This window comes from Tachypleus tridentatus, chromosome 13, assembly GCF_004210375.1.
Source record: "Tachypleus tridentatus isolate NWPU-2018 chromosome 13, ASM421037v1, whole genome shotgun sequence".
NCBI classification, from domain to species: Eukaryota; Metazoa; Arthropoda; class Merostomata; order Xiphosura; family Limulidae; genus Tachypleus; species Tachypleus tridentatus.
The window spans coordinates 245480716-245624894 of record NC_134837.1 but is presented as its reverse complement, the minus strand read 5'-3'; the positions used below and the strand labels follow the sequence as shown (position 1 = coordinate 245624894).

The 144179-nt window shown below is 32.7% G+C and overlaps 3 protein-coding genes across 7 annotated transcripts; 2 read left to right on the top strand and 1 right to left on the bottom strand.

Annotated features, from left to right (window-relative positions):
- The first annotated feature begins 75741 nt into the window (after positions 1 to 75741).
- On the top strand, positions 75742 to 109574 carry LOC143240520 (uncharacterized). Of its 4 annotated transcripts, XM_076483075.1 has the most exons (10): positions 75743 to 76075; positions 81308 to 83707; positions 84413 to 84637; positions 87655 to 87787; positions 90146 to 90350; positions 93782 to 93923; positions 98712 to 98777; positions 100280 to 101829; positions 102879 to 103097; positions 103555 to 109574. In XM_076483075.1, exons 2-6 carry the CDS (start codon positions 81459 to 81461, stop codon positions 93913 to 93915), a joined length of 2946 nt encoding a protein of 981 aa, XP_076339190.1. In that variant the 5' UTR covers positions 75743 to 76075; positions 81308 to 81458; the 3' UTR covers positions 93916 to 93923; positions 98712 to 98777; positions 100280 to 101829; positions 102879 to 103097; positions 103555 to 109574. The 4 variants fall into 4 exon arrangements, with proteins under 4 accessions (XP_076339191.1, XP_076339190.1, XP_076339188.1 ...); XM_076483076.1 differs by lacking the exon at positions 100280 to 101829 and having other exon boundaries at positions 75742 to 76075; positions 90146 to 90328; XM_076483073.1 differs by lacking the exon at positions 100280 to 101829.
- On the top strand, positions 95357 to 107317 carry LOC143236497 (uncharacterized). Its single transcript, XM_076474793.1, has 5 exons — positions 95357 to 95368; positions 98712 to 98777; positions 102879 to 103097; positions 106686 to 106799; positions 107312 to 107317. Exons 1-5 carry the CDS (start codon positions 95357 to 95359, stop codon positions 107315 to 107317), a joined length of 417 nt encoding a protein of 138 aa, XP_076330908.1.
- Positions 109575 to 116206: 6632 nt separating the features above from the next.
- LOC143238784 (uncharacterized) lies at positions 116207 to 134010 on the bottom strand. 2 transcript variants are annotated; one of them, XM_076479328.1, is made up of 3 exons: positions 133845 to 134005; positions 125733 to 125893; positions 116207 to 116431 (listed from the first exon to the last, which is right to left on the bottom strand). In XM_076479328.1, exons 1-3 carry the CDS (start codon positions 133955 to 133957, stop codon positions 116313 to 116315), a joined length of 393 nt encoding a protein of 130 aa, XP_076335443.1. In that variant the 5' UTR covers positions 133958 to 134005; the 3' UTR covers positions 116207 to 116312. The 2 variants fall into 2 exon arrangements, with proteins under 2 accessions (XP_076335443.1, XP_076335446.1); XM_076479331.1 differs by lacking the exon at positions 116207 to 116431 and adding an exon at positions 118923 to 120104 and having other exon boundaries at positions 133845 to 134010.
- Positions 134011 to 144179: the final 10169 nt, after the last annotated feature.

Sequence of the window (144179 nt, the reverse complement as noted above, 5' to 3'; positions counted from 1 at the left end):
AAACATGGTCGCTCTTTCAGTCTTGAGGGCGTTATAATGTGACGGTCAATCCCACTATTCGTTGGTAAAAGAGTAGCCCAAGAGCTGGTGGTGGGTGGTGATGAATAGCTGCCTTCCCTCTAGTCTTACACTGCTAAAGTAGGGACGGCTTGCGCACATAGCCCTCGTGTAGCTTTGCTCGAAATTCAAAACGAGTTAAGATTAACTACTGCAGACCATTGATACGGTTAACCGGTTGCTATCACTTTGGTTTGGAGGTCAAAATTAGAGATGAATTTACGTAACCGCTTAGTCTATCACTTGCACAAGTCGTTCAGGGTGAATAAGCTAACAAACTTGAATCGCCTGTGAGATTAGGTTAAACTCTTGGAGCCTTATTGTACATGTGAAAGTAATTATTCAGGCGCTAGTACAGAATAACATTACCTCCAACGTTGAAAAGAATTGGGTGTTCAGCAAGTTCGCGCACTGTTGCTAGGCTGGCGTCGGATAATGTGCTTCTCTCAGTGTTAATGGTGAAAATAATATTGGGTCAGTGCACCTAATGTAAAATAACTGAACTGTTTCAGCTGTTGCTAGACGCATGTTAAATATAGCAGTTTGTGAATTCTTTCGTGTTTTTATTATATTTACAATCAATAAGAATGTTACTAGTAGTGAAGATTGACAAACTTATATTTTGCAGAAATGATACACAATAATGTTGCACATAAAAGAAATAACTTACCATAGTAGATGTTCTAAAACTGACTAATTGCTTTCGTTTAGGTATTAAAACATTGTCTAAGTCAAATTTCATGTTATAAAAACATGAAGAGTAACAAATTACCTTTCTATGTCCTTTATTTTTGATATTATAATAAGTATGCTACATTTCAGCTACACATGTCCACGAAACAAGTTCTAAGTCTTACATATTCAAAGGAAAACTGTTAAACAACTTGGTACGAGAGGTCGTTTCTAATTCTATTTAAACAGAAAGCACGGAGGTTATTACAGTCGCATATGTAATACTTTTGTTTAGTACGATCTTGGGTTGTTTCACTGTAATGACTAAAACAAGTTTGAGGTTCTTTCCCACATTAAGTTGCTTCTAACTAATGTACATATAACGTAAAACAACAAAATTACATGATATTTGTTAATATTGTCACCCAGAACGTTATTTTCCTTCAAAGTAGGCATGTGGTCGTTGAAAGCTGGGATTTAAATTATTTTTTTACGATGTAAGACAATAGTGTTTAACGAACACCTGTAAAGAACATTTTTTAGTCACATGCTGTTACAACTCTTCTATTAGTTAGAGATTTCATTGAGGATAAGAGTTTTTATACGTCACCTAAAGTAGATGTACGAGTACTTGCAGATGTAGTCTATAGGCTCGTAACAAAAAAAAAAAAAATCAAGCACGTTAGGATAGCAATTAATCACGTAACAAGAGTTATTTCGTACCAGCATTTTTCTTTCAAAGCTTTAGTATAACATGTTATAACTGTGCTTTGTTTAGTGCAGTTTACATGGCCAAAAATCGCTCCCATGCAACAAATACGGGTATCAAAATAAATAACGAAAAGTTATTAGAATAAATTAAGTCACGTTCGAATATGAAAAAGTACAAATGTTTTCTCTTGCACTTGAAATATTTCCTTTAACTTACAAATTATGATGCTTATTATTGCTTTCTGTGAGACTTGTAAGCAGTCTTCATAATACTGTCAAGAAATTACAGTAATAAGTATTTTAAACATTACAGCTATTCAATAAAGTAAAGACCACTTATTGTACTAATAACTGTAATGATGGTGACTTATGAGCAAACACAACAGTGTAAAAGATTTTGCAAATTTGCGAATGCAACAAGAATTCTAAAAAAATTGCATTTGTTTGTTTTTCAAGTTCGCGTGAAGCAATTTCATCACACATCCTGAATTTTGAAGTGATAGATTAGGAGGAAGGAGCCTAGTAATTCGTATCCTCCACTAAATCTTCGGCTACTCTTTACCAACGAATAATGGAATTGACTGTAACATTATAACGCCATCATGACTGAAAGGGCAAGCATGTGTGGTGTGACGGGGATTCGACCCCGCCACCTTTAGATTGCAATTTAAATGCCCTCACCATCTCGCTATGCCAGACCCAGGTTAAATATAGCAACCTATTTTGTGGTGTAGGTACATGTATACAAACTACATAAAATATTTCGTCAATAATTCAAACTCGAATACGTTAATATATTCTAATTAACAACGACGAAATCTATATTTTATTTCTATTACGTAACTTCAAAGAAATATGCCGCACATGTAAAAAAAAAACAATAACCTGATTAAGCGTAATAGCATATTCAAAACAATAATATAATTTGGAAAATAAAATATAAACTTATTGTATGCAAATAAGTCATGTCTATAATAAACCTCAAATTAATAATAGAAGAATATTTTAAACTCTTTTATATTTATTAAAACTTTAAAGTTGTCAACCTAAAGATGACCTAAATAGGTCGAAATGTTGTTTTGTACTTTATTTTAATTGAAGTTTTTAACACTTATACCAGCCGTCTTTAGAATACATTTACACTTTTTATGCCCTGCGCTAAAATCAGGGGTTAGATTTCTCTCGGTGGTCTCAGAAAATAGCACGACGTGGCTTTGCTGTAGAAAAACAGACACAGACAAATTTCTTATGCCATTTGTAAAATTATTATGTTTTTATCGAGTTAAGATATTACCATATGCGTGTTTTTATCGTCTTGAATTCATTTTTTTAAAAATTTGGATAGATTGTCTGAGAAAAAGATGAGTTTCTAACGCGAATTATAAAATAGAAATTTAATTGGACAAAATTATACATATTTATTCCGTATATTACGTTATGGAGCTATTATATTACGTTAAGTCAACAACAATAAATATCAGACAAAATAAAGTACAGAATCATAAGATAAAAAGACTCAAAATTAATAATCAAAACACTATTCTAATGTTTCTGAGTAATAATCCACACCACTGTGGCACAGCAGTCTGGTTCCGAATTTAAAGCACTAGAAACTGGGTTTCGATACCCAAGGTGAGTAGAGTACAAATAGCCCATTGTGTAATTTTGTGCTTAATTACAAGAAAAACAATAATAAAAAACTGATGACTTTGGAAGATACTGGACAGTTTCAAAAGTTGTGGTTTTTGACCATTGTTTTTAACTTCGAATTTGGCCCAGCATGGTCAAGCGTGTTTAGGCGTGCGACTCATAATCTAAGAGTCGCAGATTTGCATCCCCGTCGCACCAAACATGCGCGCCCTTTCAGCCATGGGGGCGTTATAACGTTACGGTCAATCCCACTATTCGTTGGTAAAAGAGTAACCCAAGAGTTGGAGGTGGGTGGTGATGACTAGTTGCCTTCCCTCTAGTATTACACTGCTAAATTAGGTAACCCTCGTGTAGCTTTGCGGAAAATTTAAAAGAAACCAAATAAACCAAACCAACCAAATACATTTCCTTATTATGAGGCTTCTTTAAGTAAAGAGTTAATCAACAATAAATCTAAGCTTAACTTAAAAGATATGACTTAAAGATGTTCAACAAAACGTTTGAGTTCGTCTTTAAACATTAACTTGTACCAAATAAAAACATAAAGAGAATACACATTATGCAATCAATTCACAATAACTAAACACTGTTTTGTATACGAGTCCAAGATTGCACGGAGATTCGATAGCTTACATTAAAGCGAGTTTTGGAAGCTCATAACGTCGTTAAAGTCCGTGTCACCACGTCCATTCATGTTCATTCTGACGACTGTAAATCTTTATAGTAATCCTTTGAGTATTTTTCACAGCAAAGGGCTCCCTTCTAAGATTGTAATTTTTAAAACACACCTCTCTTCTTTTGGGGTCTTAAATAATCTACTTACGGTTCGTGGACCGCGGTTTTGCAACACCTGTTTCTACAATTCGATCATACAGAAATATGACAGCATGAATACTTGTTTTATTATTCAGCTGCTTGAGTTATGATACAGTTTAACGAGAAGCATGTCTGAAATTTTTATCTTTGTGAATCTTTATTTTTTTGGCCGTTTCTTCAGACGAAGGTTCGTCTTAGTTATGTTGCGAACTGTTCCCTGGGATAGGTGAAAGACTTTTGCCACTGATCTTTATGTTTTTTTTATTCTCACCTGTTACAAGACATAGCTCTTTACTTACCGCGACTGGGATAGCACTTTTTGCAAGTCTCTTTCTGGGTCATTTTAGTACCTCAAACTGATACATATTCCTTTGTTTTCCAAAATGAGTAAGTACAAGGGACATCCACGATTTAGAAGTTCTAAGCTCCCAATCTGAACATAATTTATGATATGATTCTATTAGTATTTTGTTTCGATAAAGGATTTTACATATCATTTTTTAAAAGCGAACAATTTTCAGTGGAATTATTTTAACTGATTAATTCTAAACAATACCAAGTTATGATGCATTTCATTCCACCGTGACTTAATATCGGTTTTGGTTATAATGCAACTTTTTAATTTCCATAGCAAGATAATTTTAAAATAAAGTGTTCAACGCTTTAAGCAGCTACTGAACAATGAATTTAAGGGAAAATATTTCACCTCTTTAGTATTGTTTAAACTAAAGAAAAGACTACTGACCGGAAATTAAATAGAGGACGTTGCTTAAAATACAGTAAATACTGAAAATTCCCCATTCTCGTGTTGAAATGAAAAAACATGGCAAGAGTTATTGGTAATAATAAAATAAATATGTAATTGAGTATAAACGAGGAGCAGATCTATGATAAGAAAGGTTAACTTGAAGTGAAAGATGGAAACGGAAAGATGTCTATAGAATAAGTTATAGTGAATTTATATGTCAAAGAATTTGTTTGTTTTTAATTTTGCGCAAAGCTACTCGAGGGCTATCTGCACTAGCCGTCCCTAATTTAGCAGTGAAATATCAGAGAGAAGGCAGCTAGTCATCACCACCCACCGCCAACTCTTAGGCTACTCTTTTACCAACGAATAGTGGGGTTGACCGAAAATTATAACGCCCCCACGGCTGAAAGGGCGATCATGTTTGGTGCGACCAGAATTCGAACCCGCGACCCTCGGCTTATGAGTCGAACGCCTTAACATGCTTAGCAGGCAAACTATTTAACCATCGTAAGGAAAAACATATGAAGAGAAACATTAATTAATTAATTAAGCTTAAATTAATTAGGAAGTATTTTTGCATAGTATAAACTAAGAGGAAAGTAAAAAAAACAACAAACGAAGATATCAGAGCTGTAGAATCAAAGAAAAAGATATATTAACAAGCAGAATGGGTTCAATCATTAGGACTAGAAGTTTATTATTAGACGCAACGTTTTGTTGTTCAGTGTATTTTATTATATGTTGTTTTAGCTTTATTGTAAGGATATTTTCCACTTATAAAATAATGTTGTTATCAGAAAGTATTCTATTATAGATACCGCACACTTCAGTATCATATATATGTATAAAAACATTTTAATGAATAAATTGGACTATTTCGTGACCTCAATCCGGTTCTGTAAATAAACATTACATATAAAGGTGCAAAACAAGTTTAAGGATGGAGAAAAACAAAACATGTTTTATTTTCATGTGCAGAAAATAAAAGTCGTGTTTAGTGACATATCGCGGTACAAGTCTTTAATATATCTGACGAAGACATATCATAGAATTTATTATAAGCATAGAGTGTTCCTAAGATTTCTACAGATACGAATGATATATATATATCATATCATCAACATTTCTCAATCCTGAGCAGGACATAACCTGATGTTGAGTTACCGATCGAAGGACCCAGGGTTCACAACATTAGACAAGAATCACACGGTTAGCTGTGGATATGACGTAAAGAAACAGTTGACCCTATTGCTCTGTTCCTGTTTGTTTGTTTTGAATTTCCCGCAAAGCTATACGAGGGCTATCTGCGCTAGCCGTCCCTAATTTAGCAGTGTAAGACTAGAGGGAAGGCAGCTAGTCATCACCACCCATCGCTAACTCTTGGGTTACTCTTTTACCAACGAATACTGGGATTGACCGTGACATTATAACGCCCCCACGGCTGGGAGAGCGAGCATGTTTGGCGGGACGGTGATGCAAACACGCGACCGACAGATTACGAGTCGCACGCCTTAACACGCTTGGCCATGCCGGGCCTGCTCTATTCCTGGAATAAGCAAAGTCCATGTTACGAAGGATAGCACTTCGTGGCTGCTTATTTGTTTTGTAAGTAGTTCCAAATTGTAGATGGCTGTGCCCTAAGGAGTGTCTGCTCCGATGAGACAACAATAAGTCTCTGGATTTACAGCGTTAAAATCTGAGGTTTGACTCTTCCCTTGGTGGACACAACAGATTTTCCGATATGGCTATGCTATAACAAAAAACACACACCTTAATGACCACTGACTTAGCCGTTCACGTTAAATTTTCCCATTCCTAGATCTTGTTTTCTCATTATTATGATAAAGTTTTTTATGTATACCTGTAATTAATGTCAATCCAGTATATAAAATGCTGAAGTTGACGAAAAAGGGAAGCTCATTAGGTATAGTGAACGTCATTAAATTCGGTTTTAATGCAGGTGGCCTAATTTTCTTTAACATAATTATTTTATTATACTGATTTCATATCATATATGTCTAAAAATGTTCGCAATAAGAAATCTGTCCAGTAGACCTAACCATCGCTCAACACCAGAATTAATTAGCTAAACTACAGTAATAAAGAGTAATATGATAAAAACATCTGCTGTCAACTGTGATTTAAGGTACAGGTGATGATAGAATTTATGTCTACCAGTATTTAAACACAAGTATCGGAAGTAAATAGTTAATATTAATGAAAAAGCTGTTCATTTATAGATAGAAGACAGAAATATTCCTTTATTAATCCCGCTTCTTTCAATATTTTTTTGAACAAAATTATGGAGACAAAATGTATCATTCTTTCTTTTAGCGCAGTCACAGACTGGGCTAACTGTGCTCTGTCCACTAGAAGGAGCCAAACTGCGGATATTTTAACGTTATAAATTTGTGAACTTACCATTTATACACAGGAGGACCAAAATATCTTTAACTAACCATTTTCTTTTCGGTTAAGTATGTGAGTTTTGGGGAAGTCCTTTGTGTTGCTCGATGTTAAATGTTACGTTGTCATTCTTTGTTTTTGTTTTATAACGTATTTTATTCCCAATGAATTTCTTTTAAGATACTATAATAAAATTAGACAATAGTTGTTTTTAAATCGCCATTATATTTGGAATAAAATACTGCTAACAAGGATAATCGTAGAAATTTGAATTGAGGAGCTATAGTGGGCGAGGTTAACATCCAATGATCATGTTTTGTTCTATTTTACAAAAAGTATACAAAATACTAAACGTAAACTTCTTGAAATATTTCAGGTAAATTTACTTCCTATTCCCAGACCCCAAATTTATGAACAATAATTTCACACACTTAATTAAATAAAAATTACATATTTTCACGCGTATTAAAACAGAACTTTAAATCGTCATTTCACGTAATTTCTTAACATTGTATTCGTAATTTAAATTAATAAACGTGCTTCTTATACTTAACTTATTATAAATACCATCATCTTGCTCATGATAAATATACTATGCCCACCAATTCAAATTACTAAGAAATAATTTGCATACAGTAATCACATAATCAAGACTTGAAATGAAAGGTAGTTTAAGTAAATCGGCTTCGTGGTAGTTGAAACAACTGGTCTTTTATATGGATGTCTCTACATTGTAGGAGACGCTTATTCATGTTCTCATCAGTGTCATAATATTATCAAATATAAATGTATATAACATGAATAAATATCAATTTTGATGTGTTTTTATTCTTACACAATAACTTGTAAACATGGCTTCTTTTTAAGGCACACTTTGTGATAATTCTATTTTACACCTGATGTTTTAGTAGCTTTCATTACAAACAGACACCAAACAAAATTCGTTTTTCAAATATATCACATCAATTCCAAAGAACAATATACTCTTTAATACATGATTATTTATTTTATCAGCGATAAAATCACTTACGTTTTGTTCTGCTGGATTTCTCATAAATCCCCTTACTTACATTTTTGAGCCATTGTTACCATGTTAACAATAAACATGCTTCAAATGCTACATGAGACTTTCCAGTTAACCAATTGTACCTAAGAAGATTTTCATTACAATACAAATCACACCACTGTGTATTATGTATATAAATGTTAAATAACTTATGATTTTATACTTTTTATCCAGTCAGTATAAGACCAATAACTTCCAGCTGTTGGGTTTTACGAGATTATTTATAAAGAATCTTGTATAAATGTCTTCCTCCTATTTTGACACTACCTAAGTAAGTGCTAGGCTTCTTCGTCTTGTTTAAATACTTTTATCTTGCTCGATCTATATTTTAAGCTTAAACAAGCTTTTCCTAATTTTGCGAATGGTTCTCTAAATAAACCTAAAGGAAAAAATAACCTATTCTTGAATATACGTATTCTAAATGAAGCTGTTCATTTGGTGAGACCACGAACTTATATAGTGTATTATAATCACGTTAAGTCAGCAAATGAAATTTACATTAGAACCAAGAACTTATTTAAAGGTATCTATGTTAATTAAATGACTACCCTGAAATATATATAATGAATAGAACTTGTTTAAATGGATTTCTTTATTTAAGGTAATTGTGTATTTCATCGTATTTAGAACTTATTTATTCTCATGAACATTATAATTTTAGTATATTATGAAGAATGCGTTGCTGTGTTTTCACTTTCAGTTTTCTCTCATAATTTGTAAATAAACAAATGTTATTATGCGTTAAAGATGGATGATATTGGCAATATTTCTTGATAAATGAAGCTAACACATTTATAATCATAAAAACGAAAGGTTAAATAAAATTTAACTTTTGAATAATACGCATTTTAAACATTTTAACATATGTATATAAGCAAAACAGTGGTTTTGAAGGTAAAATATATGTAAAATTATCGTTTTCTTACACCGAGAGCAAAATTCAATTTCTTTACTTGGTCTACGTCCGATGTAGAAAGATTTAAGCGAGTCTTAACATGAGTGATATATTAGTTAGGTATCGTTAAAGATTGATAAATAACTACGTTAAAGTAGACTTTATTTATATAAATATGGAATATATTTATATGTACATTATGCAATAAGAAGCATTTTATAATATTTTTACCCTTAATCTATTGATCTTTTACATCTAAATTATAGCGTTTATTATATACCTGGCACAATTCAGCACTTGGTATAGCATTACAGAGTTTTGTAATTCATATTAAAATAACTTTGAAGCCTCACAACATTACTGCGGTCCATATCGTGACGTCTATTCGTGCTTTATTTAACAGTCATACATCTTATCAATAGTCCTTTCACGTAATTTCTTTTACAATCGACTCCGTGGTAGGGCTGTCGCGTCCAACGCACACACCTTCTTCATGTGGGCTTTTCAAATTCCATGAAGTCTCCGAGGATAAGAGCTTCTAAACGCCAGTTTTAACAGTCCGTTCGCACAAAAATCCGCATGTTCTTTGGCAAGTTGTTTGATCAATATGTCTTTATGTGTAATAACATAAATAAGTGGTTTAAATATTCAACGTTTTGAGATATACAATAATTAAACATAAGGCATGACTCTAAGTCTCATTTTAGTAAACCCATACCCTGTTGGTCTTCTTTCCAGACGGAGATCTTTCTTGATTGGCCTGGCATGGCCAGGTGGTGAGGGCGCTTGACTTTCATCTCAGGGTAGCTGGTACAAATCCCCGTAACTTCAAACATGATCACCCTTTCAGCCGTGGGGGCGTTATAATTTTACGGTCAAACCTACTATTCTTTGGTAAAGGAGTATCTCAAGAGTCGGCGGTAGGTGATGATAACTACTTGATTTTCCTCTAGTGTTACACTACTAAATTACAGACGGCTAGCGCAAATAACCCTCGTGTAGCTTTGCGTGGAATTAAAAAACAAACAAACAAACTTTCTTGATTAATAAGCTTGGATCATGTTCACGACGTTCGTCACTGATATATGTTTACATAAATTCTAACCTGTTAAAACATATTTCATTTTGCTCAACGTAGCTGAGCAACACTTGTGGTAGATCACTTTACTATGGTTCTGGTACCCCAAGTGGATCCTTACACTTTGTTTTCCATACTATGAAGTACAAGTCTTTGAAATTCTAAATTAATTAACTGCAAGCATTTTAAGGAACTGAAAACATGTTTGTTTTGCATCAGAAAGGTCTGTTGCAAATTCTTTTAAAACATTATAAATGTTCAATGGCATTGGCAAACCTACCATGTACTACTAAAGAATATCAAAATGTAATTCTTATAGATTATGTTCCATGGCCATTTTTAATCGATCGTGCTTGTTTCGTTATTTTGCTGATTTGTATATTCAAAATTGTATTAATAAAACGTACTCACTCTCTAGTCTATTATTTAAATTTAACACTAGTACGTTTTCAATAGTTTTTCAAAGTGCTCCTACTTGAAATGTGAAAAATATATTTGTTGATTGTACGTTATACTGGTTTAGTTATTCACTTCTTAAGATGAACTGCTGAATTTGATAACTTGTATCAAAAAATCTTAGGATTATAGTCATTTTGAGACCGTTAGTTTTAAAAGCACCCTGTTTTGCAACACAAAAAATGTGGCACGTGGCGACAAAAACTATATATATATCAATTATAAACTTATTTACGTTGTAAGTGTGGTGACAGAAAAAATCGTTTAACTAAATATATCTTTGTTTTCTTACGTAAGAACCCTTTTTTATGTGATCAAACATTTGTTTCCCAACACATGTGACATTGATAAGAAAAGATTAAATAACTCTCATAAAATTGATATTAAAATTAGTGTTTTGTGTCAGAACTAAAGTTTAAACATTTTTCAGACCTTTAAGCTCAACAAACATGGCTTAGTTTGTTTGTTTCTGAATTTCGCGCAAAGCTACACGAGGGCTATCTGCGCTAGCCGTCCTTAACACACTTGGCCATGCCGGGCCCTTGACTTAGTTTCAGAACTACAGTTTCAACGAATGCTGTTAGCTTCCTTATCTTGTTATTGAACAACCATTGTTTATTATTCGAGTTAAATGTAAAATTATGAATTGATATTTTCAAATTTAATAATTCAAGTAATTACTGTGCAGTTCCACCAATCCATATCCAACTTATGCTTTTTGATTGTAGATTAACATAAAAAAGTGTTTAGTTCCACTTGTCAAAAAGTTTAAAAATCGCCGCACATTTTAATAACCTTTTCTTTCTTTAAACTAGTGTTTGATTCCTGACTTAAACGATCAACCGTCGCTGTTCAGCTTTAAACATCTACACCAGAGAAAGTGCTATTGGTCTCAAAATATCTAATTATCAAGAGCATTATGGGATTTATTTCTTACAGCTTCAACATTTTTTTTTTCGTAATAGGATCTCTAAATTTATCAATTGCTATATAACTAACCTATAAGACAAGTGTTATTTAGTCTTAGAACCACTTAGACTAAATACTTTCTACAAGCATTTAGTTCATACTCATTGGACCTTACCCAGTGGCACAACGGCATGTCTGCGGTCTCACATCTCTAAAACCGGGTTTTGATACCCACGGTGGATAGAACAGAGGAAACCCATTCTGAAGCTTTGTGTTTAATTATAAACAAAGAAACAACTCATTCCCAACAAAATAAATTTGTGGATTACAGATAAGAGAAAAACATGCAGTTATTCAAAAACTGATAAATTCGGATAGAAACAAACTTTCTCCTTCACTTTTTTTACTGAAACACTACAGAATTACTTCAGGTATTTTTATACTTATTTCACATTTATGGAAAAATAAAAAAGGCATTCTGTTAACCAGATAATGTTTTTCATCAGTGAAAATATATCCTTACTAAACATTATGAAATTAATGATACCCTTCAATTCAATTCCCATAATTATATATAATATAGACAGTAAAACTCTCATCCGTTATTGGATAACCTAATATTATTGTATGCTTATCACGTCCCTTGACAGCTGCGCGAATATTGACGAGCCGCATTTCATTTCAGGTGGCCCCGACCGGAACGTGTGTCCCGCCACCTGCCGCGTGACTCTTCGGTAAACAAGTTACCGTTAAACGATCGAAAGTTCTAAAAACTGTTTTCTCTATAGTCAAGTCACGGAAATGTTCATTTGTTGCTTTGTATCTTATCATTGTGAGGTATATTTGAGATAATTAATGTTTGATGTATTAAAACCTAGTTGATCGCATGAGATGCTACAAGTGAAAACACTAAAAATAAGATGTTTATACTCCGACATAAAATAGCACTAATTACTGAACACTATTATTATGCTTTTATCATATATTGTACTGTTAATTACTGAAACTTCTTTAATTCTTTTTCTTTTAGAGTAAGACAAAAAAATTCATTAGGAAGACATTTTCCATTTTTATAGCCATGTTAGACGACGTAGTTATGGCTGTGATAGTCAAACAAGAATCGTTAGCAGGTGTTTGTTTTGGTAATTACAGTCATTAGATAGTTGAATACCTCAAATAGTTTCAAAAAAGAGGATTTTGGAATCTGTTAACCTGAAATTTTGTTCAGAATCAACCCAAGTGATCCTTGTAAAAATTCAAAATATAGTTATAACTGCTCTAGTTCCTTTTATGTATTTCTCTCAAGTATGTCCATTAAGACAATACAATGTATCTTACAAGAAGGTAAGCTTGCTGATTTGCCGTTTTTTCTTTCTGAATGATAACTAGGTTAATCCAAATAAAAATAATGAATATATATATATAATGCCCAGGTGATTAGGGCTATTTACTCGTGTTTTGAGGGTTGTGGGTTCGAATCCCTATTACATCAAATTTGCTCGTCCTTTCAGCCGTGGGAGAGTTATAATGTTACAATCAAACCCACTATTTGTTAGTAAAAGAGTAGCTCAAGATTTGGTGGTAGGTGGTGATAACTACTTGATTTCCCTCTGGTCTTACACAGCTAAATTAGGGATGGCTAGCGCAGATAGCCCTTGCGTAGCTTTGAGCGAAATTCCAAAACAAACAAACAAAGCTTTAAGCGAAATTCAAAAACAAACAGTAAACAATAAAACAAATAAATAATATCGTATTATTGATCCTTGCCGTACAGTCTGTTTATTTAGATAAGCTTGAAAAGTAGTACAATTAACTGGCTTTATTTATTTCACACCGTAACTGTCGCTACACATGAACTTTGACGATATAAACAATACACATACCACAACAATGTTTGTTATCCATCCATTCGACTAGATGAACTCTGGCTCTGAGGAAAAGGCTTCTTTGGCACGTGAAGTTCCGTGTGTAGTATGGTTGATATATAATCACATATTCTTTGTTTTTACTCATAAGTTCTTCGAATTTTTCCAATTTTTTTAACGACTATAGAGAGTGATTGTTAGAAAATTCAGCTAAGTGCGACAAGATGTGCAGGAAATACATAATGTAAAATTAAGAAAAACCAAACAAATCTCAGTCAAATTACTTAATTCGCTGAAAAAACAAACATTACTGATTATAAATTAGGCTGGATGTAGCCTAGTGATTAGCGTGTCAGGCTGTGGATTGCAAGGTTCAAATTTCAAGTCGTGATATACTTTTGAACACTGTTACGTATAACAATTTTAAATAGCCTGAACCTGAGTAAAACGATAATTTAAATGTAGTAGTTAATAAATATCGATATGTATCAAATGTGATACTTGCAGACAAGACTGATACACACAATTTTCTTTGTTGACACAAATATATTTTAATAGACAAACAATAATACAATATGCGACAACGGTTATTACATATAATTATCTTTGTACAAACAGTTTTATAAACTTACAAACAACATCAAGTCTCCTTTCTGGTCTAGACAATTCTTGATGTATCATAGAGGGTTCACGAAGAGTGATTTAGTTTCGAGTTGATGTGGATACAACTAATTTAACACGGAACTAGCTAGTTATGTATTATTCTTTATCTGCTACCCAAAAGTCGAGTTTTTCACCATTTATGTTATATAATGTCTTCGTAAAAATACTAATGTCCGATGTAGATCCGCTGAAGTTAAATGGTTTGTAATATTCGAAATTTTTAACTGTTTCTGGTCAAATATCTAAAGTTCCCTATTAATAAGCGTCAGTCACAGCTATACCTTTCGAAGTTTATAGTATACCAACTATAACAAACCAATAATATATACTGTCTCATGGCACGTCGCATTGGTTACATTTACTGGCATGAGGAAAGTTTCTAGAAATTTGAGCATTAACAACAATATGAACAATACACTAGTCTTTACGTACACATGTATATTGTTGATTCTTGGACTCAAGAATTTTCTACAACTTAAGTGAAGAGGCAGAAGTTTCACAATACAGATTTAACATTATTAATTACGCACATTTCTGAATATAAATTAAAGTTAAACAAACATTAGTATTAAAATAAATATATGACAGTAAATCCGTCACAACACACTCAACTCATTCAACTGTGTGACTGTTATAAATGTGACGTCATGTTCACAATTTTCTTTAAGGTAATTATGTAGTAGGCCAGTGTTATTACGTTTTGCTTTTGTTTTGTCACCCCTTCTAATTTGAGGTCAGTTTTCTTTACCCTTGGAATCTTTATGTTGATTGTTCAACCCGTGTGCTAAAAATTGCGGTTTAGATGAAAATACCAAATATCATGTAACTGTAAGATAGTAACGCATGCAATATTTCATTTACCTACGTAATTGAAGTTCGTTCGTTTTACAAGAAAAAGAGAAAAACGTTCAGGTAATAACATTTTAGTAAACGTACAAACATCAGTAAAGAGGTTCAGATGTAAATTTACGCTATAAATAGTGGTACAAACACTTTCAATCTACCAACTTGAGAATGTTTGTCTTTATAATAAAATGGGTGTGACATAAAATATTCAAGATATAGTCTGACGTTCTGGTTTCTCTTGTATTTCACGCAAAGCTACTCGAGGGCTATATGCGCTAGCCGTCCCTAATTTAGCAGTGTAAGACTAGAGGAAAGGCAGCTACTCATTAGCTAGGATAAAACAGTCATAAAACTAAGAAAAAAAGCGCAGAAATCTCACAGCAAAGCGTAATAAATTACTGTAAAGAAACACGTTATAAAACCTCATTATGTTAGAGAAATTATTTGGTGAATATTTTAATAAGTTTGGTTTGATTTCAATTTCGCGGAAAGCTACACAAAGGCTATCTGCGCTAGCCATCCTCCATTTAACAATGTAAGACTAAAGAGAAGGTAGCTAGTCATTACTATCCACCGCCAACTCTTGGGCTACTCTTTGACCAACAAAGAGTGAGATTGACCGTCACATTATAACACTCTCACGGCTGAAAGGACAAGCATGTTTGGTGTGACGGGGATTCGAACCGGAGACCTTCGGATTACGAGTCGAGTACCTTAACCACCTGGCCATGTCGGGCCATTTTAATAACATATCTTTCAATAATGCTGAAGGTTAAGGGGTATCTTACGTTGTAATTGCGAAGCGAACATTCATGAAAACATTTCTGTATTTAAATTATAAACATAGTTTTACGGTGTCATTTCTTAAATCTACTTAATATATCGTACATTTGGAGTGTCTTTTTCATAGTAATTTATATCGCGAAGTTTAGCATATCTACGAGAGATAACTAATGGGAGATCTGAAGCGAGGTGTCCAGTTTGCCACCATTACCCAGATCGCCTTTTAATCAAAAGTCATGCAGAATAGAGATATTTGTTACACATAATTTACTTTTTACGTTTTTAATAAACGTGTGAAAAAATAAAAAAGCTGCAAAAGTAATAGTTAAAAAGTGATTATGAAATGTTACAGTGTCTTAGATATTGAACCTGTTCAAGTCAAAAACTTCTAAGGAGGAAAAGAGTAAATAAAAAGTGAAAATATGTGATTATTTGATAAGGATAATCTACCTAAATGTCTAACTATTGACTTAAAGATACGACATTTGTAGGTCAAAGAGGGTCCAATACAGTTGTATATACAGAAAAGGAAAGAGGTTCACAAGTTTTTGCCAATTAAGAAAGGCAGTAAGACAATAGCTTCACTAGTCGGTCACACGATTCGGTGTTTTGTTGTTTTTCGTTTTTTTCCACGACTTGCCACACACCAGCTTTTCATAGTTGTCAAAAGGAACAAAGACTTGTAAAATATTGTCAGAATTTTTATGTAGACATTAAAATGCAACAAATCATTTGGAGGTACTTGAATATAAAAAAAAAAACTAGAACTTTAACTGATCAATTAATACAAAAATCTTGCGCCTGTGTTTTTAAACGATAGGCTGAGCATTGGTAAACTGTACTTTAAATGTTTGTTGTATTGGTAAGAGTTAATTTATCTCCAAGTATCATTATTCATGGATGTCATGAGAAGCTCTTTACGTTTGTAAACACGATATACCCGAAATTTGATCAGTATTCGACTACATTTGATCTTTCTAGAAAAAAAATTTTAGAAGAGTTATATTTTATGAAATGTGCAAGGATCATCAGGGAAATAGCATAAAAAACCCTCATTTAATTGCTGTCCAAGAAGATGATATGTATTTACTCTTAATAGAAAACTAAAGCATTAATGTACTTGTCTGAACTACAGACACAAGTTATCCAGAATATATAAGAATGATCATTCGGTCTGCCACAGCTGCTGAGATTTCTACAATAGAAAACGGTGAAGTCAGTATCAATGATGGAATTTGGTCCTAACAAAATTGAATAAATGGCATTGTTGTTTGGAGACTTACAAAGAAAAGGGTATTATAGCGATGCCAACATGAAAAACGAGATCATTGACCTTTAAAATATAATTCAAGAGACTTTTTTTACCATGTAATACATACTCTGTATCCCTTATTGAAAGATGAATCAGGTTGTTGCGCTGTGGCATTGGCAATCTTAAACATTATTGAAAAACATATGAGTTTCTTTTGTGCATCAAATCATTGTTGGAAAGCATTTATACAAAATGTTTTTTTAGTTAACCGTAAAGCCAATTAGCTACATGTCATAGGAATGTAGAAGAAATGATATTTATACACTTTGTGTAATAACAGCTTGGAAAGGTGTACAACACTTTGATATCTTCTACAGAATATAAAATATTAAAAAAAAAACCAGTCCCATTCCGAAGCAAAAGGAATGTTACTAATATATAATTTTTCAGTTTGCACTTAGTATTGTGGTATAGCGTGATTTCCTTACAGCTGAAAAATATGAAACTTCGCATGTCTTCAGTTATTTCAAAAATAGAAAAATAAAAAATACCTTTCATCAGTACAGGATGGATGAAGATTTTTCAAATGTACTGATAGAATGAATGTAAGTGAGTTTACTGAAAAAAATAGAAACCATCGCAAAACTTTGCCAAGTACAAAAGACATCCTTACAACAAAAAGGATAATATTTTTTTCATAGAAAAGCTGTACTTGACCCATTTTTAGTGCATAGAAAAACTTTGATGTCAATATTCCTTTAATAAACTGTCAATACAGCCATTAAATCCGTAAAAAAAAAGAGGTTCAACAAATAAACTGCTGAATTTCGAAAGTGAGCTTGAATAATTTGAAACACTATGCTGACCTCCCATGGGCTTATCAGATGGTGAGGCATTTCATGTCAGTGGAACAGAACTACGTGAAGAGCTGGAGGCACTCTCACAAAAAGTGACTGAAATTATGATCCAAAAAAGTATATAAGAATACATGTTTAAGAAGAGACAAAGGTCCTTATTCTCAACAGTGTCGTCGCACTGAGAATTCTATTAACACTGTCCGTCGTAGATGCTTTTGTTTGTTAGTTTGATATAATCACAAACAAAGCTGTACAATGGGTTTTTGTGCTGTCTGCAACAAAGGGCTTGAGCCTCGACTGCTCACTTGAAACAAGTAGTACGATTTATACCCTGATTAAAATATATTTCATAATTGGAAACTGTTAAACTACGATAGTAACGAAGAACTAACTTTTACTGCAGCATTTCCTCAGGCTTCTATAAATAAACAAGTCTATTTGTTTTGCATTCCTAGAGTTATATTGCACATTTGAAAACAAAACTAGAATATTAGAATTCGCTTAGGAAGACAAAGTAAGCAGCTCGGGCCTAAGTCTGGATAAGCTTGATTGCTGTTTAGAATTTTTAAATAAACATACACAAGAGCTACTCTTATTTAATCGAAAAGTGAAATTTAATTATTATTCTTATAGTGCATCCATGGCACTAAAATGAGGAATTTTTTGTGGCCACAACGGTCGGTGAACATTTGGACATACTATCCTAGAACGTTAACCACAAGAATACATTTGGCCCAACTCTGGTAAAGAAAGCCAGTTGTTTTTTTATCAGTAAGTCTAAAGGCTTATAACTTCAGAAATCGGGTTTCGATCCTCGCGGTAGCACGGCACGGATAGTCAACTGTGTAGCCTTGTGCTTAACAACAAACAACGAAACAATGTACATATTTGTTAACAACAAAAATATGTACACTTGGATCTTAAAGTAAGAAAAAGTCAAAACATCGTTGTCAAGAAACATCAAGTGTTATGAACAATCGATTTCACTGAATAATCTCTGTTGTTGTTGCTTAAGACAGTTAATGATTAAATGTGTTCAACAAAACAAACGAATTTATTCACGGTTTTCTTTAAGACTTTATATGTCAGTTAGAAAAAGCTACAATGTTTGGAATAAATATGAATGTATTAATTTGAACTGCATTGTTACCCTCAAACCCTCAGTCGTATAAAGTTTTTAGAAAAGCTAAACGTGAATACCAATACCAATCATTTCTTTTAACAAACCGTAATATATTAGTCATTAAAATTTTAATAGTGGTTTCATCTGATACAGTTTTTAACTTAAAGTAAGTTTTACATCACCTATGATAAGATAGACAGGGATGCTGAATGAATTACCTTCGGTGTTTTCTTTTTAAATAAGACGTGAATAAAACATAATTCCCAGAATTGCAGATGTTTAATGTCCATTGACGTCAGAAAACAACCGCACCGCTGTACGTGTCCTTCGCAAGGCACGAGACCATATGAACGATAAGTGCAATTGACGGCTCGTGTCTTGCTTATTTGATGCTTTTTTTTTTTTATCATGACCCACTTTCAATGTGCCATGAGCAATTATAAATGCTGTCTTAAAGGGAAATATAACTTGCTGTCTTAAAGGGAAATATAACTTGCTATCTTAAAGGGAAATATAACTTGCTGTCTGATAAATAAATAAATACAACTAAAAATTAAAAACAACTGCAGATACTTAATGAGTGTATCTAACTGCTATGAATGAAATCTATGAAACATATTTAACGGTGAGCTGGTGACACAAAACGTAATCTTACTTAAATAGAGAGTTTTGTTGTGAAGTGGCTCAGTATAAATGCCGATGAACAATAGAGTGGCCATATTGTACTTTATTCTACAATAAATAATATTCACAAAATATATTAAACTTTTAAAATCTAATAAGCACTGGAACTGTAATAATGGATGTTTACTATACATTACTATATAAATATATATAATAAAACAGCGCAGAGTAAACGTTTGAAGATTTAATTTCCTTTATCACAGTATTTTAAGTAGTTTTACCTTTGTGATAATCTAAAACTGTATTAAGTTACACACAAAATCTCTTTACACACAGCGACTTTAGCAGTCCATCAGTCCGTTTGTGGCAGGTATTTTGATTTAGATAGTTTATTTTTGAATTTCATGCAAAGCTACAGAAGGGCTATCTATACTAGTCCTCCACTAGTCCACTAGTACTAGTGAAAACGAGAGAGAAGGCAGTTAGTCATCACCACCCTCAGCCAACTACTGGGCTAATATTTTACTAACAAATAGTGGAATTGCTCGCACCTGATAACTCCCCCACGACTGATTTTGCTTTAGAGCCAGGAACGGTCAGAAATCATCCAATCTCTCTTCACCCAGCAAGCGGTTTAAATGACAACAACAGCCGTTTTCAAGTTGCGATAGAAGTTGTTATATAAGGAACCACCTTTTTCTATTGTTTTTGTTTGCTAGCTTGCCTCATTATAAAAAGGCGCAAGCACGCATGCACGTCGATAAGATAAATAATACCCAGGTGCACAGTCTCAGGGTCCGCTTAGTATGGATGCAATGCTTTAGGTTTCTAGGTTCTCCCTTCTTGGAGTTATGGCTAGTTTATCTCAAGAAAAGATGTTTTCCCCGCAACGGGATAAGTAATAATACCAAAATGCACACTCTCAGTATCCACCGAGTGTGGGTGTAAAATGTCAGCTATCTAGTTCTTTCTTTTCCTCTTGGAGCCATAGCAGTCACACATATATATATACAGGCCGTATACACACTCTTTTATATCATAACACGTAACATATTGGGACAACATGAGACCTATTAGTCCATCTCAACTGTCAAGTTTCTCTGAACTAACTGAAAATAATTTTCAAAAAATCTTAAAACTAACCATTATCATTCGCATACTTATGAAGCTTTTCTTGAACTCATTTAAAGTTACTGCCTCTACAACATATGAAGACAACCCATTCCAAAGACCAATCATCCTCTTAAAAAATTAAACTGTCTTAGCTAAAAAATGACTTCTACCCTGACTCCTCATATGGTAAACCCTCCATTCCAAGCAGCATTCTAGTGACCCTTTTAAAAACCCTTTCCAACAATGACCTTCCTAAGGTAAGGAGCCCAAGAGTGAACACAATAATTTCAAATGTGGCCTAACCAGTGACCTGTACAATGAAATTACAGTTTGTGTAGATACACTTAAACTTCTATTTGTCATACCACTAGCAAAAGCACACTACTTGGACGGCCTTAGAGGCTGATTAAATATTACACCAAGTGCCATTTTCTTCATAACAAGGTTAAGGTTATTCCCATCGAAATTATACTCATAATTTAAGTTATGATAACCCATATGCATTATATTGCATTTCATACAATCAAACCCCAACTGTTATTTATTGATAAATCAGTAGCATCCTCTTCACATCTAGTAACACCCAAGAAGTTTTATTGTTCATATGTGAAAGTGAAACAGCAGGTGTCCTACAGAACATTTTCTGAAAGAAACTATGAAGACTTTAGAAATTTATTGGATATGTTTACAAGATATGAGAATGCAAAAGGAGATTGGACGTGTGTTTTCTAGTGATAAACAACTTGATTATGTAGATAAACGTTTGTACATCACCAATCTGTATCAGCCATAAATCTGGTAGTCATCGGATCTGTATTAACATTGGTCGAGATGAGAAATAAGAATATTTTGATTCATTAGGCCTGTCACCACATAATATCAACATGAGAGAATCATCAAGAGGAACAGTCTAACGTAAACTTACACAAACAAGAAAAATACTGTAAGGAACCATATTCGTCTGCTTGTGTGTATGGACAATATTGTATATTATACTTATCATCGTTGTCGACATATGTCCAAGAAAGTTCAGTAATTAAAAATTTATGAAAAATTATAAGTGTTGCTATTCTATAATGCTTATTAATTACATTTATTATGCAGCTAAATGATTACTACAGAGTTTGTTAAATAAATGTTAAATTTTATATTACTAAAACATTCATTTAAAAAGTTTGCAGTTCATGTGTTGTGACGTTAAATAGATGAACATGCCATTATGAGTCAGAGTGAAATGTCTACATGGTGTTAATGAGCCACAGATAGAAACAAAAAGAACATCTATGTGCTGCATAGCGTCTTATGTAAACATCTTTATCAAATTTATGCAATTAAACATATACTTAAATCCATATAAAATCCGTAGTAACTTCATTCAAATAATGGAAAACAGCAGATTTCTTGAAATCCGATGAATAGTAAGATTATCATTAGAATAATAGTTTTAACATAATTAAGTCTAGACATTGATGACATAATCATATTTGGAAATATATTAACATCAATCACCCTTGTAAAAGTCGTGTAAGATAAAAGCCAAGTTATACGGACATCATAAAATTTTACCAGTGAACATGTATATGATCTGACTCATATATCTAATATAGAAAAAAAGCTCAGTTCTCAAAGGTTTATGAAAAATTGGTGTTATAATTCTATAATAGGGATTAATCACATTTATTGTGTAGCAAAATTATTTTTCACAGAATATATTAACAAATGAAAACTATTATTTGTATTTTACTTTATTCAACATTGATAAAAACATTAGATATAATAAAATTATTTCATAACAGATAATTGTAAATTATTTGTTTCGATCATATAAATATGCAATAAAACTAATATGTGTGAAACTGTCATAATAGTTTCATTGTAAAATAATAGTTTTGCTTAGGATATTGATGATGTAATCGCATGCAGAGACACACTGTAAATGACATTTTTTTAAAGTTATATGAATACAATAAAGTCAAACTAGTAAAACAGTAAATTTTAATTATTGCATGATATTTAAAAAACATATTATTTTGGATGTTTTACACACAACTTGGTCAGAAAATCTATAGGACTAATATATTAGTATATCATACTGACAGTATTAAATACACTCATATTGAAACATCTTGACCAAATTCATGCATTTTTGGTGACCTTTTGCAGAGCTATGACGTCACTCTCTGCGATGTCATGGTGACCTAGCTGCATTCCTTCTGTTTCCACTTGGTTGAACTAAAATGTAAATGTCTCTGAAGCCTTTGTTGTCCATCATGAAAGTCTAGCAACACATTTGTAATAGCTCGTCATCTGGTGGAAGTTTGTGGAACTACGACCGTCATTATTTTCGGTGGAATCATTTTCGCTACCCACTCTCGTTGTCTGAGGCCAACACACATGTTTGGTGTCCTCTGGTGGTATGCCGCACAAGTGTTGCGCTAACTACTTTCATGTGGTATACACAAAGTACACCAACATACAGTGGAACATTTTTTTTTCCTTATTCAACTCTGGTATATCAGCACCGTGCGGTTTATGTTTCGTTATTAAGTTATATATTACAGATTAGCCTCCAATGGTTAAGAGTATCCATACAGAATTCAATAGAGTAACCCATGACTTTGTGGTTAAGAGTATCATTGCTCAGATGTACAACATATATAGACTAGTATTCTTTGGTTCAGGGTATAATCTGTTAACCCTAGTAATATAACGTCTTGCTTTCAAGGTATTTATAGAAAACTGTAGATTACAAAGTTACTATGTTTAAGATTTTATTATACGTTTATCCTAGATTGGAGTTGTGTGATCCAGAGTATCATTAGATAAGAGCAGTATACTAGCCTCCTGTGGTTCGGGGTGTTATTACAAAACTCAATAAACTGGTATGTCTGCTGTTAGGGTTTCATTATACAGTTTCAGTAGACTATGGCCTATATTTACGGTTTAAGATATCGTCAAATCACTCTCGTAGTTACGTGTCTTGTATAAGAATATATCATTAAATAACATTAACACGTTATTTTAGTGTAATTCGAACTTCATAACCTTGTGCTAGTAGACTAGCACCCAGGAGATCATAAAGATTCACATCCTTCAATCTAATATGTCATTAGAGAGCTATATCGTACTAAAGTTCTATAGATCAGGGTTCTATTAAATACTTCTAATGCACTAGCATCTCCTTTCTTATGGTTGGGAGTATGACTAGAAAACTTAAGTGGATTGTCATAAACGAGTTTATTTTATCGTTATCAAACTTTTGTATGTTAGAGTCCTGTGGTCACTGCTATCATAAGACAACACTAGTGCGCCAGCATCCTAAGGGTATAATCAAACTGGACTACTCTGATACACCAGCATCATGTAGTTGAGGATCCCATTACACTAGATGTATGTAGGACTAGCCCGTCCTGTCTTTCATGATATAAGTAAACAATTCTAGTTCACCAATACCTTGTGATTTACTGTTTCATTAAATATCTCTAGTAGATTAGCGTTCCGTGGCTCAGACTATTGCTAAACAACCTTACCGAAGTAAAGTTAAGAGGTTCAGTTCTACTAAATGAGAACATTGTCGTTAACATAAACAGCAGCCGTCGAAACAACAAGCTCTTTCTTTTTTAAGATTCAATTAAGCAACCAATTGCAGCTGTTCATGGTCCAAATAAAATTTAATCTATCAATACAAAGTTGTTCAAAGTTCTACTAAGTCTTAAGCTGTCAACCTGTCGTTGATATCAAATATTCCTGTAATCCAGCAGTCTATTTCATGATACGTTGCAACAGATTTCGCAGTAAAAAATCAAAGTTTGATGTATTAAAATATTACTTTTCTTTATTAAACAGTAACTGACTAGAAGCTTTTCTCTTACGGGTGTTTACGTCTCGTATTACTTTTTGCAATGTTTCTTTATTTTAAACACTCAATCTTTTGTGAGAACAATTTGATGAATAAGATATAAAATTTACTGTGAATACTGACTTTAACTCAAAGCTACACAATAGACTATCTGTGCTCTGTCCATCACGGGTTTTTAGTGTGTAAGTCCGCAGACATACCACTGTGCTACTGGCGGGCGAACCAAACGGAGTTTTATTATTTTCTATTGCAAAAGTGAAATTAAAAAGACAGCATGAAATATTTTAAATCGGAAAGAATGATCCTTAAGGACAAGTGTTGCTGGTGTACACACACGTATTACACTCGATTAGAACAAATACTATCTCATGCATGAGTCACTAGTTGTTTTTTTTCTAGCGACGAATCGTTTAACGGAGACTTAAAAAGTGCTAAATTATAGGTGATAGAAGTGGTTACCAGGAAAACAAAGAATGATAGTATTATATGAATTATACATACTCTGTTAAGGAACTAATGTGTAGGCCCGGCATGGCCAAGCGTGTTAAGGCGTGCGACTCGTAATCTGAGGGTTGCGGGTTCGCATCCCCGTCGCGCCAAACATGCTCGCCCTCCCAGCCGTGGGAGCGTTATAATGTGACGATCAATCCCACTATTCGTTGGTAAAAGAGTAGCCCAAGAGTTGGCGGTGGGTGGTGATGACTAGCTGCCTTCTCTCTAGTCTTACACTGCTAAATTAGGGACGGCTAGCACAGATAGCCCTCGAGTAGCTTTGTGCGAAATTTAAAAACAAACAAACAATTAAATGTGTTTCAAAAATTTGTTAAATAGCGTTGTATATTTCTATGATTTAGTGTTTGTTTGTTTTTTTTAAATTCTTCATCAAATGATGCTTTATTACCGAGACAAGTGTACCATGCACGATAAAGTATTTTTACACGAATTAAATGAAGTGTGTAAAACTCCCATTTTCTGCCATATTAAACTCTCCACCTTTCCGTGTACTGGGGCGGAGAACTGGGAAATGTACCAGCTTTCTTTTCCTATTGGAGGAAAATGGCGTTTCCGGTACGTTTTCGTGAGAAACAATGATTATTTAGAGCTGTGAAACGAAACACATGCACTGTTAACTATTTTTCCACGCTGGTGCACACCTGCAGAAGAGAACTTGCAAATAGTTAAGGGTAACAAGATGTCTGTGTTCTAAGTATATAGACGTGTGTCAATGTCAGCTTTTATAATTTACAGGCTATTAGCGGTCTACTTTAGGCAGAGTGAAAAACAAGTCAAGCACACTCTTTTTATTGTCCTCCTGAAATGAATTGTGAAACGTGTCTTTTGCACCTTCCTCTTTACTCCCAAGGCTTATTCTCCTTCTTTAGAAAATTAATATTTCATTGGCTTTCAGTGAATAAATAGTAATGTTGTTTTTGGAATAGTTTTTTTTTTGTTTTATACTTAGGTTTAGGGTTCCATTAGAAATGGCAAAGTTGAACTTTAGTTAAAAGAGAGATAATGGTTCTGTTGTCAAAACTTAGAATTTTTAGATCATGAAGTTGCAGCTGCATAAGTATGTTATTTAATATTTTGACATAATAATAACTTTCATTATTTTAAGGAATTTACTATTTTAAATTTTCTTTTATTTATCAACGCTATGTGCTTGTAGGCATGAAATCGGTAAAAAGTACATGTAAATAACTACACTTCCTTCAACTTCGTAACTGTGTTGCAGAACAAGTGAATTCAATTTTATAAAATGAAAAGTGTTCTTTTTTTTTTAATTTCGCGCAAAGCTACACAAGGGTTATCTGCGCTAGCCGTCCATGATTTAGCAGTGTAAGACTTGAAGGAAAGCCCCACCCACCTCAAACGCTTGGACTACTTTTTTTACCAACGAATGTGGAATTGACCGTGTTTTTATAACGCTCTCACGGCTAAAAGGACGAGAATGTTTGATATGATGGGGTTGATAAGTGACTTTATGTTAAAAGATCAAATGAAATAAATGCTGTTCAATATAATTAAATTCCAAAGCCTTCCAGGCGGACTTTACAATATAAAAAATCACTCTAGACCAGGGGTGTGCAACAGGCGGCCCGCGGGCCACAACCCGGCCCGCCAAGCCATTTAGTGTGGCCCTAGTTGTTGTAATCTAACCATGTGGCCCGATCTGTAATCCAACGCAAATGGAATATTTTTAAAAGCATCGATCCTACGGGATTCCCAGGCTTCGACTCGACAAACTTCTAAAATTATCTTTGCTAGAGAGGAGCAGGCCGAATTCGATTGGTCGGCCTCCTTAGGGCATGAATAGGTGACGTGCACTAGCACTATTGTCTACGACTCAACATCATGTCCTGAACCTCGCCTTCGCCCGCTGGCGACAATTTTCCCTAACCTCTGCTGTCCGTCATTCATTATTGGTGAAAATTTTATTACCTTTTACAGTTACTACAAGAGATTGAAGGTAAATTGATTATTATTTAGCATATTGTTGTGACTTTACTGAATTTATTAAAATTTTGCTTTCAGATGCATCTGATTCTATGTACAGTGTGACCTCGTTATTCGCGGGGTTACGTTCTTTACCCTCCGCGAATAGCGAAAACCGCGAATATTGGATGCAGTTTTAAAACGTATATGTATGCGATTATATACTATATGAAATGCTTCCCAAACACTAATGATACTTATACTCATTGATGCAGTAATAATGTAGCAATATTGCATACTGTTATGTATTTCACTAAACTGTACCGTGCGTTACCGGGCTGTGCTTTGCCGTTTGCGTTGTTGGGGAAGCTGAGGCAGTCAGCCAATAGCAGTCCAATCTTGTTTGGTGAAGACGACAATTGATAAAACGGCTTCATTGAGTAAATACAACAGAAATCTCCTCGAAAAGCCCTTTCAGTCTCTGTGACCTACAAAACGCAGTTCGCGCATAAGCCGCGAATGGCGAACCGCGAATAGGCGAGGTCACACTGTATTTTGCTATTCTCAATTAATTTAAGTACCGGAAGGCTATGATCGGATGCCAATTTAGAAACATGTGTTTCTGTCCATAAGAGGTTCCATGTGTAAATAAATTCTATGTTTTTTCTACTTTGCTATTTTCGTGAGAATAATTTTTGTTTTGATTTCAGGGCTAGTAAAATGTCAGCAGTTAAGAAACGAAAAATTGATGATGAGGGAAGGTTATTCAACAGTGAATGGTGCATAAAATATCTTGTTGTCCCACATAATCAAGGTGTTGTCTGCCTCGTCTGTCAAACTACAATTGCAGTCATGAAAGAGTACAATATTAAGCGACATTACGCAACTAAGCACTCCTCCCAGTTTGATGAAATTGTTGGTCAGGCACGAAAGGACAAAATTGAACATTTAAAACATCCATTGAAAAGCAACAAGGTGTTTTACCACTTTCAAGAAAAAATTCAGAACTGGTGACAAAACTGAGTTTTAAGTTTTGTGAATGTATGGCAGAAAAGGGAAAGCCTTTCAGTGATGGAGAATTTATTAAAATTGTTTAACAATATTCACAGAATATGCATGTCCAGAGAAAAAATATTTGGTGGAGCAAACTAGCCTTTCCCGCTTTACTGTCTCACGCAGGACAAAGATCTTTCAGAGGACATCAAAGAAACTTTGAAAGAGAGATTGAATTCGTGTGAAGCTTTCAGTCTGGCTTTGGATGAAAGCACTGATATCAATGACACATCCCAACTTGTCATTTTCATCAGAGCTGTTACTGCAGGCTTTGATGTTTTCGAAGAGTTTTAGATATGGCAAGCCTTTCCTCCACAACCACAGGACAGGATATTTGTGAACAAGTGCTTAAGGTTGTAGAAAAGTTTGAACTGAATCCTTATAAATTATGTGGTGTTACAACAGATGGTGCTCCTTTCATGACAGGTAGGACAAATGGATTCACCAAGAAATTTCTAACTGCAATTGGAGTACAAGACGTAGTTGTAAGCCATTGCATTATTCACCAAGAGAGCTTGTGCACCAAAGTTCTGGATTTTGCAGAAGTTATGAAAAATGTCGTCCAATGCGTAAATTATATTCGAACACGAGGATTAAATCATCGACAATTTAAAACTTTTTTAGATGAGCTGGACAGTGAGTATTCAGATGTTTTGTACTTCTCTGCTGTACGTTGGCTTAGTAGGGCTGCTACTTTGAAGAGATTCTGGAATCTGCGAGAGGAGATTAAGTTCTTCATGGAGAGCAAACGTCAGAATGTAGACTTCTTGAGCAATGAGAACTGGCTGAATGACTTAGCATTCCCCACAGACATTACACAGCATCTGTCTGATTTAAACTTAAAACTACAAGGGAAAAGTCAACTTGTGAATAAGTTGTTTGAGCATATTTGTGCTTTTGAGAAGAAATTGGAACTTTTCAGGTTCAGTTGAGAAGAGCCATATTGACCCATTTTACATGTCTTGCAACCAGGAAACTGGAATTTCCTAATCTGGATTGCACCAAATATGGAACCAGTGTACAAAAGCTGCGTGATGAGTTTGCAAACAGATTTCCAGATTTCAGACAAACTGAAATTAGATTGAAATTGTTCGCTCAACCTTTTGATTTGGCAGTGGAAGACAGTCCTGATGATTGCCAAATGGAACTCATTGAACTGCAGGCTGACATGGACACTAAAAGGAAATTCTCTGAAAACAGTTTGCTAGACTTTTACAAACTCTGTGTACGTGAAAAGTTTCCCAAGTTGTCCCGTCATGCACAAAGAATTGCCTCCCTTTTGGTAGCACCTACTGCTGTGAGCAATTTTTCTCCAAAATGAAGCTCATCAAAACCAAATGTAGAAGTCAGCTGACTGATGAACATTTGACCAGTCAGTTAAGAGTGGCAACCACTTCTGTCAAAGCTGATATTGACAAGCTCTGCAAGGACTCTAAATTTCAAGTGTCGCACTAAAATGATCACTCATGCAAAAATATAAAATATTATTGCTTGCATTTAGAAAATTTTTTTTAATTTATTGTGCATGTACACGAATAAGCTTGTTTTTTAAGTGGCCCCGCTTGATTGATGAAGTTGGTTATATGGCCCACCGACGAAAAATGTTGCACACCCCTGCTCTAGACCAATTATTATCAAACTTTAGTAATTCAAGGGACAGTTTTAATTAAAATCTTTTTCGCACATTCCAAACCTATAGATATTTTTATTCTGAAAACAACAACAACATATACATGAAAAACGGTATTCCAAAATAAAATGTTTTAATTCATATAGCTTTAAATTTACGAAAAAAAGATTTTTTTCTATAAATCGCTTTTGCTTAATTTTTTTCAAATATTTTTACGAACTTTCGGACATAACTTGGAGACCCTTGGAATACCTTTTTGAAAAAAAACGCCATCAGGAAGATATTTTAATATGAAACACAGTGGATCATATTAGGTAATAAATTTCATATTATGGTTAGCTGAGAACCACACTTTTAAAATGTGAACTTCAGTTAGATCAGCTAAGTCACATTTATTTCCCATTACGTTGTAATTCCTACTGGGAATGTGCAACTATTCCCTGACACTTCAAGTGTGTTAAAATATTACTCCGTTTGTCTGAGATAATGTTTTGAGCTATTTCTCAGAGTAAAATAATATTTTGAATAATTTTACATCTCCAGTGCCTCAGGTAAGTTCAAGCGGACAATTGTGTTAACATCATTAACCGACAACTTGAATGTTGCTTAATCTTAGCTCTTGAATTTTATTCTTATTTATTCCATCGAAAGAGAAAGAAAGAGTAAGAACTAAGTTATCCTGTAAATATGGTTAGTTTTAAACTTTATATCATAATGAAAAAAAGAAATAAAACTTTAGTATGTACAGAAATTAAAACAATGAACACAATTATGGTATTTTATTTCCCATATAGTTCAGAATACGGTTTTTGATCTTACAATACACGCAAAAAATTTCACTTCTACATATCTGAAAATTTTAACTGATACCAGAAACCGTAATATACCTTGTAATTTTATTTTTAAACAGAAAGTTGAAATTTAGTGCCCTTTAAATAAATTAAAATCATTTATTTGATTTTTAAGAATACGATGAGCAGCTTTTGCTTGCCAAACTTCTCATCCCGTATTCCTCTTACAGTTACTTTGTAATTAACACTCACTTAATATTCTTCATAGTTTTTTTACGAGTGTTATATTTAATTTTGAGTTATTTTGATAATGCTGTAGTCAACTAGAGTCAATTTACTCATGCCCAACCATCTTCAGGAAACAAACAACACAAGATTCACTTATATACCCGTAAATGTGCGTGCACAATTTGAATCTCTTTAAAGTGACGCCATTTACAAAATTGACTTTTACAAACTTACTTCTGTGACACAAGGACCTAAACCTCTATTCGAAATCATTTTGTTTTAAGAATTTTTAACGATTCTCTTACACTTAATTCGTTGTTAACTTTACTTCAAGAATTTGGAAACTGTTCCAATCAGTTACATGTGAAGAGTTTGTCACATGTTCTATCAACATCGAATCACCCGTTTCTAATTTATCAAAATTTTATGTTATTTACTTCTCAGTTTCAAACTTTTATTTGATTGTCAAATATAATTAAAACTGCAACTACAAGATATTTTGTACATTGCATATTTATTCTTTAGTTCATTTCTATTTTTTCATAGTATTACTAATATCAGTTGAGGAGTAAAGGTTATTTGACAACTCGTACTCTTCATGAACACTATCTATTTTTGTTTACCATGATGGAGTGTATGGTAAACCCATTCTGTCCTTATTCCACTTTTGGTTGCCTGCAGTTTGATACGTAGAGAAATTTACGGTTTATTACAATATATTTTATAGATTATATTTATAATATTAAGTTGACTCTTTACTTTAAATAACTCAAATTTATCGTTAAATCTTTGTTATATGAAAAAAAAATAACGTCCTTATGTACAAGAAGCGAAAACGAAGACAGCTTATGTGATAATGGGTGACATGATTTCGCATGTAGCGGCATAGTAACCGAGAACGGTCTCCTGTGTACAAAAGTAGGAAGAACACTGTTATCGTTTTTTAGCAGAAATTTCTAAAATACATTGGACAACCTTTGATTCTGAATAGCGATTTCAGTTTCTGGAAGTCAGTTTTGTAAACGGCGTCAAGTACATTACTTGGCATATAAATGAATTTTGCCTTCAAAGCGTATTCCACGAAAAAATATATAGAGTGCTTTAGCTTCACTTATAACTTTATAGAATAAATTGTTACGTACGTTTTAAACGTTGGAGTCGTCAGCTTATTGCTCCTATTAAACTATGGTCACATCACATTTTTTGATACTTTAATTTGATAATAAACTACTAGTAATACATTAGGCTTACCTTTATTTGCCCTGTGCTATAGCGTCTATATCTCTATCTCTCTGGTATATATATTTTGCATATCCAGAAGGGTCAGGTACACCAGACCTCTTCTTCCTTCCATTACATTGTTAGAAAGGACTAATTAATATGTAATAATATCAACTTTAAACTGGTCCTTTTCAGGGCAATGTCCATTTATATTGTTCTTTTTTTTTTAAATAAGTCTAGAACGCAGATGGCCTGCTTTATTTTAGCTCTATTTTATTATTATTATTTTAAATGATTTTGTCTTAATGATCTAATGTATAGATTTAACGGGGAGAGGTGTTTAGGTCTATCTTCATCTTATATGCAATATCTGTCTAGTTCGCATAAGAACTCATTTTTTCGCCAATTTTTATTAAAATATTTTATTGTACTATGTTGAAGTCTATCTGGTATTGTTTGTGTCTTTGAGTATTTATGTATGAATTTTGATGAAGTGGTTTTAGGTACTCTGTATGCTGATGTAATTAGTGTATTCTGTAATGTTTGGAGTTTGGTTTGTATTTATTTTACACTTACATTGATCCATGCAGGAGCTTCATAGTCTATTACAGGTCTAATGTATGTCTTGTATATTTTAATGATGTTTTTGGTGTTGTTCCGTAGTTTTTACCAGTTAGACTCTTAGCATAGTTTATTCTTCGCCAAATTTTATTTTTTATGTTATTTGCATGTTTTATCCATGTAAGTTTCAAATCATATGTTAACCCTAAACATTTTGCAGATGTAGCAGTTTGGAGAAGCTTTCCGTTCATCTAGATCTGGGGTTGAACTTTTTGATATTTCGTTGATTTTAAAAATATTACCAATTGTGTCTTCGCAGCATTTATTTTAATTCTATATTTTTTGCAGTATTCACATAATCTATTTAGTTGTTGTTGTAAATTAGAGGCTGCTATTTCTGGTGTAGGGGCACTTTTCCATATTGCTACATCATCAGCGAACTGTGACGCGTATCTATGGTTTGGGTCTTAGAGTGGCATATTATTTACATACATGATGAAGAAAATAGGATTAACCACCCCTCCTCGAGGGACGCCAGCTTCTGGAGTGAAGAACCCCGAGAAAGTTTCCTCTACTTTTATTCTACATTTTCTGTTTTCCAAAAAGTTGGATAGCCAGCGAATAATTCCTCGCGGTAGTCCCAATTCATACATACGGAACTGAAGACCATTGTGCCATACAATGTTGAATGCTTTCTCGATATCGAGGAAACAGGCGACAGTGCGTTCTCTTTTATTAAAGCTGTTTACTATTGTTTCAGTTAATCTAATTAAGTGATCTGCTGTTTGTCTATATTTTCTAAATCCGTTTTCTTTTTCTGGTAATTTTGAATTAATCTCCAATAATTTGGAGAGTCTATTGCTTATTATTCTTTCAAGAATTTTGCCTACACAGCTGGTCAGGCTGATCGGTCGATAACTGTTTGGTTTATTGGCTGGTTTTCCTTCTTTGTGGATCATTAAAATATTAGCTTGCTTCCAAGAAACTGGGATGTATCCAGAGCATAGGCTAATGTGTAATCAAATAATTTTGGAGTGCCTTTTTTGAGAAGAATTGTTTGTATTCCATCATTTCCCGGTGCTTTGTTTTTTGTATTTTTGATTGCTTGTTCAAGTTCATTTAGTTTGATTTTTTTGGTGAGTAGTTGGGTATTGTAGATTGTAGTCATATGTATTATTAGTGTTGCTGTTTATAATGTTGACTGGTGGAAGTGTGGTTTATATAATCCTATGTTATTTTATTGTAGTAATAGTTGTTGATGTTCGTGTCATTATGTGTTTTAAATGTGTTTTGTAATTGATGCTACAGCGTCGTGCAGGTAGTTTGGTTTGGTTTGAATTTCGCGTTAAGCTACACGAGGGCTATCTCCGCTAGCCGTTTCTAATTTAGCAGTATAAGGCGAAAGGAAAGGCAGCTAGTCACCACCCACCGCCAACTCTTGAGCTGCTCTTTTAAGAACGAATAGTGGGATTGACCGTCATATTATAACGTACCCACGTCTCGATGGGTGAGCATGTTTGGTGTGACTGGGATTCGAACCCGGGACTTTTAGATTACTAGTCGAATGCATTAACCACCTGGCCATGTTGGGCCCTTGCAGGTAACAAATTGTAAACCTACACTATAATATCCAGCGGACACTTTATCTAATAAATAAGTGGGCCTATACATTGGCTGTTAAAACGGAATAACATAACAACAATATGGATCTCGATTATTGTTAAGTAAAATACCTAGCTTTACCGTTTACAGAAAATATATTAAATTAAAGAAACGAGAAACATTCAGCTCATTTTGTTAACTTAAGCTTTCATATGTTTTCGCTTCAAAATCTATAGCTAAAAATATTAATATTATTTTTAGTTTTTTAAATATTCTAATTACTTTCAAGTTATTTTAAGAATAAAAGAGCTTGGATTAATTTTATTAGTTTATGCAATTGCACATCAAGATGTTAATACTAAGCTGGGTCTGTGTTTATTTGACCTTTTGCTCTCAATTTCTTTATATGAAAAACAACAATTTCTTTTAATCTAAAAATAATGATACTTAATAATATTAATTCATGATTATATAAAGTAAAAATTAAGTAATAATTGAAAAACTTGTATAAAGAAACAATATTAAGAAACAATTACTAGAATAAAATGTTATTAGCATAATATAAATAGTTGTTTTTATATTTGTATGTTTATTAGAGTGGTTTTGCTGAACAAAAGCAGAAATGCATTTAACATAAATCGTATTCAATACTTGAAAGGTTTGCTTTCAGTCCTATGTTTCGATTTGCTTCAGAACTACCAAAGGGAGGTTATATTTCCTCAAAACAGCCTAACTATTGGAAAAAGTTTGAAACTAAAATCTACATTAAACCTATAAAGATATTTACAGTGTGCCAGATATTTTTGTACATTTCTCCAAAACGTGTTATTTATTTTCCCAACAGATGGCACGATCTGAAGATAACTTTCAAACAATTCTTATCGCAAATTAAGTTTTTGCTGAAACACAGACGTTGTCTAGAATGATGTCTGTTACAAAAATCTTAATTTTTATTCAGCGTAAAAAGTCAGTTTATGCTCTACGAACTAAATCACAGTCCCAACATAAAGATGAAGCCTAGAATTTTAGTAATATATCTCAAATTTACAATTGAGAAATTAGGCCACACTACCATGATTTATCTGGTCCTTTTATTATTTTGTACATTTTTGTTCTCACGTTCATTAAGTACAGCATGTGTTATTTTCTTATCTAATCACTTTACGACTTAGATATATGACACACCGCTTTATATTTATTTTCAACCATTTTTCTGATCTGCTGTTCACCTAACAATAGTAATATTTGTATTAAAATTACTTTTAGTGCAATAAAGGTTTAAAAGCTTCTAATTCAATACAAAACAGAAGGCATACAAATATGCGCTGATTTTGCCAATGCCAAGAATTTACATTTCAGATGACATACTATTTTGATGACTAACATGTGAACTTTCAAGTGCTTTGATGCAAGAACGTAAAGGTTTTGAAACATATTTTAAATTGTGTTTTATATCCCCAATTCTATCGTTTTACTCAGAATGAAAACATTCAGAAGTTTATTCATGTCATCAGATGATACGTAGGTATGTGTAATATAATCAACAGATAAATTAAAGTGCATATATTTTAAATATATATAAAGCCGTCTGAAAGGCACTACCTCCTGAGCATAAATATCTTCAAGCATATGCAAACAACACACATGTACAGCACACAGACTAAGAAAGTGCCAACGGGCTTAGGTGTTATAGAGCAAATTTTACGACACAAAGGATATTTAACTGTGAAGTAGTCAACATTTGGACCACATTCCACATGTTTTTTGAACCTCTAGGTTATTCCTTTCGGCATTTCGGTTGGTATCTTATATTATATCATCATTTCTTTGAAAAATCATTTTTTGCTTCATACTTATTGTAGGTTATAAAGACATGAATTCATATTTGAAAATATAATAAAGGCTTTAGGAGCTGCTTTGGTAAAAATGTTATTATGTATCACAACAACAGCAACAACAACCATGACAGGTACTTAGTTTTTCAGTAAAGGTTTTTTACTTTCCCAAACTGAACTGTTCAGGAATAGGATTATCCCCCTTCGCCCCGCACGCGGATATGTTGTAGCGATTTCAAGGGATTTGATACTTAAAATGTCTATGATTTTCAGTTGTATGTTGATTGGAGGGTCCAGTTAATATTTGTCACAAGAATTATCAGTCGCCATGACGGAGTTCGCAAAGTAAGGGTCGAGGTCAGAGCTGTGGATGGGATGGTTGGAAGATTAGAAGAAGCGAATCGGTAGTTTTCAGACGAATTATCAATATATTCTTATCAATTATTCTTCAAGAAATTTAAAGGTATCCCACACTTTTAAGCTATAGCTATTTTACTTTTCTTTTTTTCATGAATTCACGTGAGCTGTTCTGATCTTTGAAAAGAATCTCTTGGTTTTATTTTGAGGTTTGATATTCCCTACCTTGATTTCGAAATTTATTATTATTTCTCATGTTATTATCTTTTCATCGTATTGTTTTTTTCTGTTTACTATAAACATAAACAAAAACTTCTTTTGAATTGTCCTTTAGGCTGTTAGCAGTGACAACCGTAGTTCGATCCGTCCGTTGTAAGCAACGCTTATAGCTTACCGTAACTCTACGTCTAAATTAAAACAAAAACTACCAAACGTATAAAACTAAAGTTTAAATTGTAGCGCCATCTGTCCATCGACAAAAGGATCATCTTTATGATAAAAATGTAGAAGTTTCACTGTTGAAAGGGGCCATGCCAGGTGGTTAAGGCACTCGAATCGCAATCCGTGGATTGCGGGTTCGAATTTCCGATCCACCAGATATAGAAAATATCTTCCGACGCACCTGTGCACGTCATAGTCCGTATATTTCAACTTTTCTAGTAACAGTAACTTCTGCAAGTTAGCATGGCTGTTACTTATGCTGATTTCATTTCGTATATTAATCGATATCTTATTGTAATATTTAGTATAGTTAGTTCCCATTTGGAAATAAACCTTTTCACTGCCTTAAATACTTTGTAATTTCGAGTTATATCAACTATCCTCAGAGATTCTAGGTCAATAGTACAAAATGTTAAAGATAGTCTTTATGGTCGTAGGTTACTACGTTCAAATAGTGTAATTTTTTTTAAACACCTACCTTTGTTCGCGAATTAGTTCTGTCGTAGAACACTAGATTTTGAAGCTGTCGATCTTATTTGATTCCGTGTGATAACACGAAGTATTCCCCACTATAAGAATATCAGTCAGTCAATCCCTCAATGCGAACGGTTTGTAATAGGATGCTGCTGACTAGCTTTCTTCCTTCTGGTCATTTCAATGTTATGGCAAATAGTCTTAGCAATGTTACCATAAATACAAAATACCAATCTGATTTAGCAACTGAAACAAGTTCTATATAACTAGCAGAAACCTAACTAAATGTTATAGCGTAAAGGTTTCTAGTTAAACAGTTATAGCCCTCATTAAATTCAGTTGGAACTGTAACTTCTAGAAAAAACATTGAGTGGATATTTCACAAAACGTTAAGTGAAGTGAATGGCTTCTTTAACTGATTTTTGTATTAAATATACATATTTAGTATTTAGAATTTTAAAAAAGAATATATATACATTATTATAATATATATATATTATATATATATAATATAAAATTTTTAATAATGTATATTTATTTTAATATTGATGTTTGCCTCAGTTAAATGTAGATTTAGAAACGCATGTAACTTGTATTGTTAAACGTATATTACGAAAGTCCCTTCTATTCTCTGAATCTGTAGATTCTCAAGCGTAAGAAACAATAATCTATATATCTATGTAAATACAAGTATTGTTGGGCTACCTGAACGTTCCAAAATTTTGCCTTAAAACTTATAAATTGCAACATGCTGGGAGATAGTTTGATAAAGCTGATGATCTGCTACAGTCAGTATACTGAAAACATTAGGAGCTATAATTGTGATAAATGCATGTGAATTGAAAAACTACAGATATTTGACCAAGAACGTTTATAGATTTCACACATTATAAACCGTTTAACTTTCGTGAATTCACTTTGGAGGTTAAAATTTCTACGAGGACATTAGATATTGTCGTCGGTGAAACTTTGGAGTGCTTCAAGCTAGATAGCTGTCAAGAGAAGTGTTCGGGTGTGTCAACATGGAATTAATTCGCTCTTGCAGTGAACCGTCACCCGACATGGCCTGGTGGGTTAAGGCGTTCGACTCGTAATCTGAGGGTTGTGGGTTCGAATCCCCGTCACACCAAACATGCTCGCTCTTCCAGCCGTGGGGGCGTAATAATGTGACAGTCAATCCCACTATTCGTTGGTAAAAGACTAGTCAAAGAGTTGGCGGTGGGTGGTGATGACTAGCTGTCTTCCCTCTAGTTTTACACTGCAAAATTAGGAACGGCTCGCACAGATAGCCTTCGTGTAGCTTTGCGCGAAATTCAAAACAAACCGTAAACCGTCGATAAAAGATTCAATTTCAGATGAGATAATAGAGTGAGTATTGTTTCTAAATGTGTAAAATTGTTGTATATAAACTGTTATTTGTAATAGCTGTTATCATAAAAAATATTGTTGTTTGTATATTTAAATATAACTGTGTTAAGAAATTAAGTGTGTGCATAAATCTTGTTGGTAAATATAATAAATTTGATGCATATCAACATTCAATTGACTAATCAAAATCTTAATTTGTAACATAATAATAATCTCGTTCGAGATAAATTATGGTATGTAACAATATATATATCAAATCCAAATATCAGACAAATAGGCGTAGTACTGCGCCCGGCATGGCCAGGTAGATACGACGCTCGACTTGCAAACTGAGGGCCTCCCCTTCGAATACCTGTTACACCAAACTTGTTCGACCTTGCAGCCGTGGGGTCGTTATAATTGGGTAGTTAATCTCCAATAAAGTAAAAGAGTAGCCCAAGAATTGACAGAGGGTGGTGATGACTAGCTGCTTTCCTTCTAGTCTTAGACTTGAAAACCAAACGTTCTAACATTGGTAAATGAAAGTAAACAGATTATTTGTTTTCGTACCAAAAGTAGAATATATTTCCTGGTAGTTTAATAAATTCATATAATTTCATGAAGTTAGTCGAGTATTATACTATGATAATTGAAAATTAAAGAAATAATTTGTATGGCAAAAAATTAAAGTACAATTATATGCGTATCTCCCTAGTGGCACGTCTGCGGACTTACAACGACATAAACTGGGTTTCAATAAGTATGTTGGACAGAGCACATATAGCCTTTGTTGCTTAACTTCAAACATACTAATGCATATGCATTTGACGATATTAATTTAATTTTGATGATTACCACTAATAAGCCAAAATTGGGTTTATCTCTGTGGAGAAATTATCGTGTCAGCTTAGTTTGATTTTATTATAAGTATATATATATATATATGATAATGGAACTATAGACGCACATTTCTATGATAACAAATGAATAAAATCGAAAATAAATGAAATTTAAAAAATCACATCAGAAAGAGTGAAGGCACTACTATCTTTAAGTAAATAATGGAATATATTTATAATTATATTTGGAAATATATAAAAATCCATTTCTATATATATTTTCAGTTGGAAGTATAAGCTCAGGAATATATATTCACGTTATGAAAAATGTTAATTTTGTTACAACATTTCCATATCTAACGATATTTATGATAAAAATTCTAGTTTTTTGACAATTCAAGTGGAATTCTGTGAAAATCGGCAAACAAAGAATGTTCGTCTGCATGCAAATTATTTTAAACCATATTTAAGCGTAAGACTATACTAATAGTAAAATGAAGGGGTTTGTGTTTGTAGCCAGTATAGGAAGCTGTGACAAATTGTAATGAAACAAATTATTTTATTTACAAAATTTCACCTTCGTTTGCTCCAGTGATATCGACGGTAGTGGGTTTACAGTTCATAGATGGCGATACAGTATTAACAGCTCAGCTGTGTGTATGTGAGTGTTGGGAGGTTTAGATAGTAAAGTGTTTTATTGTTGATTGCTGTACTTAATGTAAGACAGTTTTTGGTTATACTGGAATATGTTGTCGTGAATAGTGTGAATTTTTACTTACGCTGGTTGTGTGATTTGAAATAAAACATGTCGTACGCTGCCAGCGTTCACGTATTTCTTAATGCTAAGAGAAAAGCTAAGTTCGTTGGCTCGCAGATATGAGCACAGGAGCAGATAGTAAGTTATCAGAGCTTATCCTCTTTGAGGCCCGGCATGGCCAAGCGTGTTAAGGAGTGCGACTGAGAGTCTGAGAGTCGCGGGTTCACATCCCTATCGCGTCAAACATGCTCGCCCTTTCAGCCGTGGGGGCGTTATAATGTTACGGTCAATCCCACTATTCGTTGGTAAAAGAGTAGCTCAAGAGTTGGCGGTAGGTGGTGATGACTAGCTGCCTTCCCTCTAGTCTTACACTGCTAAATTAGGGACGGCTAGCACAGATAGCTCTCTAGTAGCTTTGTGCGAAATTCAAAAAACAAACAAACAATTATCCTCTTTGATATTGGCTGTTGTCCTGCTTACCACTCCTAGATTATTTTGTAGTCTGTCGAACACTATAACTGTACGTGCGTACAACATCGTAAAATTCATAATAGGGATCTCACAGGAATTTACTCAAAACTCTAATAGAACATTCGGGAAAAAAAACAGTCTTAAAAGCATACTCAGTCTTGAAAAAAACCATCAGAACCTTCCGTTTCTATAATTAAGACCACACAATCATTGATAATAAGCAAAGTAAATTTAAAACAATCAAAATTTGCTCATTTGTTCGTTTCATTATTAACATTATTGTCTCACCAGCCTACAGCAAAATCAAATAAGTATCTTGCACCAAAAACTAGACAGATATACTACCCAAAACGTTCTGAATGTCCATGACCTATTTAAAAATTTACTACTTTTCAATAATAGATGCAATGTTGTCATGAGCGGCTGGCTGTTTTTGCACTCAACACATATTTAAACGCATGTTTACACGCAACCTCAGGCAAAAAAACAACAACAAAAAACACCTGCACAGTAAATAATTACTTTAAAAGACGCGATGTTTCAGATCTATTTCTGTTATTTTAGAAAGGCCGCTTTTTGTACTGGTAAAATGTTAAACGTTCTTAGTGGGAGTTGTGTCTACTCTAAACATATATTTGCCCATTGCTGTGCGTTAACAGAGCCAACATGCAAGATAATTCAAAATTTTAAATATAGAAATAGAATCGGAAGAAAAAAACGGGTCTCCGTTAGTACAGCGGTAAGTCTACAGAATACAACGCTAAAATCAAGGGTTCGATTCCCTTCGCTGGGTTCAGCAGATAGCTCGATGTGGTTTTGCTATAAGAAAAACACACACACACACACACACACGGAGGGAGGGGAAGTATACAAAGTTGATGATCTAACGCTAATAGGTAACTCCAACTACAAATTTCGATTATGATTCCACGATAAAATTATTGGAAGTAAGAACTACTGTAGTTTGGGATCACACAGGACTCTTGCAAAACAATAACAACAAATAAAAACTGAGAAAGTAGTTATAAACTTAATTCGATCTCTTTAATTCTGTAATGCTGGAAAGATTCCAAGTCCTTCGTTTTTTGCATAAAAATTCGTTGTTTTACTTGTGTGCATGTTAGTTGGAAAATACCATTCGCACTTTCTAACGCATTAGTTGGCAACTACCACCTGACAATTTCTCGATTTTTACTGTGGTATATTGTTACTCGAGTTTGCTTCATTATTTTTCTATATTTTAGTAAGTTTTGACAATGAGCCATTACTGTAGCACATTTAACTACTTAGACAATGTAGGTGATTCTTTTCTCTCTTTTTATACTTATCTGAAATTATGAGTACGTATTCAATAATTATCATCACTGCATATAGCACTATTTCATATACTACTGCTATTTTTGTGTTGTTGGTGTTAAGGTAGTGATTGTAAATATTGTCGATAATTGGCGACTTTCACAAAGTGTGTCGCTTTTGTCTATTTTGCATACGTTTTCGTGTTATCCTAGCAAACACTTGTATGGATCAGAGTGTTGAAGAGCACATGTGTATATACCTGTATGTGTCATGTAGACTTAACAAGGTAAGTATATTACTGAGTATGTTTAAATTGCACTTCCTGTCTTATATAATCATAAAAGAAACATTGTTCCGTTCTGAAGAGATTGCCTTGGTGCTGCTCGTATTTTATAACATTACAAAACACATTGATAGTAGCCGGTCGTTAAATCTCAAGATACATTCTTTGCCTTTAAGAGGATCTTTTAAAAACAACTTTGCATTCTGTTTATTCTAGTTGAATACCAGTGCCTGTTTTTATTCTTTGTTTGTTATTCACTTTCAATAAGTTCGGTATGTTGATAATATGGGAAAAAAGGCCAATGAACGGTAAACTGTTGAAAAGCATGTGACATTTAAACGAGCCCACGTGCATTTACATAACTCAAACTTTATTCTCTATAAATGGACATATGAAAACTTAAGAAAACATAATAAAAATTTTAGTTTAAAAAGGGTGGTAAAAAATTACAGAAACAAGTTGAATCAAAATGCAAAAGCAGTATTTTGAATACTACAACGAGGGACAGATATTCAACAAATCAGGTTGAAATAGTACCAATATAATTTTATTAAGCTACATTTCCTATTTTGAATATAATTCAATTTATAAGAACTGTAGACATGGAGTCAAAGCTTGGATTTGTAGTTTTAAAAGTCTATAAAACTTGGAACATTTTTTTTACTGTTTGAAAGTTTTAGTAAAAATGATGAAATATTGAAAACTCGGTGTGAAAAATTGCCTGTGCTGTGATAAGATGGTAATAGAGTAGATTTGTCAATGCAAACATTGGCCATGGCTTTGGAAGCAAATACGATTTAGCTAGACAGATCCATACTTCATATTTTGGCAGATTGGTTAACTGATGTATAAGTTACAGTGGATGAGAGGCATGTAAAAATATGTGTAGCATGTTGGCAGGCTGCATCTGTATGTTACAAATATGTTTCTCTGCAGTGGTTTCATTAGACACTCTTAAAAACGTATTTTACACTTTTTATTGTTCTTTGATTAAAGGAAATTACCTATCAACTTTGTCATCATTAAAGGGGAATATGTATTATAGTTTTAATGTGAAAGAATGGTTGTATTTCATATTAAAGTGTTTCTTGTATAAAAAAATCATGACGTCGATGTTAAAAGGGTTCGTCGATTCTATAATGAACTAGGAAAAATTTTCATCCATTGACGGTCAATCCCACTATTCGTCGGTATAAAAGTAACCCAAGAGTTGGCGATGGCTGGTGATGACTAGCTGCCTTCCCTCTATTCTTACACTGCTAAATTATGGACGGCTAACGTAGATAGCCCTTGTGTAGCTTTGCGGAAAATTCCAAACAAACCAAACCGAAACTTATATACGTGACCCGGAATGGCCAGGTGAGTTAAGGCATTCGACTCGTAAGCTGAGGGTCGCAGGTTCGAATCCCCATCACACCAAACATGCTCGCCCTTTCAGCCGTGGGGGCGTTATAATGTTTCGATCAATCCCACTGTTCCTTGGTAAAAGAGTTGGCGGTGGGTGGTGATGACTAGCTGCCTTTCCTCTAGTCTCACACTGCTAAATTAGGGACGGCTAGTGCAGATAGCCCTCGAGTAGCTTTGCGCTAAATTCCAAAAAACAAACAAACAAACGTTTACATTTTTGCAGAGTTTATTTGCGATTAATAAACTTATTTAATGTATTTTTGGTTGTTTGTTTGTTATTAAACAAAAAGATACGCAATGGGTTATTTGTGCTTTGTCCATCACAGGAATTGAAACCCAGTTTTTAATAATATTAGTCCGCAGACATACCACTCTGCCATTAGGGGATTTAAAGCATTGTTTCAGAGTTTTTAAAGTTTCATTTTATTTGTTTTATTTTCTGTAGTCTGATGTATATGCGTTCGGTTTAGTTTATGTTGTTATTGTTTTGAATTAAGCACAAAGCTATTGAATGGGCTATTTGTGTTCTGTCCACTACGGGAATCGTAAACCGATTTTTAGCGTTGTAAGTTCACAGACATACCGCTGAACCACTAGGAGACCCTTTGAGTTTATGTCAATTGATTATTTTATCAACTATAGTGAATATTATGCGGTTTATCTGATAGTGAAACTGAAAGAATTTTCTTTCTTAAATGGTTTGATTTTTGAAGTATTTGTTAAGGGTTTTGTTGTCCAATTTGAGTATAAGTTTTACAGGGACAAGAGAAACTTAACACAGTTATTGTGCAGGGCATTTTTTTAAAGTTAATTGATTTTAAAGTTAACTTTATTTGTTAACTTGAATAAAAGCCTCAAAAAGAGCGCAGAGGGTGAAATTATGGTATGCAGACATACAATGTATTTCGTGTCTTCTTATTTGAGTATAAAGATATTCATAATTTATGCTTATTCACATATATCGCGAAACACGTGATCAAGAAATACATCAAATTTACTTCATGCTAATTGCTTTGGCACGGCATGGCCAGGTGGGTTAAGGCGTTTGACACGTAATCTGAGGATCGCGGGTTCGAATCCACGTCATACCAAACATGCTCATCCTTTCAGCCCAAGGGGCGTTATAACGTTACGATCAATCCCGCTATTCTTTGGTAAAAGAATCGCCCACGAGTTGAAAATGGGTGGTGATGACTAGCTGCCTTCCCTCTAATCTTACATTGCTAAACTAGGAATGGCTAGCGCAGATAGCCCTCGTGTAGCTTTGCGCGAAATTAAAAAAACCAACAAATCCTTGCTGATTTTGTTCATTTGTCATTCTTTGGAGGTAACAATTATCCTGCCCATGATGGCATAGCCGTAACGTTGCACGTTATGCAAAAACATTATGCAAAAAAAGACAGTCAGTGACCTTCTGTAGCAGACTATACGATATCTAGCTAGAGCTTACAGCCTCACCTATATCTAATGAGAATGACCATTTATATGGATATCCACATTTTTTTAAAATGAGGATTGTAAGATTTAAACATTGTGAAACGGATTTTAATTGAAAAAACATTAAAGGAAAGACATATTCAAAAAGGAAAAAAAGAGTTAATCATTTTACGAATCAAGTGAAAATTGATCATCAAACAACTACACATACACACACCTACTGTGTTTTTTCTATCTTAAGTAAAGATTACTTTAATTTTGCGTCACATAATTATATAGAATGAATAAAATAAGATTGTTTTACTTCTTTAAGTTGTATATATTTTGCTTTGGAATATTTCTACTCCCAGAATAATCTACATTTTTCTTGAACCCCCCAACGAAAAATTCAATGGGGCACCACTGTTAAATACTGAACATTTCCCCTGTGAATCCACTCTCTACAGCAAGCTACAGGTGCTTTATTTTTAGACTAAATCATTAAATGCAGACAACTCAAATAATAATTCTCTAATATTTATTTCATTTATTTTTTGCTATAAAAACTATACCAGAGTCCTTGTATTTTTAACAATTAATTTGTTCATAGAATTAAAGTGATAAGTTGTAATAGTTATATTTAGCACGTGTTTGTTAGATTTCTACATCAATGTGTCTAAAGCTGATTGAAATAGAGCGTTCATATCCTCTTTACTTATTGTTAAATTAAATTACCAAGTCTGACTCATCCATCTTCATGACACACAACTACTTGAAATAAATGCACCAACTTGGCAACTGAAAAGCAAGTTGTGTCGCCCACATTCACGAGGCGAACACGGAAAATAATTTCAACGAAATGAATAACGGAAATCGATAAAAAATAAAGATAACGGGTACGTTTAGTACTGTCTCGTCAAAACATCTGTATCACCAAGAAATTAGTGTACGGGTATGTGTGAGCGTTTTCGAACTAAGACGCAATAAACATTTTGTACCATGTCTTGCATCCTGTGTGGTAATTAATACACTATTATATGGACAGGTTTCAAGGTTAAAGGCTGAGCACGCAAAATAGGAAAAATGTTAGATGTAAAGCACGTGTTTTGTATATTTTTATACTAAATAACCATTGCTGTTTAAAACCGTACTCTTAACACAATTAAATGTAATTTTACTTGCATATGCGTAAACGCTTGAATGTTAACATTATTAGACTCATTATTTGAAATTGATATAGGTCTAAAACTGTTAAAATTACTGATTCAAAACAAATAAGAATTTTAGTAGTTTGTAAGTTTTTATTAGCATAAATGAGAATAATTTGAAATATAATCAACCTTAAGGTGTTAATTATTGCTCAGAATACTTATTATATTTCTCTTAATAATGCTGTGATATAAATGTGTTTGTATTTTTTTATAGCAAAGCCACAAAGGGCTATCTGCTCAGCCATCCGAGGGGAATCGAACCCCTGTGATATAAAAGAAAACGATTCATCATTTCTCGGAAGATAACACAGTTATCAATACCTAATACAACATCTTTTTAAAAAACAAGTTTGATTTTGATTAATGTTTATAGAAACAACAAACGATGTAGTTTGTTGTTCTAATAATTAGTTCAGGGGCATGGGAAGTGGGGGAGGACTTCCGACATTTCAACGTCTCCCAGTAGAAATGCTTCAAAAGTAGAAATATTACTATCAGAAATAGCAGGAGATTTAATCCAGAGTCCAAGAGCTTCCAAGACCCTAAAACGAACCATCGCTCTACCAGGTCAAATAAACCTTGACACCCTCCGTACACACATAAACACTTTTAATTAGCCTCCTAGTTGATCAATTAAGAATTAAATGAAAAACAAAACACTAGTATCAAAATACTTTGATATGAATCATGGAAATAAAAGTAAAATACGTTAGAGTTTGAAATGAGCTTAGGAAATTTGTTTTTTTTCAGAGACGATTGTTCTCTTTATTTCTATTGAAGCTACAGTCGTTTGTCGTCCATTCCTAGTGTCTAAATTTAACAAAAATGTTTTGTTTCGGTAAACATGACGTCAGGCCTGCTTATAATTAAAATTATTACCCATGTTCTTGTAACCCTGTTAAAGTTTACCTTAAGACGTAAAACCATAAGACCCAATGTACTTGGCCCAAGTGTATAAAGGGTACATGGTTTTGGTCCATAACACAAAGAAAAATGTCATTACAATGTCCTATGAAAACAAGTTTGCGAAAATAACAAAAAAGTTGTATTAATTCTGGCGATGTTACGTAAAATGTGCTATTTTAGCAATACGTTTCAAGCAAACTTTACTTATAACAACATTACCATGATGTTCTTGTAGCACACTTATTTTTATCAATTTAGATATAAGGCACAGTGTTTTGTTTTATTTTTCTTTAACAAAGCGCAAAACTTTATATTTTGCAGTACAATGCTTATTCACAGTATGGTCAAGCATTGTGCTCAAAGTTGTAAAATGTTTTAATAATAACATCAGCAATATAACCTTATCATTCTTGCTTTTTTAAAGTTATTCTCTATTGAACCTTGTAGTTCAACTTACTTTATCCTAAACCGTGATTTATTTTTTGACCTATAGTTTTGATTCGTTGTGTTTTCAAATTCTATGAACTTGTTAAAATATAGGATTCAACAGGTAGCCCAATATGGTTTAGCCATAAGGAAACACACACACACATTAAAATATAACAGGATAACAGAAAACAAATATATAAAAAAGAATTAAACATACAATTACTAATATAACTGCTTTAGTTCAATAATTTAGTTTTCCTATACCATTGTTTTAAAAAATGATAAATTTGAACCAATGAGCTACGAGAGTATTACATATTTTACTCTATTATGATATATACAGTCATGTGAAAAAGTTAGGACACCCTACGAAAGCCTGTGTATTTTTGTAACATTTTTGGATATATAGATATTTAATCTCAGTTTTAACAATAGTGAGAGATTATGGAATATAACTAAACAATTAAAACTGAAGAAAAGACTTTTCAAGATCTTCTGTAAATGTAATTCTACAAAAATGCATATTCTAACTGAGGAAAAAGTTAGGAAACCCCCACATTTATTCCCAATTAAAATGGCTCAACTCACACACAGGTGTATCACACCAGGTGCACATGATTAGAAGATCGTTACTCAGCATTTGAATGAGGCTTGCTCTATTTAAACCTCAGACATTTAATTTGGTGTGCTCCTGACATGAAGTGAGAGTGAGCACCATGGTGAGAGTAAAAGAGCTGTCTGAGGCCTTCAGACAGCTTATGAGTCTGGTAAGGGATTTAAAAAGATCCCAAAATATTTTAAAATCAGCCATTCTACTGTCCTGAAAATAGTCAACAAGTGGAGGGCTTTCAAAACAACTGCCAACAAGCCCAGGTGTGGTCGTCCAAGCGAGTTCACCCCGAGAGCAGACCGCAAGATGCTAAAGAAGGTCGCCAAACACCCTAACGTGTCATCACGGGACCTACAGCAGGCTCTGGCTGCTGTTGATGTGAAAGTGCATGCTTCTATAATCAGAAAGAGACTGCACAAGTGTAACTTGCATAGGAGGTGTGCAAGGAGAAAACCTTTACTCTCTAAGAGAAACATCAAGGCCAGACTGAAGTTTGCCAGAGAGAATGTAGACAAAGACCAGGAGTTCTTGAATAATGTTCTTTGGACAGATGAGTCCAAAATTGGACATGTTTGGCGTAAACCAAATACAGCATTCCAGGAAAAGAACCTCATACCAACTGTGAAGCATGGAGGTGAAAGTGTCATGGTTTGGGGCTGCTTTGCTGCAGCAGGACCTGGACAGCTCACAATCATAGAAGCCACCATGAATTCTACTGTGTATCAGAGGGTGCTTGAGGATCATGTGAGACCATCTGTACGAAAATTAAAGCTAAAGCGAAACCAGACCCTGCAACACGACAATGATCCAAAATATATTAGTAAATCTACCAAGGACTGGCTGAAAACTAAGAAATGGAGAGTCCTGGAATGGCTGAGTCAAAGCCCAGATCTTGATCTCATTGAGATCCTATGGGGTGACTTGAAACGGGCTGTACATGCAAGAAACCCCTCAAACATCTCACAGCTGAAAGAATTCTGCATTGAGGAGTGGAGCAAACATTCTTCAGACCGATGTCAGAGACTGGTAGATGGCTACAGTAAGCGTCTCACTGCAATTATTTCAGCCAAAGTGGGTAACACTAGCTATTAGGGGGTAGGGTGTCTTAACTTTTTCCTCAGTTATAATACGCATTTTTGTAGCATGACATTTACAGAAGATCTTGAAAAGTCTTTTCTTCAGTTTTAATTGTTTAGTTATGTTTCTATAATCTCTCATTATTGTTAAAATTGAGATTAAATATCTATATATCCAAAAATGTTACACAAATACACAGGCTTTCATAGGGTGTCTTAACTTTTTCACATGACTGTATTTCATTGGTGCGAAAGTTTTCAGTTTTTTCTCACTTCTAATTTCAGAACCTGAATCTGGTTGACGTTATGTGCCGAACTTAACTAGATGTTTTTAATTTACGTAGCATAGATATTTGAAGACTTCGTTTGTTGTTTCAGATAATGGTTACGTGCTTACTTGCTTTCTGATTTTTTAGCTGCAAAACGCATAATATGAATGCAGTTTTGGAGGTCCCAAAGAGATTCGTTACGAAATTTCAGAAATTCAGTTCAATACTCATAGAATTACCCTTCTTGTTTCATTCTATTTCTGAGCTGTTCGTACATACTTAATGTTTGTACTTGAACTTGATTACATTTTCCTATCGCTTAGACAACAATTATATTTAATTTTTCAGTGTTTTATCTTTACTTTGACTTCAAAACTTCGTCTTGTTTCTTTCAATTCACCTGTAACAAGTTATTCTTTCATTTGTAGATTATACAGTTCTCTCATCCTATGTGACATTCTAACTCTTTACCTAATTCAGCACAAAGAACAATTAAACTACGAACTTAGAAACTGTCGAGTGTTAGTACAATTAAGATTGTAGCGATTTCATTGTTCTTGACTAAAAAATTAAAAATTGTTATTCCTTGTTCACACGCTTGTTTGATTCTTCGTCCTGTTTCTCTTCATGTTTGATTTATTTTCTGTAATGCACTTGATGAGTCTAAATACTCGTTTATTCGTTATCGGTGAATCTGAAAGTTTCAGTGTTAAACATGCAAAAACATGTATATGAGCCCGGATTCCCTAGCCTGAAATATAGATATTTACCACAGAAAGGAAGAACTCATGCCACAGGGCGCCTGAACAATATATAGGTTTTATTCTAAAGTAATTATTTACTGCATCTACCCTCTTTTTGACATAAAGTGAATTCAGATATTTCCTCAGAAAAGATGTTATATATATCATCCAGCGAAACAATAGGAGGTAATAACTCAAATGAATTCGATCTCAAGTTTAATAAATGGTGTTTAGAATATTTAGACAACGAATATCTGATATTGATATTTAAACTATATTTTACTAACAACAAGGACCAACTACATATTACTGGGAAGATAATGAGATGTTAATTCGTACGGACACAAGGGGATCTAAAGCAGTGTCATGAATCTCTTCTAAATAAGGTAGTTGGAAGCAGAACTAACACTAAACTCGCATTATATCCCAATCTCTACCTGTTTGGTAATACTAGCTTGGTGGATAGCATGTTGGGCTACGAACTGAGTAATCTGAGGTTTGAGACCGATTGTTGTTGAACACGCCACACTCTTTTTATCAGCTGCAGAAGAGTTATAAGAATAACAGTAAATCGCGTTTCTAATCAAAGGGCCAAGCAAAACTTTTAAGGAGGAGAGTTTTGGTGGTTGAATATGTTCTCTCTATGGAGTAATACGAAATTAGGATCAATTACACCTGAATCATGGCCTGGCATGGCCTAGCGCGTAAGGCGTGCGACTCGTAATCCGAGGGTCGCGGGTTCGCGCCCTCGTCGCACCAAACATGCTCGCCCTCCTAGCCATGAAGGCGTTATAATGTGACGGTCAATCCCACTATTCGTTGGTAAAAGAGTAGCCCCAGAGTTGGCGGTGGGTGGTGATGACGAGCTGCCTTCCCTCTAGTCTTACACTGCTAAATTAGGGACGGCTCAGTGTAGTGGGCTAACAATTTACTCACTTAAATACTTGTTGAAGAATCCGCAAGCGATTGCGGCCCTATGTTCCTAGATGGAATCTAATGGTGATAACTAACTAACTAACACCTGAATCACAAAAGTCTTTGATTTGGCGTTTAGACCTCGAGGGCGTAATGTGTTATTCCGGTTGAAAATTACATTTTCAAAATTTTCTTACAAATTATAAGTGTAAAATAATATTTTAACTTTATTTTCCATATTTGTTTATTCTTGTTACATACAAAGCAATACTGTGAGCTATCTGTGCTGTACCTATTGCGGATTATTGAAACCTATTTTAAAATGCTATAAGCCTTGAAACTCCACTGAGCCACCGCTGAGGTTTTTCTGGCAGATTTTCGATTCCATTTATCAAAGTACAGCAGCCATTGTTCCATGCTTTAGCTTTCTAGAATTTTCACACCCACTGCAAAAAATCGCTACAATTATAATCCACGTGACCTTTAATGGCTAGAAAGTTTAAGTATACGCCACGAACTCAAATATCTGATGTGATTTGTGGTGATATTAGACAACGACGTGTTAGATATACAGACGAAGCAGAGACGTTACACACTTTATTCTTTGCCACTATTTAAGTGAAAAGTCCGACATTACTTTTCTGTTGGACTGTGTGAGTAAAATAGTTTCTTTCAAATTATTTTTTGAATGATCTCAAACATAGTTATTTATTATAACAAAATTATATTTGTAAACTAGAGTTATTTTGAGTCTTTAATCAATCTGCAATACATATTTGTTTTCCTTTAAAATTGTGTAATAGCAGAATAGATAAGTGTACCCTTCTTTCGTTTACGATTGCTCATGAATCAAACTTGTAGGGTTTTTATTTCTTTCTGTGTGTGTGTGTGTGTGTGTGTCTGTAGTTGCTTTGTTATGTTTTAAGATAAAGTCCAGTTAAGTTTGGTTAATCACAGATATAATGTGGAGATATAATATACATACGCCTCCGCACTACTTGTAGGATTAATTTTCAGATAATACAGGCGATAGCTATCTCTGTCATAAAGTGTACTTTCACCCTGTAGCTGTCGAGTAATAGAACACTTTTTGGAAACAAATCGTACCTTCCCATATTTGGCTTTCTTTTACTGTGCGTATGAAACATATTTTATAAATATTAGTATAATTATATGAGGTTAGAATATGAGAAGATGTTACATTGTATTGTATAATATTCTAGAAATTTAGTCTTGTTTAAGCTGACTTGATTTTATCAGGCAGCGGTGTGTTTACGAACTAACAACATCAAAGTCCAGAGTTCGATTTCATATGGTGAACACAGCAGACAACTCAATGTAGCTTTGGTCTAAATAACCTAAATAAACAGACTTGATTCGCAACATAAAGGAGTTAAACCATCATTGTATGGTTTCAGTATTTTTGAAACTGTAGAAAAAAATGTTATAATTTAAACCGTACAATCTCAGCTAAGTTTACACCAATTATGAAAATCTTATGTGCATATTTTCAAATTCATTAATAGCCTAAGTTTACACCAATTATGAAAATCTTATGTGCATATTTTCAATTTGCATTAATAGTCAAAGTTTACACCAATTATGAAAATCTTATGTGCATATTTTCAATTTGCATTAATAGCCTAAGTTTACACCAATTATGAAAATCTTATGTGCATATTTTCATTTTGCATTAATAGCCTAAGTTTACACCAATTATGAAAATCTTATGTGCATATTTTCATTTTGCATTAACAGCCTATAGTCCAGACCTCTGGTTATAGAACTGCTTTTATCAATATGTTTTCGCTTGTTTTTCATTTATAATATGTTGGATACTGGACATGGATCTTTTAGCGCAAAACTATACAATGAGACATAAGCACTTGGTACATCACGGAAAATTGAACCTGGGATTTTAAAGTTGTAAATCCGAAGACTTACCACTGGCGCACTAGTAGACAACATGACGAGCCTGATTTTTAACGTCGGTCGGTATACTGGACAATTTTTATGAAGATCCTAATCGATTATGTTTACTTGATTCAAATAAGACTTTAGATATGTGTTGTTAATATTATACATGATACCCTAGTAATTCAATGATAAGTCGCTAGACTTACGACACTAACATTCGAGTTCAATACTAGTGGTGAGCGCGTCACAAATAGTACATTATGTAGCTATGCATTTGATAACAAAGAAAGAAAGATAATCCTATTATATGACGCATATCTGTACCGTTTTTGTTTCTCTACGGAATAAAATAAAACATTCATTTATTCTCAAAGAAGGTCAAATTACTACACCACTGCTTTTTTTTCTCAATGTTAATTTATCACTAAAGAGGGCATTTAATGCGGTTTAATATTTTATAATAAAGGTGTTCATCTCAGTATGTTTTTATTTTATTCTGCAAGACAAGCTTTTTTTCTTCTTCTTTTTTGTTTTTAGTTACGGCTTTCGGGTTTTTTTTCTGTACGAACTAACTGTTCCACTCAGTGAAAAGAAAGAAAACATCTTATTTTTCCAACTAACAATGATCAAATGACAGTCCTTAGTTACAAATAAAGCTAAATAGACACAAATATAAGGTACAAACTAAAAAAGTATATATGTGTATATATATACAGTACTGAAATGATTTACTAAGTCAAATTTATCACTGGCTAATAAATTAACTGAGTGGCTGAATACTCATCGGTTATTCCCTTTTGTTTTTATATTATTACATTTTCCCCCCATAGATCACTATAAGGTTAAAACGTCATTAAGTACATCACGTCAAATCTTAGACACTTAGTAAACTTCGAAGTGTTACACGGCATCATCACGTGACTAGCAACGCATATGTCTAAATTAATAAATTAAATTTTAGAAATATAGCTGACTACCTCACCTATACCTAGATTGTAAGGTCCCCGAAACAATCGTAATATTCAAATAAAACACATGAAAATTTTGAAAAGTTGTGAATTTTGTGCAAAGCTGCACGAGGGCTGTCTGTGTTGGCCATTTCTAATTTAACATTGAAAGGCTAAAATGAATGCAGTTAGTCCTCCCCACCCACCGCCAAATTTTTGGTTGATCTTTTAACAAAGAATTGTGGGATTGACTGTCACATTATAGCGTTCCCACGGCTAAAAAGGCGAGCATGTTTGTAGGACATGAATTAGAACCGGTGACCTCAGATTGTGAGTCAAGAGTCATTACAGTTATCTTCTGACATAACAACTAACATGTTTTAGGATATAGCTTAAGGTTTTCTCCTTGGGCGGCCGAGTACGTTTCTTAGTTCATCACAAAGCAATGAAAACTCTTTCCATATGCATTATGTCAACTATGTAAATGAGTAAGAAATTTAGTAGGTGTATTATCTAGTCAAAATACTAACAAGACAAACTGTCACAACCTCTTTCCTGCAGTAAAGGCATTTTTCACTTCTTACTTTATCACCTTGAAATTTTCAGTATACTCATTGAAGATCCAATGTGGCCTGTCTGACATGAGAAAAGCATTCACATCGCACTCAGTCTTTGGTAATGGGTAGGCAACTTTCTAACTGACTTTGCCTGCCTTTCATCAGTCCCCATAGAAACTTCTAGGCCCATTCTTTTTAATGCAAGTACAATAAATGATATCCAATGACTATTGCTTGTTTTTGTTATTTCATAACTTCTTTTTCCATAAGAGCCTAGTCCTGTTTTAAAACTGATTATTTCCTAGCCAAAAGAGGTATTTTAATTATATCTCCAGTATTAGTCTTATGAGATATTTTATCTTTCTGATTGAATTAGTGGGATCCACTAGAGAATATATCTTGGCATTCTATGAGCAACTCGCGTAATCTGTGACATTAATTGGATGAAAAATCTCTACAGTTCCAGACCTACAGCCCCTCTAAGTGGAATTGTAAGCTCCTTTTATGCAATGATATGACATAAGACTTCACATATTTTGTCTGAAAGATGACTACTTCTGACATTCTTCGATGTAGAAGCACTACCTGTACAGCTTAACACTTTGCAATGTTTTATTCAAAATTGACTCAGATATCACGAATTGTTGTGTTCATGACAATAATAATGACATCCTTATTATTCATGTAAACGAGAATTCTTCCAACCACTAATCCCCAAGAAAAACAGGGGTATTTGATTCCACTATACTACAGTCACTAGTATAAATTTATCACTAATAAGTTCTGACATGAATATTTCCTTCGTGGCAGACCCATAACTGCCCTCCTTTTTGTCACTAGGTATTTCACTTCTGATGTTAGAATTTCCTGATCGTAGACTCTGCAACTGTTTGAAACCAGTCAAACCTCACATCCATATTTCCATATGAAGTCTATTCATAATATACATTATTATTTTATGTCAATTGTCCACGTACCACGTTGAGTAAAGAAGCATCCAACAGTGAAACTGACTTTGAAATATCCTCTTAATGTAAACTTTATATCTACTTCATGTTCAATGTTCAAGTCATCCGTCTTCTTTCTCCATTTGTGGAAGCATTTTCCAGCCTTTCACTACCAGAATGGGTAAAACAATGTTTGCTGTAGAACTAGTGTCGATCAGCTTGCTGCAAGGTTCTCGGTTAATGAATCTATTAATTTATGGACTTGCTTCTTTAAATAATGTAAGTTTGATCTCATTTGGTACAGATGAGATGGTTTCTCCTGAATTTTACCCCTTACATCCAGCTAACTATTGTTTCTGATATTTCGTTAGCTTCAGATTGTTTCCTTGATATGTTAAGATATGAAACACATCCTTAAGGTATGGTTTCCTTCTTTTTTATTGTCTATTAATTTCTCACAATCTCAGCTGTAATATTCATGGTCTTCACACTTATGACAGATTTATTTTGTCTAACACTTCTTGAGAAATGTTTACATTTTATACAGGCATTGCATGTAATTCTTAGCAATATGTCCTGATGTTTTAATTTCTCTTCAGAATAAATAGTAGTCTAATTTATCCTTTAGTTATCTCTAGTTTTTATCATTAAGAGTTGATGTTTCCAAACAACTTGATTTGATGATCCCATAATTTCTAGTGCACTTAGTTATTCATTTGTTTCTTTTATTAATTCAACTTTCGTTGCTAACTAAATAGCTCACTTTATTGGTACATACTTACTTTGCTTAGCCAACTTTATATTTTCTTATCCACAATGGCATCTATGAATTGGTAACTTGGTACTGAATCCATCATTTCACAATAAACAGATAAGACAGTTGAATAAACATTTTCACATCATCACCAAACTTGACCAGCTCAGCTACGACCTTGTCCTTTCTCTTTTTTTTTGTACTTTTAAATGGTACCTTGGAATCTTCCTCAGCTGGTATATTGCTTAATGTTGGTAAGTTGGGTCTTCAAAATAAACAAGAAGATGAAATGCTTGTTTAATACACTATTCATTCACTTCAGATATTATTCTAAACTGAGCCTCATATAATATTTCTCTCTCATAATCGGTTGTTTTCTTAAATTAAGGATGTTTTTGAACCAGCCTTCTGAAACTGGCTTAGATAATGATATAACTGAGAATTCTAGGAAGGTTCTTATAGTCACAGATGTAAGAGTAGTGGCAGGTACAGCTATGATTTTCCTGTTACACAGTTTATGGTTTGTGGTTTTGGGAATTGAAATTCTCAGTATATGCAAAAGAGAGGTGTAACTTGTTTGGTACGTGCATTTACAAATTAATTTTTCAGATGCTTTATTTTATTTTTTTACTGATGATCTTTCTTGTCTCATTATATTTACTGTTATAAATTTTCTAAACTTCATCAATTTCATTAAGGTAATATTTCTGTATTCCATAGGTGTATTTTATTTAGTTTCTTCAAAGTTGTTATTATACTCCTTTTGTACTTTTCTCAATTAAAATTTGTTTTTGTTCTCATTTCTTAATTAGATCTTTCTTGTAACTTCCCTCATAAATTACTATTTCTTTCTCCTTGTTTTAAATTTGTTTTTGTAATATTCTCCTTGTTTTTAATTAATTTTTAAATTTTAAACCTAAATCTTCTATAATTCTTTTTTTGCTTATTTTTCTTTCCCCCATTTCATTATTTTCAGCAAATTCTGTATTGCCTTACCACTACACATTATCATTATGAAGTTCGATTTATATTCTGCTTTACATTTAACAAAATAAATACACTCCTGACATCAGTGTTGTTAGGTTTTGTTTTCTAACCTATAAAATAAGAGCTCGTCATTTTAAAAGTTCGATTTCGATACTCGTAGTTGAAACTTCACAAGTAGCTCCTCGTCTAGCTTTGTGCTTATCAACAAATAAACCTCTCATAGCTGAGTATTAGAAAATAATATATAAATACTTGAAGTAAGTACCGGCATTGTACTTCACTAGAAGACTGTTTATATAATTATCGGCCCAGCATGGCCAACCGTGTTAAGGCGTGCGACTCGTAATTTGAGGGTCGCGGGTTCGCATCCCGCCGCACCAAAGATGCTCGCCCTTTCAACCGTGGGGGCGTTATAATGTTACAGTCAATCCCACTATTCGTTGGTAAAAGAGTAGCCCAAGAGTTGGCGGTGGTGGTGATGACTAGCTGCCTTCCCTCTAGTCTTACACTGCTAAATTAGGGACGGCTAGCACAGATAGCCCTCGAGTAGCTTTGAGCGAAATTCAGAAACAAACAAACAATTATATAATTATCAGAGTTCATACCTTTGTTTGGAGGAACAGGTTTCTAACAGTTCCAGTAAATACTGAGTAGTTTGCTTTAAACTTAATCACATTTTATGATGATTCTTCTTTTTTCTCTTTCTTATATATTTTGTCAAAAAAATTAGTTATTAATGGTATGTTTCTGATTCTTTTTCACCCCGTCTCCAGATAATTCATTGCATGCCTCTTGTAGGTTCCAAATTTTAATTAATTAAATAGCAATTTCTAAAGTTATAATGTAAAACCGGATTTAATTTGAAGACCAGTTTCAAAGATAAGTTCACAATTGTTACAAAAGAAGTCCAACTTGTATTTTGATAGATGTATGTACTGATATTTTTTTTCTTGTTAATATGGTTTGACTGTTTAGATTGTAAGAAAAACTGTTGAAAGATAATTCGTGATGACAAGAAGTTCACTTGAAGGAGAAATGTATCTCAAGAAGGTTGGTATGGGTATCAAAACTTTTATTAAAGTAGAGAGCAACGTTTTCACCCTCTTAGATCACCTTCAGGTTAACAAAGAGAGTTTGCAGCCGTCTTGGGATATATGTTGAAAGATAAGTAAGAAACAACAATTAATTTCATCATTTAACGAACTTTAGCATCACATTTTAGTTTAAAAGTATCATATTTGTTAGAACTGTTATCATAATTAAACTAAAAATTAGCAAGCTGAAAACACCATTTTATCAACATTTTGTACTGTGTTCATTTTGTATAATTTTATGATAAAATATTTTTCTACCACCTGCAGTTACAACCAGCGTGAAGTCCGATACCTCAACTTTTGAAGCTTCCACCACATTCTTCTACTTTTGTTGCCATAATTACAAAAATGTGTATGTGGAATGCAATTGTGTAGCTCTATCTAGAAAAAAAAAACATGCTATCCCTCGTATGTGCAAAGGCCATTTTGACTTTTTGTCTTTTCTGTTTCAGGTGCTTTTGCAGGTGCATAATGTCTTTGATCAAACGCGGCTTGGTCGTTAATCGAGAATTCTGTAGACAGTCTGAAGTATGGAGAGTGTAGAGTTACATAGGTTGCTAGTGGTATTTTTAACGTGCTTGCTATATCAGATGCCACAGTAACAATTGCTTGTCAATACAAATAACCACTTTGAAGGTTTGTTCTCAAAAAAACTAGGATAAAGCTCGTATTGAGGTCACACTGATGTTCAAAAATAGAGTAGTGTATTTACTGGTGTTTTTATTTAAATTATTAGAATGAACTTATTTATATAACAATAATTTTACAACACAATGCATATTTGCCCATACTAGTTTGTACTGCTCTTCTATCCATGTTTATTCTTTCTATAACTTTTCTAATACTATGTGTTAAAAGCAAGACATATCTCACATTGTTCTTTCTAATCAAGCGGGCGCAGATAGCCCTTGTGTAGCTTTGCACGAAATTCAAAAGATAAACAAAATAAACAAACTAATCAAACAGTGGAAATATAGCTATCAAGACAGTGAACGTACTATTACAAACACTAATATAGCTGCTTAATAATTTTTGCTGTACTTAAATTCTCAATAAAACCGAGCGTGTCCCAGTGTTTAGCGTCGTACAGTGGTGAATCGAGCAGTCTTTCTTTTGTGATCTGTTGCTACGATATTACCTTTGCGCTTCGGTTCCTAATATGCCTTGTAAGAGCGATAGTCAACTCCTATTATTCGAATAAGGTAGTTGAAAAATGACACTGGATGCTGTTGGCCTTCTTCTTGTCTACAGTTCAAAATTAGGAATGGCCAACACAGACAAATTGTTCTGATGATCATGTCGTAATTTTATAAAATCAATATAAAAAATTAACCATGTACTTCTTTGTGAGGGTTAAATTAATAACAGCTGACCGCATAATTAACCTTTATTGTTAAAACAGTTTAAAGGCGTATTGCACATTAAGAATCCTAAGCAAACTTCAATAGTCCAAAGATTTGCTAAATTTTCACCTGTCTGAAGAAATTTTGAAATAGGCAGTCCGTTTCTTCTAACAGAGTTATGGTGAGGCCTATTTCATTGTTCGTATGTACTAAACTAAGCCTGTTGCATTCAGGTTTGGTTTGGTTTTTGGAATTTCGCACAAAGCTACTCGAGGGCTATCTGTGCTAGCCGTCCCTAATTTAGCAGTGTAAGACGAGAGGGAAGGCAGCTAGTCATCACCACCCACCGCCAACTCTTGGGCTACTCTTTTACAAACGAATAGTGGGATTGACCGTCACATTATAACGCCCCCACGGCTGGGAGGGCGAGCATGTTTGGCGCGACTCGGGCGCGAACCCGCGACCCTCAGATTACGAAGTGCACGCCTTAACGCGCTAGGTCATGCCAGGCCCCTGTTGCATTCAGATTGACAGTATTTTAGTTTGAAAGAACATTTTAATGAAACTTTAACTGAAACCTAGTTTTTGGTTTCTTTACAGCTTTACCCAAATTTAAATATATAATTATCCAGGTTATTGTTGTTTTCCTTTATTTGACCCCACAGTAGCTCAGTGGTAAGTCTGAGAGCTACTATTGTGTAGCTTAGTGCTCAACGAAAAACAGAGCAAATAAAATTTCCCCGTGATAATAAATACAATTGAAACCCTGATTTTATTAACTAATTTGGATTCGAGAGTTAAAGAAATGGAAATTTCATGAAACTGAACATCTAAAATTATTATTAAAAAAATTTAAACTGGAAAAGTAAAAGCAAAATGAAATGCATACGCTTGCATACTATTCATACACTAATCATTTATTAATCAGATCATGTTCATTGTATTAATTGTAATACACAGTATTATATATTACATTAATGACATATTTTATTAAAAGTTTCATGTTAATATCAAATTAATCACAATGGTAAACACCAACTTCATAAATAGTTAATTTGTCAGCGCCTTACTCTGAAAGAAGTTGCTTATTTATTTCGGTAAGTGGTCAGCATTTCTTCTATGACATCAAATCTCTTAGGTTTTTTTCACAGGTAAGAGTTTTTCTCTACGATATTTTCTTTGTTTTCCTTAAATCACTGCATATCGATTATGATGCGTTTAAGATAACAGATTGAAAAGAAATGACGACTTCTTTTCATTAACATCATTATTTAATTCATAGCTTTAATGAACATTTTCTCGTAAGAAAGAATCTGAAACTTTGGATTTGTTTGGCTACATTCAACCATGCAGTTACATCTTCCTTCTTATAATATTTGCATATCCGACTATCTTTTATGGCTTGCATCAGTTCAGATAGAACAGATTTTATTTTTAAAATGCTGTTCTGCTTTATAAATACTACTTCCTCTAGTCTTTTTGAACAAAAGGTTATGAAATAGTTTCACAATTCAGTAATCACGTAATCTTACAACAGTGAGTATAAATCAAGAAAGCCAATAAAGTTCCCCAACATCTTAAAAATGCTAATTTATCATCCTGTAATACACATCATAACTAGCATCTCATTATCGAGAAAGAAGACTAATGAGTGAGACAGTGGTAGGCTGAAGACATCTTCAAACCTCCAGTCTTGGATGTTGGGATAGACCATTTTATAAAATGTGAAACAGTGGAGAAGGTAAGAGTCCACCACAAAGTAAAATACATACTAATAATTGGACAACGAATTATGCTGCAATATATGGCTCCATCAGAGTTTGTATAAGCTAATAGAAGCTAGAGTTAGGAAAAATTAAAAGTGGAGTTATCTATGATGTATATATACCAAAAATATGGGATACAACACTAGAAATTTTTGCCTGACTTTACAACAGGTTATGGACAGCAGTTTTTCATACAAAATGCAATTTATCTGATGAATTTTAATGTTTGTGTTCTGAACATCATTGAAAGTTAATACCCATACCAGCAGTTCTGAGACACATTTTTATAATTAAAGCTTGTAACTCATAATAATATAATGGCATTTGGTGAGAGCTTTGGGAGCTAATGGTAATGATGAATAAGCTGCTATCAAGCTCATAAATTAAGGGCTTTCGTCAGCCATAGCAGAAGTTTTGTTTACCTTCTATAAAGTTGGCTTAGAAGAAATTCAAGCGGAAACAATACGATATTTCTTAGTTAATTATGAATTGCGGGCTCTTAAGATGGTAGAAATGTGTCATGGTGATGATGAGCAATCTGTACATCCCAGGATAAATGATGGTGGTTTATAAGGGTCTCTTACACATAACTGAGTAGCATAGGCATCATCAGTTATGATCTAGATCACCAGTGACCAAGAAATACTCAAAGCAGATGAATTCAGTTAAGAATAGATTCATTAGAGTTAATTAGATCTGTCAGCGTCTCAAAATTTAATTATGGATTTTTGAGACTATTAGGATACTCTCAGCCTTGAAAAACACACTGACAGTGCTTTAAGGGCATGTCTAGTGTCTGAGTTGGATACAGAATATGACAATAATGCGTATCCCAATCTACCACAGTATTCAGCACATTATTTCACCCAAGAAATCCGTATTTGTTCAAATTCATGTGTGTTTAGGCATTTAGTGGCTTACAAGAACCTTCTTTAGGTTCTAATCGTGACTCTGCCAAACAGAATTAAAGTGCATTTGTAGCACAGTTATGAATGGCGATGATAAGAAGCAAGCTAACTTCGCAATGTTTAATGGGATGGTAAAAAATTTCTAAAATATTATTTTAAGTGTTTTAGAAAGATTATTACTCGGAGGAGCACTGAGACACTTAATGCAAAGCTTGATACGGAATATGATTGTTTGGTTTTGGTTTGCTTTGAATTTCGCACAAAGTTACACGAGGGCTATCTGCGCTAGCCAGCCCTAGTTTTGCAGTGTGAGACTAGAGGAAAGACAGCTAGTCATCACCACCCACCGCCAAATCTTGGGCTACTCTATTACCAACGAATAGGGGGATTGACCGTCACATTATAACGTCATCACGGCTGAAAGGGCGAGCATGTTTGGCGTGACGGGGATTCGAACCCACGCCCCTCAGATTAGGAGTCGAGTATCTTAACCACTTGACCATGCCAGGCCCAGATTATTTAGCACTGGATATTAAGAGCATTTGGATGAACCAAGTGTTAAATAAGGTTGATTTCAAGGCTCAAAGGTACACAACGCTTCTGCAATATAATGGGACAGCATGGTAGCAAACCTTTTGAGCCTGTCATCCGCTTACTGCAATGTTAAAAGTATTATAAAAATAAGTGCTACTTGTAACTTGTGGACATTTTCTTTTTGATGGAGATTATTTCTATGATATAGAGAAATCTAAAATACACGTGTTAAGCTGACATTACAAAGTAATTTTTATGATTAAAAATATAAAAATAAAATTAAAAAGTAATTAAATTAGTTATATTAAGCATTACGACAAACACTGTTAATGAAAGAAATAATAAAGAAATAATATAGCATGCTTTACCTAAAAACATAAAAAACATTAATTGCTAATTTCGAATACGGTCGCTGATTTAATCTACAATTACAAATAAGTAAGTATTTACACAGTTCTTCATAAAAACATATACATCTATTGACCAAAAACACACTAAACAACTTTGACAGTATAACTCCAGAGAAATATGAAGGCATCTGAGATACATTACTACAGCACATTTTATTGTTTGGTGTGGAGTTAAGTAGCAAAACATTATACATAAGCTAAGTGTTTTTGAAGATACAAAATAATAAGCTGAATGAATACTTGAACTGGGAAATAAAAACTACAGTATTTGTTTGTTTATGTAAATATAATAATTTTACGCATTATACAAATAAATCAGTAAGTTGAACATATTGTGAGGTATCTCTAGCATGGTTGCAACTTTAACTAGTCATTGTCACTTAAAACATGTAGAGCAGGCAACAGAAAGCAATAAATAGAAGTTAAATATTCTGTAAAAGCCTAAATGTAAACCGGTAACACGCGAAAATTCCATAGAAATAATAGGATTTAGAGCTTAGATAATCTCCTCATGTTTATGTTTGTTTTTAGTTAATAGCAGAACTACACAATGAGCAATCTGTGTTGTACCCATAACGGGTATCAAAACTCGAATTTTAACATTATAAGTCCTCAGACTCACTGCTGTATCATTGTGGGATCATTATTACGTATAGTAAAATATTTTAACTGCAACTGCTTAAACCATTTTTAAGACATAGAAGTACACAAGGAATTTTCCGATAGTTCAAAAGGTTTTAGCTTAATTTGTGAGTTATTCAGCTATCAAAAGGAAACAGACAATCTGAATGACTATGTTGTTCATAATAGATATAGGTTGGAGTAAATATGTCTCACTGTTCGCTAACAACTCTAAAATATACGGTTCAATATGTACTGAAAGTCAACAATGAGCACTATGTGGGGGGAACACAATAAGATGTGCATTGTGAAACTCTCAGACTCTGTTATACATCACAAACTACACGCATTGATGGTTGTTTTTTATTTTTGGTACATTGTACAAAGCAACTTTGACCCATGATGTTAAGATGTTCGTGGTTGAGTGTTCTGCTGCAAACCTCTAGTAGTCTAAACGTCAATGAACAGACTTCTTTGCCTACTAGAGAAATCTCCTGTTAGAGTTTTATGGATACTTCATTAAAGCCATAGGTACAAATTATGGTGATTTACCTTTTGTCATCTGCTTGAACGGCTTTTAATAAATGGAGTAAGTACTGTTTTCCTTAATGTCAATGAGAAAAAAAAAAGGATGTAGAGGTAATAATTGATTTTATATTATCTGTCAACCTTAAAACTTGCGTGTTTTGTTTTCTCAGATCAGCTCTTCCCATTGCATGATTGCACACACGGACTGCCATCATGTTATAAAAGGCTGTTTAGTTTTGATATAATTGATTAATTTATTCTAAGAATGAACATTTTATTATTGTTTAGTTGTTGTTGTAACAAGAGTTGAAAGCAGATGATTATAGAAAGTTATGTTTATAATTCATTAATTTTAGACTGCCGAACGTCGCATGCAATACAATGACGTCGAGAATGTAGAGACTTCTAGAAGGCAGGCAGACGATTAAGTGATATGAATAGTGTGAGACTAGTGAAAACAACTGACAAATAATAACAAAAGAGAGTAAATTTACGGGCAAGGAAAAGTTCGATGTGAAGTTAAATACCATAGAAATGATAGGTCTAACATTTAATAAGTTAGAGTAAGACCAACAATAGAAATTGAGATAGGAAGAAGCGTGGTTCCAAATAATTGGATCAAGCTAAGTACTCCTTGACAAAAGGAACAATTGTAAGTGAATCATTCACACACGTAATGCTAGTGCGATAGTAATAAAGAAGGAAGTTCAGCTTGTCAACTGAAATTCTAAAGTAATGAAAAGGCCTAAGTAGATTTTTTGACGACAAGAAGAGAACTACAAATACAACGTTTATGATATGCCTATAATCTCTGTTACTGTGAATAATTTGTTGTACATAGTGTTCTAAATATATATATTATTGTGAAAACACGTGAAGTACGTGCTGTTCATCTGTTGTTGAATTTATCGCCAACGAATCACAGACACCAACTGTAGGACAATCCTAAGCTCAACAACAACACAGTATATATTGATAATGTTAAGAAGTATAAGTAAATGCTTTTTATTTTGAAAATTGGCGAATAATTTAATTTTTAAATTTTGACAACAATCATTGGGCAACAGAGAAAATCCTGAAGCTCATTTCTTTACGATAAAAACTGTTCCAGTAGACAAAGTTTCCAAGAAAACAGACAGACTTGCTAACCATTGTTTTTTATGCAATAAATTATATTCTGTTTACCGATTAGATGTCTCCATTTTCTATTGGCTGATCATCAGATGAACCTTTCGGTGTGTGTGTATTATATTAGCTCTAACTGTCCAACGGAGCTAGATGTTTCTTTGCTCAAATGCGTACTGCAAAGTTGAGGATATGAGGAAGCTGTTAAAATGGAATTAATAATCCATTCATGAAAGTGGTTTAGTCAGCTGATGCAACACTGACTCATCAAGACATTTCTGCATCATATTTCTAATATATAAAAACTACAGACGCATAAATTTTTTGTGAGGTTATACCGTTCCCACTTTAACAAATGTCTTCCTGGGAGAAGAAAATCATGATAGCTGCTGAAGAGTGACCCCCCCTCCAGTAGCACCGAGGTATATCTGTTGACTTAAAACATGAGAAACCGGGTTTCGATACCTGTTGTGAGCATAGCACAAATAGCCCACTATGTAGATTTATTAGAGCTTAATTTCGATCAAACAAATAATGCTAGAGAGCTTAATAGCTTAGCAAAAGTGCATTACAAAACTGTTTTTTGATATCATAGGAATGTTTTTATTTCATAGTGATTTGTTGTTTTTACAAGCTGTCAGCAATCCACAAGATCGTTCGAACTCCAACAATCCAACTTTGCCGACATCTCTGGGTTTTCGCGATAGATTGAAACAAAAGAAATCGTGCTGTTTCTTTTCTTTCTTTTTTGTACGTAATATAGATCAAACCGCTCATTGAAATATAAACCTTGTCTCACGCATCTTATTTTACATACTCCTTGTAGAGGTGAACCACAGAAAATGTCTCAATTCACAGAAACTGTAATATAAAATAAACTACAGCTAAATTAACAGATATTCAAGTAATAACATAAGTTTTTTTCCTTAGCAAAATTATGAAAATAGAAAAATATCAGAATACACTGACCTCCAGGTAATATTCAAATATTTTACTTCATATATTCATGTTTATTCTGCAATATTTGAAAAGAGGTGAAAATTCATCTGAGCTTTTTAATAATAAAATATATAGATTCCATATTATTTTAACATATTTATAAACTGCTTTCATCAAAAGCAAGGTACTATTGTGGAGTGTATTTTAATACATATATTTTCATTTGTAAACAATCTGCTTGTAAACATGCAAACAAAACAATAAATTATCAGTTCTGTCATAAAAAGATTAAAGTGTGTTTCTCAGATTAAGATAAAATGGTTACTTGTTAAACAGGATCAAAGAAGAAGAGATATTTGTTTGTTGTAATAAGCGCACGTGTAACCGTTGAAGGTCATCTTACCCTTCAAATATTTCTTTATTCAACCTAAATATTTCGTCAACGGAATTAAACAATATATATTATTTTCAAGGTATGACGAAGTATAAATTATGTACTTTGTAACATAGACCATCTATTACATATTTTCTGCAATGTAAAAAAATGCATTTGGTCTGAGGTAAAATATTTAGAAAGTTAGTTGCCATGTGTTAGACGCATGACGTCATAACACTTTGTGATAGTATACACATACGGACTACTAGTGTATATGATTACAAAACTCTTATTGTATGGCAGAGTTGCACAGTCTTCTTGTAAAGTTATGTAAGTATTTATGTCATCTAGCTGTGTGTGTGTCCGCATGATAATACTGATAGTGGTGTAATTTACACAAAATACATTTTTATCACACTACTTCACATATAAAATTACATTTTGTTTTAAGAAATGCCTTGAAATAAATAAATCAGTAGATAAATTATATTTTTTCTGTTAAAAAATTCAAAGTTAAATGTTAAACCAGTTTATAATAAAGAATTCTGACAGATCAATGCATTTGCATTTTTACAAGGTCTGAAATTAGCTATTTTTGCAATCATAGACACGTTTTAACCTTTAACTCCCCTCGCATTTTTCTTTAATTTATGTCTTAAAGCTATAGGACTGTAAATGAAATAAGATATGTGTTTATCGTTACACATGACAACTAGAGGAAATGGTATAATACAAGTTAACACGTTCTAAATTTTGTAGTGAACGGAAATCTCGGTATTCTTGATTTTATTCAGAGAAATCATATATTACTTACATTTAGTCGCAGTGTTATGTTATTTCAGTCTTGATGGATATTATCGACTGTCTTGTTTCTGTAATGGTTGATCTCTGATAATTTTTTTTCAAACCAATATGAAAAGTTTTTGTTTTTTTTGTTTTGTTTATTGGAATTTTGCAAAAACTACAAAAGGGCTATCTGTACTAGCCATCCCCCATTTAGGAATGATAGATTAGAAGGGTGTTTGCTATTTATCACCTCCCACCGCCAATTCGTTTACCAACGAATAACAGAATTGTATCCCAAGACGACTGGCATGACTTTGTTAACCTGAAGATGACCTAAGAAAGTCGAAACGTTGTTCTCTACTTTATTTTAATAAAAGTTTTAATACCCGTCTTGAGAAACATTTTTACTTCAAGTGGGTTTCTCGTCATCACGAATAACAAAATTACGCTATAACGTCTCCACAGCATGTTCGGTGCAACGGGGATTCGAGCCGCGACCTACAGATTGCAAGTCGAACGCCCCAACCATCTGGCCATATCTCACATCAGCTTATAAAGCTTCTTTCTCCATTCGCAAAGGTTATGTGCAAAATTTGGAAAATTTTCATTGCGACAAAGTTGTTGAGAAATAAAGATGCCAATCCATTTTGCACATAACTTATATATGCTTTTCAAAGTTATTTTAGCTACTCTTAAAAACCAAAAGCCTACAAATCGTAACTCAGTTCTCTTACACTGAAAAACAAATCTTTCTCAAGTAATAAGTCCATTTAGAGTTTTTTTTTACAATGGTTCAGCAAGTCTTTTGAGCTCATTGTTAAAAACAGTTAACATTGAAATACAGGAAACGAAGAGTAAACTGTAGTTTCTGAAAACTCTTCTATGAATCTAATGGCTGTTTAGAACTTGAACTAAACTGTCCTTGAAGTTTTGCTGTGAATCAAAAATATGTTTAACACAACTTTGTTTGAAAACTGCCTTCTTTTTTGTATTAGCATATCTACTCTTCTTTTTGACAAACTTCCAACGATTTCCATTTATTCTACAAGCTTTCTACAAGCTTTTTTTGATTAAATACTTTTTTGGTAATTTCATAATGCTTATATACAAAACTTACTAAGGTCATTGTATTGTAGTTGCTTGCTGGTGAGGTAGATTTAACATGTAAATCGTACTATACCTTAAGATTAGCAACATGTTTTAAGCATAATATTTTGACAGAGATTACTTACGCTTTAGTTTGCTAATACATTTTACTAGCTCTTATTGAAATGTTGTCTTTTGCGATAAATACCAGAGCATTATTTACCTCTTCAAGCTAATACTAAATTGAATAAACAGTATAAAGTATATTTTCATGTCTCCTCCCTTCAACGACCCAATGGTAAGTCCGAAAGCTCACAATGCTAAAATCTGGGTTTCAATACTCGTGGTGGACAGTGCTTAACTACAAACAAAATATGTTTCTCTCACATATCACTCACTAGCTTCACAATTAGCTTGAAATATTAATCGAAATATACTTATCAACAACGATTTTAAGTATCAAAGCAAATGTATTTGAACCAAATGAAATAATAATGTTGTTTGGTGCCGTAGATGGCTGCACAATTCAACATGAGATTCATAAAATATGTATTTCACAAGTTTCCCAATGGCACAATAGTTTGTCTGTGGACTTATATTGCTAAAAATTGGGTTTCAACACCCATGGTGAGCAGAGCGCAGATAGCCGTTTTTGTAGCTTTGTACTTAAACCAAAACAACAGCATTGCACGAAACAGAAAAGAAAAAAACAGCAAGAAGAAAATAAACGATTGAATTTAGCCTTATAAGTTTTGGTTTTTAATATTATTGTTCTTTTCCTTCATTATAGTTTTATTGTAATAAACTTAGCCTTGTAACCACTTCCAAGGGCAGTACTATTTCTTTAAGTTTGCTTATAATAACTCTGATTGAAACAGCATCACTTGTTTCTTTCAGCTGATAAAATTCTAGGAAATATTCGCTGAGATCGATCTCAGTTGTAGATGTCCCAGTAACTGTGATAAACCAAATATTTATTGTTTTGTGTACCTTAAAAATGGAGTACAACCATATACGATAGAAAAATACTTGGCATTTATAGCAGTAGTCAGCACGAGTCTGGATCTTGTTGAACAGCAAGTGAATCAGCTTATTCTAGTTTATGAAAGTGTTTATGTGTTTTTTTGGATCTTAGTCTTTCTTAGAGATCCTTTCTTTGCTAAATCAAACATGGCGAAATATTCAAGAAATTTTAATTTTGGGTTCCTTAAATTCTAACTGAAACAATATATTTATTAAGAACACCTTGACAATACTCTTGTTTCTTATTCAATCAGGGATAAACTTTCTTTCTTTACCCTTCGTTCGTTTTCAGTAGAAATTCAAAGTATTTCCAATGTTAACATGCTTGTTTTGAAAACGTGTGCTTCGATTGGGGATAATCTTCTAAAAAAAATTATCTTGCGTGCCCATGGTAAATTTTAGCAGCAGATTATCATTTATTATTATTCTGAATTATTTTAAATGAAACAGTTATAGGAGCAACATGTTATTAATAACTATAGTAATTCACAATAAATAGAATTAATGAATTAGCAACAATAACAATGTTTGTTTTTCTTCAATTTTCGCGCAAAGCTACACGTAGACTGTCTGCGCTCGCCGTCCCTAATTTAGCAGTGTAAGACTAGAGGGAAGGCAGTTAGTCATCACCATCCACCGCCAACTCTTGGGCTACTCTTTTACCAACAAATAGTGGGATTGACCGTCACTTTATAACGCCCCGACGGCTGAAAAAGTGAGCATGTTTGGTGCGACGGGAATTCGAACCCGCGATCCTCAGATTACGAGTCGAATACCTTAACCCACCTGGCCATGCCGGACCCAGTAATAATGAATAAACATAAATAAGCAAGATGTAATATAAAAAAGTAAAATAAAAAAAACAAGGAAAAGAAAATAAGCATATTTTACTCTTAATGAGACTTTTTCTGCTGCATCAACGATGACAGATATTTTATATCAAGCTTGTATTTAGCTGTTTTGAGAGCTACACATGCAGCACTAATTTCATCAGTATGTCTATTCCTATAATCACACTTTACAAGTTCATCACTAAATATAATGACTCGCATAAATATATTGATGAAACAATTGTTAATACTGCCATTGTGACATTTTACAGACAGCCAAAAGTTTCAGGACTAGAATTATAGAGTTTCAAAACCTTATTTTACGCAATTTTCTGCATTATTCCAGCCATTAACCGATTTATTACAACATTTTCTAGTTCAGCTCCAAATTGAGCTGCTTTGTAAATCAATCAGTTGAATCTTATCAATTCACTGCAACATTTCCAAATTCAGTTTGCCTAATGTTACGCTATCTGCATAGTTTATGAATTTTACATTTTTTTTCAAATAACCTGAACTTATTAAATCTTAAAGAGAAGCGTTCAAAAGTAGAATTAATTATGCTTGAAAATTGCATTTGCAAGCTCCGAATGTATATTTTTTCATGAATTTCAAGATCTGTCATGTATTTTTTTTAGGTTTAGGAAATATTTAAAAGTGTGACTGTAAACATCACGTTTAGGATTTTTCAGTTAAAGTTCAAAAGCTTTAATGTTATCAAACATGACATCAAGTGTTTTGTAAGACCCCTGCAATTTAGTTCAAGTCATTTAAATGTAAGGAGAAATCTGTAAAAAACATCAATATAAAAATCCACACAATATCAGATAATGTTTGACAAGAGAGAGAAAGTTTCATTTGTCAAAAACAGAGAAATTTCATTCAAACACTCAAGAAATCGTTTAAGGACAGATTCTTGTTATTGTTGTTTTGAATTAAGCATAAAGATGCACAATGGGCTATCTGTGCTCTGCCCACCACGAGTATTGAAACCCGGTTTTTAGCATTGTAAGTCCGCAGACATACTGCTGAGCCACTAGGGAGCTTAAGGACAGAACTTCTACTTAGCCAACGAACATTGTCGTGCATAAGTAGTCCTATGTACACCGAATTCGCCTCTTTCAGAAATTCTGAAATTGTCTTTTTCAAAGCACGCGCAAAATTAATTACCTTGGTTACAATTTCCATCACTTTTTAAGCTTTTTAAGGCCAACCTTTCCATATAAAGTCTCTTCGTGTATAATACAATGAAAGCCCATCAGTGAATGTCCAACATATTTTGCAAACAGGTTTACAAAACCCGATTTTGTACCAACCATGCTGGATGAGCCATCATTTGTCAAGAAAACTATTTTTAAAAGGTCATCCTATCACTTAGATAATTCGTTTACTACTGCCTTACATATTTCATCCCCTGTGGTATGTTTATGTAACCAGTTTTTTGCAGATTTCATCACCCCTACAAAATCGACCAATAATGTAACATCCATGCTCTCATCAAAACAAATGGAAATGAATTTATATGAACCAATATCTTTTGTCAGCTGTTCTGCTATGTTTGTTTCCATATTCAATAATGTATTTTTTTACCATGTTTCTACTCATTGGTAATTTCTTGATGCGCTGAATACTTTTTCTTTTCCTGTAAAACCGCAAAGGAAAAGAACACATTCTAACGATGATTTTTAATATACTCCTCAGCACTAAGTGGTTTTCCATGTTGAACAATAACCTTTGAAATCTTAAAACTAGCAACAGCTAAGTTGGAACTACCTGAAACAAATTTCATCAAAATATTTGACTGTATGTTGTTGTTGCTGGCTTCTCAAGAAATGTGTTCTTTTTGTTTTTTCTAACTCTTATCACAAAGTCATTTATGAACAGTTTCATAATGCCGCTTTATAAAGGAAGACCTGCACGGCACTATTTTAGAACATAAGACTCATAATGATGTATCACACGTTTTGATCATGGCAAATCTTTTAGTCCACGATTCTTGAAAATCTTTGCTGCTGCTCCTTCCATTTGAACGTTTTTGTTTCTTTGCTGATTGAGCTGACATTCTGAAAAAGGTAAGCTCAATTTAAAAATTTCTCATCAACTAACTTAAATACGATAATTTAACTTACTGTAACGTAACAGCAGGTGAAAATGTGTGTCATTGATATAAAAATAAGTTTATAATTGATTAACTGATCAAAAATAGACGCATGCCACGCCAAATAACATAGTTTTAACAATATAATTCATATGTTTACTGTGAAAAAATAAATGCATACTTACCGTTATTATTACTAAATATGCAGTATTCACTCACAAACAACAGAGAAAAAATATAAGCAGAGCGAAGCCAATATTAGCCGTTTACTTCAATTTTTATCCAAATACTGATGCTTACAGTGTGTCTGCAAGGAATTCAATACGTGTCATTCGATGTCATATGTTTCTGCAACTGCAAAGCTGGAGTCAAGAGCAAGTGAAATGTTTCCTGTGATCATTTCTCACTGTTCCCGGACTAGAAAAATCATTTGCTGCTGCATTTGGCAATAATGATAATGATTATATGTATATATACATATTCATTTATTATGGATTAGCGTTAGGGTTTAAAGAATCAAAAGGCGCCACTGCATGCCGCGTACCAGAAAATTTGCTCAAGTTCCATAGATTCGCCATCACTGTCCTAGATTATATGCTAATGTTTCAAACAGGGATCGTGAGAAAATTAAGGAAACAAGGCTGGATATATTGTAGACATTATTTACTGAAACTATAAATCCCTATTATGACTCCACTAAATGTAATTCTAGACATGTTTGTTTACTTTTTTACGACCCACATTTGCAGATGTTTAATTTCCAGATTTTTAAATTATCTTAAAATCTACATAAGCAAACAGAAAATAGACATAATAGACAGTAAATAGTCATTAAAAACATGTATCTCAGAACGGCTGGTATGGGTATTAACACTTTTATTGTTCTCTCCTTATCAATAACCCCCCCTGCTAATACAGAGATAAGCCTACAGATTTACAACGCTACAATCAGAGGTTTGATTCCACTCGGTGAGCTCAGCAGATAGCCTGATGTGGCTTTGCTATAAGAAAAACACACAAACACACACATCCCTTATCAATAAAAGTGTTAATACCCATACCAGCCATTCTGAGATACATTTTTATTTCAAGGGGGTTTTCCATTATTAAGATTCACTAAAAACAGGCAAGAGCAGTCCATTTAAACCTAACCTGTATTATGTCTACACTGCCTAAAATATCTTTAAAAGAATAGTCAAATAAAAAAGGCCGATATCTAAAACAAGTTGTTTTCTGTTGTTCTGTCAGTGCATTTATGTCTTACAACAAATAAATGACCCCTTCGCTAGTACAGCAATAAGTCTACGGAGTTACAACGCTAAAATCAGGAGTTCGATTCCTTTTGGTGGGCTCAGCAGATAGTCCGATGTGCCTTTGCTATAAGAAAATACACAAACACACACACATATAAATTACATATATTGTTGTTTTGAATTAAGCACAAAGCTACACAATGGGCTATCTGTGCTCTGCCCACCACGGGTATCGAAACCCGGATTTTAGCGTGTAAGTCCGAAGACATACCGCTGAGCCACTGGGGGGCAATTACATATATATTAATATAATTTAGAATTTTGTAGTTGTACAAAAATTGTCCTCGTTGATCAAGTCCAGCAACTGTGTTAAATATGATGTGTTCTTAGAAAAACTCGTAAATAACTAATATCCAAAGAATATGATTTTATCCCACCAATAATCTGAATATTCAAAAGATACCTTTTTTTAGTGCAAATTAACAAATAACTCGAAACCCAAGCATATGTTTCACTTCCAAATGTTTAAAGTTACACGTTTTTGATATAATGCTACTGAATGAAATATGTGGCATACTACCTTCACCAGTGATATAAACGGTTAATTGTTATTGATGAATAAGTTTAATACATATATAATTCTATAGACGTGTAATGATTGAACCTGTAAATTTGGGGGATATGCTATTTTAAAAATAGTTACTAAGGATTTTTAATTTGTCAGTTTCCTCTTAATCAAAAGTACAGAAATAAGAAATATTTTTTGTGATTAAGCACAAAGCTGAGCAATGGACTATTTGTGCTCTACTTACCACGGGTACCAAAACCCGGTTTCTAGCGCTATACAGAAATGACACTAACTCTGCTTTCTATGAAGCCACTCAGCCAAAGCTCCAAGTATTGCTTCTAGTATATTACTTCCTAAATTTGAGTGAAAGCCAGTAGATAAGTTGCGTACTAATGCCAATGTCACGGATGTATCCTTTATTACTAAATAAAGGCCTTATATGCAGGTTTAGACCACATCCAAATGAAGCTTTAAAACGATTCTTTTCTATTATAGTCCAAACAACAGTAATGAAAAACAACAACAACAACAATAAATAAACGACTTTTTGATTTTACCTAATTCATACGCACTTGGGTAAGGAGAAGCAAGGAGGACAGCAATATGTTATTACATCCAAGTGAACTACAGAATAAGCTATTAAAATTAAAGTCATCGGTTTGAATTTTTTCCACAGGCTAATCCAATTAGAAGGGTTAAACGAGAGGGAGTGTAATAGTCAATCTACTGGTGATAAAACCAAAAAGCAAGTATATGAGCGGTGAATAGCTTTGGCTAAAGCTAAAGACAAGATATTGTTTGTTAACTATAGAAAAATTTCAAAGCAAGAATATTTTCATTAAACGGTAATAAATTCACCACTCATACACTTGACCAACTTTGTCTTATATCTATAGTCCTCCTATCTGCTGACATTATTACTTTAATATTAAACTCTTTTTATCAGTGTACTAATATTTTAATTCTGTATCACCTATTTATTACTAGATCATATCCAAAGAAGATAGATCAACGTTGTATTTAAACACGTGCGTTTCACCGTAAATAAATCACTTTATTAAGCTTATAAATCGTTGTTTGCTGACTTATTACTACTTGGTGTGTGTGTATATATATATATAACAATAATAATTTTTTATAGTTTCGTATTCTAAAATGAATATTTAAGGTGATTAGAATTAAGAAAGAATAAAAGCGTCTGAAGAAATAAATTAAAAACAATATTTTAAGCAGTAAAATGTCAACGACATGGCGTTGTAGTTGGTGGCTACAAAATGCGAAATAAACATTTTTGATTGGTTGATAAAATGCCACTGTAGTGCCACCTCTGGTTGTCTGTTGCTGAGAGAGAAAAGGTGTTGAAGATAGAAATTTCAGTGTAAGGGCAAATTGTTGTGGTTGTATGAAATTTGTTTGTTTCATTAATTAATCTTAGTTAGGATCATTCAGAAAATGTGCTTTGGGAATATTTAAGAAACATAAACATTGATCAGTTATTTGGAGTTTGTTACAAACTTTAGTGGCAAAAACTAAAGACTCAGAGGAGAGAATATTTTTACGTCAAGATCAAACTTAAGAAGTTGCCTGAAATATGTGCTGTTAAATACATAATTACAAATATTTGCGTAAGTATTATAAATATCTATTAAATATAATTATGCTATAGTTTGATATAAGACAAATAATCCTCTTGCCAAAGCTTATTCCTCTCTAGTTTGCAGTAAATGTTTTTAAGCTTATTTAAGATTTTACTTCTACTTCCAAAGAAATGTTCCGTAATTGCTCAGAGTTATTTAATTTACTGGGTAAGTTGTAACATTTTAGAAATGAAGAACTTGATATTTAACTATCTATTTAAATATTTTACTTAAATTGAATATAGCAGCATTAAGAAATTTTGAAAAAGTATAAAATAAAATTAACGTATAGTTGATATTCTTATTGTTATTAATATTAGCACCAGTATTTAGCTGTTACACATAAATCCATTTAATCTAAACAGTAACAAGTGAATTTTTGTTCTCAAACATTTTATTGGATGTTATAGTTTGAAGGTGAATGTGAACCAATCTATTTCAAAGAGTAAATTCTCCTCACAAGAGATAGGGTGAGAGATAGTTTTTCTACTTATAACTTTTCAGATTTCACACTATTAATGATATTTAGCTACACTTGAAGCTTTATAATTTAATCTATTGTGACATGCCATAATTTTTATAAAATGGTTTGTTTTGAATTTTTGCCAAGCAACTCAAGAGCTATCTGCACTAGCTGTCCCTAATTTAGCAGTGTAAGACTAGAGGGAGGTTGGACTAACTGTCACATTATAATGCACCCACAGCTAAAAGAGCAAGCATGTTTGGTGTGACAAGGATTCGAACCAGTGACACTCAGATTAAAAGTCAAATGCCTTAACCACCTGGCCATGCTGGGCTTTTATGAAATGGAAAACTTTTATTGCTGCTATTGGAGTGTTTCTTTTTTTAGATAACATGTTCTAATTTCTTTGAGTATCTGGAAAAACAAAGTAATAATCAGTCTACTTTTAATTTTACATTTTGTTTTGTTACTTTACATCAGTTAACAATAGTGTTAGATTGATTTCTGGTTGGTTTTTTTTTATTTTAAATGTCAGTGTGATAATAATGTTGTTAGGGAGTACTATTCAAGAGAACTTAATGATTGATTGTGTAGTTTCATTCTGGTATCACAAATTGTAGCATTATTCATAATTTACTTCATGCTGAACATTTTACCAGTATTACATATAAAACCATGACATACTTTGCTAAATATTTCCATGATAAGTATATTAAGATGCCATCATATTTGGATGTTATATATGAAATTGGAATGTGTACTTTATAGTATTATAGATAAAAAAAATATATATGTGTATGTAATAATAATTAACTTTAATTGTTTTTAGTCTGTGAATGTAACTTTTTGACTTTAAAAATAATTCTTAAACATTAATTTAGAAATATTATACTCACCTTTAACTGATTTGGCAACCTGGATATTTTAACCAATTTGCTCACTCTATAACTATGTTTTTGACAAGTTTACATAACCAACTACAATGTTACTGGATAACTAACACTAATCTCTTTTTTTGTTTTCCCATAACTGCATCATCCACTTCACATGTAATTTCTAGTAACTCCAAAGACATTAAACCTTCTACCACTAAGGTTGGTTGGTTGATTGATTGGCTGGTCTGGTGTTTTATGGCACAAAGCAGCTAGGCTATCTGTGACAAACATCCAGTAAAAAGTTAAAATTAAAGAACATGTAATAAAATTCATAAAAGGAAACTAAGGAGAGCAAAACAAAGTTTAAATAAAAAAACAAATATTAAAACCAATGTTTACATCTAGTCTACAGCAGTAAGAGAAAAATTACAGTAATACAAGTTGTAAAGGACTTTTTGTAGTATAATTGTAATTATAAAAACTAACAAGGAAGACAAGTATAAAATCCACTGTCAGTCACCCGAAGTTGGCCTTTCCAGGCCTGGTGCCAAGTTATTTTATATTATGGCCATTTGCAGAAAGTAAACTAATAAAAGTTTTAAAGACTTGTAGCAAAGATTTAATTATTACTCACCAGAATGATTAAGGAATAGTTCAAACAGCAGCATTAGTCACCTGAAGTTGACCTTTCCAGTCCTGGAAAGTTACTTGACGTTACAGCCATTTTCTAATTTCAAATCAAACTAGATAGACTTTGATTCTTAAAAGGGAATCACATTAAAAAAGGTCTATTGTATAAATTAAAAAACTTAAATAGTATTAAAAAGATTAATGGCCTTTAAAAACTAAAAACGTTTTCAAAGTGGACAGTGTCACCATCACCAATAACATTATCTAACGTTATGGATAAACCTTAACTCAGAACATGTTTAAAATGGTGCCGTCGTTGAGAGTCATAATGACGGCAAGAAAATAAGATGTGATTTACTGTGACCTGAGTATCACACAGACTACACAATGGTGCATCAGTTCTAGATAAAAGAAAACAATGAGTCAAAAAACTGTGACCAATGCATAGTATAGTTAGAACAACTTCTTTCAGATCCTTACAGAAGCAAAATGACCAAAATCCAATATAGGGTTTTATTTGGAAAAACTTGTTCTCAAGTTGCTCACTCCATGTTGACTGCCAACTGACACACAGCCGAGCCTTGAATACAGGACCATAGTCCATGTATGGAACAGGCACAGTGGTGATAGTGCCAGAGCAGATAGATTTAGCTGCGGTGTCGGCCAGCTCATTCCCACAAATACCAACATGGCCCAGTATCAAGAAAAACTAAATAGAAGTATATGTTAAAGAGAAATGGACCAATTGGTTTTCAAATATGAGCAAGAGCGGGGTGGAAACTAACGTGAAGCAATTCCAGAGCCAGTGAAGAACTAAGCGAGTCAGTATAAATAGTGCAGTTTGAGTTCTGCTTACCTTCTATATGATCCAGGGCAAGAGAAACTGTGTACAGTTCAGCAATGAACACAGAAGCTGTAGAGGGGATTCTGCATGCAACCACCAAACCACAACAAACCATGACAGAGACCACAGTCACCTAATTTTGAACCATCTGTATAAATAGGAATGGAAGGATGGTTTGAAAGATGTTCAGCAAATAACAAACAGTATTTCAAATCAAGATTGACTGCTTTTCTCAGATGACTTAAAGATAGGTCACTTTGGTGACTGTAAGAACCCATGGTGAGATGGGCTGACCAATGGATACAGCAATGTTATCCAAGGACAGACCCAATTCATCCAAGTGCACTTGGATATGAAGGCCAAAAGGAGCACTGGGAGATCATCTGTTATGAAAAAGCATGGCCCACTGAGGAAGGAAAACACAACCACAGGTGGGATGATTTGGTAAGGAATGACGTTTCGAAGCATACAGTAAGTACAGTTGCAAATGGGAGAGGTTCAAAGAAGGTTCACGAGACTCTATGTATAAGCTCTGAACTGGGAAAGTGCAGAAAGCCCCAGTGCAGAGCCGAAGTCCTTGATGATGAAAGGGGTCCAGCATCTTTAAGGCTGAGGTCCTAGCAGAGCCACAGACCAATGATCCATAGTCGAGTTTTGATCGAATTTGAGCACGATATATCTTTAGCATAGAACACTGATCTGCTCCTCATGTGGTGGAAGAGAGGACACAGAGGATGTTCAGTGCTCTTGTACATTTGACTTGCAGCTGCTTGATGTGTGGTAGAAAGGCAGCTTATGGTCAAAGATAAGCCCCATGAACTTTGTCTTAGGAACCACTGGCAGCACAACTTCACAGATACAAAGTTCAGGATCAGGTGAATTCCCTGTTGGCAGCAATCACCTTTGAATGACAACTCAAGTTAGAAATTTTACTTTTGTTTTCAACTTGATGCACATGCTTAAACTTTAAAATTTTCTTAGCACATGGTCAACATTTATTTTTTTGGTTCTCAAAAGAACATCAAATTTTACTGTTCAACAGGTAACATTTTTAATGATTTTCTGTTAGAAAAATTGGCATAGCAATGATGACTGATAAACAAATGCTATATTTTTTGTAAATGTTTCAGTCCTCATTGCTATGCCAATTTTCATAACAGATTCTAACCAGTTCAGTATATTTTATTTCTTCTTAGTGCAAGGTCAGAGCTGTGTCCAAATGAGAAGTAACAGATTAGATTAAAATTGAGAAGGACAATGTTAACAGAAATAAGAGTAGAGTTTAAAGGAATAGAGCAAAGATAAATTTAAAACCATGAAAGCACTATGCTGCCAAAGAAAAAGATAAATTACATAATAAGCATGAAAGATACCTGGAAAAAAACTACAATAATAATAGCAGAAAAAAGAAACAAAGATAAAAAAAAAAAGACTTTAAGTAAACACCTGAACAAGTCTCAACATAGTCTGCACAAGTTTTAAGAATTAACGTTCTGACAAGATAAAAGTGAGAAAACTTTTCACTGAATGGACTAAAGTCCCCAATCCAGATTCCAAAATGAAAGGAATCAAATTTTCTCAATGTGCAGCAATTGCCAAGTTTGAAAAACTTCACAAGTCAGCTGATTAGGGACCAAATATTATTAAACATCATCTTCACAAATCTATTTAAAAATTCAGTTTATGATTTTTTTAGATATATATGTAAATGATTATAGAAAAACGAAACGAAAATTCTATTTACTTTACTAAGTAAGTAAAATTAAACATTTGTTTCATGTTTCATGTTATATGTGACTTTAAGCTGGGCCTAGCAAAATTTGTTTGGTGTGTTCTGTTTCATCAGACTTTCTGATGAATTTTAGTTTTATGTATGTATGTCTATAATTATATATATTATGTGTTAATGTAATTGGTTTGGAAGTCTTGACAAAATGTTCCATTAGCTGTAGGCTTCTCAGTAATGATTGAATTTTTGACATAGAAGATATATGAGGGAAATATAAGAAAATGGTAGATGTGAAGCATTTAGCATGATATTTTAAAATAATAGAAAAATAACTTTTATGAATTTCCCTAACTTTTTAAAAATTTTATGTGTGGTAAACATTAGTTATATAACTTAAATTCCTTGAAACTTGTTAAATATTGCCATACTCTTGGTGTATGCATGCTGGTTCACGTACCTCTTTAATTATCAAAACATTATGTATACCTTAAACTATATTGAATTGTGCATGCTGATTGTGAATCAGAATAAAAAAAAATGGTATTTATGATTTTGAGCTTTCTTTCAACTTTACTGGAACTGAAGTGTTTGAATAACCTGTAGATAGTTTGATTTTTCTTTAAGTGAAAAAAGTGTTAATATACCAACTGTTCATTTACTGTTTATTTTTATTTTGCAGAAACAATTATGGAAGAATTAAAACTATAATTCTCATTTATATCTTTGCCAAATTACTTGACCTGCTGTTCTGATGAAAAATTGAATCTGAAAAAGGCAGATAAAATGTAAAATATCATTGTGTCAGATTCCTGTGAATAAAATCAGCAGTGATGAGTACAGTAGGACAGTTCATTACTAGGGCAGATAGTCCTCATGAAAACAAAATTTCTAACAGTTACAAGATAAGTATCTGTGGAGTAGATGATTCTTGTGAAAACAAACTCTTCAACAATTGCAAAATGACAAATTTTATTGAAATAGAAAATGCTTGTGAAAACATTTTTTCCAATGATCATAAGATGACAAATAACAGCAGGATAAACAATACTGTTGAAAACAATGTCTCCAAGAGTGATTGTAAAATGACAAATATTAATGTGAGAAGTCTTTGTGAAAAAAAGGACTATGATGAAAAGTTTGCTGAAACATGTATAGATGCATGTAAAAAATCAGAAACATCTAATGACTGTGACATAGAAAATATTAAGGAGAGATTAGATTCTATTTCATTAAATGAAACAGATGATGAAAGAAGCAAAGATGAACAGGAGCCAAAAAACATGTTTAGGCCAAATTTCCTTTCTGAAGAAGCTGAGCATCATCCTGAAGAAAAAATTGTATTGCGAGGACCTGTTAACATTAATGATGGTAAAAAAGCTGCATACCCTTGTTCCAAGAAACTCAAATCAACATCTGTCAAATCTAATATTCAAAAAGCATTCAATAACAAAAATATCTCTGAAGTTTTGTCAATTACTACAAAACCTTTTATGTCTGGTGGTGTTGTCATTAGTAAAAGGTTGGAACATGAAAGTCAATATTTATCTGCATTGGCTAAAAACAATGTAAATTCTCCTGACTCTTCCACTAGTCCTGGAAGTTTTTATTCCAACAGTTTAACATCACCTTCTTCTGAAGAATTACAGAGCCCTTTTTCAGATGTATCCTGTGCTAGTGAATTGTGTAGTGATGAAAATTGCATTAATTTGTTAGATAGTAGTTCTCCTGTTCCAGACAATATTTTGGAATTTGTTATGGAGTGTGAAGAAAACCAGCACTGTAATAATATAATAGATAAACCTGATCTAAGTCTTTCTAAGTTGGGTAAAGGTTGGGATGAACATACTTCATTTCAGAAGTTCATTCAGGACAAAGACAATTTGCAACAACCAAATGAGATCTATAGCCATTCAGATAGTTATAATTCTTTTAATAATTTTATTGAATCGCAAGAACATTCATCAAAGAATTATCCCACTGATTTCCAAACTCAACAATCAGAGAGTTTTAATTTTACATATAACCCTCAAAAGTTTATGGGTTCTGTGACATCTCAGTCCACACCTTATTCATCTTCAAGTGCTCACCGCTGTAGCTTTGAACAAAATTCCTTTTTAGATCTTGGCAGTTTCCCCATCCAAAACACCAATGATATAATTGACCCTCTGTTAGGTAATCAAAGTGATATATTTCAGAAATCTGGTATTATAGCTGATACATCTTTTGTTAACCTTTCCAGCACATTTCATAATCGTAGCATTCCATGCAAGCCTTCATCAAAATATTGTAATGTCCTTCAAATTCCAAGTACATCTCCATTAGAAAATAAAAATACTATTGTCCAAGCTCCAGTAATGAATGTATCAGTAGCTTGCTCATCTTATTCTGAAAATACTCCTGCTCAACAAAAAACAAATGTAAATACTGTACAGAACAACTCCAGCAATATCAAAGTTTCCTTAAGTAACCAAAACCTATCCCTCCAAAATTTCAGAACTGTGGACTTCAGACAAAGTTCTGATTTTCAAAATGCTAGCAATATACAAAAGGGATTTTCTTGTTTTCAAGAGCAGCAGCTTATTGTCAGAGACAATACTTTGCCTAACCAGCAATTTGTAACTGAGTTTATGGAAATTATTGGTTCAGCTACAACCAATAATGCACCAAAAAGTTCTTGTACCACACAAGTTCCAGGTTCCATTAAAATAAATAGTTCTTCAGAAAATCCTGATAATGCACAGATTGTAGATTCAACAGAACTTGTTAATCCAGCACAAAATTTTAACTTTACTAAAACAAATTGTGAATTACAGAAGAATTCAGTTCTTGAAAATTACAATGGAACTATATCAAGCACAGGAAATGATAGCAAACATGATTTTAAAATTCACAGTGATATTACATCTGCTGTTGTAGATAGCTGTAAAGTAATGCCTCAGATTTTATCATCACAGCAACATTGTATGAAAGGAAGCCTATCTACTGTAACTTTGATTATACCAAGGAAGGATTTACCTCGAACCAGGCGAATACTTCCTAAACCTGATAAAAACCAAATCATCAGCACCTCTTCGGACAGGTACAGTATGTTAACTATTTTTTTTTTTTCCCATTTTATTATAAGGTAGATACTGAGAGAAATATTTCTCTTTTTATTTCTCATAACTTTGTTGGTATTTATTCTGATAATACAACTTGAAAAGTAAAAAACCATTGTATTTGATATTCTTTATAACCATTTCCTTTGTATATTTGACTTTCAAGATTTCAGCATTTTCATGATGTAGTGTCTTCTGTGGTCCCACACATACCTCAAGTTACCATACAACGTATATGTAAGAGAAACCTCATTTAATTATCTGATTTGGATCTTTTTTAAACTTGAACAGATATAAAGTTTAAGAACTTTATTATTGATTCATATTATGAATTAAAGTATTTAGTTCATTCACAAACCCATCCATCCAGTACCATGAAAACCTTGTTCAGTATTTTCAGTTTCAACCAGTATGTCATGTGATGTACTATGGCATAAAGATTGGTTGCTATACAAGTATAGCACAGTTTCAGTGGATTATCACATTATGGCTGTAGATGGTTACAGGTATTAAGATGTGTTATAAAACGTGGTGTCACAATTTTTTTTTTTCTTTGGTCGTACTATAAATGTGAACATATTTTTCAGCATTCCTTGTAACTCTTCATGGAAAATGTGATACCTTAATTCATAGCTATGATCTAAAGATAAATAAATAACTCTTGTTTTTTCTTCTTTAACCACTAGCTGCCAATTACTTTTTTCAACTCAAAATGGCAAGGAAACATCACAAGTGAAAAATGGAAAGGAAAGATTTGGCCACAACTTTAAATATAAAGGTAGTGCCTTGGAAGACTTACGAAAGACCATGGACCCAAAAAGCATAGAAAAATATTCTTTGAAAGTTAACCTAAAGATGGCAAATGAACCAGAAAAAAATGAATTTATCTTTAAACTGGATGAGCATGGAAGGTAAACTTGAAACTAGATAATTTCTTAGAAAAAATACTTGAACAATAAGTACAATTTTTTTATTGGTTTTTGAACTAAAATTTAAAGTTCTTTTAAATAAGTCTTTCTCACTTATATTTTAAGTAACTTTAAATTCCTGTTTTTGGAATTAAAGAATTGTGATAATAAAAGGTACTTTAAAACACCTTTTTAAATTTCAAAAAAATATACTTTACAAAATGTCAAAAGAACTACATATACCATGTATCTTGTATTACATTCTAAACTAGCTTTCATTTGTATTAAATACTAAACAGGCTTAAGTGAATAAAGTTAGATTTATTTACATATTGAATCATTTTACACATTAAAGGAAAGAAAGATGTATTGTCCAAAGCCATATGTAATTTTCTGTTAAAATACATTCCAACTTTTGTTAAACATCACACTGCTATTAAAATGCTTTTAAAAATAAGTACTTTAAGACATGTTTATTATTCAAAATGGCTGGTCTGGCTTGATGATTAGAGTACTTTACACTTAATCTGTGGATCTTGGGTTTGAATTATGTAACCAAATGTGCTCACCTTTTTGGCTGTATGGGTTTATAATGTGACATTCAATCATTGATAAAACAGAAGTAGCCCAAGAGTTTGTGGTGGGTGGCATTGACTATGTGTATTCCCTTTAGTCTGTCAATTTGAAATTAAAAATGGCTAAACCACAGTAACTTTGTAAATACCTTAATAAACAATTATTCAAAATACAAGTGGCTCTTGATTAATATTTGCACTTAAAGTTAAAAGTGGTTTTTCATATGGACGTGAATGAGACAATGTCACATTTTTGTTCCCAAGGAATTGGTGAACATATAAAATGCCATTGTGTTTATTGCATGGATACAGATAGTGTGAAATTTTTACATCTTTGTATTAGATTATACATATATTAATGAGTATTTAGTTTATTATTACAGTTATGCAATTAAAATCAGTTTTCCCTCTGTTTTAACTACTGGAATATTTCTGATTTTAATATTCTAAACAATGACAGTTAAAAAGATAACATTAATTTATACTATTAGTTTTAAGTACTAAAATAAAACTGACTGGAACTGTTGTTTACATACTTATACATGTATCAGATTTAAATAGTATAGAAGTGCAGACATCAGATAGTTTCACTCAGTTAAAGTAGCCCACATTTTTTATGACATGCAGAGTTAAAATAAGCAAGATATTATTTATACATCTATGATAGTTTTTACTTAGCACTAAGTTCATAAGGAATTAATGAGGAATAAAAATGAAATGGCAACAGCAACAAACTTATGATATTTGCAAGGTGGAAATGGACCTTTAATGCTTGAACATTAAGGAGTATACATAAATTTGTCTTAGCAAGCTATATTAAGCAATGAAAATTGCTAGGTACAAAAATTTCTGTATTTATAGGGTTCCAATAATTTATAAAGAGGAATTAAAATACAAACTGAAAAGAGAAGAAACTGCAACAGATATTACATTATGATTTTCAGTGAAATTATTAAAGTTATTTAGAACAAGCAATTGAAGGGAAGTTGTGTTATTATTTAGAGTTGAGAGTTTATTTGTAGACTTTTAACTACTTAAGAGTTCATTATTGGATAATACCAATGAGATGTTTTTAAATATGTAATAATAGCGAGGTTCTAATTGCTTTCACTGTTTGTAGTCTGAAGGATTTGAGATATTGTTCTATGTTTTTTGCAGGTTTATTAGAGAAATTTGTATATTGTTTTTCCAATGTAAGTGATGCTAAGCTGCCTTGATTGAGAAACATGTAGGAGTAAATAATGTCTTTAGATGTGAATATATTTTGAATTCTAATGAGTAGTTTAAATATCATTTGTAGTTTAACCTGTGGATGAAAAGTTTTAATGTTCCTGTACTTTGTAATTTAAGTATAAAACTTTATCTTAAGCAAGGAATAATAAAATTTCTTTCACTTCATTTCTACTCATCTATATAAAATATTGGAACTTTATACAGTTAGAAATCATTGTTTCTTAATGCTTGACCTTGTTTAGCAAAATGCAACAAAATTAATGATAATACAGTTAAGTAGCTTCATATTGTTTTTTTATTTTAGAAAATATTTTGGAGATTTAGGCATATTTGAATTTACAATATATCTTTCATATTTAATGTGGAGAATACTATTCATTTTTGCAGTATAGTGTATGTTTGCATTAAAGTTTAATTTTATGAACTATTAAGCAAGTGTGAATATTTACATACACTTGTATATTTATATAAACTAGTTGGACCACCCATCAAACCAATGGGTGAAATAAAAACTTGTTTGTAAAAAAGGACAGGAAATTGTGCTTCTATGTTTTTTACTATCATAATAAACATTAAAGCTGCAATACAAATATGTAAAGGTACCAATATTGAAAAGAAAGATATTGTTTTCAAAAGTTCTAACAGTAATGGTTATCTAGTTTATTCGATTACTGAAGATATATATAACATTGGTGGTTTTTCTGAAATTATATGGGGGAATTCACCATCACCCCCCATGACCTTCTTCATACCATCCTTAGTAACAGTGTTAAGTCTGGTACTAATTGATCACGAATTATGGAAATGTATAAGGAACAGATGCACACACACACACACACATATTGATGTTTATTTATAAAGATGACATACTATTGTGTCAAGTAAAGCTAAATTACATGTTCTTTGCTTTATAACTGTAAATGTTGAATCTGCATATGACCTCTTCATTTTCATCTTGTTCCACTATGTGTAGCAGATTCAGCTGCACAATGTTTTTCTCTATATTTGAATGGAGAAACAAAGTTCTCCATGATTTGAAACAGAGGCAGAATGGGAAAGTTGCAACCCTTATTGTAAATCTATATGCATGCAGGATAAAAATTTTATAAAGTTGGGTATTGCATATTGCATAATAAAATTTTCCAGTATCATACGTATAAGCAAGAAATTTGTTATTGTATTAGTTTGTTATAACAAAATTCTTTTGTCCAGCTTTATACATCGTGCAATCAAAACAAACAACCTTGTTCAAACTTTTGTGCTGTTGAAAAATTGGAAATTTGTAAGAGAAAATCAGAGACTTAACTGTATCAAGGAAATAAACAGTCAAGACAAGGATGGAAGGGTAAGTAATAGCTATATTTAACATCAGGCATATACAGGATATTCAAATCTCTTCACTGTGGTATTATTTGTTATGAAGTCTATATATGTTGTATTTTTAACTCTCTTACTGTCATGTTCTCCATCTATAGTTTTACCATGGGAGTCTGGGATATTTTTACCGCCTTCAATCTTCCCAAAGTTTACCAGTTTTAAATTTCAGATAAATGATGAAATATTGAAATGTTTTATTGTGTACTTCAAAGTAAATTTGGCAGTGAAAGTGTTAAGGTATGAAATGCTTAAGATAACAAAAATTAATTGCTCTTTAGTTTTAACAAACATTAAAACATAACTTGTCATTTATAGTAAATCAAAAGACAAATCCTGGTCATTGATGATTTTTCAAGTATAACTTTTGTTAAAAACATTTTAATAAAACTGGTAGGAGTTGAACTAACTCTAAAAATAGCTGTTTATAGATTGTAGTAGGAATTGTTTAAATATAATTTTTTAGATAATTTTGAAGGACCAAATAAATTATGCTTATCTTGTCTACATGCATGTGCACATTAGTAATGGAAACTAATGAAAAGGAGAAAATATGTAAAGTTTAGCTAAAAAATATAACTATTTAAAATATCATTTTTAGGTGAAGCTTCTGCACTTGAACAAAATGTGAAGTTGTAATGAAAACTTTTGTGATGGTAATTATCACAGTTTTAGTGCTTAATCACCAAGCTGCTCAAATGTTTTAGTTATTTCATTAAGTTTATAGAAATTTTCATAGCAAAAACTTTTTTTTTTTTTTGAGGATCTTTATAGCAGATTTATAAACATTTGTTATAACTTATAAGACATTATGGTATACTGTGCTGAAAATAACTGTTATTAGTAGCTCTTACCATTGGCTGCCTGTGGGTGAACACTAAAATATTACATATATCATATATTGTGAAATATAGATAATTAATCTTCACAGTGGCTTATTGTGTTAAACTTACTATGAATAGGCATGTGTCTTAGCAATTAATAATTTGGACAGTCAACATGGTTTCACTAAGGAAAAATCTTGCCTTACATATTTTTTGACGTTGTTTGAAAAGGTTAGAAAATGGAAATGAAGTAGAATTGGTGCATATGAATTTGCAGAAACATTTGACAAAGTGCTACATAAAAGACTTGTTAAAAAAAAAATAGGTGTATGGGAATGAGTTTGCAAACTGGATGGAAGAGTGGTTGGATGAAGGGAGCAGAGGGCTGTTACAAATGGAGTTTGGTCAAACTGTATTAATGTCATGAGTGAGGTACATCAGGACTTAGGCTTATGACTTTTGCTGTATTTGATTTACTTATTTGACTACTTGTTATGTAGTCAATAGATTACTTAAATTTCCAGATGATATTTAGGTCTTGGCTGTTGCTAGCTGTGAAGAAGGATATTGTTGATTTACAAAAGGATTTAGATTATTGATTGAGTTGGGCTAATAAATAGCAGATGGATTTTGATTATAATAAATGCAAGATAATGCACATGGGTTATCATAAATTGAATGGGAATAATCTTAACAGTGTCATGAAAGAAAGGGATCTTAGTGTAATAGTCATTCAGTCTCTAAAGCCACTCAAACTGTGTGCTGTTGCGAGTGATAGGGTAAAATAGGATTGTAGGTTGTGTCTACAAAAATATTGAATACAAGTCTAAAGAGGTTATAATTTCTTTGTATTTGTAATTGGTGAGGCAACATTTTGAATATTGTGTTCAACCTTAGGAAACACATTGAATTGTTGAAGGGTTCATAAAAGCTTTACTAGAATGGTACCTGAGGTGGAGGAGTTGTTATATGAGGAGAGACTAAACTCTCTCAGACTGATAGGAGAGATCTGATTGTGCTGTTTAAGATTGTGAAGGGAATTAATAGTGTTGATACATTTTTTTTTCATATTGAATAGTGAGAATAGGTCTAGAGGACACAAGTATGAATTTTGGCAAGGAATGAGTTATTGTCAGCTAAGAGAGTAAATATAAATTAGTTTTAGGAAAAGCTTGATAAGTATATTATGAAATATAAGTGCTGGCTTTATATTTTTATTCAAGTTAAGTTATTTTAGAGTGTGGAACAACCATGTTGGCCCAAATGTCATGTTATTCAAAAATGTTGAATAACATGTTTAGAAACATACCTAATAACTTTATATAAATGCACAAATAATATTTTTAATGTATTAAATTAGTAAGTGAAAATTAATATTTTGTTACTTTGAATTTGGTATATGTTTGCATTTGTGCTTATATATAAAATTTTGTATAAATGTATTTCAAGTGCATTGTTGTAACTATGTTTTTCGTTATTTAAGTTCCACTACATTCTCTTTCTAGACACTTCTCCACTGTGGTGTACTTTGTATGCCACATGTACCTCTTCTCACAAAAGCAATCCTTGAGCTTGGAGGAGATAGCTCAATTAAAGATGGCACAGGAGAATCACCACTTCATTATGCTGCTTGTAGAGGATTAGACTTTGTGGAAGTGTTACAAGTATTAACTGACATATCAGTAAATGTAAATATTAACAATTCAAATGGTGAGTTATGAATGTCAAGCCTAACAAACTTAACTGTTTATTGTAAAGATGTTATAGCTCTATTATTTTTGTTATATTAAAGAACAAGCATAATTTTCATCAGGTGTAGAAATGATAGAAGTTTCATGAAATTGTCACATTTTTACAATGCATATTCTGAAAAAGATATATTTGTATATTGGTTCTACTTCGTACACAATTAATTAAAGAAACATTGTGTAAATTATTTAACTCTTTTTAAAGACAAAGTGAAACCTGGTTACAAACAGCTTAGTTTAATTAAGTGGCAATAAGAGACTAAGATATAATACTATGTGAAAAGAGATAAATTAGGCTTTGGTTTATCAAATACACTCTTTTCTATTCCCTTATTGTTTTTATTCTAATTATACTTTTCCTTGTTATTATAGAAAAACAGTTTATTTCTCTATAAGAATGTTTAATAATTTATACAAAATTCAGATGTTATTTAGTTTGTGCTTTTTGTGATTCTTACTAAAACTTTTATCGTTTCACAGTTCCAACTAACTGTACATAACTAGTTCTACATCTACACTTTTACCTCTTATCTCTTTACTCCTCAAGGTGGATTAATGTTCATGGTGAGGGGACCTCCCAGAGAAGGTTCTGTAAGGTTTATCTCTTCTGGGATCTGAACATCTATCCACATGTTTGCCATGCATCGTAACTTACGAAGAGGCAGAGATGATCTTGGTTTAGTGGAGTCAGGGGTGCTGCATTACAATAATTTGACCTTGAATTCCTGTAGACAGATGGTGTTGGGGTGGCACCCCTGTCGTTATTTGGCTGGTTCTGTTGGGGTAGAGTCAACTATATCAGCATTGGGCATTCTCAACAGGTGTTGTGGACATTTTATGTGATGCTGGTGTTTAGGTATAGTGCTCATGAAGCCCTGGTGTTGCTGCAGTATTTCTGTTTGGCATTGTAGCATGTTGCTCATAGAGCTCAATAGTGGGTGGGCACTGAATCTTTCTCCTTGTATAATAGATCTCCTAAATCCTAATAAAAAATAAAATAATAAAACATTTTGTAGGTAAGTAACCACATATAGGAGACTCTGAACAGTGGTCTTCACCCCATTCTGTACCTGTACATATAATGCATTCTTTGTCAGACAAATCTTCAGGGCAAATGTCTTTTTTATTATCCAGAAGGGATGAGAGGGGCTTGCTGGCTCTCCAAAGTCAGTCAAGAAGCTGCATTCTGGAGACATCTTGATGGAAAACATCCATCAGTGAACTCTTTCTGAATTCAAGGGCCATTGGGGATATACTTATTGAGGTTACTCCCCATACAACTTTGAATTATTCCTCACAAGGAATTATTGTTGAGAGGGGTTTAAAGAACATCCCTGAGTTGGAAATTTTTGTTGGTTTCTGCAGGCAAGGAGTTTCTGCAGTGAGATGCATCTCCACTCATGAAAAATGAAGTATACTGCCTACCAGTGTTCTTATTTTGACACTTTTATCACTATTTCAGCCTACCTCTATCAAGGCAGGTTTTCTGAACTGTATGGTATAGTCTTATATTCCTAACTCTCTTCTGTGTTTCTTGTGTCAGTGGTTTGGAGATTCAGAGACATCTAGTCATGGTCCTTTGACACATGCTGGTTGTGGTGACAAAAAAAACTGATGTCTACATGTCAACTGGACCCTTGCTGTGTTAGTTGTAGTGGTTCCCTTACTTTCATTATTGCTTTATAGGGGTGGAGGATAAAGAGGTACAGTATTTAAAAACCATCAATAATATTCTTATCTGGAGGTTCAAAAATTGTTGTCCCCTACTCCTTATGGGATTTATACTACTGCACTACGTTCAACTGTGATGGTGGGTGTGCAGACAGTCTCTTCCATATAATGTGAAGAGTCTTTTGACCTCAATTGAATTGATAGTAAAATGATACTCTTATCTCTGTCCCCACCATTCTTTCCAGTGACTGCCCTGATTCACTTCCTTCAGTTTCAGTTTCCAATGGCTGCTTGGGTCCATCTTCTATGGCTCCAGAATGCAGAATGATTACTCATTCTCACTCTTAGTCACTGGAATCTATGTCTACTGACAGAGATCTGCCCACGTGACCCAAGGAAGGATCCATGGAGATCAATAGACTTCTTTCTGGTAAAGAGAAAAATGGTGTGGTCATAAACAAAAGGGTTCTTCATCTATGTAAAAATTGTCTCTGATACAGTGGCATTCTCTATTGTGCACATCATGAGATTTTATTGACTTGTATTCAATGTTTAATTGAACTACTTTTTCTTTTTGTTATATCAGTTAGTATACCTACCATAAAATTGTAGCTGATAATCATATTTCAATTGTTTATAATTTTTAAGTTATTAATTTTATAAAGCAATATTTTAAAAAATCCTGAATTTTTCCTGAGTAAGAAATGTAGCATAATTTCTCCTAAACATCCCATCTTTTCTATTTTATTCACCACCCCTCCAATAAGTATGAAATTTAATGTAAATTACTCACTATCAAATTGCTCAATTTCTGAACTACTAAAGATATATTATTCTGTTAATCCCTCCTCACATTATTCAAAATTCATAAACCAACTGATTATAAAATTTTTGGGTAATAATTATTCATAATTTATCTTATCTGATTTTCAGAAACATCAGTTTACAATTTTTAAGTTTAAGTGATTTTCATTCCTATAAAGTTGCATTATCTTTTCATTGTTTTTCGTAAAAAATGTAATTCAGTATTTTGATAAATTAACTTTAGTTCAGGTTTTATTTCTTTTTCTTTTTACAGGGTTAAAACCCAATTTTACATTTTACAATGATTAATCTTTATTTGGAACATCATAAAAATACTTTTGTGTCTTTTATAGTGAATTCATACATACCTTCTGGCAGTTATATTTCATTAGACTTACTTATGGAAGTAAATATTAACCCTTTTGCTAATATTCACTCTTTCTTTTATCAAATTATTTTCTGTTGAATTAACTTAATAAAGTAATGAATCTTGATCTTTAACAGTTTTTTTTAAACTGTCATATTTTTTCCAATTCATATGTTTTTATATAAATTTTCTTATCCTCCAATCCTCATATCTTCCATTTTGTTGGAGTTTCTCTGTGTATATCTTTTTACGTCCTTGTATCTTGTGTTATCTTTGAACATTTGTGTTGTAATTTATTTGTTTTCCTTTTATACTCTTTGTGGAGTTATATCCTGAAGGGTGATCTTTGAAGTCACGACACCGGGAGCAAAATTAATAGAGAAAAAACACAACTCTAAGTGTTGTAGTGTTTTTTGTATATTTTACACTTAAATGTATGTTCAGCTGTACTGAATATTCTCAGAAGAAAATGTAACAGATTTTATTATTTCATTTAGATCTTATTATTTGGGGCATCATATTTCTTATAATCTCGTGTTTATTACTCTTAGGTCAGACACCCTTACACTATGCAGTTTTGAATCATGGTGCCAAACACAAGAATGAAAAAGACAAGTCTGAACAAAATAGAGTGGTTGATAACTGTTCTACAATCAAACTTCTTCTGGAAAAAAGGCACTATTAACATGTCAGGTAGGCAATAGTTGACACTAAATTTATCTTAATTATTAAAATCTCAAAATATATGTATTAGGAACTAGAAGTTGTCTACTTTTGACTTTTGATCACAATTCTATGAGAGTAGTATATAAAGAAAAAAATGAATTCCTTTCACACCAAACATGCTTGCCCTTTTTTTCAGCTGTGGGGGTATTATAATGTGGCAGTTAATCCTACTATTCACTAGTAAAAGAGTATTCCAAGAGTTGGTGATAGGTGATGATGATTAGCTGTTTTCCTTTTAGTCTTACACTGCTAAATTAGGGACAGCTAGCCTAGATAGATTTTGTGTAACTTTGTGCAAAATTAAAAAACAAACATATTTTCACAAGACCACTAAAATTACTGACTCTTGTTGATGACAATAAACATTATACCATAGCATTATTAGTTCAGAAAAACAGTGAATATAACATTGAGGTTTTATTAAATGTTAACTTTGTAAAAATCCTTTAAACAATTTTCACAAGTAAGTAAGGGGTGTTGTAGTGTTGTATGACCAGTCAGTTAGTAAAGTTCAGAAAATAGTATAATATTGTTATGAAAAACAGATGTTTATTATTAAATAAACTAATTAATCATATAAATAACTGCCTGTAATTTTCATATGATGAATGTGATAAAATTCTTGTGACAGTGTGTAATAGATAATGCATAATTTAGTGAAGACAAATTGACCCCAATCCTAGAAAAATGATGACTGTATAGTATTTACTATTTAAGAAGTAACATTTTGATGGTACTAAATCTCTTTGAAGAGGTTAAAATGATTCAAAAGGTGGGAATAAGTCTTATAAGCAATATTAAAAACATGCCAATACCAAAAAAAAAAACCTTTAACTTCCTATGATTGAGAAATTTTCAAGTTCTGCAGTGGGACAGTGGTAAGGCTATAAATTTACAATGCAAAAATCAGGGATTAATTCTCCTTGAATGGACAGCCCAATGTAGCTTTTCAAAAGGAAAAAAAATATTCACATCTGTGTTTAAGAATTTTTTAAAATTTATCAGCAACAGGAAAACTTGAAAAATAATTCACATTTTTACAAATACAAAAAAATCACTAACTTATAAACAAGTTGTTGATATGGTCAAAAATTTAGAAGGAACATTTTGAAATTATTAAGTTTTCATTTTACAGTGCAGCCTAAAACATAGTAGAAATGCATGTACATTCTGAGAAATAGGTAAATCAAATAATGTTACTGTAATATTCCATCTTTAACTAGTACCTCACAACCAGACTAATTTTCTTTTTACTGTGCTGTTTATTTAGCTATGCCATGTCAAATAAAGAGGAATTCTAAATGTTTAAACCTGTTAACAACTTAACAGTGTAAATATATCGTTTTACAAGTTTTTATCACGTACAATGTAAACATTTTGTCATGTTTCACAAAGTGTACATGGATCATCAGGTGAGAAAAAAGAACTGAAGCTAACAGTTAAGTGAAAAATACTCTATTTGCTTTGTAGATTATGGATATGTGATTTTCTTAAGTTAAATCCTTTTACCCTTTTTATTTTCTTGTATCTCTACCAACAATGCCAAGTGAACCAGATGAAGTACAGTAAAAAGTTGTCTAAAATTTAAAACACAAAAGTTTCTTTTTTTAATTTTATAGAGTTTTGTTATTCCACGTACAACAAATTCTGATAGACATAGTTATTCAGTAATCAACAGTTTCCTTGGATGAATAAAGAAAGAATAATGGATATTTATCTCTGACTTCTCTTATTAAAACAATCTTTCTTCAAGTCATGGCTTGGGCATTTTGATGGCTTTTGATTATAACATTTATAAGGTAATGCATTTGGAATATCATAATTTGAACTAAGAGTATCATTTTGACAAAATAACTTTAACACTGTTAATGAAGAAAAGATCTTAGTATTCTGGTAGGGCACATAAGATTTTAGGTTGTATTTATACAAGTATCAGATACAAGTCTTAAGAGGTTATAATATCATTGGTGAGATCACACTTGAAGTATTGTGCTCAGTCTTGAGCTCCTAACCTCAGAAAGGACATTACACTGTTAGAGAGGATTCAGAGAAAGGATAGTAAGATGTCACCTGGGATGGAAATATTATCATATGAAGATTGTTTAAGATTTCTAAACATGTTTTCTCTTGAAAAATGAATATATAGAGGAGATTTGAGTTGTATAAGATTGTTGAGGGCAACATCCTTTTCAATATTTAAGAGTGAAAATGGTAAGACTAGGGAATACAGTGTATTTAGTTTAGTGGATATGACAAGCTATATGGACCAAAATGGCATTTGTTATCCTTTAATATTGTATTGTTTTTTTTTTAAGGAGGGAATCATTTTCAGTCCATAGAAAAAGTGAAAAAATTAACATTGATACTCACAAAAAATACTTGTAGATTAAAATAATTGGTAACTTAAAATTATATAACCCAAGATCAACTTTTTTTATTTTTCAAAGTTTTTTATGTTCATTAAGTAGAAGTTTAAAATCACTGCATATTGTGACGACTTAGATGAATTCAAGATATGTCACTTGTCCACATATGCACAGAAATACCAGAGAAACAACTTTCACATAAGATAGTTTTTGCATGTAGTGCTGAGTATGTAATATGTAAAAATTGTGGTAATTTATACATTAGACAAACAAGATGCCAACTCATGGAGTGAAAAATGGATGATTTAAATAATGTTAAACTGCAAAATCAAGATACACTTCAGGCAGCATTTTACTCAAAACTACCATAAAGTTAAGTAATATTTGATTTTAGAGCTAACACATACTCCAATAGACTTTTGAAAAAGAATGATATAAAAAAGCGGTTTTTAAAATTTGAACTTGTTTTTTTCTAATTTTTATGATCCACCAAAGAACACTTATTCAAAACATCATCCCCGGGAAATAAATATATAAAAAAGACTTTGCTAGTACTTAACTCATTGTTCTGTTTTTATTTTACTAGTCATAACATGAATTCAATCTTCAACAGTTACATCAGTTATTTCCTTAACTTGTATCAGTCTGTTAGTGTTGATAATTTAAGAAAATTATGTATGATAATCAGTGAGTGTATATGATGGCTAAAACTAAAGAGAATTTAATCCTAATTGGTATCTTACCTCAACAGTAAATTAAAGATTTTTAGAAACACTTTTTTTCTGAAATAGTGTCATTTAAATATTTAGAAATACCAGCAATTATTTACCAACTAAAAAAAAATTTCAGTAGGTAGTAGTATAACAGGTGAAATAACTGCAACTTTTACCCTTTCGTGACTTACAGAATAATTTAACTTCCAAATAATTCTTATAAATTTAGTTGCTGGGGTTTTCTGCATATAATTATGTCACCTTTTTTAAACTGGATGCACAAAGTTTGTAGAAATACTTATGTAAATGTTACATACTGCAATGACCCTGTATCAACACTTTGTGATGGGGCAAGCCCATTTCAGTTAATGCAAATAATTGTACAACGTGGTTTGAGTTAGAGGGTTCTCCTCTATTATACACGTTATGTGGAATAGTAATTGACATAGGTAATCTAAGAATTGTGGGAAGTCACAATAGGAGCCAGATCTACTTTTAAAAATATATTGATGTTGCTTTTATTTGTCTTTTGGAAATGTTTTTGGAAAATATGTTTCCAGCCCCATTTTGTTTTGAACATAAATAAAGACTGACCAGCATAGTTAAAATCATAATTACTCATAGTTACAAACAATAAACACTGGATATAATTACATATTTTTACATCCAAATATAGTAGTGCTTCATAATTGTTAATTGTTCCATCATTTGTGTAAAAGTCCAAATGAACTTTTATTCATGAGAAAATAAACTTAAATCAAGAAGTAGATACACATTTTGCCATATGTGGTTTAATAATTATTAAAAAACACTAAACCTTATACAAACATTTGTAATTCAAACTTGTAAGCATGTATGGTAAATGTTAGTTTTCCTAGAATGCCCTCATGAATTTTTGATTCATTATGATAAATTTCAGTTACAGTATATGTTTTGGTTATTCTCAAGACATTACTTATTTGGAGGAAAAATTAATCATCATTTTTATTATCACAATAAGCTTTATTATACCATAAAGCTAAATAATAGTATTTTTAAAAAATAACCAAGGCAAAGTAAATTAAAGTTGAACTGCTAGGAACTCCATTCATGTGAAGTTCAGAAATGAAAGATAATTTAAGATGCTCTGTTTAAGTTTTCTTACATATGTTACATAATTTATATACAATTTTTATCAGATTGTACACTTAAATACACAAAATAATCATTATTCAAAATGTATTATGAAAAAGATCTTTGGAGGGATGTAGGAGGGATGTTGAATTATTGAAAAGGGTTCAGAGAGGTACTACTTATGATGGAAATACAAGGATAACTTAATTTCTGAGATTGTTTTCCTTTGAAAAAGAAAAAGCTGAGGGGAATTTGATTGAGGTGTATAAGATTGTTAAAAAGATTAATATGTGTCTATACGTTATCTGTTTTCATACTTAATGGTGGGAATGGTTAAGACAAGGGGATACAATATAGGTTTTGGCAGGTAAGAAGTCACCTTCAGCTAAGAGAGTTTTATTTTTCTAACAAGGTAGTTGTTTTTCAGGTATAGTGAAAGCAGTAAATAAGGGAAAACTTTAAACATTTGAATAAGGGTTCACTGAGCTTTATTATTATTATTAAATGTAATATGGGTCACCTGTTGCCTTAAATATTGTGAAATGTTATTTTTCTTGACTTAGGACTCTCAAGGTCAAACTCCCATACACTATGCAGTACGAAATCAAAAAGGAATTGAAATATTAAAGGTAAGTAAGTACATGGAATCTTTAGAACACACAAAGTACTATTACTTCTACTATCTATTTGCAGTTTGGTGTAAAATATATACTTATTATTATGGCCAAAGAGTGTAATTTGCAAAGAATCATTAATATATTTTTCACAGCTTATGTCACCTTCATGTTTCTCCTGTGTGTGTGTGTGTGCATGCGTGCATGTGTGCTCACTCGCTGCTGGTCAAAATCTTATTGCAAAATGAACATAAAGAAAAAATATGCATTTCAAGTGGTGAAGATGGCTTCACAAAGATTATGCACTGTTTGGAATTGACATCCATTTCTATAGACTTACCTTGCCATCCACTCCCAGACATTTTCAATGGGGTTCAGTTCAGGTGAACATGCTGAATGGTCCAAAAGAATAACATTTGCCATGAAAAAGTCCTTTGTCCTGCAGGCATTGTGGATTGCAGCATTGTCCTGCTGAAAGATCCAGTCATTTCCACACAAGCGAGGACCTTCAGTCAATAAGGATGCTCTCTCCAACATGCCAATGTAGCCAGCTGCTGTTTGACACCCCTGTATAACCTGAAGCTCCATTGTTCCATGGAAGGAGAAAGCATCCTAGATCATGATGGAACCTCCTCCACTGTGTCGTGTAGAAAATGTCTCCTGTGAGATATCCTTATCGTGCCAGTAACATTGGAAGCCATCTGGACCATCCAGGTTAAATTTTTTCTCATCAGAGAACAAAACCTTCATCCACTTTTCTATGTCCTATGTTTGATGCCTCTCAGCAAAGTTTAACCAAGCTGTTTCAAGGTGTGGAAGCAGGCATGGCCTTTGAAGACATTCACAGTTTTTAAAGCCTTTCTCTCATAGATGCTGTCTTATTGTTCTTGAGATGCATTCTGCATCCGTAAGGGCCTTAATCTGGTTCAACAATCGGCTGGTGTCTTGCCAAACAACCCGTCAGATCCTCCTCCAAAATGCTGGTGAAATTTTATTGGGCTGACCACTTGAAAGGTTTTTTATTTTTATTTTCCCTTTTCTTATTTTCATCTTCCAAAACTCTACTCAAATGAGTGGTTGAGTCTAACAATGCAAAATGCAGTGTGTGTGTGTGTGTGTGTGTGTGTGTGTATATATATAATGTTATGCCAAAAGCAAACAGTGCTTATGACTAAGTTTTTGTGGCTTAAAGTAGTGGGTCATGTCATGGGCTTTTAATTAATTATTTTCAAAATTTAATTAAACTTTATGTTTATGGTATACTGTGAAAACATAGCTAATAATTCATATTTTAAAAGTACAAGTTTTAAATTTATTAATTTTATAAAGCAATATTTTATAAATTTCTGAATTTCTCTTAGTATGAGAAATGTAATAATTTCTCTAGACATCCAATCTTCTCTATTTTATTCACCACCCCTATAAGTATGAAATTTGATGTAAATTACTTGCTCTCAGATTGCTCATTGCTCAGACAAACTATAACTTTTATAGGCTTCAATCTTGTTTGATTACAGTGCTACCAAATGGAATTACAGATCCTCTTGAGACATCCACCTTGCATATCCTGTCTATTAGGACTTTTTTAATAGCTCTTTCATGTTTAATTTTATAATACATGTAACCAATAGAATGCCAAGGTTTTCATCTATCAAATGACATATTAAACTGTTTTCTGAAAATGAAATTGTCAATCTCTGAGTTAGTACAAGTTTTTTATTGCATTGTTGAAGAGCCAGAAGAATTGATATTAGGGGAAATTGTCTGTTTTTATTCTATACTTGGTATATTATTTATTTGAGTAAAATTACTTAGTGCATAACTACCATTAGGATTAAGTGTCATTGACGGTTAACAAAAAAAACAGGTAAGTACTTTATTTCTTGCTTTTCATGTTTATCCTCTTTATTTATTTAAAAAAGTAACTAAAATGTAAAATTAAGGATTTTTTAGGAGAGTTAATGTTAGATCAGGCAAAAGAAACAATACTTTGAGAGGCATGTACAAGTAGTTTAAACTCAAGGTAGCTCATGGGTAATGCAATTCAATAGCATAATGTGAGTTTCACATTTTCCAAGCAATTTAGAACTTATAATGGCTTGAACAGTAATAGTTAGCTGTTCAAAGGGCAATGACAGAGCAGTAAAAGAACATTTAAGTATAAATAGATCTATACTGTTATCAATTTAAAGCTATTTTGTATAAATAAATGTAGTTTCATGTTATAATCTTATGTCACTTTTAGAAAGAAAAAGATGGTAGTCTAAATTCATTTCTTTTTGTGGTTACAATGTTGGCATAGAGATAGAGGAAATAAAGTATAAAGTTTTACTGAAGACAAGCATATAAAACATATTTAAGAAGTTTGAGATTACACAAATGATATTTGAGATTTTGGGATAAAGAATAATCTCTTCATGCTCAGACTAGTATTTATTGGTGTTAATGAAACACCAGACTTAATATATTCACAAAACATCTCTATTAAAAAGGTCTGAATTTCTGTGTATAAAAAACGTGTAATGTTTACTGAAAATGCACCAAATTTTGTGAAGATGTAATGCAACAAAAGCAGTGATGTAAAGACTTAACATATACAAATAAGTCTATGAACTTGTGTATTTTATATTTAGCCTGTCAAAAAATTTAACATCATCCTTCGTCTAATGATAGTTATTTTTGTAAGACGTCCTCAGTTTGTCCGGTACAGTTTGATTGTTTTGAAAGCTAAGCCAGCTGATGACCTTTGAATGCAATCATGACCAATTGCTGTAACTTCAAAGTATTTTTCACATTGTTGTGCATTTATAAAACACTACTTTATAAAACTCATTGTAATCTGACATATTTCTGACACTTCCTGCTGGTATATGAATGTATTCATAGTCACTTATTTCCTTTGCAGAGCATGTTCAATAGGCCATTTTAGTTTCTTCAAGGTTGTCTTAAAACTTTTGGCAGGTTGTTTTCAGGAAAGTTCCTCATAACTTACAAAAGTAAAGAAAATGTTCAAGAGGAGTTAAAAATAATTAATAAATTGGACAGAAGCTAAAAAAGTCCATATCTGGTAAGGAACTACTGAAGTAAAGTACAAATAGTACCACATGATAGGTGGTGATTATTATACGAGTGTAATAAATAGGGACCATAATCACTGTAGGGTAACATTTTATGTAGAGGTGTAGAAGAGATGGAATAAAGTTTTTTACTTGGAATCAGAAATCATTACCTGTAGGTTGTAAGGAAGTAAAACTTTCTAAACAATTTTCCTTCATCTTGGAATATTAGGTTTCCTGTGTTTAGAAGGTGTCAGTATTAACCTTTCCTTCTTAAATAAAATAAAAAATTAAAACATTTGAAAGAATATTTTTTGTACAACTCTAACCCATCTTGATATGGTACAAATATGTATTATAATTGAAACAGTACAGAATTCCACTTGTCTCTATTTACAACTGTTAAGTGAACTGTGTTCATGAAATGTACAGGGTGTTTGGAAAGTCACTGTGCACTTACATATTTATTAATAGACATGTTTTAGTATAGAATACAGGAGGTAAATATGAATGACAATTATAAACAATGTTGAAAGTGACCCCTGTTGGCATCAATACAGGCCTGGATCCTTCTTATTTTGTTTCTAAACACCACTATCAGTTGCTGGCTTGAAATAGACTGAATAAAATGTGATTACAAAACTGCACAGTGACTTTCTGAACACCCTGTATTTTCTATAGCCATTTATATTTAATTTTTTTGGTTTCTAATAATCCTAGCATTTTGATAAAGTTGAATATAGTATATTGTTTTAACTTTGAAGATCTTTGTTTATAAAGGTATGTTGATTTCAAAAAAAAAAGTTTACAATTCAAGATGTAAATAACTTAGACCAATTTTTTTGAACATTGAAAGAAATAACTAAATGCAATTTTAAGAATTTTTTCTTTTCAAAACAATGTTTGCTAGTAGTTTATTTCATGTTTAAATAATTATGTTGCAAGTACAGTTGGCATGTACCTTCCTACAAGTATCTACAATTAAAAAAAATTGAACAATAATAGGGTAATGTTCTTTCAACAAAGATTATTTTTAATAGTGCATTATATTTATGGTCAGCTGTTCAACAAACATTCTCCAGAATGTCCTAAAGAAGCTATCAACATCCAAGATGAAAATGGGCAATCAGCACTTCACTTGGCAGCAAAAGATAGCATGTCAAATAGTACAACACACTTGGAGCTAGTGAAAGTTCTAATAGCCAATGGAGCTATGACACAAGTGAAAGATAAAAATGACAAACTGCCTATGGATCTAGTTCCAGAAGATAACAGAGAGGTAAAAGAAATAATTTTATCTGAAGTGTATTAAAAGAACATGAAAGTAAAGGTGGTGATTTAGAAGACAAAAAACAGACATGCATTATTTAAATCAAATGTTTTATTAAAACATGACAAAGGGTCTGTGTGTACTCATTTTAATTGAGTTGTATCTGAAGAAAAATACAAGTCAAATGGAATAAGAAGGTAACTACATCATGTACTACTGTTATGTAGAAGAATCACATATACCTCCTCATCTGTATTTTAAATGTTATTGATATTTTAATTCAACTTTAACTTCTTTAATGCATTATCAATGAAGTTTGAAAGGTACATGTAGTCATTATAAAGCCTTGAATGAGTCGTGACAGATATGCATATAAATAAAAGTTTTTCTTTTCATCATGATCCTCTCATTTTGGTTATTTACTGTAAATAATCTAATTTTATATCTTTGTTTTCTCTCTATTCAGGTGGTCAGTGTGCTCCAAAGTATATGGACTGGAAATGGTTGGATAGTACAAAATAGTACTTTGAATGCCGAACATTCACACCAACTGTAACTGCTTGTATCATATGACACAATTTTGTGAATCTACAGTAGGCCATGAATTTCCATTAGTATGTTTGTAAACTTAAAAGAAACATTATATTCTGTTTGTTGGATCATGGTCTTGTAGTAATCCTGGTGTCTAAATTTTAGCCAGTTGTAATTATTGAATGTATTTGTTGACAAAAATATAAGATATACAAATTCATATGCAAAAACCAATAGGATAATATGATGAAAATAAAATCAATACGAAGAGAGTTTTTGGTAGAAGTAAACTCCATAATTTTCTGTATTTATTGTTCTTATTTACAATAAGCAGCAAATATACAACAAAATTTGATTAACTTCATTGTGCTGTTGATAATACAAGTTCTCTTTTCTGTGGTCAGTGGTTATAAGAGTGTGTAGTTGAAGCCATGTATAAAAAGCACTTAAGGATTTCCATATAGACAATGAATGTTTTGCTCATAGCATGTAGTCATGCATATTAGGGTAGAAAATGGTATCTTGTGCAAATGAGCATTGAATAAGTACCAGAATATAGGTTGAATTACCTAATGTCAGGTGTATATGAAGGAATTGAAAATTTAATAATATTTCAACTAAACAGAAGTGTAATATTTAACCCTTAAACAGCAGGAATGTTGTAGTTAGCTGCATCAGTTGATTATGGTTGCTGTTTAAGTAGTAACACAGGTTTAGACACAGTCAGTATATATATTGACTATGAACATACAATTATGCATAACAAAATGTACTTGTTGGTTAAAATTTTAGCACAAAAAACATTTTGGTGGGCTAACCCTACTTTATAAATTTGTATATGGGATGCTATAACAACTGCCAAAGTACTCAGACTCCTCCAAATAGGAATGTGATAGGAAGTGTTCAAGAGCTATAGAAATAACTTCTCATTGAAATACAGTGGACTTTTAAATGTAGATTTTGGTAACAATCATCATATTTACAATATAATAAATACAGATCAAGTGCACTGGAACTTAATACTGTGTAAATGAGACCATTAAATGTAACCACTGCAACTTTAATAATGGGTGCTTTGAGAAAATTTTGCATTGTCTTAGTTTTACTAAACATATCAAAGCTCTAATATAAGAAAGTTGGAGCAAATACAATCTAACTCCCAAAGGTATGAAAGGTCCTCTTTGGTCTATGATTTCACCCTTCTTCCCTAGGCAATTGGCATGAGAATTTTGTACTATCAAGATAAGATATCTCTATCTTCCTACCCAAACCTTACCAGTTTCAGTTAAGTAATGAAATAGTAAAACTTGCATTTCTGTTTTTCATAGTGTATTTAAAATTAAAACTGGGTACTAGCAGAATTTTATTTACATGTATGACAGTAAAAATTTATAGTAATTTTAGTTTTAAGAATTTTGTTTTGGTGAGTGCTTAGAGATAAAACTAGTGAACTGAACAATTGAAGACTGATAAAATTTAAAAAATCAACTAAGGAACAAAAGGTAAAAATTAAGAGTTAGAAAAATTAATTACTTTCAGTGTATCAATACGAGTTCTAACCATAAGAGGCTACTAAACTGTCTTATGTAAATTTGTGTATGACCAATAAGTTAAGTCAGTATTATCATCAAGTTTCAAAATTACTTATAACATTTGCAAAACAGGTCCAGTTGCTGCACTGAATCTTTGCATTAATTACAAATAATTAATCCACTTTAATATGAAAAAGACTGGGGCTAAGTACTATATTAAATTTTAGAAGCATATCAATTATTAGCTAAAGAATTACGATTTTGATATCTACATAAACTGTTCACTATTCTAATAAAGTTGTTTTGTTTTTGATGAGCAGAAAGTTCAATAAGATTCCACTCAAAAATCAAGTTCTCACCTCAGGTTCTATTAATGTTCCTATAAAACTGAAGCACTGCAATTTTAAAGATAATCTATCAATATTTAATGGTTGTTCAATGGAGTTGAAAACTTACAATGATACAACAGAACAGGATTAAGATTTGTTATATTTTGTAAATCATTAGACAAAGGTAGACTTCTTCAGATTTAGGTATTCCTGACAGTATTTCCCTACCACTTGAAAGTGACACCATACTCAGTTTCATCTATTTGTGACCTTCAGTTTCTTCATTTTACTATAAGCCTTGATGAAATTGCTGTTCTTCTACCATATTCTAAGATCTTGCTTAATGAGGTCCTGAGAGATACCTAGAGCAACAAACCTTTTCTTAACTTGTAAATCAGACAGGATAGTTATGCACTTCTTGTTGCAGGATTGTTATCATTGATTATTTTATATCTTCATGGACATTGTGTTAAAAAAAAAAAATTATAGTTCCATTTATGTTTTGATGAAGTACAGTTGGCTTGAGAGACTCATGGTTGCTGCCTAAACAATGGATTAATTTTCTTGTATGTTACTAGCTTCTTTAACAGCTTGAACTCGTACCATGATGTACTGAAAGATATACAATGCCTTCATAGTCAGCCAAATCATGAATAACTGAGAGTATGTGAGTAATATACTGGAATTGGAAAGGAAACAAATGGATCTTAAGGAAATGTATCTGCTATCCACCTACATCTGCAGTATGTACAGATGCAAGAACACCTGCTCAGGTTCTTTTCCCAGAAAAAAGCAGTGCAAGTTGTAGCAGCTGTCTCTTGCTATCCTGGGGGTAAAAATAAGCTGGTTGTCCTCAAACCATTCTTATTCCAAAGAAACAGGCTTCTTTTAAATTACATTCTTATACACTCCTTTGTTGATTGATTTCCATGAAACTGAAAATCTCTGACACAACCAAATGCTTGGTCCATGTGGTAGTTCCAATAACACAAAACACTTTTGGGACTGACTTTTTCATGGATATAATGCCTGCAAGCTAAATTTAGATCTTTCTTGAATTTTATCTCCAATTAGATGCACATACAAGTTCTAAGTCCCATGTTGCTGGCGATCACATCAAAGGACAGGAGCTACTCGTTTAGCATGGTTCAATTTTTGAATTATCTCGAATACTACAGTCACTTATGCTTCTTTGGTACTATTAGGTGACTTTGGGATATCCAAGAGCTTTCTTACTCCCTACCCCTGAACAGAATTACACTTCAGTTTCTGACTCCTCTATGAACAAAGCTGGCATCACATTACCATTCCAGAATATTGTGAGTGGGATGTTTTTGATGATGGTCTTCCAATGCTGTTGCAATGACTTTCTGATAAATTTCTATTAAGAGTAATTTTCATGAGACTGTGCAATAACCACTAAGTTATAGATGGCTTTTGTATTACTGATTTTAGTTAAACCCAGTTTAGTGAATGACCTGTTAAAATGCATCAAACCTTCAAACATAACCCACTCTGATCTTTTTGTGAGGAGGGCAGGGTAGCAAACAGTGTTCTTATCACTGGTATTGGCAAGTTCACTTTCTGCACTGCTACTGACTATCATTGAATGCACAGACTTTCTGTATGAGCTAATAGAAAATCCCTGTCCTCAGCCCTTTATGTCATGGTCAAAGCATTGACATGCAACATGTTGGATAACACGATTAGAATATTGATAATGCCATTTTGTTTTATCTAACTCTTAAGAGGCAATCACAACCTCAAGAAAGAGTGAAGGTCTTTGATATTGTTTATGATGTAGTACTCTTTTCTTTTTTTTTTTTTCCAGAAGTGAATGACTTCTGTTGCCATAGTATTCTGGAGTTTAAATGAAAAATGAACGATCCAGTACTTGTTAGTTCATTAAAAGTTTGCATCTGATTATGGAAATTAACATCCTTCTCATCTACTATACATCAAATTTTTTGGGAACATATCTGGTCACACTCACCATTTTGACCTGAAAATGAAGAATTATGTATTTTATATACTTAACATGAAGGATACTATTAAAAAATGTTAGCAATAGGCCATCTGAGGCATAACTATATGATAGCCCAAGAAAATGGGTTTCTGAAAAACCTGTAAATATTTGTGGATTAGAATGAGGTTTTTGCATTTCAGCTTTACATCAAAAGTAAAACATGTAGAGGGCAAAATCCAAGAAAACTGAAATTTGAACTATATATACACTTGCCCCTTAATGTTTGTTTTGCTGAAAATAGTCACATTATTGTAAATATGATAGTTAAAAGTAATAAACATAATACTACTCATTTATCACTGTGTTAGCTACATATGTATACATGTATATATTTTAAGTACAATGTGTCATTTAAGTTTAATGTTTAAAAATAAGTTGTTTTTTTTACATCAGAATATAGATTAGCAGGTTTTAGTTTAAATACTTCCATTAATTAAAAGAAACAACTATTAATGAAACTCAATCTAGTCTATACTTTGGAAAAATTTCATCATCTAAAAGTATTGCATTTTCTTTCATATGTATATGTCTATCTAAAATTATGTTTCCCCCCCCATTTTGGTGTTTTAATAGTAACCACACTCTGTTAAGATGGTCACACTTATGCATATTAAGGTTTTAACAAACCTCTGTTTTATTCTGTTTAAAAAACATAATTTCTTCATTTTAAAGAGTTCATGAAACCAAATTGTATTTCTTTGTGCGAGTTTATTATGACATTAAGAAAGTTGTGTATTAATTCAAGATATTTTCCTAACTGACTGTTGGATATAGTAGAATGAGGATCTGCTAATTCTGATCCTGAAATTTCAGAGCTCTTTGTACAATCTTAACTTTTGAGAGGGCTTTTAAATATTATATTGTAAAATAACATGCTTAAGGAGCAACGTTTTTAAAGCTTTTCATCCATTTTATGGATCAGTTAACACTTTCTTGCAGACTCTCACTGGTTGGAGAACCACTGATATTTATAGTACTAGTTACAGTATATTTTAGCCTTGTAAAATGAGCTCTAAGGTATGTTATCTTTCTGTACCAAAGTAACCAAGCTTCTTCATGATGTTACAGAAAGATAATGTCTAACATTTTTGTGATAGTGTTGGCATTTCTTTAATTCTGAATTTATTCATAAAGGTTAAGTAACAATAAGCTATACCATTTTAAATTTGAGTGTTCTAAAAATATTACTGATTGGTGCTAAGATACAGCAGTACTAAGGTAACAAATATCATATGATGTAGGGCTCTAGTCTAGACCATGTAGCAACTACACCTGCAAACATTAAAAAGTGGTACTAAATAACAAATTGCCATATAAATAAATGTTTATAGCATAACTTAAAGAATCTGTCAAAATATACTTGTTCTATTGTAATATTATTTCAATATTTACTACAAGGTTTAGTTTTAGTAGATCTTTCATTAATGTTGTTGTTACACATGGTTCCACACTATTATATTGATAATGTAATAATGCTGAGCTGTATTAGTGCTATATTAAATCATGACCTGGTTGTCATGTCAGGTGTAATCAAATGCAAGGATTTAACAACTTTATAGAAATTTGTTTTTAATACATGATTATTATAGTAAGTGTTTGACATCCCATACTCTCAAGTTTTAAAATACCAATAAATTTCAAGCTTTTAAATATTAGCTCTAACAATGGAGTATAAAAGTTCAACTTTATTACTTGATAAAATTAATTTCTCTGAGAGTAATTAGTGTCTTAGATTATTCCAACTATCTAGCCATTATAATTGCATTTAAATTGGGTAATGTGAAAATAATCAACTAATCAGAAACAATTTTGATTATTAGTATTATGAGCTTTGTTATTTTCATTTAAGTTTTCTCAACTTATTCAAAGTATTACAGCTCATGAAAGTAATTGACTAATTAAGATTAGGGATTCCAATTACTATTTTGATTATTATAGCAATCCACAGAATCTGGTTATGTTTGACAAAGAATACCAAAACAGTGTTTAGCTTAATATTTTTATCAATGCATGAGAATAATCATTAAGCAACTTGTTCTTTATTTTAATAAAAGTTTTAATAACCAAACCAGCTGTCGTGAGATACATTTTTACTTTAACTGGGTTTTGCATCATCAGGCACTGCTGATTGCTTAACTATTCATTTTTTAGTTTATATGTGCAGTTAATGTAAATGCAACTATAGAAATATTTGTGCACATATATTTTTCTTTAGTATAATAATGTAATCTCTATAAAATGAAATAAGCCTTCAAAAGAGACTTGCCTAATTTAAACAGTAACATAGCTGTGTTCACTGAGAAAAACAAGATGAGGATGTATGAGTTGTAATGTACCCTCTCAGTAATACTTTTCTAAGTTTTTAATACTTCAACATTTTTGCTGCTGTTTTGTTATTGTGACAACTTCAAGTGAAAGTCTAAAGGAGTTACTGTTTAAACAAAAACTACATTTTAACAAATTACTTGTAAGTGTATGATTTAGGTTTTTTTTTTTTCCTTGTTAATAAAATGCCTCAACCCCACACATTCATATAATTATAAACAAGTGCTGGACAGTATAGTAATACCTAGGTTACCATTCAGGTAAAAGAAGAATACACACTAACCTTATGAACTTCATGGAAGTCAAGAGGAAGCTGAAGAGAGACAGAAAATAAACTTTAAAGAATATAGGGGGATTTACCTACATGTTGACATGCAGACTATTCTGCAAATGGTACCATGATGCTAAAGATGTTACCAGTGCTGGAACATGACATAGAAGTAACCACATATACTAAACTGAGACCTCCTGAACATTACTAGTCTTTAATCTTTAGTTCGCAAGATATAAAATCAGCAGAATTTGACTTTTAAATCTTTCAACCAATTTTCAAAGGATGCAGGTGCAGGCAAAGCTCAATACTCCCCTTTGAAATTATGAATAATATTGGTGCTAAATTGTATTTTGCAAGTTGGCTATTCTATGTTATAGTTTTCAATTGTAATATTCATGTTTAAAATATCATGATTGAAATGCTTAATTACTGTGGGTGGTGGGCAGTATAAATAGTTCAGAGCTTTGAGTGAAACCAAGACTGCAACAAATTATTTTATGAATTAACTTAACTTTTCCTGCCATTGGTGATACTTTTTCTTTTAAAGAATAAAGCTAGAATAATTAGTCTCATTTTGAAGCACTTAAAAATCTAATTATCCCTGAAAAAACTAACTTTTAAAGCAAAATAACTGATCTTGAATTTGATCTTTAACCTTGAATAAAAACTGAACCATCTTTTATTTGCAAAAGTCTGTAATGAACACCACTAAAGTCAAAGTTCAACATTATACATAAATTCAATACAGTTAATAAAAAATCATTTAAGGATCAGGTTTAAAAGACTTTGCTTTTACAGCAATAAACTGCTTTCTTCTTGCTGATGAAGTCATGTTATTAATACACATGGAAATGGGTGCAGAAACTTTTAATAAAATCACGTTTAGTTTCATGGTTTTAAACTCATATTAACCTATATGAGCCTGCGTGAAATCCATTGAACTTATACTTTTCAAATAATTTCAAAGTTCCTCCAACTGAGTTATCTCCACACTGCTAACAGAAGCAGTGCAGTTAGGAGGATTGCATTTCACCATTGTAAGACAGGCTCAAACATGCATAAGAGGGTTCTTACCATTGTTATCTTGATCAAGCTTTGCTCTTGTAACTTTAAGCTTAGCATTCTGGTGAATGGTACAGAGGTAAACAGCATGAATTCCTGAAGCCTCAATGATACATTGCTTCAGACAGAACTCTGCATATTTAGGAAAGCCTCTTTACTAGTGTATAACTTTCTTTAAAACATTGATGACTTTAAATTACAATAAGATGATTCCTTTCATCATCATAAACTATGCTGACACTGTCCTCTACTGGCTAATTAACATACTTGCATCTGTGGAGAGATAGGGTTTAGTTCAGTAGATCTTCATATGTTTGAATATCGATCTGTAAAAGACACCTTCACTCTTGAAAATTTTTTCCAGTGTTGTGAACCTTGTGCTAATTTTCTGTTCTATAGCTATATTTCTTCCATTCCAACTCTTAGGTACCACTTCTTTTAATCTATGTATTGAAGTTTTTGTTCAGTTGGTCCATTATTTCAATATATTTTTACTGGCTGAATTTGTTCATTTCTCTGCATTAATACATTTTCTTTGGGTACAAATGTTTCAAAGTTTTCTCTAATGTTTCTGTAATTTAACGCATTATGGATCATCTGTCTTTCCTTTGATGGAGGATCTCTTACGTATGATAAGGCAACATTCAAAGGGAAGTTAAATTTTAATTATAACTTTCCCTAGCAGATGTGCTTGGGGATACCATATTTCCCTCACTTTCAAATGCACTATTGCAGTGGTTCCCAAACTTTTTCAGCTTGTTACCCAATTTAACATGCCACATTAAGCATGTTACCCCTTTCACAAAATGTTTTCAACATTGATATATATGGCTAAATTAAACTAGATATATTGCACTTTATTTATTTACAATTTATTTATATAATTTATTTACACTCAATTACACTTTTAATTGTTGTATTTGATCATTGTGCATTTCTAATGAATATTGCCAAAGATGTCAAGAACATCAGTGGGATGGATGGAGTTGCATACTTGAAGCTAGTTTAGGAATTCTTGGCTTTGTGGTTGAAAGTGCCAGCCTGGCATCGTTTGCAACATTCAAGCGAGTCCTCTTTTTTGTTTTCATCCCCAGCAAGGTTGAGAACCTCTTCTCGCACAGATACGTTGTTGAGAATGATACCAACAACTTCAAGGCTCTCTTGGACAGAGTTGGCGAGTTAGCTAGTTGTGAAATCCAAAAGGAATCTGCATTTTGGTTTTGGAATTTGACTTTCAAGGCTTCATTTGCTCGCATTGTGATCCACTCCTCCTTTGCAGGGAAATCATCATCATGAATGGCCTCATCAGGTACAGAAAAGGGATGAATGATCCACTGAAGACTGGCTGTTTTTAGGTCACTCTCTGGAAAGTAGTGCTGTATGCTTGTTTCAAGCCCCTTCAAATGGTTGCTCATCTCTTTGTTGATGGTCTGTAAAAGTGATCCAGTATCATAACTATTCTCCTCAACAAACTGGTCTAGGGTGGGAAACTGAGCAATCACTCCTTTCTCCAAGCGTCGAATCCAGAGTCTCAGTTTTCCCAGAAATGCAGTCACAGTGTGATGGGCATCAATGACAGTCGTGTTTTGGCCCTGGAGTTGCAGATTATCACTGTTCAGCTCCGCAAATATGTCAGCCAAGTAACAAAGTCAAGCAAGCCACTCCTTATCAGTGAACTTGGTAGCAAAAGGAGATTCTTCTTGTTTCAGAAATTCCTGAAGAGCTGTTCAGAGCTCAATGACTCGACGTACAACCTTGCCTCGTGACAACCAGCGAACATCGGTGTGGTAGAGCAGAACTTGATACTGCTCTCCCATTTCCTTGCACAGCTCCATGAATATGCGCGAATTCACATCCCTGGACTTGATGAAATTGACGATTTTCAACACATCTTCAAACACTAATTTCAGATTACCAGGCAGGCTTTTTGATCCAAGAGAGTACCGATGAGTGATGCAATGATCTACAGAAATTTCTGGATTCACAGCTTGTATGAGGCCCCGTAATCCACGATTACGACCCATCATCGATGGAGACCTAGATTAAAAAAGAAAAACTATTATAGATTGCGGCAGTTAGTCATTCTTACCTATCTTTTGCGTTATAATTATATGGTTTTAATTTAATTTAATTTAGTACTTTAGTATTTCAGTACGACAGGCACGATACTTTTTTGTGAATTATGTATAAAATATTAGCTACACTACAGCTACTTGTACAATAAATAAAACTATATGACAATATGCCATGTAATTCATTGTATTTATACTAATCTAGACTTTATATAAACATCTCTCCCTACCTGTTGAACGCTGTTCCAATCCAATCCATTCGTGGTAAAGAAACTGTTGATGATATTGAAGATATCTTCTCCCTTCGTGGTTGTCAGCAGATCTTCGCATAATAGGAACTCTTCTTTGATCTTGTCCTGGTGGACGTAACGAACGAGCCCAAGGAGAACAGCACAACTGGCTACGTCACACGATTCATCAAATTGCAAGGAGAATTTGCTATATGAGCTTTTCTTGATCTCTGTTGTAACTTGGGACAGAATATCTGATGCCATGTCATCGACTTGTCGGGCGGATTGTGTTGTTTGATAGAGATATGACACTCAGTTTCTTCGCTGATCCTCCCACATACCTTGCTTACCATCTCGTATGCACAAGGCATAATCAGATTCTCTGCAATGGTGTGGCATTTTTGTTGTTCGCAACTTTATATGCAACAAAGTAAGATGCTTCGACCGCAGCTTGAAGCTTTGGGCTTGAATTCCAGATGAACCGAACTGGATATTCTTCAGTGCTACAGCCCAGTGCTGAAAATAAGCCTGATCCTCATTTTGAAGATTTGGATGGCACTTCTGGAAGTGAGCTGAGAGTTTTGATGGCTTGAGGCTTTCATTTGTCAACACTTTGTGACATACTACACATTGTGGCTGATCCTCTCCACCAGAAGGTAAATTCACAAAGCCATAGCGAAGAAAGGCGTCAGAGTAGGTGCACTTTTTAGACATTTTATTGTTTAATCTGCAGAAAAAGAAAAACTGCATAAAAAAGTGTGAACAATGTGAACTTATTTATTTTTTCATGGCATTCTAGATAGCATTAAAGGAGCTTATTCAGCATAGGAATGATGTAATAGTAGGTAAATACTAACTATACTGCACAGGGCAGTACACATACATACCAGGTTTTGTCTACCTCGGCTGATGCTCACATAGAAACTGACAGTGTGAAATAAAGGCAACCTCAGGCAGTGAGTGACACATACTGGACACGTCGATGAGTCATCAGGGTTACTGAGTGACTTGTGTTCTGAAGCATACTTGTCAAAATACTTTTAGGTTACCACACACTTAGATACATATTTTTTCTTTTCTACTACTGTATATTAGTTTTTGATGTTTATTGTTATTTGGTTTAACTTTTATTACATACTTAAAATAGGTTTAATTTACAACTTTACATACTAAGACTAAGTTAACATTAATCCTAATACCAACTACCTCAATGTTTTCTTGATTTTCAGAGTTAACTTTTTTTCTGTCACCCCTCCATTACCCCCGATAAATTGTTAAATTACCCCAAGGGGGTAATTTACTCCCAGTTTGGGAACCACTGCACTATTGGATTGACATTTCTGGAGACAAAGCTTTGCAAGCAATGCAGTGAAGAGCTAGAAGCATTGCTGCATATAGTCTTTGAGCTACTGTTAAATGGAGTTCAGGTATTTTCTTAATTAGTGTCTCAGCACACTTAGTTTCAGTAATATAATTCTCTTCACAATTTTCAAGAATAGAAAATGAATGCATATTGTTAAATATTACATTGTATAGATACTGTAAAATTCATGCAAATAAAATTGGTTAACTTCATATGAATGAAAAACTAATTTACAATATAAAGATAAATATAACCTGTAAAAAGATGTAATTTTTGTAAAATAAACCATTTTGTCAGGATAACTAACTTAAAAAATAATGTACAAAAGAAGTTGACAATTTCCTAAAATTGAAATTTGTAATAATAAAAATAACAAAATACGAGTTCTCCATCAGCCAATGGAATTAAACACAGTACTATTAATTACCGATATCCGTTATTATTGACTAGCCATTTACAACAACTCTTCGATATGTTCTACTTCACTTAAACTATTTGCAAAGAGGTTGAAGATGGTTTGGCTTTATTCATGATGAAAAGGTGAAGTATTTTATATTCAACATTACAGGCTTTCATATAAAATGGAAAAACCATTATTTTAGCTTTACTGGTTATGAAGATATGCCATTTTGAAAATGTCAAAAAGGGTCAATAGATTACAGTTTGCTAACACTTATATCTTGCCGTCCAACAGTCAGTTAGTATTTATATTTGAGAAATTTTAGATAGTTGTACAAGTAGCCATATATGACAAAGTTCAATCACATCGGAAAAGGTTGATGGCTTGGATGACTGAGTTAGTTGTTTCTCTCTGTTGTGTTCAGCAAATATTCTGGCTTTGTTTACCCTAAATTTTATTTCAAGTCTTTCTTTAGTCAGATTTCCAAATTCATTTTAACTATGAAATAAATTTGACAAATTTCTAGTTAGAGCAGACAATTACATCTCTTGTATGTTTTAAAACATACAGAATGCTATATCTAATAACATATAATTAATGCCAACTTCATGTGCCTTCATAATATTTTCCAAATTTGGCATTGGTGTTCACAATAAGAAGCAAGTGTGCTACATTGTACAACAAAAGGTAAGGTAAATATTTGAAAAGATACAATAAAAATAATTTTAGAAACTTGCACATTAATGTGTATAATATTACAACTATTTTTCTTTTTCATTATTTATTGAAAAACATTGCTATAATATTCTTTGATCAGGTTTGACTAGACCTCTGACAAAAGTAATAACCTTAAATATTCACCTTTGAAAATGTTAAATAAGTTGCAAGTAGTCTTCACCACATTTCGTTAATAACTGGAACAATTTTTAAAGAAAACTTATAAAACTAAATGTTATGCTTCAATGGACCAGAAATATTTTTCTGTACAAACAAGATGTACAGTCGTAAATGAGAATATTTTATTTGCACAGGTTGCAATACATTTTACAGATAATTTTATTCACAGCAAAACTTTCAGTTTCAAGTTGTAGTCATATGTATTTTATGAAGATATTTTCTCTGTAGCTTCACAGCTTGCTGATAAAGCTCCATGTCCATCCCATCTACACAACGAACAACTTTGGCACACAAAACAAATCCTGCAAGTGTGAATTTTCTTAAATAAGATTTAGAGAAAATGATTTATTATAACTTAAAATTAAGAACTCAATGAAATTACCTAATAAATGAAAGCACATAAAATTACTTACATAAATATATATTACTTGATGTCTAGTCTGTGAGTTAGGGAGAAATGTTTGGTTGATTCTTGTAAAACATTTCAGTATTCTCCATTTTAAATTATGTTTAGAGATCTGAACTCTAAAATATCTGGAGTTTGAACTGCCTACAAGGGTAATTAAAGTTGCAATAGTTTAAATTATGAGGGAATAAAACCCATACTTCAAAATCCAACACAAAACATCATAGCACCCATATATGTTGTTGAGTACAATATTGAATTATTCAGCTCCATAAAGCCAATTTCTCAGTGGCTTCCGAGTTCTTTTGATAAAGATAGCAGAAGAAAATTCAATTAAAATGTAGCTCACTTTTATTGATAAGCAGAGAACGTTTCAACCTTCCTAGATCATCTTCAGATTAACAGAGAGTTTGCAAGGGATTGTTGGCAGGCAAACGTCTTAGGGACGAGAGTATAAATGGGTACGGAATTGTAGGAGGCATTGCAGTTGGATGTTAGTTTAATAATTAGTGGAGGTATAGTATAATGGTGTGCTTTTATATTGGTTTAATTTTGGGTTTAGTTGTATAAGTAGGGCTGCTAGTGTGAGGTACCATCCTGAACATGAACACTTCTACCATTTTCTTAAAGATGAATATCCCCTAACCCTGCATCTTTTTACTCAAATGTTATTGACAGATACAGATTCACTTTGCATTAAAGTACAGTTTCTTTGTGAAGCACACAGAACAAGACCTTTACCGGAGTACGTTTTTGTTTCCTTTTGTTGCTTGGATATTTTAGACCATGACACCTGCTGTATCCCACTTAATCCCTTGAATTCAATCTCATTATCTCATATACTTGGTGTTAAAGTTTTATGTATCTGTGGATATGAGAAGCTAAAATAACAAGTAATATGACAGGCCTGTATGAAAACCTAAACAGGAATTGGTAACATTCAGTATTTGTTTTTGCTATCTTTGCAAGAAAAAAATTGTTACAGAGGTGTTACAAATGATGTGTGACAATGGAAACAATTTTGGCTACAGCATCCCTATGTCCTTCCTGCAGTTGCATCCAAACAATTTTCTTTTACATTACTTTAAGATGGCATATGTTATAGTTGCATAGCCTATGTGCTTTTCATCCAAAGAAACAGGCTAATAAATTGCAAGTGGTTATTAAAGCAGATACACATGGGTTAGTTTGATACAGTACAGAGCGAGATTGTAGCTTATCATTAAGTCGGTTGGTTATGTAAAAGTAAATATTTTAATATCAGGTAATTACAATGTATATAAACATTCAGTAGATTATAACAATTTTAATCTAGGAAAGATGTGCATATAGCACAGGATGATATATTTAGGTCAATTTTAAAGGTTGACACAGACATGAGGTAAATTTCATTATTTCAAATTAGAAAACAAGAAAATGGACTCAGAAGTGTTGAACCTTTAACTTATATTTAATGTCATAAAAGGTAAACAATGCTCAAAAGATTCAGTATCTGATACATATAGTATCCTCCTTCACTGCAAAAAATGTCTATCAAATACTCACATTCTCCTTAACAGAAAATTATTTTAGAGAAATCTCTTTACAGAACAGATACGTAATAAACTTGTACTTTGCACTACTAGTAAAATGATTTTGTGCATACAAAGCCTTTGAACAAAACTCACATAATGTTCTGCACTCCATGTAGCAATCACAATTATATTACACCCTTCCACCAACAGGAAGAACACATCTTCGTACAGTAAGGAAAACTTCAATTTCAGAAATGCTACTTATTTTCCTACAGAAAAGGTAACTAAAATTCTACATCAAGATGAACAGGGAAACAAGCAGTTAGAAAAATTGAAAAGATGAGATACTTCCTAAAAATATAGCAATAGTTAGGGAAAGTTCATGGAATGTGTCATTCACCACAAGGGGGGTTTGGTAGGAACCTGGTTGGAGACCTCATCCATCACACAAAGGTTCCAAAACAACATGAAGACTCAGAACTTAAAAGCTCCACATTTTGGAAATGTAAAAAAAAGGTACAGCCACACAAAAACAGATGATACAGTCTCAACTGAATTAGATACTGGAGTTACCATTAACCTAAGAGCAGACATCACAAGTGAAAACGTGTTTATTTGGTTTCTTAATATGTTGAGTTTATTTTTTTTCCCATGTACTGAATCCCAGGGAATGTGTAATCCAATTTGGGTGATTTTCTGTGGATTTTTATTTTGAATTGTGTATCAGTTCTAGTGATCTTGAGGTTAAGAAATGCTATTTGGTTAGTTTTTTCCTGTTCACAGGCAAACTTAATGTTGGGGTATATCAAATTAATGTGATTGAAAAACTAAGTGTGTGTTCTGTAGATGTACCAGTATAGTGGTGAGTGTAATCATGAGATTCAATCTGTGTCATAAAAATCTTGGCTAGAGCTGGTGACACAGGATTTCCCATGCGTAGGCCATTTATCTGTAGGTAGTTTTGGTGGTAGTGAATTCTCTAAGGGTAGCTAATTGGTTGCTGGGGTCTTTGATATAAAGTTCTAAAGCTATCTTGCAGGCTTCATTTGTTGGGACTTCTGTGAAGAGGGAGATTACATCAAAACTGACCATTAAGGCTTTATGATTTAGTTGATTAAGAATATATTTAAGGTTAAAAGTCTTTGAAAAAGGAGTCAGCTGATGTTACATATTTAGAAAATACCTATCCATGCTATATTTACCGAGGTTGTAGTTAAATGATTCATAGGTCGACATTATGGTTTGTAGTGGACAATTAGGTTTGGGTGGCACTGTATAATTGTGGTGTGCACAACTTAGTCTTTCGTATGTAAGAAAAGGTTTTCTGAGATTGTTTTTTTTTCATTTGTAGTAGCATTTTGTGCAATTGGTTTTCATGTGTTTAGTACTTTAAATTTGTTTGTATAAGATGTCGTTCATTTTTTGAATGTGTTCCTTTGTGTTCATTATAACTATAGCATTACCTTTATGTGCTTTTACAATTTTGACGTTGTCTTTTGTTTAGAGAATTAACATCTTTTTGTGAAGTTTTTTAGTTTTCTGTGAAATTATGTTGATAGTTTTGTGTGAAATTTCTTTGAAAAGGGTGTTTAATATACGGTTTTGAGGTGTTTTGGGGAAATAAATGTTTTCAGTTCTACCTGGAAAGATAGGTTGTTGGTTGTCAGTGAAATTATTGTTGACATTGTCTTCTTTCTGGTGGTTGTTTTCCATTGTTTTCAGTTTGTGTAGAGTGGATCACAAGTCTTCTAGCTAGGTCTTCCAGGCATGCTTTCATTTCGATGGATGAAATATTTCTAGGTGTTACTGCAAAGTTGAGTAGATGTATTTCTTCATTGCTTAATTTTCAGTCGGATCTATTAATTACAAGGTTTGGTGGTTCGTCGTGTTGGCATCTTTTTTGTTATTGGCACCTTAGTTTATCTAGTTTCTTGTTGTGGTGGACCTTTTCCTTTTCATTCTTATTATTGAGTTCATTGATGTTGCTTGGTATGAGTCCATAAATGTCTGGTTGAATGCAGCAGGTTATTTACAGCTTATTTTCATTTTTTATCTCTGCAGATACAAATCAGGAAAACAAATATAAACAAACACAAAATCAAAGAAGCCCTACTTATACAGCAACTAAAACCAAAATTAAACCAATATAAAGGAACACCTTTATACCTATACTAATTAATAATGTAACATCCAACTGCAATTCCCCCTATAATCGCATACTCATTTATATTCTTGTCCCTAAGACATGCTTGGCAATGGTCACTTGCAGACTCTTAACTTGAAGATGACCTAGGAAGGTTGAAACATTGTTCTTTCCTAATCAACAAGTGTTAATACTCATACCAGCCATTCTGAGATACATTTTTTATTTAAAATGGATTTCTCCTCATCAGGAAAACAGATAATTCTTGTAAAAGTGTTTCAAATTTTGTTCTTTTGGAATTTGTAACCAAAATAGTTTTCCATATCTCTGTGCAGCAAATCATTGAACCTAATAGAATAATGATCACGTGCACCCAAATGTTCTCTAAATTCTACCCTCTCAATCATTTCTACATTTGAAGTTTTGAAGACATTGCTTCTATTAGGTTCTTTGGACAATTGGTAAAAACAGCCCTTCTGAAAAGTTTTCAAAAACCATTTCCCCCTTGTGGTTTAACTAGCAGTTACCGGTCTATATGTCTGAAATTAAAATCACCCATAATTATGACTTCATCAATGCCTGAAATTTTAATCTTGTTGTAAAGTTTAAATAAATTCATCAATATCATTTTGTGGTTTGTAACAAATTCCCATTAAAAGCCTTTTCATTTCGTATACACTAGTAGAAACCCAAATCAAATAGATTCAATTTTCTTGCTATTGTCTTTGATATCCTCAATTTCAACAGGATGCTACTTGCATTTTACATATAAATCCATGCTAATCACTTTTAATATTCTATTAAACAGCCTGTAACTTGTGTTTAAAAGATACTTCTGTCATCAAAATCAATGACATCTAACTATATTTCAGTTATTCCCATTATATCAAATTCCTCTATTTCATATAGTGTTTTAAAATTCTTATTTTTATACTTCTAGCATTGCAATAGTGAAAATTAAGCCTGACTTTACAATTACTTCTATACTCATTTCTTATGCTAAATGTTTCTCTGTTTCTTATTTCTTTTTGCGTTTAGCTTTTCCTTGCCCTCATCACTGTCTAGTCCTAGTTTGAAAGTTCCATTACACCCAAGTTAATAGCTTTAGAAAAACAAGCCAGTCCCTACGTTATTTAAAAATGTAAAACCACTCATTCCGAAAAGCTTCATTCTTCCACTGAACTGATCTCAAGTCCAACCAGCCAATCTGTTCATATTAACCTACAATACTATTTAGTCCTAGTGACTTACTTATAAATTCTTGGCAGTATCTCTGACAAAATTAAATTATGGCTTTTTACTTTAAATGCCTTTATCATATCCTAACAAAAATAGAAAATAATACACGTCATTATTAAGTGTTAAATAACACTGGTGTAACAGAGTCAAGAAACAAGAGACCAAAAATAAGAGAAATAAGAAAAAAATCAAAAGTACGAACACAAAGGAACTTACAAAAATTAAGAGACCAAGAGGGGAAATCAAAAAAGAAATAAAAGGCCAAAAGGTAAAAATTTAAGAGTTAAAAGGAAGATATGTACTATTTAAAGAATAATTAAAATAAAAATAAATTGCCTGAATTCAAGATTGATGGAGCTATATAGGATATACACATTAAAAGGTTGAGAGAAATGCAAAAAAATCAAAATTGCAGAAAGACATCAACAAGATAGAAAAAAAATCTGAAAGTATTAAATGCAAAGATTAAATGAGCCACACCTCTTTCTGCAGAACATAAAAGTTCCAACTTAAAGCACTATCTATGATAAAAAATGTAGAATAGAAAAACTTGGTCTACACCCACTGCAACTACTGCTGTGCTATCTATTACTAGAGGACTTTGCTGGACTACTACAGCCATAACACTACTAAATCACATTCCAGAATTTAGCTGGTCAACTGAACATCAGCCAATCAAAAAACAGACAACGATAGGTAGGTACCAGGGAAGTTATATCAAGCTCAGTGAACAGACAGAATAGTGAGCAACAAGCGATCTTCCTTGCTGAAAAAACCAAAAAAACAAGCTTTTACTATACAAACCCTTTCACAATAAGCTTGATATAATGTACGAGCTGGTATTCACATATGCACACATTAAGTATTTATAATATACGTTTCGATGCAATAGGCATATCTTCAAAAAATTTGTAAGACTTTCAGTAAAGGTTACAAGTTTTGTACACATGAAATCAAATTTTTTTTAATGAAGTATTTTTATTAAAGATTTGTTTGTGAAGATAGTCTGTTCTGTTACTAGTCTGAGTGTGAAATGATTTCATGTTATGATTAAAAAAAATTATCCAAAAAACTAAAATATTGTGTCATTTCTGAAACCTCCTAAATACATTTCAAATATTTGTTTTCAGTGAGACTATTTTCTCTACCACAACAATATGGCCAATGTGACCAACCTCATAAAAATCATTAAAAAAGCACAAATTATGCTTTTTTGTTATGCTAGAATGAATATAAATTAACTCTCGTAACATGTTTATGTAAATTTATTATATCGACCTTCCAGTTGTGCCTAGCTAACATCACTTACTTGTACTGACATGGTGCATGTGCACTCATGTTGCCATAACCAACAGTACAAAACTGACCTATAGTTTTTACAAGGTCACCTTACCTTGGCTGTGTTTTATTGGACTAGTATTTTGTAATACGTACTCAAATTTCAATTATTATACATTATATACACGTATAGATTATCACTATTTTGAAACAAGTTACTTATATATCTTAAAATATAGAAAATTATTATTTATTCTATGACCTTTGCATTTGTTTGATGCTGGACATAGGCTGCTGAGTCTTTTAAAACTTTGGATGCAGAGGATATGAAAATATTTTGTCTAGGTTTTATATATCACAGTTAAAAAAAAATCATAACTAACTATGCTAATACAATAAAATTCCACTATAATTTATGAAGCTTAGTAATGAAGTTGTATTTAGGTTTAAAAAAACATGAAATTTTGAGTAGATTAAAAATACAGCCTACCTGCTTGAAGTCTTGCATTCAACATGATTTCAGAACTTGATATTTATATGTATTCTTTTAATGTTTAATTTTAAATTAAGAAATTAACTCGTAGTATTAAAGATTAAATTATTATTCAATTTTATATTGAATCTGTTGACAAATTAATGAAATAGTTAAGTAAAATTTTGAATGCATGTCACATACAATGAAATAGTCTTTGACCCTTGACCCATTGTGAAAAGTTTAAAGAACATTCCAGCTGAGAGCTGTTACAACGATCAAGAATTATGGCTGTCTTACTGAACAGATTTAAAGTTACACCAAAAGGAAGTATCTAGAGCAAATTTCCAGAACAGGGTACGAGAGAAAGAAGTTACCTTAGCCAAACCTTGGAGAAGACTGGGAAAAGTTTGCCAAATTATTTTATCCAGATGCTGGCACCAATTAGACTGAAGCAAAATAGGAATACATCTTTAACTGAAGCATTCAGTTGTTGATGGAACTTGAATACATTAAAAGTTGTAGATAAGAAGCTCCCTAGTTATTAAAAATCGGATCCTATAGTACTAAAATAACTGAAAGAATTAAATCAGACAGCTAGTTAAACAGATTGGAGAAAATAAACCACATGAAAATAAGTTTACAGTGTAAACTGAAAATAGCTTATTGATAGGATAAGAATGCTTTATCTAGGATACTAGAAGAAAAAAAAAAACTGCTGTAATTATAGGAAACAGCCATTTCAACCCACACTGTAAGAATCAACAGCTGTTATTAAGTTAAGAGAATGTCTCAGAAACTGACTTAATCTAAGGTAAAACAAAGAAAAAAAAACTGTAGCTTGAGTTTTGGGGTAGAGTTCAGCAGAAATAATCAATTTGCTTCAAATAGGAAAAAGATCATTATTTGACGAAACTATCTCCAAGTCCACAAATTATTGATGGAAACTTTGTTGTATGCCGATTGATGCAGGTTCTAGAGCTACAATTGTTTGATCCAATTTGTTAATAAATAGTGAAAAACTGTCTTCAGTTATATAACACATAAAAACACAAACACTAACAGAAGGAAAGTTGAAAGTTACCCATACTGTAAGAAGCTTCTCAGTATTTCATGATGCAGGGATAATTGACATTAAAGAAAAAAGCATCTTGGTAACTAAATTCATACAGAGACATAAATACAAGGTTAGGCTAACTTCAAACAGCTTTACAGAATGACCAAAAAATCCTTACGTACCACACAGCAATTACTACAATGGAGGTTGAAATTCCTGTAACAACAGGAAGAGTGGTGATTTTACTACTAAATGAAAAACTCATACTAAGAGTTACTAGCAATAAATCTTCATTTAGTGAATGAAGCACAGTAGAACCAAATACTCGCATGTCCTGAGGAATTTGTGGTTTGAAAGGCTCTTGCAGATGTGAAGAATAGAGATGGCAGACATGACTATCTGGGGAAGGCTTAAATCTGCTTGTGATAAATTAAGTTTTCAGAGATGTTGATACTGATGAAATTGGATTTCATCAAGGAAACATGGCTGAACAATTTGTGTAGCAAGATAAAACAAATTCCAAAATTAATTAGGTGTTTGGAAGGATCATACATTGTACTGAAAAGAATTGGTAATGTGGACTACAAAATCTAGAAGAAAGCCAAGGCTTTAGAAAGGAAAACCATCAAAGAGATTTACTGGTTTATTTTTGTATTAGGATTGTTCAATAGACTTTGCAATTCAAAGGCAGAGCAGTTTTGGTCTACATTTATGATCTTTTGAATTAGATGTTATTCAGTGAGCACAAAATGTTAACTCCTTTTGCCATTGGTAAGTCAAAGTGCACATGTAAACCTTTTAGAGTTAAAATTTAATAAAATTGCTTTATTATGAATGTATACAAATAAGTTAGAAATAAAGATGTAACTAACAAGTCAAATTCTAAAAAAAATTAAGTTTTTAATTATAAAGTAAATATTTAAAAAAGATCTTTGATCTCCCCTAGTATAAGAATTGAGATTTGCTTTCTAATGTGTTTATGTGTGTTTTCTTATAGCAAAGCCACATTGGGCTATCTGCTGAGCCCACCGAGGGGAATCGAACCCCTGATTTTAGCATTGTAAATCCAAAGACATACCGCTGTACTAGTGGGGGCATGCTTTCTAATACTTCCTTCTTTTGTAATTTAATTAAAACTACTACAAGAAGTATCAACTTTAATGTAAATTAATCATTGACTTTTAATTCAATTATTTCTTGGTTTTATTTGTTTGTAGTTAAGCACAAAGCTACACAATAGATTATCTGTGCTGTGTCAATATCAAGTATCAAATTCTGGTTTCTAGCATAGTAAGTCTGCAAATATACTACTGAGTCACTGGGGGTTAATTTCTTGGATAGTGAAAAGATGAATCAATGATTTTGTTTTTTCCTGCATATTCCTAGAATGTATGGTTAGTGGCAGATAATATCTTTTTATCTACATATGTTGTTGGTTTTTCATAGCAAGTTATGTAAAATAATACAAAACAATTAAAATGAGAATTAACTTACTTTGATTTTCAAACTTCAACTCTCCAATAAACTGATAAAGTGATCCTTTAATATAACTGGTTGGGGGTAAAAGTGATGTATCAACTTCTAGCTGCCTGCAACTTACTGGCTTTGAAGAAATTAAAGTAACTTTCTGGTCAACAGGAAAGTGGTTCTCTAACCTACATATTGAAAACAAATATTAAAGAAAATCAAAATTAATAATTATAATTGTAAAAAACAGTCAGAACTTGATGTCTATTCAGGATGCTAATTTAAAGATAGCAATTAAAAATTAAGAATAATATTCAGTACTTGGACAGCTACTTTGTTTTAATACCATTCACTCATGGGGTCCTCTCCACATAGTGCATCATACTGAGAAAGTAAATGACGTGAAAAAATTAATATGAATGATTTTTTTAAAATAAAAGCATCCTGAGACAACCTTTCAATTATTAAATATCAAAATAACTCATTAGAAACTCAATATCATCCATAAAAATATTTTACCTCTGATGCTTTCAAATGATGTTGAAAGGTTTAAGTTTATGTAGACAGTATTTCCATGTTGTTGATAATCTTATGTCTCATGAAACCACATTTCTCAATTTTGGAATTTTAAATTTGCTTATGATTATGCTTATAGCAGAATATTTTGTTTTATACAATGGCTGTTTTCTAACAAACAAATATTTCAAATTATTGCCAGTTTAGTGTTTAAAAATGAAGAAATCTTAAAATAAACACTTGTATAAAACCTAAGAAACTATAACTTTGGCAAGGAACCTGCAAAATTGTTTAAAATACTCTCTAATTTATGGGATTTTAAAATTATTTTATACTAAAAGGTTACTCTTCATCAATTAATATTAATGCTTTGTCCATTATTTCTTTGAAACTTAAATACTTTTCAATTCAACAACCCACATACAAACGAGCAACTACATCTGATGTATCTGAAGTAATTATAATAAAGGATAAATCTTGTTCATTTGCCTTGTTATACAAAAATTAACAGATGCAAAATTTGTACCAATAGCTTATTTCAAGATATCTTCTCTGTTTTAAAGAAACAAGCCATTGTTATGTTTACATTTGCTTTAGTGAATCCATAATAAAAGTTTAAAAGGTATAAAGTTTGTATATCACAAGCACTTAATTGTTTTAAATTAATCATGTTTAATGGGAGTTAGCATAAAAAGTTTCAAAACTACATGTTTAATCATTCTATTTAACTGTTACCATACTTTGAAAATCTGACCTATCTACTAGACAGAAAGTTAATACTTTACCACATTTAAAATGTATTTTCAGTAAATGTTTACCTCTTCTCACAGATTAAATTTCCCAATTTTATACTGCCCTCTATATGCACAATCTTTTAGCCTACCACTAGTCATGAGGCTCCCACCTAAACTTGTGTTTCCACATGCTATTACTGCAGTGTAGCATGTTAATGAGTATACGAAAACACTCCACCAATAAGTATAACACCATCTTAGCATAGCTAGCTTCCTCTAGACTGTGTTCAATCATCACTTTAAAATTAGACAAGAAAAGGTGAAAATGAAGTGGGGAGGACAGGTGGGAAATATCTATCAAATACATTTTCAGAGTTGAAAAATAATTTCCAATACAATAACTTGCCTTCTCTCACAAACTAGCTAGAACCTAACATTAAAGTGGTTGATGGCCCAATGCAAAAGTTACCTGTATATGCCTTCTTTGGAAAGTACCCAAAGAGAACCCATAGAGTGTTATACCCTGTACTAAAGAAAGTATAGATTGGTTGGTTGTTTAGTATTTACTGGCACAAAGCAATTAGGCTATCTGCACCAAAGAATTGGTAAAAAAAGTAAAAGTATTAAAACACATAAAAAGGAATCATGTTAAAACAAAACAAAGTCCAATTTTCAAATGAAAAAGAGTTAAAAAGGTCAATGGTCATTCAAAATTTAAAAACACAACTTAAGTGGAGAGTCGTCATCGCCAATGACACTGTCCAAAGTCATGGGTGAACCATGGTAAAAATATGTCTACAATGGTGCCATCACTCCCAGTCATAACAACGGAGTGACAGTAAAATGTGTGCTAAAGTGACTTAAGTGTCACACAGACCACACACTGGTGTATCAGTCCTAGATAAAAGAAAACAATGAGTTAAGAAACTGTGACCAATGCATAGCCTAGCCAGGACAACTTCCTCTTGGTTATCCCTACAGAAGCAAGACAGCCAAAGAGCAACAGAAGGTTTGATCTGGAAAAGCTTGTTATCATGTTGCTCACTCCAGGACATCTGACAACTAGCACAGAGAAAAGCCTTGAGCACAGGACTGTAGTCCATGCATGGGACAGAAATGGCCACAATAGCACAAGAATAGATACTCAGCTGTGGTGTCAGCAAACTCCTTCTTGAAAATACCAATGTGGCCTAGTATCCAGAAAACTTGGTTAGAAATAGATGATAGAGAGAAATGAGCCAGTCAGTTTTCAATATTGATGAGAACAGGGTGAGAACATAAAGAGATTCCAGGGCCAGTAGAGAGCTAAGCAAGTCAGTATAAATAGTATAGTTCATGTACTGCATAGCTTCTATGCAATCCAGGGCAAGAGAAATGAATCACAACAAACCATGGTAGAGCCCACAGAGCCACCTGATTTCGAACCATCCATACAAATGAGAATGGAAGGATGGTTCAAAACATGTTCACAAAATAGAAAGCAGTACTTCCAATCAGGTGTATCTGCCTTCTTCAGATGATTCAAAGAAAGGTCACATTTGAAGATAGTAAGCCATGGTGGGATAGGCTGACCAGTGGATACAGCATTGTTATCTAATGACAAAACCACTTCATTCAATTGCACCTGGATGTTAAGGCCAAAAGAAATAATGAAGGATAGTCCAGTTTCAATCAAATGAAGGCACGATAGATTTTGTTTTAGCATAGAACATCAATGCATTCCCCATTAAGAGGTGGAAGAGAAAAGGTGGAGGTTGTTCAGTACCCTCTTACACTTGGCACATAGGTGCTTGATGTGTGGAATAGAGGTCAGCTTATGGTTAAAGATAAGCTCCAAGAGCTTTGCCTCAAGAACCATGGGAAGCACTTCTCTGAGACAGAGCTTGGATTCAAAATTGAATACTCCATTGGTGGAAGAAGTGCATGCAAATAGTTTTAGAGAGAGAAAAGATAAAACTGTTTGCTATGGTCCACATCAGTAAACAAATTAGGGCAATCTGTAGTTGCTGTTCAATGAACCTCATGTGAAAGTCATAGACGTAGACTGTTTGCAACTGTAGAGATGAGTTGTCCACTGATGGCATTAATCTTTATAATGAAAACTGTGACATTCAAGACAGCCCTGAAAGGCTCCAAGTTTCTGTGGGGAATAATGGGGAAAATATCAAATCCACACCGACTTGGAATTACTGGTCTATTAAAAAATGTTTAATAAAAATGGGCAAATGGCCATGCATCCAGTATGAGTGGAGGTCTTGCAGGATACCACACCTCCCCATAGTATAATAAGCTTATTCATGGGAAAAAAATATATATATACAGAAACAAGATGTTGTCACTTAAGAAAGGCTTTTTTGATTGACTTTCAAGTCAAATCAGGTGGTCCACAGTGGGGTGCTGTCATTAGAACTTACACTGGGTGAGTGAGAAGAGGTTGTTTGATTCAAGCAACTAAACAAGACAAGGATTATCCATCCTTTCCAAAATCTTACAGAGACAGCTCAAAGCAATTGGATGGTAGTTTGAAGGAATCTTGGGATTCTTCCATAGGAAAGGACAGTAGTATGATGCCAAGCATTAGGAAAAACATTCTCATGCCAGATCCAGTTAAAAACAACCAGAAGAATAGCAAGAGAGGCAAGAGACAGATGGTGCAGTATCTTGTGGTGAATATCATCATGTCTGACTGATATACTGCCAGATCGATGAAGAGCAAGCTTGATTTCCATCAGCATAAAGGGGCGATTTTTATGCCCGTGTCTTGATGGCTAAAAAGATGGGGGATGAAGCAAACGTGTTAGGTGCACAAGAAAAGCTTTTGCCAAGAGTATTGGCAATGCTCTGGGCATCAGCAACTTACTTGCCATTAGAGAACAACATCAAAAAGCCAGCAGAAGTATACTGTCCACTGAACTTTCTAATTTTGTCCCATATGACTTTGGAACTGGTGGCAGAAGAGATGCTAGAGGTGTATTTAATCCAAGATTCCTTCTAGCTTTGATGTATGACCTGCTGAGCATGTGCACAAGTCTGCTGAAAAGCAATGTTATTTAAAAATGTTGGATACCTATGAAAGGTATTGTAGGGCTGTCTTTGAGCCTTCCATGCCATGTGGCAAGCAGGATTTCACCACGGACAAGGATACTGTAGAAATTGTGTCAAGGTTTTAGGAAAACACTGAACAGATGACTGGACAATAATCAGTCATAGGTGCCATGCAGATGTCTATCGATGGCTTACAGACAATAGCAGGATCAAGTTCTGAGAGAGCAGTGAAAAAGGGCCAGAACATTATTAGGCATCATAATTCTGTGTTTGTGAATTCAAATTCAGTACACCGTAAAATTGTCTTCATTGGAGAAACCAGCAAGGATTTCCTACTCAAGAATGTTCTTTAAACCCCACTCAACTATAATTCCTTTGGAAGAATTCAAAAGATCTCTCCAACATTTAATACTATATTATTTTCAACCAATATTAAGTTAAGGTTTTCACCCATCAAATGATGCATTACATTGTTTCCTGTATAGAAAACTGTCAGCATCTAACACAAGCTTGATTTCTTTGGGAAACGTCAGCTAGCTTAAGATTTGTAACAGATTCTATGGAATAATTTAAAAACCAAAGCATTGTTATAGTTGTGGGAAATTGCCCAATTTTTTTTGTTTACTATCTGAATTTTTAGTGCATTATTTAGTCAAAACTTTAGTGCAGTGATAACATTAGTATAAAAAAGTAGGGTTAAATAACACTGACAGCAAAAAAAAAAAAAAAGAAGAAAGCCTAGGTAAGTACTTTGTTGCACAAGGTACAATTCAAGTTAGAAATACCAGTAATTAAAGTTTGTAACTAATCAATTATTTACATAAACAACAGGCTATTTTCTTACCTAGAACGACCATATGGGTTACCAATATTCCTACCAATACTTGACTATACCAGGACTAAATTATTCTGTATTAAAATCCAATTCTTCTACAATATAAATGCAAAGTATTTATACAAGCAGAAAATGGTTTCCTTAAAAATAAGTCTGAAATTTAGTTTTCAGCATAGTACTACAGTGATAGTTTGTAAATTTTTTTTCCCTCCATGTATTATTTCTACATAATTTGTTAATTTGTTCAGGCTCAGTAATTTTCCTAATAACTAAAAACTTCTGTATTTTCATAAAATATACATTTTAATTTGATACAATTTCTTGAGACATTAAATCAGAATTAAAAGACCACATTGGTCAAACAGGAAATTATGAAATAAAAAAGGTACATGAAAAATGTTTGGCTGAAAATGTAAAGTTAACAGTAAGAATTTCTTTAGATACACAAGTAATAAAAAACATTTTGTATATGCAAAATGATATAGGGATGGCACACCTGCACATTTTTTTATATGTTCTTTCCTAACTGTAGGTTCCTCAAACTTATGACTACTGATGAATAGTTACTTACTTCCCCTCTTCTTGTTTTAAACAATTGCACTAAGTAGACCAATGAGTGAATGTTTTATTTTTAAAATTCATTGATAACATATGTTAATATCATACCAGTTTTATCAGCTTCTTTACTGTACTTGTAGGATGACCTCAGATTGATATTAGACCAAATGATTGGCTACAACAGGTTAATAATCAATAATGGTCATAATCTTGACTTCTTTGGACTTAATGTTAAGGAATCTACTGTAAGAAAACAGCACATGAAAAACATGTATAACTGTATAATCACTATATTCATCTTAGCATTATTTCTGGCACTGCCATCCCTTCATCACTTTACATTTACAAAATGTGTTTTATTATTTGATTTGTGATATTTCTACCCTTGATGTAACTTATTATAAGAATGTTTGTAATAAAACTTGTATGTACTGAATTTTTACCTTCTTTACTTAATATACAATATAGTGGTTATCTCCCAAAATAAAATGATTGGATAATGTAAAAAGCACTGAATATTTTACATCTTACAGTCATCTAATGTTAATCTTTTTTTTCTTTTTAAATGCCTTCACTCCCAACAGGCAGCAGTTTAACTTTCACTTTTGAAATTATGGGTCAGCAGGCATGAACAATGTTGATACAAAATTAAATATTTCAAAGAGGATGTTCTACACTATGTTGTTAGGGATTAATCAGTATTATTCACATTTCAAAATGTGAAGCAACTTAACAAATAAAAATATAGATTTACCATATGTCATTGCTGAGCATGATTGAATTGTTCAAAAATTACTTTCACAGTAGGTGGTGTTAGTAGCCCAGAGCTTTGACTACGTGAAACCAGAAGTACAACACAATTATCATTTTTAAAGTCCATGAAATGACAAATAGATAACTTAAACTTTTCCAAGGACTGAATATGGGTACTTTTGCTTGTCTGTTATATATAGTAACTCCACCTCATCTTTTAAAAAGAATCTATCAGTGTTAAATAGCTTCAATTATAAATGTTCTTCAAATCTAACAGTTTCCATAATTTGTAGTATCCCATTATATCACAGTCTTTAAACTCTAAACTTGAATATGTTATCTCTGATATTCCTAATACAAAATAACAAATAACCTCATTCTTGAGCAAACAAATAAAGAATTGATCAAATGAGATTAATAATGCACTTTCTAGCCAATCATCTTGAATATCCATTATTGCATTTCCCTTTAAAGTATAACAGTATAAATATTATTACCCCCACACTCAAGGCAATAATATGACTATTAAGTTCTACTATTACTTGAAAATTTGCATTGTTTTTAATATAAACAATTAATTTTTACAATTTCATATAAGCAAAGCAATTCTTCATGTCCTCAGATAACCTTTTATTAATCATAGATTTACATAGCTTCTGTCAGAGGACAGGTACTCCAGCTAGCCAACATGGATATAACAGTACAGTCTGTTGTACATCCATGTAACTACCTCATAGGGTGTGGACAGCCTTCACCAAAACTGGTATGGAGATTCATTAGGTCCATGCAGAGGAACTTAAGCTTTCAGTTTTTCATTTTGCAGATTTTATGAGCATGTTTTACCACTATCTCACCTCCTGTGAATGGATCTTCACCAAACTTGGTGTGGAAATTCATTAGTTCCATGGTTAGATACTGAAGTATTCATTCCCTGGACAGAAGGTGTAATTCCATGATTTAGGCGACATGAAAGGTTGCTTCCCTCACATGTAATTGTACTTTGTAAGAAATGTTGAAATATCCATAAAAGGTAAAAAAAAAAAGAAGTTGTACATTTGCATGCATCTCCACATGAACCATGTCAAATTTGGTGCCAATTCATCTGAAAGAGGGAAAGTAGTGGTAAAAAAATGCAAAAACTAGTACTAATAGCAACTGTAATAATATCATTAACGAAGTACCTTTGATATTTAACACTATATACATAATTTAAGTCAGTGCCCTTACTCTTAGGCAGATATTTTAAAGCGAAAAATTACGAAAGAGTAAAAATAGTAGCTAAACTAAATAAAAAACAATATTAATGAAGTTACGAAAATATAGTACTCCTATTAATAGTTCAAAATAGCCGAAAAGAATAAAATGCGATATTACTGAAGTTTCCAAGATTATCTCGTACTAGTACTACTAGAAATTAAATTTAAGGGATCGATAAAATAAAGACCTTTTGCCTTCTTTGTTTTATATTCTGAAGTTAACAGGACAAAATGATACAAATTTTAGATTAAGAAAGGGCAGATTAGGGTTTATTAACGTTATGCACTTAGTCTTAACTTTTACAAATACTGACTTAATGGATATTTTATTTACGAGCGAACGCAGTAAATTGTCAATGTAACTGTTTTTATTATAATAATTCAAGTATACATAATTCAAATTAGAAAGTTATGGCTTCATTAATCAATGTTTAGAACTTACTTTGCAGTTATTCTTATAGTTTTTCCATCAAAATCATGATGTTTTTCAAACGTATCGTCAATTTCTTCCAAAAATATAATTTCCCCATGCCGCTTTTGATAGGCTGTGGCCATTATTTCCAATTCGCGCCGTTTAAACCAGTTTCTTAACTTTGATGGTGCTGCCCTCTTCTGGGTGTTTCATTTTATAAGTTTATCTACAACAGACGACTAGAGTAAGATCTACAACACCATCATCCCGTGTCGTCTGCCACCGTTAACCTATTTCAGCGAGAATACTCTACATATCTTTTGTTTACTTTCTCTCACTAGTCTCTTGTCAACACCTAAAACCAAAAGCGGAAACAACAGGCCTCAACATAATAAATACTTATGATTTAGTCGTCTGGCTTGCTGTGACACTAAAGACGAAAATTAAAACTACAGTGCGTAGTAAAATCCTAGGTATTCGAGTGTAAACAAGCCATCGATCTTTTTCTGCTCAGGTAAGTCCAGTGTTAGTTAGTTATCACCATTAGATTCCATCTAGGAACATAGGGCCGCAATCGCTTGCGGATTCTTCAACAAGTATTTAAGTGAGTAGGATGTTAGCCCACTGCACTGAGCCGTCCCTAATTTAGCAGTGTAAGACTAGAGGTAAGGCAGCTAGTCATCACCACCCACCGCCAACTCTTGGGCTACTCTTTTACCAACGAATAGTGGGATTGACCGTCACCTTTATAACGCCCCTACGGATGGGAGGGATAGCATATTTGGCGCGACGCGATCGTGAACACGCGACCCTCGGATTACGAGTTGCACGCCTTACGCGCTAGGCCATACCAGGCCGTAAGTCCAGTGTGGTTGGCAATAATGTTATGAACATGGTTATTAGTTTAGACGTAAATAACTTAATTAATTGTGTTAAATTTTAAATTACCGTTCAGTAAAGTAACAAAGAAAAAATAAAAAAGGGTTAGGAGTTCTTCAGAAAGTTAAAGCTTTATCGAAACTGCTTTAAGTGATGAAGAACCGATAACAGAAATTGAAGCGAAATCAAATGACCAGATAAATGAAGATGAAAACATTTTGAATAAGCATACATTGGACACAAACACTAAACAACAAAATGAAGAATTATTTATCACTGTACAAAAGAAAACAAGAAAGAATAACATACAATATACAGACACTACAAATTTTTTATGGTCAATAAACTCCTGAAAGCTTCTTCTGCAGCTGCCTGGTTTTGAAAGCGTTTATTGTTCAGAAAGTTGTCAAAGTATTAAGAAAATGAAAATCTGTAGGGGAAAGGTCTGGGGAATAAGTTGGATGAGGCAGAACCTCGATTCCCAATTTGATCAATTTTTAGAGCATCATCCTTGTCAGGTCTCATAAAGCCGATTTTGTTATGTTCAGTCAACACATGTGGAACCCACATATCCAACATTTTCGTCTTTCCTGTCGCACTCAGGTGGTCGGCAATGTTTGATTTGCATATGCTTACCTTTTCTGCAAGCTCATGTACTGTTGTGTGAGGGTCTGTCTCAACTGCTTCCCTTAATGTGTTTTCATCTAAGAAAGGCTTCTTTCCATGACCTTTGTGGTCTTCAAGACTCTCATCTCCATGTCGAAACTTTTGGAATCAATGCTGAACTATATGTTCGGTAACAGATCCATGGCCGAATGCCTGACTGATATTCTGTGTAGTTTCGGTACTTTTTCTTCCAAGTTTGAAGTCGTAGAGGAAAATCAGACGAAAGTTTTTTTCGTCCAGGCTGCCTTAGGGTTGCGAAACCAGAAAAACACCACTTCCTATACCAGTAATGCAAAAAAAAAAAAAAACACGAAAAAAACAAACAGAAACCTACAAATACTAAAAAACAAGCTAATACGGTTAACTCCAACGTACAAGAAACGGAACAATAACAAGTAACAGTAGGTGACACTCGAAGTACCAATAACACAAAATTCATCAGATAATAGCCCAATAATAGAGGCTTTTAAAACCATTTTTAAAGATTCCATTCCGCAGTACCAAAATCCAAGAAACGAACAAAACTGTGACACTTTCATTATAAACATAACAAAAATCCACATAATACCAATAATACTATTTACAGTAGAAAAATTCATAGACACATTCTTAAAATAAATATTCACAATCCAACACTTTAACATCCAAGGTGGTTTTGTTTCCAAGAAGCACGAGATCGAACATCTAATAATCTGGACTAATCCTGATATTGCAGTAATCACTGAAACTATGACTTATACGAAAAATTCACTTAAATTTTAGGATATACTATTTTAAGAGTAGATAGAGCAGACAAAAATTACTCCAATAGGAGCATAATATTATTGAATAAATCCGCTCTTTTTCTTATTCAAATAGTATGTATGTTTTCTTATATCAGAGCCACGTCGAGCTATCTGCTCTGTCCATCGTGAGGAATCGAACGCTTGATCTTAGCATTATAAATCCGAAGACTTACCGTTGTCTCACATGGGACTCCTCAAACATATATATATATACGTTTATTTAAAATAGTAACGAAAATATTACCATAGATGCTAATGTATCAGATAATAAAATAATAACAATAGAACTAGCGAATAATCGTTCAAATTTTTATGCTGAAAATGATGTAGATAGTGATCGTTTACCAACAACCTTTGTCTTCGATCTCGCAATTCATCACAATCAACCCATAATATAACCTAAATTTGAGTACCTAAAAGCTAATTGGTCTAAATATGCAAATGAATTAGATAAATAACTACCAAAATTAATAGCTGAAATTGCCCAAGAACCTTCAAATATTGAACTATACGTGCATGTGTGTTCGTGTTTTTTTATAGCAAAACCACATCAGACTACCGAGGAGAATCGAATCCCTAGTTTTAGCATTGTAAATCCGAATAATTACCGCTGTTCTAGCGGGGGACTAAAATACTCTGTGAAACAATCTGTGAGTGTCTGGTAAAAGCCTATGAAAAAATAACACCAAAACAACAATCATACAGTTCTTATACAAAATGGAAACCACATGTACATAAAATAAACATGACTATCAGAAGAAGACTGTTCAGATGACAACACGTGAATACAGGAGATCCAAGTATTAAAATCAAACAACAAAATTAACTTCACAAGAAATAAAATAAGAAATGAAGTTAAACAATTAAAACAAGATAGTTAGGACAGTTAATGTTCCGAGCTAATTGAATTTACCGACTCAAAGATTTTCTAGACACATTTAAAAAGATTCACAAACAATCAAAGGATTCACAAGTATCGGACACAACACTACAATAACAAAATGGCCTACACGAAAAAACAACAACAACAAAATAAAACAGAAGTTTTGAAACACCAATTAAACAAAACCTTTAAAACACATCAAGAACGAAACACGAAGAAACATTTTTACAATATTGTAAATGTATATCTACACTGAAATCAAGACTTGTATACACCAAAATTTCTAAAAGAATAATCGCAATTCAACACAAATAAAATTATTAAATTCGAAGTTATTCTACCCATAAAATAAACAAAAACAAAGCACTAAAAATATCAAATACAAACAACACTGTGAAAAAAAAGGTACACAGGTACTGTTTGATCACTTAACAGCTTTATTTAATCTGTACCAAAATTCAGGATACATCTTTACTTCTTGGAAGCAAACAAATGTGGTTATGTTCTTGAAGGTATACCACAGTATGAATAGTTTGCAAATATTTGTGATCAAATTAAGCAAACAATTTAAAAGTATTATAAATGCTACTAGCATCATAGTCTAGGACACGGCCCTGGAAGGAAGGAGAAGTTGAATCAATGTGCTGTGTTAGAATACTATCAGTAGTATTTTACAGTTCTTAAATTACTAATTAATAATGAGGAAGAGGTAGAAAATGTACCAGACCCTCCCAGGACCTCAGTAATTTGAAAATATACAAACAAACGAAAAACAGGTGCCGAACATAAGAAGCACTTCATTTTCTGGAGATTACGCCAAAATTACCTGAAGCTCAGAATGGTTCTTTCTTTGTTTTTGTTTATTAATCCACCCTCATAGAGGAAGTATACACAAAAATACATCAACATTTCAAGTTTTCTCATGATAATAACTGTACTTATCTGGATAATAAAGAAATATTAACTTAGGGTAATTACTTGAAGTACATATAAAAAAATTAGTAGTAACAAAAAAAATATTGCTAAACATATTAATAATAAAATGAACGTCAATAAATTGAAAATCATTAAAAATCAAACAAAATTATCATTCCAAATATCTGCATAGTATATAATCCTGTACATCTTCACTTACCAAATCCCCAGAGTCGCGATAAATACTATAGAAATCTGATAGTTTGTCTCGTAACTGAAACGGTAAGAAATCGAAATAAATTTTAGCTCTAAATTGAGCTTTAAAGATAAGCAAAAAATGAATTGTAGTAATTATAATAACATTACTGACCCCATAACATATGATGAAGAGAGAAAAAAGTCAAACATTTCCAGGATTTAAATTCTAATGACGAGAGAGAGAGAGAGAGAGAAGATGGCATGTGCTCCTGACTATCTTAAGGTTTATAAGATGTAAACAACAATGATGAAAAAACGACTAAAAAAAAAAAGAAGGAAATATGAACACTGCAACAATAAGATGTTGGGAAAATCTGGTTTTAAACAAATGTAATCTGCACATGTGAATGACACATGCACACTACTTCTTTCTGCACGAAATACAAACGCAAGAGTTTAACACAAAAATATACACACGTACAAATATTGTTTGCTTCTCATACGCTTCAGAAAGCATTATTTTCTTATTTTTTACAATTCATTATTAGACTCTGTCTAACGCTACAAAGTGGGTTTCGATACCCGCGGTGGGCAGATTACAGATAACCCATCATTTAGTTATGTGCTTAATCTCAAATAACAGCACTTTTGTTTTTTCCTCACATATTTAAATATTTTACACTTATTATTATTGTTGTTAAATGTTCAATTGATTTTTAAATCGTTTCGACTGACACTGCCCCTCCAGTGGCTCAGCGGTATGTCTGCGGACTTACAACACTAAAAACCGGGTTTCGATATCCGTGGTGGGCAGAGCACAGATAGCCATTATGTAGTTTTGTGCTTAATTGAAAAACAACAAAACAACAATCGACTAAAACTCAAAGAAGAATGCAGTTCATTTTACGAATTTGTTTCTTATGTGGTATGCAGGCGTACCATGGGTTTTCTAGCCGTTTATTTAACTTAGAATTTTTTGAAAACTTTTACTTATTTTGATTCTATTTGTTAAAGGTGGAAAATGTAAAGTTAATCCAACCTTTTATTTTCAAAGAAATGATTGAACCCCGTCTTAAACTATTAAATTATTACATAATATTAAACTATTATAGTATTAAACTCCAATGCTATGGATAGTATCTCCTTCTATAAGCCAAAAAAATCTGTTGTAATGAAATTAAAACTATCTTAACTGTAACCTTGCCTGTCTATACCAAATTTTAAACTTGTGCTCGTTTGTTCTGTTGTCTTCAAAATATACTGCAAACAAATAATAAGCCTTAATTTATCTTATCGATGCCCTGAAAAACCTAGTAAAATTAAATAAATCACCTTTTACCACTCATTTCTTAAGACGGAATAAGTTAAAATATCTTAAATACCATTATGATATAATTTTTTCATCCTTAGGTTCATTCTAATAGCCTTTTTTTTACCCTTTCCGATAAGTCACAGAATATGCTTGCCCTTTCACCCATGGGGCATTATAACTGGAAGGTCGATCCCACTATTCATTGGTAAAAAATAACTCAAGAGTTAATGACGGTGGATGGTGTTGGCTAGTTGGCTTTCCTCTAATATACCACTACTAAATTAAAGACGACTGATCCAGATAAAACTCGTGTAGCTTTGTGTGAAATTCAAATCCAAATCAGTAAATTTTTCTTATATAAAGAAACCTAATCTGTGCACAATATTCTAAGTGAGGCATAACTAGAGATTTGTATAAATAATGATCTGTTTTCATTTGTAACTAACATTGAGATTTACCTTTGTCCAAGGTTACTGATAGATTGGTTTCACATTTAGTTTGAGAATTTTAAGCGGATTGTCTGCCAAATAATTCAAAAGAGTAAATTATCGATGTTAATACATGTTATTGTAATTATATATAAATATAGGTTTAGTGTAGTGAGCTAAATAAACCTTAAAACACCATATTTGTTTCATACACGCCATCATTTTATACAACACACTCTTTTTCTTCCAGTTTGCCTTGATCCAAGGTAACTATCGTCAGGAAGATTTTTAAATTGGTTTAATTCAGTGACAAGTGATGAATCAAAGAATATAATGGGCTTTATATTAGTTTTGTTTAGTATTTTAAATAACTTATTTGTTGAATAATTTCACAGAAATAATCTTAATAACACTTTTATATATAGACACGTGATTTGCACTACTTTAGTTGATACATAATATGTTTCAAAATTACTGTATAGATAAGTATTGAATATTTTTTTCTAAACATAGAATGTCAATTAAGGAAGCTACTAACTTTCTTTTGTCATAGTTACTCATGGAACTGGATCAGTCAATTAAGGAGATACATGTACTTTCTCATTGGAAATATTAATGTGGCATTGTGAATACTGTAAATAAATAAAAACTGATCTTTGCCTCTTTCAAGTCAGACGACATTCTATGAATCTACAGTCACGAATAGTTCCCAGAAAATATTGACGTTGTTTTCTGAATATAATCTATTTTCTCAGTCTGTAACATGATCAGATTAAGTTTGGTTGGCTTGTTTACCATAGAGATTGTTTTCTTAGCTCCGCATAAAAGGCACCTAAAAGCTACATTTGTTTGAAGCTTGATTGCTTTTGTTCTTAAGACAGACAGTTTCACTGTGTTTAATTTATTCCACTTTCTTTATTTGCATCAAACTCAGTCAAGGCAAAAGGAAATGAGCGTTCTTCTCCATAATACATCTTTTGATGAGCCTTCAGTTATAATTCATTTCCTACTCAATTACTTAAAGACAAATCAGTGAAACCGAGAATACCTCATATGCCAAAATCTAGATAAAATTTGTTACTAACACCACAAAATCTGTTTTCGTTAACAATCTGTTTTTATCAATTATTATTTTGGCCCGTGCTCTTCTAAACACTTGCATTATATTGTTTAAATGCTAAATACTTCAGTCAAAAAATTATAACTAGGAATAAGAGTTAGACGCTGAGGAGCAATGGGAATTAGAAACAGTTGTCTGGTCTAAGAGAAGTTCTTTTGTCATTGCTGCTAAGAGTCATGAATTCTTCCTCAATGCTGTTACAAACTCAACAGGAGAACTGCCAGACTTACCAAGAATACTAAATAGAGCACAGAAATAAATGGGACAGTCTTTACGTGGCTCCCGGAATAATCAGAGTAGATGATTCCTGGCTCTTGTTGGCGCCATCCATGATCAGCCAAGAGAGACTGGAGGTGCTGCTGGTGGATAGCATTTGCTAAAATTAGTTTTGCTGTTTGGCTAGCAGGTGTCATTATTGACACAAAACTGTGAATGTAGTGATCACTTTTCTGAGTATGGGAGTTTCTGCCTAAGACAAATATACTGTATCCCTGATTTTTAGAACACATGAGCCTCGTGTTGGTGAAAAGTCTGCAGGATAAAGATTTAGGTCGTGCTTACAGATCTCTGTAATTTCCAGTTGATTACTAGCAGTTAGATAGTCGTTAATTTATTGTTGTCGGCAGAATTTCACCACAAGATATCAGTATGATACTGGAAAATAGTCATTCATTTATTACACATTTTAGATGGCTGGTGTCAATAGATGCAAGAACTAGAATATCAATAGTTTGCATGATTGTGGATGGTGTCTAGGAGCTTACTTTATGACTTTATTTTCTACGATATAGAGTAATTTTCTACAGCAAAACGTTTCAAAAGAATAATTCATCTTGCACAGCTAAGTATGAAAAAGGTTTATACGGATCAAATTATGTGATACTCACAAAATTCTCCACAGTACATTTAAGTGTAAACCTCTTCCATGAAGGGTGAGGGAGCTATGTTCTCCATCAGAACAGATTGCGAATTAGGTTACTATGAATCTTGGTTGAAATTTTCTCTTTTCATTCATTTTACCTATATTTATATTTACGTGACAAAACTGAAGGAGGTGAATTGATTCATGTACAACAATATAGCATGTTAATGATTTCGAAACGGGTATTTACAGTTGTCTGGGTCAATAAATGTATTTTATTTGGATTATTTTATCTTGGCTAAGTTGATTTGAGTATGTGTTAATATGTACCTTAGAAACAGCAAGAATATTAATCATGATTGTAAAAACTTTAAATTAAAATATTTAGTTGAGTTTAATTTTGTTGGTGGTCATTTTTATCGTAAGACATCTAGACGATGACACACATTTATATCGAAACATAGGTGATGATGATAGCCAGGTAGTCAATGCAGGTTACCTTGGTTAATAACAAGTGAGCTGAAGACAGTTTTCAACAGTTACTAGTGTATGTACTGATGTGTAATGTTAAGATATGTGTATATGGTAATGTTAAATTATATGTATGTAGCTATATAGGTGGATCATTAGATATATGTGTATCGTGTTTCCAAGTGTATGAAACTTTACAAAACGTCATTCATGATTTTTGTGTAAGAAACGAATTAATTATTGAGAACACAAATACCAGTTAACCTTGGAATTAAAATAAATGATTTGATCTGTATCTAGTCTTTGAATGTGAAGTTAACTGTTATTAGTAACTTCTAATAATTTAATTAATGCTATAGACATATTTTTTTCCATTTTTGAGACTGAAATATTCAGCAGATGATGCTTCTTTTGTAGTAGAAATAATAACTGAAACTATAATCACTTTATGATTGGAAGAAAACCTTTTATGTTTTGTTAGGTAAGAAATTAGAAGGTGTATGAAGATACTCATCCATGACGTGATTGGTTATAAACCAGACAGTTGAAGTTTAGAAGATCATGACAGAAAAAAGATTGATCAGGTATCTACAGTACCCATAAGAGCTAAAAAAAAAACACGAAAGATATAAGCCACCTCGCTCCTGCATGTCTTAAAATGTAACATCCTGAATATAGGTCTACAGGAACTGAAGGAAGCACAAAACAATGACCCTTCACTGGAGAATCTTCAGGACAGTATCCAGCAGGTATTACTTTCCTGATGTGGCAGATACAACATTTGTTTGTTTTTGAATTTCGTGCAAAGCTACATACGGGCAATCTGCGTTAGCCGTCCATAAAGGGAAGGCATCTAGTTATGACCACCCACCGCCAACTCTTGGGCTACTTTTTAGCAACGAATAGTGGGACTGACACGTAGTTGATTAAGGAGCCGTAAGAAATATTTTATGTAAACAGTGGACACTTTTCTTGTGTGTGGTAATAACTGAATATAAATTATGCTAATCACAGCAGTTATTTTAGCTTTACGTAGTTATGACTTTGCAAAAATATAATAAAATCTTATTCGTATTTGTGATAATACATTCCTACTTATTTTAAGTTTGTGGTTTTTCTAGAAAGGTTGCATGGATAATTAAATAATAAACAAAACATATTATAAATTTATTCTTTCGTTAAACTAAAATAATACACAACGTAATGTATAATAATGTATTTTATGATAAGCATATCTTGTACAGTAATAAATCTTACTACTATAATTTAAAAAAAAAGACGTGAAAAATCATAAATACTTGTATAACAAAACCAATATAGAAATAGTTATTTAATTTATTATTTTTTTGCATGCTATTTAATAATGTAGTCCTTGTAAGTGCAAAGTTTTCTGTAACTAGTGTTGTTATTACATTATGGAATTTTATTTAATTTTTTTTCGTTTTGGTGGTGCTTCTCTGTCAAATGATCATTTTGTATAAAGTTGCCTCTTTTAAGAAGTTTATCTTGTCTGAATGTACAATTGAGATTTTAACCTATTAAAATAGCAATAAATTTAATCCCTCCAAATGGTATCAATAACTCAGAACTTGAGGTTGGACCCACCAATTAATTAAGGTTGTTTGGGGTTTCATGCTTCTTTATTGAGGAATGTTAAAAATTTAAACCCATTTCGCACAATTAACAAAATATTTAGCTTCTAGCTATACCACAATACTGTCATATGAGGTCATTAATTTGGCAGTTGGAAAGCAAAACAGTAAGTAAATCACGGAATTAACTTGTAAAATAAAAATAATTAACCATCCTTTTCCAAACTAAACAAAGGTTCGAGACCATTTGATAT

Coding starts and splice junctions, on each gene's coding strand:
- LOC143240520 (XM_076483073.1), top strand. CDS start 81,459: ATGAGTACAGTAGGACAGTTCATTACTAGGGCAGATAGTCCTCATGAA. Junction 84,638..87,654: donor AAACTGGATGAGCATGGAAG/GTAAACTTGAAA, acceptor TCTTTTGTCCAG/CTTTATACATCGTGCAATCA. Junction 90,351..93,781: donor AAATATTAACAATTCAAATG/GTGAGTTATGAA, acceptor TATTACTCTTAG/GTCAGACACCCTTACACTAT.
- LOC143236497 (XM_076474793.1), top strand. Junction 98,778..102,878: donor AAGGAATTGAAATATTAAAG/GTAAGTAAGTAC, acceptor ATTTATGGTCAG/CTGTTCAACAAACATTCTCC. Junction 103,098..106,685: donor TTCCAGAAGATAACAGAGAG/GTAAAAGAAATA, acceptor TGGTACTATTAG/GTGACTTTGGGATATCCAAG.
- LOC143238784 (XM_076479328.1), bottom strand. CDS start 133,957: ATGGCCACAGCCTATCAAAAGCGGCATGGGGAAATTATATTTTTGGAA. Junction 125,894..133,844: donor ACTATAAGAATAACTGCAAA/GTAAGTTCTAAA, acceptor TTCAATATGTAG/GTTAGAGAACCACTTTCCTG. Junction 116,432..125,732: donor GTTGAAGTTTGAAAATCAAA/GTAAGTTAATTC, acceptor TCACACTTGCAG/GATTTGTTTTGTGTGCCAAA.